The sequence below is a fragment of the Nicotiana tabacum genome, chromosome 12 (genome assembly GCF_000715075.1).
Source record: "Nicotiana tabacum cultivar K326 chromosome 12, ASM71507v2, whole genome shotgun sequence".
Taxonomy (NCBI): Eukaryota; Viridiplantae; Streptophyta; class Magnoliopsida; order Solanales; family Solanaceae; genus Nicotiana; species Nicotiana tabacum.
In genome coordinates, this window is record NC_134091.1 from 11,945,821 (window position 1) to 12,078,251 (window position 132,431).

Genomic DNA, 132,431 nt, shown 5'->3' on the forward strand with positions numbered 1-132,431 from the left:
TAGTGAAAAAGTTAGACTTTTCGAAGATGCCTGAGGTCTCGGAATCGGCGATGAACGAGGTCGATCTCGCTGATCTTAGGGCAAAGTTCAAAATTCCTACCCATATAGATCTGATTCCAGCGGGGCGAGCTGTGGTACAAATACACTGCCCTGGGTAATGCGCGTTCTATGCATATCCTTTCTACGTTGGATATTCATTTCCTCTTCTCCCACCGGTGGAGGAATTTTTCCGCTATTACTATGTTTGTCCGACCCAACTCTTTCCATACATCTACAAGTTTATCCGCATGCTGACGAAATATGTGGAGTTGGTCGGAGTCGGGGTCACACTTCGCCACTTGATGCATCTCTTCGCCCCAAGTTTCTATACAGGAACGATGTTGCACCTTCACCACCGAGGAAGTAAATGTCTGGTGGTGAAGATGGATGACAAGGCAAATCGCCAGTTCTGGCTCAACTACTTTTTGGTCAAGACCGAGGGCGTAGTGGTTAACGCGCGCGAATTCCCTGAGACTTGGAATTTCACCCGTAAGTATCCTTTTTTTTGTCAAGCATTTGTTCTGCCTGCTTTAACCGTAGTCTGACATTCCGTCCCTTCTTCGTGCAGCCGAGACTAAACCCCCTCCTTTGGTTGGTGTAACGATCCGACCGGTCATTTCGAGAGTTATAGCCACGTTTTTCCTATTTCTACTTCTTTTTGTGTCCGTCAGCTATATTGTATTATACCGGGTTAGTTGGTTTAGGTCCGGAGTGGCTTCAGAGTGAATTGAGACACTTAGTGTCTAAAGTAGAAGCTTAAGTTGGAAAAGTCAACCAGACGTTGACTTATGTGTAAACGACCTCGGATTTGAATTTTGATGGTTCTGTTAGCTCCGTTAGGTTGTTTTGGACTTGGGAGCACGTTCGGAATGAGATTTGGAGGCCCGTGGTAGAATTAGGCTTGAATTGGTTAAAGTTAGAATTTTGGCGATTTTGGTCGGTAGTGGAAATTTTGATATCAGGGTCGGAATGGAATTCCGAAAGTTGTAATAGGTTCGTGGTGTTATTTTTGACTTGTGTATAAAATTTGAGGTAATTCGGATGTGGTTTGGTAGGTTTCGGCATCGTTTGTGAATTTCAGAAGTTTAGAAGTTCTTAGACTTGAATCCGTGGGTAATTTGGTGTTTTGATGTTGTTTTGAATGATTCGAAGGCTCGAATAAGTTTGTATGTTATTATATGACTAGTTGGTATGATTGGTTGAGGTCCCGAGGGGCTCGGGGTGATTTCGGATGGTTAACGGATTGCTTGAAGTTGGAAAAATACAGACACAGAAGCGGATAAGGAGCGCATGTGCGGAGATGGGCACTTAAGTGATTTTTTGCAGATGAGGAGATTTGTGCGCAAAAGCGGCTCCGCAGGTGCGCGTTTTGAGTCGCAGATGCGAAAACCTGGGCAGAACCTATAGATAGAAGACTTCGCGAATTTTTGTTTATTGCCACCATTTTCAAGTCGGACCTTGGAGCTTTTGGAGTGATTTTTGAAGGGGATTCAAGGATATTCATTGAGGTAAGTTGCTTGAGCTCTAATACTCCTAGCTATGGTGTCTTTCCGTTGTTTTCTTACCTAATTAGTAGGATTTTTGAATCGAAATAAGGGGTTAGGGCTTGGGATTTTGGAGAGAGTAAATTGGGGATTTGAGGGACCAAATGAGGTCGGATTTTGATGAATTTAGTATGGGTATACTCGGGAGTGAATGTGCTTTCGGGTTTTGTGACTCTTGTTGGATTTTGAGACGTGGGCCCAGGGGCCGGGTTTGAGTGAATTTCGGGATTTGGCCCATATTTTGGTATTTTCCTTGTGGGATTCATTCTTTAGCTCATATTGATCATATTTTATTGCTTGTGGCTAGATTCGGGGTCATTTGGAGGCCGGTTCGAGAGGAAAGGGCATTTCAGAGTAGGAGTTCTACGCTGTTGAGGTAAGTAACAGTTTTAAATCTGGTCCTGAGGGTATGAAACCCCGAATTTTGGTATCATGTGATTATTTTGGAGGTGACGCACATGCTAGGTGACTGGCGTGTGGGAGTGCACTGAGGGTATTGTGAATTGGTCCGTCCCGTGGAAACTGTAAAGTTGAATAACTTGTTATTTGCTATATGCTCTCTATGTGTTGTGGAAATTTGACTGTAAGTCATGTTAGAAACCATGCTTAGGCTATATGTTGGTACTGTTGGTACCTACAGTGGTCGCGTACTTGTTGAATTATCTGCTAATTGTTGTTTGTACTCAGTCACAGTTTACTTGATTATTATATCTCACTCTTTATTGTTCATTTTTGTATCATTGTTGTTTGGGTTGATTTCATGATTGTTAAGTGCCCGAGAGTCGGGAGAGATTTGAGACTGAGCGAGCCCGAGGGCCTGATTGTGAGATATTATTCTATAGCACGTGAGTTGTCCGTGCAACACGTGAGTTGTCCGTGCGGATCCTTATATTATATTATAGCACGTGAGTTGTCCGTGCAACACGTGAGTTGTCCGTGCGGATCCAGATATTTATACTATGGTGCGTGAGTTGTCCGTGCAGATTATGGCGCTTGGGCTGTAGGAGCCCCTCATGAGTCTGAACACCCTAGTGAGCGCGGGTACCTATTGAGTGTGAGTGCTGAGTGCTGAAGGCTGAGAGCCGAGTGGTTGAGTGTTGCTCTGAGAGGCTGTACTTGCTTTGCATTTGTTGTTGCACTTAGCTGCTATTTGTCATTATTGTGAAATTTTCTGAAAGATTATTTTTATATCCGGATTACATGAACTTGAACTGTATAAATTGATTTGACTTAAACTGTTGGATTTGAAAATATGTTTATTCTTTGCCGAAATTACTGAAAGTGAACTATAACTATGTAGCTCGTCACTATCTTCAGTTCTTTATTTATTATTGTTACTTACTGAGTTGGTTTTACTCATACTACACTCTATACTTCGTGTGCAGATCCAGGTATTTCGGTCATAGCGGGAGTTGATTCTATCGCACAGTTGATATTTTTGGAGATTCAGAGATAGTTGCAGTATTTTGTAGACCTTGTCTCTCCTTCCCTATTTCTTTGTTTACTATATTTGGTCTCGGATTATTATTATAGACCGTATTTTCCAGACTTGTACGCAGAATAGATGCTCATGTACTCAGTAACACCGGATTTTGGGGGAGTGTTTATGTATGTACTTGTGAGTTTTTCTTCCGCTAAACTTAGATATTATGTTTTTCAAATTTAAAAGATATGTTGTTTTATTGAGGTTGTCGGCTTGCCTAATATCGAGATAGGCGCCATCACGACATGTGAGATTTTGGATCGTGACAAGTTGGCATCTGAGCTTTAGGTGACATAAGTATCATGAGTCATGAGCAGGTTTAGTAGAGACTTGCGGATCGGTACGTGGTAGAATTAGGCTTGGATTGGCGAAAGTTAGAATTTTGGCAATTTTGGTCGGTAGTGAAAATTTTGATATCGGGGTCGGAATGGAATTTCGGAAGTTGGAATAGGTTCGTGGTGTTATTTTAGACTTGTGTGTAAAGTTTAAGGTCATTCGGACGTGGTTTGGTAGGTTTCGGCGTCATTTGTGGAATTCAGAAGTTTAGAAGTTCTTAGGCTTGAATCCGAGGGTAATTTGGTGTTTTGATGTTGTTTTGAGTGATTCGAAGGCTCGACTAAGTTTGTTTGCTATTATATGACTTGTTGGTATGGTTTATTGAGGTCCCGAGGGGCTCGGGGTGATTCCGGGTGGTTAACGGATTGTTTGAAGTTGGAAAAATGCAGCTGAAGCTGTTGCTACTGGTATTTCCACACCTGCGGAGGGGGAGCCGCAGGTGCGAGGTCGCTGGTGCGCTTGGTAAGCCGCATATGCTGACATGGAGGACCTGGGCTGGAACCGCAGGTGAGTAGAAGTGATCGCATCTGCGAGCCCGCTGATGCGAGGCTGAGTCGCAGATGCGGAAATGAGGAGGGCTGGCAGTGGCCGTAGGTACGAAGTCTTTTCCGCACCTGCGAGGTCACAGAAGCGGATAGGGAGCACATGTGCGGAGATGGGCACTTAAGTGATTTTCCGCAGATGCGGAGATTTGTGCGCAAAAGCGGCTCCACAGGTGTGCATTTTGAGCCGCAGGTGCGAAAACCTAGGCAGAACCTATAGATAGAAGACTTTGCGAATTTTTGTTCATTGCCACCATTTTCAAGTCGGGCCTTGGAGATTTTGGAGTGATTTTTGAAGGGGATTCAAGGATATTCACTGAGGTAAGTTGCTTGAGCTCTAATACTCCTAGCTATGGTGTCTTTCCGTTATTTTCTCACCTAATTAGTAGGATTTTTGAAGCGAAATAAGGGGTTAGAGCTTGGGATTTTAGAGAGAGTAAATAGGGGATTTGAGGGACCAAATGAGGTCGGATTTTGATGAAATTAGTATGGGTACACTCGGGAGTGAATGGGCTTTCGGGTTTTGTGACTTTTGTCGGATTTTGAGATGTGGGCCCAGGGGCCGGGTTTGAGTGAATTTTGGGATTTGGCCCATAATTTGGTATTTTCCTTTAGCTCATATTGATCGTATTTTATTGTTTGTGGCTAGATTCGGGTCATTTGGAGGCCGGTTCGAAAGGAAAGAGCATTGCGGAGTAGGAGTTCTATGTTGTTGAGGTAAGTAACAGTTTTAAATCTGGTCCTAAGGGTATGAAACCCCGAATTTTGGTATCATATGATTATTTTGGAGGTGACGCACATACTAGGTGACGGGCGTGTGGGCGTGCACCGAGGGGATTGTAACTTGGTCCGTCCCGTAGAAATTGTAAAGTTGAATAACTTTTTATTTTCTATGTGCTCTCTATGTGTTGTGGAAATTTGACTGTAAGTCATGTTAGAAACCATGCTTAGGCTATATGTTGGTACTGTTGGTACCTACAGTGGTCGCGTACTTGTTGAATTATCTGCTAATTGTTGTTTGTACTCAGTCACAGTTTACTTGATTATTATATCTCACTCTTTATTGTTCATTTTTGTATCATTGTTGTTTGGGTTGATTTCATGATTGTTAAGTGCCCGAGAGACCGGAGAGATTTGTGACTGAGCGAGGCTGAGGGCATGATTGTGAGATATTATACTATAGCACGTGAGTTGTCCGTGCATCACGTGAGTTGTCCGTGCAGATCCTTATATTATATTATAGCATGTGAGTTGTCCATGCAGCACGTGAGATGTCCGTGCGGATCCAGATATTTATACTATGGCACGTGAGTTATCCGTGCAGATTATGGTGCTTGGGCTGTAGGAGCCCCTCATGAGTCTGAACACCCCCAGTGAGCGCGGGTACCCATTGAGTGTGAGTGCTGAGGACTGAGAGCCGAGTGGTTGAGTGTTGCTATGAGAGGCTGCACTTGCTTTGCATTTGTTGTTACACTTAGCTGCTATTTGTCATTATTGTGAAATTTTCTGAAAGATTGTTTTTAAATCCGGATTACATGAACTTGAACTGTAAAATTGATTTGACTTAAACTGTTGGATTGAAAATATGTTTATTCTTTGTCGGAATTACTAAAAGTGAACTATAACTGTGTAGCTCGTCGCTATCTTCAGTTCTTTATTTATTATTGTTACTTACTGAGTTGGTTGTACTCATACTACACTCTGCACTTCGTGTACAGATCCAGGTGTTCCGGTCATAGCGGGAGTTGATTCTATTGCACAGTTGATTTTTCGGAGATTCAGAGGTAGCTGCAGTATTTCGCAGACCTTGTCTCTCCTTCCCTATTTCGTTGTTTACTGTATTTGGTCTCGGATTATTATTATAGACCGTCTTTTCCAGATTTGTATGCAGAATAGATGCTCATGTACTCAGTGACACCGGATTTTGGGGGAGTGCTTATATATGTAATTGTGAGTTTTTCTTCGGCTAAACTTAGATATTATGTTTTTCAAATTTAAAATATATGTTGTTTTATTGAGGTTGTCGGCTTGCCTAGTATCGAGATAGGCGCCATCACGACAGTTGAGATTTTAGGTCATGACAGTCGGGGATATTCATGGCTGGGTCAGCCAAATTCTGCCCCACACAGTGTGGATTCGTGCATGGCCGGCCTTTTTCAAGAAGTTCGGGCCTGTGCCTTCCTCGACCTATGAGTTCATATATATATATATATATATATATATATATATATATATACTGTTTTGACCTCATAGTCGCTTGCTCACTATAGTTTTATGACGACCTAAAATCCATTAAAGGTTGTGATGGCGCCTAACATCGACGTCAGGCAAGCCAAGAGTGATTGATCAACTTAATTACCCATTTTTGTATTTTGAAATAATAATTTTTCGTTAATTAAATTGTATGAAGTAGAATTTACACAACTACAATAACAATCAACCCGTGGGAACCCCCAAAACCCATTTGGACATAAGAAAAATTTCACTTTTTTCCAAAAAAAATTACTTTTTTTCGAAATCAGTGTTTGGCCATAAATTTTCAAATTTTCACTTGAAGATGAATTTTGGAATTTTTCGAAAATTTGAAATACTCCAAAAAGTTGTTTTTCAAAATTTTCATTCAAATCACTCACAAAACTTCAAAAACAACCCAAAATTATATTCATGTCCAAACACAAATCTTGTTTTCAAATACCATTTTCACTTGAAAACAAATTCACTTTTTTCCGGAATTTTATAATTCTTATGTCTAAACGCCCACTAATACAACACTTGTCCCGAATGTAATAAGACAGAAATAAATAATTAGTACAATGGAGACTCGGTGGGATGCGATGCGTTGCCTGGAAATGCAACTCACGTGAAGTGTCAACATCGACACTTACTATCCTAACCCCGGAGAAGTAGTGATGATGTGTCAACATCGACACTTACTAGAGGTCCAAATAAATAATATGATAATTCATAACAGATATGAATTATACAACTATAGTGAAGTAAATCTAAAATCTCATAAATTTCCAATTTATTCCCTTTAAAGCATAAATTTTCTCAATCTTGTATTCTTCCTTAATATCTCAGAACATGCCAAGTGTCAATACCAAATAAATAAGAAATACCATAAAATGTCGGGCATCAGTGGAAAGTTTAGCTCGTGAGTGTTCAGACTACTAGCGATATAAGGCACGATTCTACCGAGGTCGTTCAGCCAGATCCAAAATAATGGGTACATTGCCGAGGGTCAAGCGGCACGAACTATAGATGCATCTATATACTGCTGAGGCGTTCGGCCCGCTCCAAAAGAAAAGGAAGAAAGTTACCGAATTATGAGACACGTGTTTACAATACATCACATGAGCATAAAATGAATATAATCTTTACCATTTCTCAAATAACTTGCCCAAAACTCAAAGTGTTAAGGTTTGGCCTAGTGTGCATATATTTATTTCTAAATCGATTTCCATTGTAACTTCAATTAATTAAGCCAACAGAGTGAGTTCCGGTAATTCAAACATTATATGATAAGATCCTAAGTCTACCCGGACATAAATATGCTTTAGCTACGTATGGATTCTCGTCACCTTGTGCGTACGTAGCACCCACAACTAGTTGCACATAACCATAAATATCACCAAGGGATGGTTTCCTCCCTCATAAGGTTAGACAAGAGACTTACATTCCGAAGTTCCATAACCGGCTCCAAAGCCTCACTAACACCTTGAACCAAAGCCCGTCAATCCAAAACTATTCAAACAATGTGTAATCCAATCAAAATGTATTCTAATACCCATAATTAATGAATTTAAACAATTCCCAACTCCGCTCGAAAAATCGATAAAGCCAACCCTCGGGCCCACGTGCCCGGATTTCGAATATTTTCGAAGATAAACTTTACCCATAACACCACGAACTCAAATATATGATTTATAACTAATTCTATGTCCAATTTCGTGGTCAAAATTCAAAAATATCAATTTCTAGGTTTTCCACCAAAATCCTAAATTTCTACTAATTTCCATGCTTAAATCCATATACAACCCATATATTTAACTCAAAATGTGAAGAAAGCACATACCCCATAATAGTTGATGAAGATGGCACTCCAAAAGTGCTCCAAAATCGGCTCACATAGACGAAATGAAGTGAAATTGAGCCAAACCCTCATTTTAAATAAACAAACTGCCTAGCCTGACCTTCGCACCTCCGGTCCAATAGCCGCTTCTGCGGCAAATCCATCGCAGGTTTTGCTCTAACTCAACCCTGCAGTCTCTGCTTTTGCGTCCTAAATAGCACTTTTGCGCTTTCGCTTTTGCGCTCGTGCACCTGCGTGCCAAAGTCCGCTCCTGTGGTCCCAGGCCTTCTTGGCCAATTTCACTTCTGCGATCTCCCCTCTGCATCTGCGGCTTCATAGGTGCGGACATTTTCTCGCACCTGCGCTCCTACCCATCTCACTTAGAACCGCTTCTGCGACCCTATTGGCCGCTTCTGTGGCTCCGCACCTGCGGCCAAAACCTCGCAGGTGAGGTTACACCAGATGCCAGCTGCTTCAGCATTTCTCCCAAGTCCAAGTTCGATCTGTATTCCATCCGATTCGCAATCGAGGCCCCCGGGACCCCGTACAAACATATCAACACATCCCAAAGTACAAGACGAACTTACTCGAAGCCTTAAACTACGTCAAACAACATCAAAATCATGAATCGCGCCTCGAATCAAATTTCACACACGAGTCATAAATGACATAATAAAGCTATTCGAAGGCTCGGAATCCCAAATGGACATTGATAACAATAAAATCTACTTCAAGTCAAACTTAAGAATTTCTTAAACTTTTAAAATACCAACCTTCAATAATAAGCGCCGAAATGCTCCCAGGTGATACGAATACTCAACACAAATATACGCCCAAGTCCGAAATCAACATACGAACCTATTGAAACCTTCAAATCCCGATTCTGAGGTCGTTTACTCAAAAGTCACGCCTTAGTCAATTCTTCCAACTTAAAGCTTCTGAAATTAGAATTTTCTTTCCAAATCAATCTCGAACTTACCGAAATTCGATTCTGACCACACGTACAAGTCATAATACCTGAAGTGAAGTTACTCAAGGCCTCAAACTGCCGAACAACATGCTAGAGCTCAAAATGACTGGCCGGGTCGTTACAAGTTTTGTATAGGAAGTGATTATCTTTTAATCTTTCTTTTTCAGCTCGAGGATCTCCAAGGAGACCGAGGGCTCCTTCTCCAATGGCTCTAACTCCTGAATTTCATAAGAAGAAGGCTTCTTCTTCTTCGGAGTTTGTTCTCGTTATGACCACGACCAGGCCTGCCCGGTCGTTTGCTTCTGTTCCTTCTTCTGTCACGGCTAGGTCTGCTCGGTCGTTGACTACATCTGCAGTAGAACTCCCGACTTCCCCTTTGCATCATCTAGTAGATAAGGATGATGAAGAGGAATCATCGCCGAATGGTGGCAACATGCTTCCCCGCAAGAGGATATCAGTGGACGTCGGCGAAGGTGTTGTCCGGGCGGTGAGTTCGGTGATGGGGGATTTCGTCATCCGAGAGACGACGAACATAGATCTTGAAGATGGTGCCGAATTACTGCCCGTGATTCCGCCATCATCTGAAGCCGAAGAGGGCACGTCTCTCCCTGTGACTGTGATGGCCATCAGCAAGAGTCCCTGACGACTTGCGGCAAGATGAGCCATTAGTCTCGCGACCGGTCGAGGATCCTTTTTCAAGGGCCGACATAAAAGGAAAATGCATAGCAGAGGAAGGTTATGAGATGGGCTCTGATATGGATGCCGAGGAGGTGAGGATGATTGGGAAGGGACTTACCTCACTTGAGGTAAGATTGGATGGGACCACACGGACTATTGCGGTCCCCATGGATCGGGATTTGCTGGTTGACACGGAGGACGTGTTCCCTTATCTTGGTCCCCTTTATTCTAACGTGGAGGGTAAAACCCTTAAAAATCTGAAGGATGCCACTTTATCTAGGAGCATAGACGGCCTCGCTCTTAGGGTAAGCTTTTCGATCCCTCTTCGTTTTTGTATGTAGATTTCAAAACTTTGTTCTTACTCTTCATTTTTTATTTCTCTTTTTTTCATACTATGATTTTGGAGATTGAGAGCGCCTGATGAGAGGAGAGGTGTAAGGCCTTTTTTCATAAGATGGAGCGGAAATATCGTAAATACCGTAACAAGCATCGCGAGATCTACAGACGGTTCGGTGAGAGCGGCAATTTGCAGGCATTCCGAGATGAACTAAAGGAGAAGGATGACGATTTGGTAAGAGTCATCGAAAAATGTAGCGTCCTTGAGGGGGAGTTAAGGGACAAAGAAGAATAGCTTGAGGTAAGCAAGGGGGTCGAGGCTCAATGTGCCAATCTTCAAGCCCATGTGGTCTCATTGCGCGTCGATCTTGAGGAGTGTCAACTCAAAGCGGACGCTCTGAGTGGTAAGGTCACTGAAAAGACAGCAAACCTAGAGGAGGTGGAGTTGTCCCAGTTGGGGGCTGCGAGGAAAGCGGAGGCTTTGGAGATCATGATCCGCATTCTTCGTTCTGAGCGGAGGAACGAAGAATGCTCTCGAGATGACCAGGCTCAGAGAGAAGCAGCTTGATGAATGGATAGGGGAGCTGGAAAAAGAGGCTTCAGGACTTTGTAATCGAGTTGCTGCTCTCGAGGCCGAGAAGGCGCAGTTATTGGCTCGGCCGTCTTCTTCCCGTACTTCTGCTTTTCCCGATGTTCCGCAAGATTTGTACGAGGAATAGATTCGCGTCGAGGCCCGGCTGGATATATTTAGACATTTGATGGGGGGCGGGAACTATTTCAGAGGCTGACTTCGAGGATGCTCGTGTTAAGGCACATAGAGCTCTGGTTGCTTATGGCTATGATCCCGCTACACCAGAGGCTGGTGATGTCGAGGAGGTTGCGGGTGTGGATCGGATTGAACATGATGCCTGGTATGAGGATAAGTATCTCTTTGGCAATGGCGATGGCTAAGGCAGATAAAGATGGTCTAGGTGATTAGGCTGATGGCGTTGCTGGGCCAGGCGGCGATTAGTTGTTTTTTTATTTCTTTCCTTCTTTTTTGTTTAGTCGAAGACTTGTGTATATGTTTTTTGTGGCCGTGTTTTCGAGCCTTTGTAAAACAAAATATTTCCTTTGTGGCCGTGGCATAGGCGAATGCTCCTGCTTCTACCTATTTAGAAAAATATTCAGTTAAAACCAAATAAAATTGTACGTTACCTCGCCCTGCCAGGAGGGGGCCCACGATGTTCATTCCCCATTTGATGAACGACCAAGGGGAAGTGACTAAGTGGAGGTTCTCACCTGCTTGGTGGATCATCGAGGCATACTTTTGGCACTGCTCGTATTGTTTTACAAAATCTGCAGCCTCTTTCTTCATGGTGGGCCATTAGTATCCTGCCCGTATGAGGAATCTGACCAAAGCTCGATTGTCGGAATAAGCTCCGCAATGGCCTTCGTGGACTTCTTCAAGGACGCGCCTCGTCTGATTTGGGCTAAGCATTTCCCTGGGGGGGGGGGCACCATACATCCTCTTGTATAGGTCTTTATGAATGATGTTGTACCTGGTTGCTTGCATTCGATGTTTCTTGGCTTCTTTTTTATCATCTGGGAGTACGCCATCCTGCAAATATGCAACAATACGGTTGCACCAGTCCTAAGTCAAGTTTATGGTTCTTACCTTGATTTGATCTATCGATGAGTGAAGGAGGTGGACCACATTTCTTTCTCCGGTCATAATATTATTTTTGGCTGCTACTAATTTAGGGAGGCCGTCCGCCTCAGTGTTCTATGCTCGGGGGATCTGGTCGAGCTGACATTCGTCGAACTCGGGTAGTAGCTTGCAGATTTTGGCCTGGTACTTTTGCAACCTTTTCTCCTTGATTTGGAAAGTCCCTATGACTTTGTTGACCACGAGTTGAGAATCGCAGCGCAACCTTAGCCGCTTGGCCCTATATTTGAGTGCTAGTTTTGAGTTCTACAATTACGGCCTCATACTCGGCCTCGTTGTTAGTCATGTCCGGGCATCTTATGGACTGGAGAATCACTTCGCCTGTTGGGACTTCGAGTACGAGTCCCAACCCAGATCCTGATGCGTTAGACACGCCATCGGTGTGCAGGACCAAGAGGTCTTGCATTTGTGGAGAAGTGTGGACGACTGCTTTTTCGACTTCGGGCATTATTTTTGCACTGAAGTCGGCGACAAAATCTGCTAGGACCTGTGACTTTATCGCCATTTGTGGCCAATATGTAATATCGTGCTCGCTCAGTTCGATGGCCTATTTGGTCAACCTGCCCGATAGTTTGACTTTATGTAAAATGCTTCTCAAGGGTAAGTTCTACCAGTGTTTTGTGTGACAAGAAGGTGCCACGAAAACTTAAGGGTAAGTTCTACAGAGTGATGGTCAGACCAACGATGTTATATGGGGATGAGTGTTGGCCAGTCAAGCTTAGGGATGGGTATTCGGTATTTCGGTTCGGTATGTAAGAACTTCGGTTCGGTATTTCGGTATTTAGTTTAACAATTGTGTATACCAAATACCATACCAAAGTAGTTCGGTACGGTTCGATATTTCTTATTTTGGTTCGGTACGGTTTTGGTAGGTTTCGGTTTGATACATAATGTATCACATTGTGCTAATAACACTGTTAAGACTTAAGAGCCTAAGCAAGCAGAAACAAAAACAGAATACCTACATCAGAACTCAATAAAAAGTTATCATCAACCACAATTGTTGTTTACATATAAGTGGCACCTAGCTATCCAAAGATGAAAATGTCAAATATGCTGATAACTACACATAGTATATACTAAAGCCTTCCTGCATCAGAGCTGCACTCCACAAATTATCAGCCTAGCTTTTGCCTAATTCAATTCCTGGACAAGGATTAAGCCTCAAACCAGAAAATAAGTTAGCCTAAAAACCATTCAAAAGGGGAATCCAGTAAGCAAAGTTGAGTATTCTAGTTATTCATAATTATTGCAAAGTCTTTACGCGCATCGGAATTATGACTAACGAGCAGCAACCCAGCCCAGCAAAATTTCTAACCAGCAGCAGAATTTTTAATTCAAGTTTACACTTTACATAGCTGCAACAAAACACATAGGGCATAAACCTGCCAAACAGAATTCAAGTTTACACTAGTAACAACTAAAGTATCACAGGCTCACAGCAACAACATTATGCAAACCTACTGCCATTATGCCAAACATAAAGTTGTAAGTGTAACTAACAAGCCGCAATAACATCAACATGAGAACACTGGCCCATAACTCCATAAGTCTAAGTAATAGGTAAGCTTTCAGTTGAATCGGTATCACTTACTCTACTTTCATCCGCCATCAATACAAAATTAAAATAGATACAAACACAAATTGAGGCTAGAGTTGAGTTCAGATATACACATTATTAATTACTTTCTTAGCAGCAAAGATTGCACCTTTAATAATATTAAAGCAAAGATATACTAATTTCTATCAATAACTTCTTAGCAGCAAAGATGAAACATGCAAATGAAAATTAAAAAAATTACAAAGCAGATACGAGTGCTTAAAATTGATTCCAATACCCATACTACATACCCATAAGGACTAGATAACAGTGAATTGATCAAAATTTATAAAAAATCACACTCCTAAGACTTGCTAGATTCTTGGCTATTTAAGACTTTAATTGTCACAAACTTGAATTGTTCTCTAAGTACAACCTTATTGTACAACCTTTTTTCTAGATCCTTGAAATGTGTTTTGATAGTTCTCTCATTAATTTCTTATGTTATATATTCACCTTGAATAGGATGAAGTAATTCGGAAATATTCTAGAGGCCAAAAGCCCAAAACTTAAAAGTCATAATATGATGAACTATAACATATTATTCTCAATTAATAGCCTTTTGTACCCAAAAAGAAGTTATTGGTTACAAAATACAAACTGAATATTAAAGAATGACGAGTGCTTAAGCATATCACTATCAAGCACTATCAAATGGATATGGGAAGATTATTATAGTGCACACCGCTAAGAAATAGAGTATCTTTGGCAGATTTTAATGGGTCAAATTAAAAAATAGAAGAAAATTCCCTGTCCCTCACTCATCATCAATAGGTACGTCGCTAAAAGAAAGGATTTGCAGTAACTTATAGTTATATGTAAGATACTAATTCCTATTACTATAAATTGTTAAAATACAAACTGAATATTAAAGAATGAAGAAGTTGTGAACTTATTTAAAAGTTGAAGATTAAAGAATGAAGGTCAAAAATGAGGAAACAAGTAGTCACACTTGAGAGTCATCGGCGACGAGGTCATGAAGTCGCCGTGACGATCTGTTCTTCACTCGCAACACTCGCCGTCGCAGACGGTCTGTACTATGTTCTTCACTTCTTTGTTTAAGACTTGAGAGTTGAGAGAAACTTAATTCTAACTTAGAAACAAGGGAAAATGACTAAGAGAGTAAGGCCTTACTGGGCTAGAAATAGAAGCTTGGGCTGGGTTAGGGCAGTGTAGGTAGGACTAGGATAGGAAATACTTAAATAATTCGGTATTTTGGTATACCAAAATATCGAAATCTTAATACCAAGGACCGTACCGTTATGCCGAATAACCAAAAATTTAATACCGAATTATAGTGAAATACCAAAAAAATCAAAATCGAAATACCGAATTAATTCGGTTTGGTTCGGAATTCGGTTTTTAGGATTTTATGCCCACCCCTAGTCAAGCTCGCTCATGTCTAGAAGATGAAGGTAGCAGAGATGAGGATGTTGAGATGGATGTGCGAGCACACCAGGTTAGATAGGATCCGAAATGAGGTTATTCGCGACAAGGTGGTTGTGGACCCTATTGAGGACAAGATGCGGGAAGTGTGACTTAGGTAGTTTGGTCATGTGCGGAGGAGGAGTACAAATGCCCCAGTAAGGAGGTGTGAGAGTTTGACATTGGAGGGCCTACAAAGAGGTAGAGGTAGGCCAAATAAGTGGCGGGGAGAGGTGATTAGGAAAGACATGGCGACCGAGGACACGACCCTTGATATGAAGGTATGGAGGTCGAGGATTAGGGTAGCAGAGTAGGTAGTCTAGAGTGTTCATAACAGTAGTATTGGCATGCAACCTCGCTTTCTGTTGGTAGTAGATTTTTATGACTAACCGTTATTTTTTTCATTGTTGATTAACCTACTATTTTGTTATTTTTATTCTATTTTTATATGGCTTTTTGGTTATGTCCCTTCTTGTCTATATTTTCATTAATCTGGTGCTTATGCTTTCCTGAGCCGAGGGTTTATTGGAAACAACCTCTCTATGCTCACAAGGTAGGGGTAAGGTCTGCGTACATACTACCATCCCCAGAACCCACGGTGTGGGATAATACTGGGTATGTTGTTGTTGTTGCTTATCAAGGGGAAAGTCATGATGACCGAGATGGGGTGGCATTGGAAATACGCTCTAAGCTTTAGTGAAGCTACGACTAAGGCCAGAACCAGTTTTTCAAGATAGGGTTATCTTGTCTCAGCGTCGACTAGTGTTTTGCTAATGTAATAGATGGAAGATTGCGTACCTTTATTTTCTTGGACCAACACTGCGTTCACAACTACTTCGGATACGATAAGATAGATGAGGAGGGGTTGTCCCAACTCCGATTTTGAGAGCAACAGTGGTGATGACAAGTACACCTTTAACTCTTTTTAGGGCTTGGATGCACTCAGAGGTTCATTGGAGGCCGTTCTCCTTTCTGAGTACGCCGAAGAACTTATGGCACCTATCATAGGATCGTGAAATGAACCTCAAAAGGGCGGCGATACGGCTAGTCAACCTCTGAGCCTATTTTTTGGTGGTCAAGTGTTCTGGTATCCCTTAGATGGCCTTGATTTGGTTGGGGTTGACCTCGATACCTTGCTGCGACACTATAAAACCCAAGAATTTTCCTGAGGCCATGCCGAATGCACATTTTTCGGGGTTTAGTTTCATGCTGTATTGCCTGAGTATGTCGAAGGCTTCTTTCAAGTGGTCAATGTGATCTTCTTTCCTTTTGGACTTGACCAGCATGTTGTCGATGTAGACTTTCATCATTTTACCGAGTTGATCTTTGAACATCTTTGTCACCAACCTTTAGTAGGTTGCCCCCGCATTTTTTAGTCCGAAGGGCATGGCCCTGTAGCAGTACGTCCCCTGGTGGGTGATGAAGGTAGTCTTTTCCTGGTCCTCTTCCTCCATGAGGTTCTGATTATAGCCCGAGTAGGCATCCAAGAAACTCAGTAGCTCGTGCCAGGCTGTTGCATCGATGAGTTAGTTGATATGAGGTAATGAAAATGAATCCTTGGGGCAATCTTTGTTCAGATCAGTTAAATTTATGCATATCCGTCACTTGTCATTCTTCTTTTTCACCATGATCACATTGGCGAGCCATTGAGGGTACTTCGACTCCCTAACGGAGCCATTGTCTAACAATTTCTCCACTTCTTCGCATATTGCGTCATTAATTGCGGAGTTGAACTTACGCCTACACTGCCTCACCGGGGGGTAGAGTGGATCGACGTTCAATTTGTGCGTGGTAATTTCATTTGGCATACCTGGCATATCTGTATTACTAAAGGCAAACAAGTCCGCATTAGCAGTTAAAAATTCACGAAACTTACCGAGTTCCTGAAGTTTATAGTCGATGTAAGCTTTCTTGATATGGTCGTTGCTGTCTAATTGAACGGGGTCGAGGTCCTCTATGGTCGATTCTGCAGCCTTAGCCACATCGGGGTCTCTGATGACGTCCTCGCTGTCATCGCATACCGATCTCAACCCTACTAATTGCTATGCCTCTTTTTTTATCCTTTATTTGTTGGGTGGATGTATAGTCTAGGATGATGCGGTAGCATTCCTGGGATATGCGTTGCTCCCTTGTATACCGATTATTCCCCACGGAGTCGGGAATTTGATGACTTGGTACAGGCCAGAGGGGATGGCCCTCATGGTGTATATCCATGGTCGTCCTATTATGGCGTTGTATGCCGTGTCCTGGTCTATTATGTGGAATGTGGTTTCCAAAGTGATGCCACCCTCTAAGACGGGGAGTGTGATCTCGCCGGACGTTCGCTCAGCTGCATTGTTAAAGCCTGTTAGTGTGATGCAGCGTGGCACTATCTTGTCCTTGAGTTTTATTTGTGCGAGTACTCGAGGATGGATAATACACATGCTACTCCCATCGTCCACCATAACCCGTCTTACACTAGTATCTAAAATTTGTAAAGTGATAACAAGAGCATCATAGTGAGGGAAAGCCAAACTGTGCGTATCTGACTTATCAAAGATGATTCTTTATTCAGGTTCGTGGGTGATCGACCGTTTGAGCTTGTGGGTTGTGGTGAACTTCACACTAATGATGGAAGTGTCATCCTCGCCACCGATGATCATATGGATGGTGAGGGCTGGCAAGGGCGGTTTCGGCGGTCCCTGATGTTGTTCATGTCCCCTAGCAAAGTTGGTCCTTCCCCGATCGCTCAGCAATTCTTTGAGGTGCCCCTGTCGTAGCATGTTTTCAACCTCCTGTCTAAGGGTGATGCAATCTTCGGTTTTGTGTCCTTGCTCTTGATGGAACTCGCAGAGGGTATCTGATTTTCTGGTATTCGGGTCCAACCTCATCTTTTGTGGCCACTTCACCTTTGGTCCAAGCTTCTCCAAGGCGTAGACTATCTCTGTAGGTGATACACAAAAATTGTGAGCGGATAATAAAGGGGGCATACCTCTTTCGTTCCGGTGAGTCCCTGTTCTTGATCGGTGTGGGACTTCCTCATGGCGGGATGAGGACGCGGTGGTAGTTCTGACGTATGGGCGATGTTGTTCCTGGTTGGATCGTGGAGCTACCGGCTCCCTCCTGATATCTTTTCTTCGATCTTTTATGGATTCGGCTTATACCGAGGTCAATCGATGAGTCGGACCATTGAGGTCTTCCTCGTCTGCTCGGACCTCAGCACAATATGCATTGTGTATTTCATCACAAGTAGTTGGGGGGTACTTCATAAGCCGACTTAATAATTTTCTTGTTGCCTTTGAAACATTTCTGCTCATCCCGTTTTGAAAAGCTACTACCGCCATTCCTTCCAATACATTTTGCAAGGTCATCCTTACTCGGTTAAAACAGGCGAGAAAATCCCTCAACCCCTCTCCCAGAGATTGTTTAATAGCAAAGATGTCGTTTACTATAGCCTCGGCCTTCTTGGCCCCAGCATGGGCCATTACGAACTTATCAGCCATTTCCTCAAAGGTCTCGATGGAGCGTGCAGGCAATTGCGAATACCAGGTTAATGCGCCTCCCGTGAGGGTTTCACCTAATTTCTTTAACAGAATGGAGGATACTTGTTCCTTGGCGAGGCCATTGCCCTTCACGGCGGTGACATAGTGGGTCACATGATCGTCGGGGTTGGTTGTGCAGTCATATATTTTTAAATAGGGCGGCATCTTAAAGGTCTTTGGTATGGAATGTGGGGCAGCACTATCACTGCACGACTGCTCGACGAACCGACCGGCATCTCTCTTTGGCAATAGATTAGGGATGCCCGGTATTTTATCGACCCTTTCTTGGTGTTCTCTCATTTGGTCCTGGAGCGCCTTGTTCTCGTTTTCCATTTCCTCCTTCCTTTTCAGAATGGACGTGAGAGCGTCGTCACCTGTATTGTTAACAACACTTTGAGTGATACCTGTCGTCATGGGAGGTGTCACGACCCAAAATCCATCAAAGGTCGTGATGGTGCCTAACACCATTGTCAGGTAAGCCCAAAATAAAGTTTAACTTAATTATTCCTTTTAGTACTTTGAAATCGAAATTTTTCCTTCAATTAATAATCAGAGATAAAAATTTACAGAGTAAATGATAATATTTTCCCAACTACAACACTGAACAACTCATAAGTACCCCCAAAACCCGGTGTCACAAGTGCATGAGCATCAACTAGGAAGTAAAATAAAATACAGCATCTGTCCGGAATACAAATTAGACATGAAAAATACAAATAACCTTGAAGGAGACTCTGCTGGATGCGGATCGTAACCTGAAATGCAGCTCGTGGAAAATCCCCGCCTCATCCGTGCCCAAAGGACCACCAGAAATAAAAGTACATCCACAAAAATGTGCAGCAAGTGTAGTATGAGTACGTAAATCCACGTGTACCCAGTAAGTATCTAGCCTAACCCCAGAGGAGTAGTGACGAGGGGTCGACATCGACACTCACTAGTGGTCCAATAATATCAAGTACAGTAAGGAGGTGAACAAATATGAGGCAAAGTAAATAAATTAAATAAACAACTGTAAATCTGTGGTACGATTATCCTCCTTACAATAAACTCAAGCTCTTAATTAGCAATTCCTCCTCAACCGGAGCACATATATGTGTATAATGGACCTCACCAAATAGGTTGTTATAATTCAAATCAGGAAAAGACTCACAGTTACTCTGGCTTCTTGCCAAATATTACGCACGATTACATGAGGATAGTTTTATAGAAATGCCGACGTGTACGACCCGATCCAACATAAATAATAAACTATGAATTTCCAAGGGTCAAACAGCACGAACCATAGATGCATCTATTAAACTGCCGAGGCGAACGACTCGATCCCATTAGAATAGGAAGTATATAATCCTACTGAGGCGAATGTCCCGATCCCATTAAAATAAGGAGCTTTGATGGATCCTTGACCCCACTCACGAATAAACATGTGAGTTGTAATTTCTTTAATAAAAACCTTTCAATGAAACGTATATATCACGGAAACATGTCGTAAGAGGAGTAGAATTATTCAGTGACTAATCATAAACTCGTGAAGTCTCTACAATAGCAAGTCTAGTCTTAAGTAGTAATGTAAAACAAAGGAATTTAATAGGCGAGAGACTGCTCAAATAGTACAGTTATAGCATGATGTGAACCTAAGCTTACCTGGACAATAACATGAATGTAACTACGTATATGCTCTCGTCACCTCGTGCGTACGTAGCCCTTATAACAAGTAGCACACATCAATATACAACACCTAGGGGTAATTTCCCCCTCACAGAGTTAGACATGAAATTTACCTCGCTCCGTAGTTCTGTAACCAGCTCCAACACCGCTCTAACACCTCAAAACCGGTGCCCGTCGCTCCAAAACTAGTCAAACAATGTGCAAACCAATAAGAATATACTCTAATACTCATAACAAATCAATTTAGACAAATTCCCAACTCTGCTCGAAAAGTCGATAAAGCAACCCTCGGGCCCATGTGCCCGGATTTCGAAAATATTTGAAGATGAACTTTACCCATGACACCACGAACTCAAATATATAATTTATTCCCAATTCCATGTCCAATTTCGTGGTCAAAATTCAAAAATACCAATTTCTAGATTTTCTTCAAAATCCCAAATTCCTACAAACTTTCCATGCTTAAATCCATATAAAAACCATGTATTTAACTTACAATACGTGGGAATAACTTACCTTGACATAGATGATGAAAACCCCACACTTGAAGCTCTCCAAAAATCGCCCAACCAAGAGAGAATGGAAGAAAATGGGCCAAAACCCCGTTTTAAAGAAACCTCACTGCCCAGTACGAATTCCGCTTCTGCGGTGCGAAGGTCGCTTCTGCGGCTCCAAGTCTCGCACCTGCGAGAAACCAAGCCAAGGTCACTGGCCGCTTCTGCGGCCCTCATGCACATCTGCGCCCACGCTTCTGCGGCTCTCGTGCGCAGGTGCGGTCCCTCTTCTGTGGAACTTGACTACATCTGCGGTCCCAGCCTTCCCCAGCCAATTCCGCTTCTGCGCCCCCTCTTGGCCGCTTCTGCAGCTCCGCATCTGCGGCCAAAATCTCACATGTGTGGTTACACTAGATACCAGCTGCCTCATCATTCCTTTAGTCCAAAAGTTGATCCGTTAACCATCCGGAATCCACCCGAGGCCCTCGGGACCTCAGCCAAATATACCAACACGTCCCAAAACATGACATGAACTTGCTCGAGGCCTCAAATCACATCAAACAACGCCAAAATCATGAATCACATCCCAATTCAAGCTTAATGAACTTTAGAACTTCAAACGTTTACATTCGATGCCGAAACCTATCAAATCACTTCTGATTGACCTCAAATTTTGCACACAAATCACATTTGACACTACGGACCTACTCCAACTTCCGGAATCGGAATCCGACCCCGATATCAAAAAGTTCACTCCCGGTCAAACTTCTCAAAAATCTTCAAATTTCTAACTTTCGCCAAATGACCCCGAAATGACCTACAAACCTCCAAATCCACATCTGGACGCACTCCCAATACCAAAATCACCATACATAGCTATTCCCATACTCGGAATCCCAAACAGACATCAATAGCATTGAAATACACTTCAACCCAAATCTATGAAATTCTTCCAAAATGCCAACCTTCCACAATAGGTGCCGAAACACTCCCGGGTCATCCGAAACCCGATACAGACATACGCCCAAGTCCAAAATCGTCATATGAACCTGTTGGAATCTTCCAATCCCAATTCCGAGGTCGTTTACTTTAAAATCAAACCTTAGACAATTCTGAAATTAGAAGTTTCTTCCCAAACTAACTCCGAACTTCCCGAAATTCAATTCCGACCATACGTGCAAGTCATAATACCTGAAGTGAAACTACTCAAGACCTCAAATCACCGAACGACGCGCTAGAGCTCAAAAACGACCGGTCGGGTCATTACATTCTCTCCCACTTAAATATATGTTTGTCCTCGAACGTGCTAAGAACTGCTCTGGAGTTGTCCGAAATCATTGTTTAACACCTCGTGTACCTACCTGTGCTACCACAACCCAGTTTAGCGCATTAGCTCGAGAAAATTTGAAGATTCTCCCTTTTATTTAGTCCAGTTAGCCTTAGAGCCAAATTCCAATATCTGAAATCCTCTACCAGGTTTGTTCCCAACATACGAACACCGTATCCATCACTACACGATGTACCAATACCTGGTTGTATACTCTTACCGAATTCACACCATGCACCACATTATTCACATGACCATAATGACATCCCCTGACAACAATAGCCAAAATCCCACGAATCTGATGCCCACAACACATCTCATAAAGCATATAAGTCCTGTTTCAGCTCTCGTAACACTGCCACGACAGAAGAGATGTGTAAAAACTCATAACCACCTGCCGAATCACAACTCATGGAGGGTCTCATCCCAACAAGAACCATTACCTCATTCTGAACTGAATATTAATATTTACTCTTTAATGTGCCTCATATAAATCTGATCGCATTGATCCCAAGTCCAAGAATCTCATCTCACCCAGTACAAGCTGCTCAGGCAATAAGCCAATTAAGATGATGCCAAAAGTATCATATGATGCCACAATGTGCCAACAAGCTACAAACTCAAATGTGATACATAAGGAAACGAACTCTGGAAAGATCTACTCAACCCACGTAACTAATTTAAACAACCTAAAAGATGTTATGAACCTTCCTCAGGAAATGAGAAGAAAAAAACACAATAATAAATATGAAAATCTGTACTCAATATCACATTGTTGCGGCGTGCAACATAATCCACACATGATACCATTGCGGCGTGCAACCCGATCTAACCATGATACTCGTGGCGGTGTGCCACTCTATCCAAATAACATATCCGTGGCGGCGTGCCACCCGATCCACATATAATAATCTAAAGAAAACACACATCGAGCCGTAACTCTTGTACTCACAAAATGCCCGAATATCAACCATAAGCACGCCAAGTGCATAATACAAATCCTGGGGAGACGGGTAGCGTCATACGCTATAAAACCCAAGCACAACTAAGGTGCAATAAACGACCTGCATCTCGAGAGCCATCATGCTCATATAACACCACAAACTATACGGGATCTCAATACGAGTGCGAATAATCAAACCGCCTCACAACCCACATGGCACAATAGAGACTACACGAAAGGGCCGATAACAGAAATAACATCCAAGGCCCAAAGACCACTCCAAAAACAACGCTATGCTAAAATGAACACATCCGACCTGATATAGAGCCCATATTCACATTTAGATCCATCTACGGACCTCAAGTCGGTTCTAATCGTACTGCACTGGGTTAATAACCTTTCAAGGATCCACAATAACCCTTTTTCCCATGACACACAAAAATAGCCGTCAAATTCGGAACAGACTTCCACAGTCCATAACCAAATGAACCGAGCGCCCTTCAGGCATAAATTTTCACATTAGCGATAGTACCACAATCTTTATACTTGGTTTTGGATCTTTAATAAATCAAGTGACTACATGACACACTTATACAATCTTCCCATGGGGCATGCTCCCACGACCATTCCGCTCAGGTAGCAAAGTCCGCACATCTATACCGCTAACCGTTCTAATTCTGTAAAGTGAATCAAAAATCCGCAAGTTAATACACAAAGCATGTTTCACATGACACCGATCTCAGGTGATGCTAAGGACAATACCAACTTACTATAAACATCTGAATTCTATCCTGCTTTTCGAGCTCGTGACTTTTGTCAACACCGAATCAAATTTCATCATAACTCCTGAACCACTAATAGAATAAACGCTTCATCATATAGAAACCTTTCACTTAACCCGTTTCAGGAGGACCATTACAACACACAACTAAATTCTCATAACCGCAGAAAATACAAACCTCAAGTTGTGGTCTAAACCACCATAACTCTTCCTGGATCCATCTATACATAACATGCCTTAATAATCGAATGCCTCCAAATAAATCAATTACGGCATCCGTCAAGCCTCGCGCGCACCGCCACAAATCACATGCATAACTCAACACGCTGAAGGAACTGATCATTGCCACCATCATGCTAATTCAACCATTGCTAACCGATCTGACTTCTTCTGATTTACTCTAGGCTTTCCTTTGGAATACTAATACCTTCATTCAAAACATCATGAACCCAAATCCGTACTCATCCTGAGTGACCTTATTTCACGAGACCACGTTGTCTCCAACACCTACGAACCATCTCATACCCTTCTTATGCGCATATTCGCATCTTCAACTGGTACCCCCATTCTAAGAATCCCTCTATGAATCCGAAGTTATTTTCTCCCATTTCTCCAATTCCACACCGTAGACCGAAGATAACGTAGAACATTCCAAGCCACTTTCATAATCCGCTGCTAAAGCTCGATCCTTAACCATACTACCGACTCAAAATCCATAGGCACCGCACTTTAACTTTTGAATCCACTAGGACTGTAATTGAGAGTCACCCACTCTGACTTGTTCCCGAATACAATCAAACTCCAAGGCCCTGCTAGCACATGAACACCCTCTCAAAGAAGCAATCGACTGAATTCCTTCCCTTGTACATCACATCCACACGAAGCATAGACTTTGAGTCTTCCTAAAACCCGAACATGAACCGATAAGGCCAAATATAGCACACATACCTCAAATCCTTGTGCTCAAATTATCATTGATGTTTTCTTTTCTTAGTCGTAATAACCCACCAATCCACCGATAACCAGAAATCGCACAAGTAGACAACCACGCAATCCAATCATAGACGGTGTTCTCTCCCACTTAGCTTGAAGCTACAATTACATAACCCTGGGACCCACCGAGATTCCTTCTTCCCCATTGACGTCACCTCAAAGTCCAACAATGCATTCCACGCTCGAAGTCATGTTGCATCCAAATAAAATCCGCGGACCTAGTCTCTGCCTACCATGAATTTCCAAATGGCTCCAAACTTTCCTCAAGGCATGTGGACATCCTACCACGGAACCCATATGTTACTCTGCCACTCTCCCACTTTGGTTAAAATCTCTCCTTTAAGCAACTTATGGATTTTCGCTTTTCATACTTGACCTTCTAGTAATTCGACCACCGCGAGACACCTTCCGCCTGTCCTTCCTCATCTTTCGCTGCCCAAAAACTGCCTCAAAGCAAAATCCATCACTGTAGCACCTAACCTGATAAATTGCTACCAACTCTAAGCCTCCTCAAAGATCATCTTTCCTGAGCCATCAATATTAGAAATGCCGATTCGATTCTAAACCACTGCACACCGCGATTTCTGACACCCGCTACCCCGACACCATTTCACAATACCCCACCCCAAAGGCGAATTGAAGAAAACCATAATGCCGACAAACTTAGCACATTCAATAAGGACATCGGCACAACATCACAGATGAAAATTTTACCACGCCCGAAAATACCAAGTCTCGTTACTCCATCAACCCAAATCTGAAAATTATTAGTCCGATTTCCTTTCCTTCGTCGAAAATAAAATACTGAATCTTGAATCATGCACTGAGTAAAATATACTGTCAGGTCATTCACTACCTCGACGCCTAGACAAGCATCCTACCATTACATCATTACTGTGCGATAACAACTTACGAACATCATGGAAACCTGCGCATACCCTCAAAACCATCAGAAATACAGCTACTGAGCCGAAATGCCAGAAAACCCTTCCGTAAGAAGACAATAATAACTTGCTCGAATGCGCAGGGAAACACATCATGCACCACCTCTGTAGTACCATTAAAATTCTTCGATTCCCAATTGATAACAAGCACTTCGCGTCGCATAAGATTGAATAGGAAAGAAATGAAGGCATAAGCCTTAAAGGAATCAAATCGCACGATGAGGAATCAAGAAGAGAATTGCTCCTAACAGTCCTGTAGCCTCTCAAAGATAGGTACAGACGTCTCCGTACCGATCCGCAAGACTCTACTAGACTTGTTCATGAATCGTGAGACATATGTGAACCTAACGCTCTGATACCATGTTGTCACGACCCCAAATCCATCAAAGGTCGTGATGGCACCTAACACCACTGTCACGCAAGCCCACAATAAAAGTTTAACTTAATTATTCCTTTTAGTATTTTGAAATCAAAATTTTTCCTTCAATTAATAATTAGAGATAACAATTTATAGAGTAAATGATAATATTTTCCCAACTACAATACTGAACAACTCATAAGTACCCCCAAAACCCAGTGTCACAAGTGCATGAGCATCAACTAGGAAGTAAAATAAAATACATCTGTCCGGAATACAAATTAGATAGGAAAAATACAAATATACCTGGATGAGACTCTGTTGGCCGTGAATCATAACCTGAAATGAAGCTCGCGGAAAGTCCCCGCATCATCCGTGCCTCCGTGCCCAAAGGGCTACCAGACATAAAAGTACCTGCACAAAAATGTGCAGCAAGTGTATTATGAGTACGTAAATCCACATGTACCCAGTAAGTATCTAGCCTAACCCCGGAGGAGTAGTGACGAGGGGTCGACATCGACACTCACTAGTGGTCCAATAATATCAGGTACAGTAAGAAGGTGAACAAATATGAGGAAAAGTAAATAAATGAAATAAATAACTGTAAATTTGTGGTACAATTTTACTCCTTACAATAAACGCAAGCTCTTAATTAGGAATTCATCCTCAACCGGAGCACATATATATTCACATATTAGAATCAGAAGTACATAATCTTGCCGAGGCAAACGACCCGATCCCATTAGAATAAGGAGCTTTGACGGGTCATTGACCCCACTCACGAATAAACGTGTGAGTTGTAATTTCTTTAATAAAAACCTTTCAATGAAACATATATATCACGGAAATATGTCGTAAGAGGAGTAGAATTATTCGGTGACTAATCATGAACTCGTGAAGTCTCTACAATAGCAAGTCTAGTCTCAAGTATTAATGTAAAAGAGAGGAATTTAATAGGTGAGAGACTGCTCAAATAGTACAACTATAGCATGAGGTGAACCTAAACCTACCCGGACAATAACATGAATGTAGCTACGTACAAGCTCCTGTCACCTCGCGCATACGTAGCCCTTAAAACAAGTAGCACACATCAATATACAACACCTGGGGGTAATGTTCCCCTCACAGAGTTAGACAGAAGACTTACCTCGCTCTGAAGTTCCGTAACCGGCTCCAACACCGCTCTAACACCTCAAACCGGTGCCCGTCGCTCCAAAACAAGTCAAACAATATGCAAACCAATAAGAATATACTCTAATACTCATAACAAATCAATTTAGACAAATTCCCAACTCCGCTCGAAAAGTCGATAAAGCAACCCTCGGGCCCACGTGCCCGGATTCTGAAAATATTCGAAGATGAACTTTACCCATGACACCATGAACTCAAATATATAATTTATTCTCAATTCTATGTCCAATTTAGTGGTCAAAATCCAAAATATCAATTTCTAGGTTTTTCTTCAAAATCCCAAATTCCTACAAAATTTCCATGCTTAAATCCATATAAAAACCATGTATTTAACTTAGAATAGGTGGGAATAACTTACCTTGACATAGATGATGAAAACCCCCTATTTGAAGCTCTCCAAAAATCGCCCAACCAAGAGAGAATGGAAGAAAATAGGCCAAAACTACGTTTTAAAGAAACCTCATTGCCCCGCACGAATTCCGCTTCTGCGGTGCGAAGGTCGCTTCTGCGACTGCCGCTTTTGCGGCTCCAAGTCTCGCACCTGCGAGAAACCAAGCCAAGGTCGCTGGCCCCTTTTGTGGCTCTCATGCGCATCTGCGCCCATGCTTCTGCGGCTCTTCGTGCGCAGGTGTTGTCCCGCTTCTGCGGAACTTGACCGCATCTGCGGTCCCAGCCTTCCCCAGCCAATTTCGCTTCTGCGCCCCCTCTTAGCCGCTTTCTGAAGCTCTGCACCTGCGGCCAAAACGTCGCAGGTGCGGTTACACCAGATACCAGCTGTCTCATCATTCCTTTAGTCCAAAAGTTGATCCGTTAATCATCTGGAATCCACCCGAGGCCCTCGGGACTTCAACTAAATATACCAACACGTCCCAAAATATGACACAAACTTGCTCGAGGCCTCAAATCACATTAAACAATACCAAAACCATGAATCGCATCCCAATTCAAGTTTAATGAACTTTAGAACTTCAAACTTTCACATTCGATGCCGAAACCTATCAAATCACGTCCGATTGGCCTCAAATTTTGCACACAGGTCACATTCGACACTATGGACCTACACCAACTTCTGGAATCGGAATCCTATCGCGATATCAAAAAGTTCACTCCCGTTCAAACTTCTCAAAAACATTCAAATTTCTAACTTTCACCAAATAACCCCGAAATGACCTACTGACCTCCAAATCCACACCCGGACGCGCTCCCAATACCAGAATCACCATACAAAGCTATTCCCAGACTCGGAATCCCAAACGAACATTAATAGCACTGAAATGCACTTCAACCCAAATCTATGAAATTCTTTCAAAATGCCAACCTTCCACAATAGGCGCGAAAACGCTCACGGGTCATCCAAAACCCTATCCGGACATACGCCCAAGTCCAGAATCATCATACGAATCTATTGGAACCTTCCAATCCCTATTCTAAGGTCGTTTACTCAAAATTCAAACCTTTGTCAATTCTTCCAACTTAAAGCTTTCGGAATTAGAATTTTCTTCCCAAACTAACTCCGAACTTCCCGAAATTCAATTCCGACCATACGTGCAAGTCATAATACCTTAAGTGAAATTACTCAAGGCCTCAAACCACCGAACGTTGTTCTAGAGCTCAAAAATGACCGGTCGGGTCATTACAGGAGGAAAGGGGAGATTGATCATGTTACTCGTCCACTGGTGGAGTAAAACAGGTTCTCGCATTTTCTGCGGCCGCATCCTGAATGGGCTTATGGAGGATGCTGGTTAGTGTAACGACACAGCCAGTCATTTTGAGAATTTAAGTCCCGATCAGTGGCATGAGTCCCTGAGCATCTTCATATTATGTGTAATGACTTGTGTGTATGGTTGAATTCAATTACCGGGTAATTCAGAGTGATTTGTAACACTTAGTCCCTCAAACAGAAGCTTAAGCCTTAGGATTTTAACCGTAGTTGGAACTGTGTAAAGACGACTCCAGAATAGAGTTTTGTCGATTTTATTAGCTCCGTTGGATGATTTTGGACTTAGGGGCGTGTTCAGATTGTATTTTGGAGGTCTATAGCTCATTTAGGCTTGAAATGGCGAAAGTCAAATTTTTGGAGATTTTGACCAGAAGTGGACTTTTTGATATCGGGGTCGGAATGCGATTTCGAGAGTTGGAACAACTCCATTATTTTATTTGGGACTTGCCTGCAAAATTTGACGTCATTCTGGGTTGGTTAGATTGGGTTCGGCACGAGTTTTCGAAGTTGGAAGTTTTAAAAGTTCATAAATTCGATTCGTGGTGCGATTTGTATTTTCGGCGTTGTTTAATGTGGTTTGATATTCTGAGCGAGTCCGTATTAGGTTATAGAACTTGTTGGTATATTTAGACGGGGCCTCGGGTGTGTTTTGGATGGGCTGCGGGCCATTTCCTTCAATTTTTGAACTGCTGTTTTCTGTCATCTGGTTTCCTTAATAGCGTTCGCATCCCATCCTTTGCGTTCGCGAAGATTAATTTTGGAGGATGAATTCATTGTTCTTCGTGTTCGCATGATCACGTTTGCGATTGCGAAAGTCTTCTTTCTCCTTCTTCGCGTTCGCATCCTCTCCCTTGCGTTCGCATAGTAGAAATTGGGAGCTATGGGCTGTTGGCTATTTCTTCTTCGCATTCGCGTTCACTTCATTCTTCCCGCATTCACGTAAGTTCTGTTTCCTACCCTTCGCATTCGCGCCCCTTAGCTCGCGTTCGCGTAGGGGTATCCTGGCAGCCTACATTCTCTTCTTCGCGAACGCGATCCTTTCTCTGCTTTCACGCTGCTTTTACGCCGGGGCAGAATATAAGATCTTCAAATCGAGGGTTAGGCCATTTTCATCCTATCTTGAATTGTAGAGCTCGATTTTGAGCGATTCTTTGTGATTTTTTTCAAGCAAATCGATGGGGTAAGTGTTCTTCACCCAGAATTTATTATATTCCATGATTTTATCTTTATTTTTATCATTTAATTTGTGTTTTGAGTTGAGAAAAATGGAGGTTTTTGAAGAAAATTTTCAAAATAAAAAATCATGATTTGAGGGATGAATTGGTATCGGAATTTGATAATTTTAGTATGGTTGAACTCGTATCAGAATGGGTGTTCGGGTTTTGTGAAATTTATCGGGTTTCGAGGTGTGGGCCCGGGGGTCGACTTTTGGGTCGATTGTTTTTGGATTTTGATAAAGATTGAGGCTTTATAATCTGAAATAGTTTCTTATAAGTTTTATTTGTGCTTTGAAGTTATTTTGGTTAGATTTCAGCTGCCCGGAGGTCATTTCACCCGAGAAGTTCATTTTAGAGTATCAGTTTGTCTTCTTCGAGGTAAGTATCTTGCCTAACTTCGTGTGGAGGAACTACCCCTTAGGATTTGAGTCTTCTATGCTAATTGTAGTCCGTGTACGCGAGGTGACGAGTACGTGCTCAGATTTATTTGTGGAAAGTTGGCCTTTTAGGGTTCTTAGGTCCTTGTATTCACTAAATATGCAATTTTTCTCGTTATGATTACGTTTGTAAATTACTAGTTTTACCTCTACCTATTTTAATTTGAATTAATTGCTTCATGCTCCTCCCTTGATGCTTATTTGAGTCATCTGTGCCTTAACTGAAATTGTTATCTCTTCTATTGCCATGTTATCTTTCCCCTAACTGCTTATTTTTATTTGAAGTTGTAGTTATCCCTTTTGTAAATGTTCACCCTTAATTGAGGTTATGGTTATCTTTCCACCACCTCCCTTTCTTTGAATTTGTTGCATCTCTTTCGTAATTTTCCAAACTTAGAAGAAGCTTAGATATCCTATGCCTTAAATGATTTGCCCCTATTTGGAATTATTTGACTCGTGTTAGTTTTCTTGTTGTTGAACCGTATATTGTGGGATCATTGTTACATATTATTTTCTTCCCTGTTGAGTTGTTCTTATTACGCCTAGTATTCTTTATTATGGCTATTCCTTGCAAACTTGTTTTACCGTTTCTTGCGATCGAAGGTTCTTGAGTTGATTTGTTATTATTAATATTTGCACATACGGTGTGACAAGGTGGTATATATATATATATAGGTTGCGCATGTGGTGAGACAAAGTGGGAACATTATTATGCACGTGTGGCGAGACAAGGCGGGTATTTACTTTACTATTGCACATGTGGCGAGACAAGGTGGGCTATATCAGGGATTGATTTGTGATGATTTGTAATGGCTTGGGGGCCTCCTTGTTGTTGATATTTTTTTAGTGGTACACTTACCTGTGTGAGATTTATCTTGTGAAAGTTGTGAGGAAACATTCTACGTGTTATTCGTTCTTTTCCCCTTATGCTCACTAGCCGGTATGAACTATGTTAGGACACTTGCACAAGAATACACGTAGTTAAGCACTCTTATCGGATAAGAGGTTTTCTTGATATTGTTCAGTACAGATGTACACCCTTGCTTATTTGCCTTCTATGTGAGAATGGCTCTATTTGGCATGCGAGTCGTCAGTGCAGTTATGAGATGTAATGAGGGCACATGATGCCAAGTGTTAGGGTTCGGATATTGAGACCCGTGAGTTGTGATTTGTCCGAGGTTCGGTACCTCGTGGAGTTTGTTGACTAAAACCTGATGTGAAAGCAGTCGTTGTTGCTAAGTTATTAATTTTCCTTGCTGTATCTGTGATTTCGGATTTAGGTTGTGTTTATGTTCACCCTTCTGTGTCATTATTATGGTATTCTGCTAATACTTGTTGATGTCGTTTCCTATTGCAATTACTGTATTGTTAGTCATATTGCGTTGTCTTTATGTAGATATTATACTCTGTTATTTCTATACTTATACCTTGTTCAGGTTAATTAGTCCAGTAGGTGTCTTGACTGTTCCTCGTCACTACTTCACTGAGGTTATTCTTAATACTTGCTGGGTACCGCCGTGGTGTACTCATACTATACCTCTTCACATTTTTGTGCAGATCCAGGTACTTCGAAGTGAGCTGATCATTAGCTAACTGTGCGGACTGTTGCTGTGGAGACTCAAGGTAAACCTGTTGCTGCGTTCGTAGGCTTCAGAGTCACTTTCTATTTTGTATTCATAGTGTTTTACCTATTTCTAAACAGTTGTATTTAGAAATTTGTAGCAAACCCTGTAGAGCTTGTGACTTGTACTATCGGTTTTAAAAATTGTAATTTTTATAGAGAATTCTATTTCAAAAGTTGTTAGATGTTATTTATTATTGTAGTTATTGAGTAAATGTTAGGCTTACCTAGTCCTTAAGACTAGGTACCATCGTGATACCCAACGGAGGGGAAATTGGATCGTGACAAATGGGTATCAGAGCTCTAGGTTCATAGATGCTACGAGTCATAAGCGAGTTTAGTAGAGTCTTACGGATCGGTACAGAGACGTTTATACTTATCTTCGAGAGGCTACGTAACTATTAGGACAATTGCACTTCCTTCATTTATATCGTGCGAGTTCATTGATCTCGAAGTTGAACTTTTATCATTCCATTCTCTAACAGATGGTGAGGACACGAGCTGTAGTAACTGATGACGTTACCCCCGGAGCAGATGTCTCTAGGGGTAGAGGCCGATGAGGAGCATGTGCTGCAGCTAGGGCACCTACCAGAGCAGCAGTTGAGGATCGCCAGTAGTTCCAATTGGGGGGCAGGTACCGAAGGCGCCTGCTGTTACCCCCGGACTTTAGGAGATCTTAGCACAGTTCCTGAGTATGTTTGGTACATTGACTCAGGCGGGGTTGATTCCGGTTGCACCAGCTATTTCACAGACCAGGAGAGGAGCTCAGACTTCCGCCGCCCACACTCTAGAGAAGTGGGTTCATATTAGTCAGGTTCCAGGTATCATGGCGACACAACTTGTGGTCCCAACTCAACCCATGGTTAGGGCTGCAACATTTGAGGAAGAAAAGATTAGACTTGAGAGATACAATAAGTACCACCCTCCTACCTTCAGTGGATTGGCAACAGAAAATGCCCAAGGTTTCCTGGAAGAGTGTCACCGCATTCTACATACTATGGGTACTGTGGAGACGAGCGGGGTTGCTTTTCGTATGTTCCAGCTCAGGGGAGCGGCTTATCAGTGGTGGCGGGCATACGAGTTGGGTAGCCCGGCCGAGTCAGCTTCACTTATATGGGTTCAGTTTTCAGAGATGTTCCTGAGAGAGATTGTACCTCAGTCCCTTCGAGATGCATGGCATGCGGAGTTTGAGCAGCTGCGCCAGGGCACTATGTCAGTGTCAGAGTATGCCATTAGATTCAGTGATTTGGCCAGACATGCACCTACTTTGGTCGCTACAATTAGAGAGCATGTCCGTAGATTCATTGAGGGGCTTAGGCATGATATTCGGTTCAGCATGGCTCGGGAGTTAGAGTCAGATATTTTATTTTAGCAGGTAGTAGGGATCGCTCGCCGAGTAGAGGGGATGTGGGATCAAGAGAGAGGAGACATGCGAGGTCAGGAGAGAGAGGACAGGGAGGCGAGGAGGCCTCGTAGACCGGAGAGATCTAGTGGTCCTTATTTTGGAAGTAAGGCACGACATGGTAGAGGTTTTGTGGGTCAACCAATTCAGTTTGCACTTCAAGATTCGCACAGTGTTTCAGGTGTTCATGGGTCTTAGAGTACCCGTACCGCATAGTTCCCACAACCACGTCAGCAGAGAGGTTGCTTCGAGGGTGGAGATACCAGCCACAGGGTGAGAAATAGTCCTAGAGTCCGGACAGGTGTGTCACAGCAGAGTATTCAGGCGAATAGAGGGCGCCCAATAGGGGAAGGTCTGGCCCGTTGATGTGTTTCATATAGTAGGCTTGAGGCCACTGCGCCAGATGATGTCATACATGTATGCTTTTTATTTGTTACAAAGGGGGCACCATTCGTATTTTGATTCGGTTTTGCGTATCGGGGCTAGTTTCCCCTATTTGTTATCCCAGCAATGGGTGCGTTCATGACCTAGTATTATGTTTATGTGTTTGTCCCTGTTGGGAGACTCTATGAGTGGTAGCCCGTGTCTATCATTTGTTTCTATTCATTATTGAGAGTTTCGAGGCTATAAGTGAATTCTTGTCCATTATGGTAGGTTTGATGTGATTCCTGAGTAAATTGGTTACGATTTGTGATTTGACACTCTACCGGGGTGAGAGTTTAGTAAGTGTTGTGATTTTATTAGAAGAATTGAGTGAGTGGGATATTTCCATTGGTATGATGTGTATTCGACTTGTGATTCAGAGTTGAGGGTGAGACCCTCACGATTCCATTTGATTTGATATATTTGAGCTGGGCTGCATGCCGCGGTGGAAGTTATATCAGGATGAGATCCTTGTGATTTGTTCATATAATTTAATTTTTCCTTTTAAATTGATTTGTAGGATGGTACTCATAGAGAGTTGTGCCTGTCGGGCATTGTTTGATATTTCTCTTATGTGTTTCTCTTTACATATTCAGTCATTTTTCGTTATGTGCTTCTTGAGTTTTAGCTTGCAGGGTGTGTGCCCGGTGGTGTTAGTTGTGACTTGTTGTTTCAGGTGTATAATTATGAGGTATTCAGTTCTTTGCATCGTTGTCAGTGTTGTAGAGGTTCGAAACAGAGTTCTATCGGATATGAGGCTAATTGCCGGTGCTGGTTTTGATTACGGGTAGCTATTGTGATAAAAAATGTTATTATGGGCCTATGTGTAGCATGTCATGTTGAGTGGTCGTACCTTGTGGGTGTAGTCATGAGTTGTTGTAACTGGTTGAGATTGATAACAGGTATAGATTTAGAATCGGGTCTTTTGGAGATGAATGGAAAGTGAGAATTCTGACTCTAAGGCTTATCGGTGCTGGTTGAAAGGATACATTACAGTTGATATGGTGTCATCAGGCTTATATGGATTGAGGTGATGTGGGGTCACCCGCGGGTGTGTTGGATATGTGCTTTCAGTAATTTGAAGACTTCGAGGTGATTCTTGGCACATTCGAGGACGAATGTTTGTTTAAGAGGGGAAGGATGTAACAACCCGACCGATAGTTTTGAGATTTTAAGTCCTGATCAGCGGTATAAGGCCCTGAGCAGCTTCGTATTATGTGTATTGACTTGCGTGCGTGGTTGAATTCAATTACCGAGTGATTCAGAGTGATTTGGGACACTTAGTCCCTAAAACGGAAGCTTAAGCCTTAGGATTTTGACCATAGTCGGAACTGTGTGAAGATGACTCAAAAATGGAGTTTCGTCGGTTCCGTTAGCTCCGTTGAGTTATTTTGGATGTAGGGGCGTGTCCGGATTGTGTTTTGGAGGTCTGTAGCTCATTTAGGCTTGAAATGGCGAAAATCGAATTTTTGGAGATTTTGACCGGAAGTAGACTTTTTGATATTAGGGTCGAAATGCGATTCCGATAGTTGTAACAGCTCTGTTATGTCATTTGGGAATTAGACGTCATTCTGGGTTGGTTAGGTTGGGTTTGGCACGAGGTTTCGAAGATGAAAGTTTTGAAAGTTCATAAATTCGATTCGTGGTGCGATTTGTATGTTCGGCGTTGTTTGATGTGGTTTGAGATCCCGAGCGAGTCCGTATTAGGTTATAGAACTTGTTGGTATATTTAGACGGGGCCTCGGGTGTGTTTTGGATGGGCTGCGGGCCATTTCCTTCAATTTTTGAACTTGCTGTTTTCTGTCATCTGGTTTCCTTAATCGCGTTCGCATCCCTTCCTTCGCGATCGCGAAGAGTAATTTTGGAGAGGAATTCAATGTTCTTCGCATTCGCATGACCACGTTCGCGATCGCGAAAGTTTGGTTTCTTCTACTTCGCGTTCGCATCCTTTCCCTCGCGTTCGCGTAGTAGAAATTGGGAGCTGGGGGCTGTTGGCTATTTCTTCTTCGCGTTTGCGTCATTCTTCCCGCGTTTGCATAAGTTCTGTTTCTTACCCTTTGGGTTCGCGCCCCTTAGCTCGCGTTCACGTAGGGGTATCCTGGCAGCCTACATTTTCTTCTTCGCGAACGCGATCCTTTCTCCGCGTTCGCACTGCTTTGATGCCTGGGCAGAATATAAGATCTTCAAATCGAGGGTTAGGCCATTTTCATCCTATCTTGACTTGTAGAGCTCTATTTTGAGCGATTCTTTGTGGGTTTTTCAAGCAAATCGATGGGGTAAGTGTTCTTCACCCAGAATTTATTATATTCCATGATTTTATCTTTATTTTTATCATTTAATTTATGTTTTGAGTTGAGGAAAATGGAGGTTTCTGAAGAAAATTTTTAAAATGAAAAATTATGATTTGAGGGACGAATTGGTATCGGAATTTGATAATTTATTATGGTTGAACTCGTATCGGAATGGGTGTTCGGGTTTTGTGAAATTTGTCGGGTTCCGAGGTGCGGGCCCGGGGGTCGACTTTTGGGTCGATGTTTTTTGGATTTTGATAAAGATTGAGGCTTTATGATCCGAAATAGTTTCTTATGAGTTTTATTTGTGCTTTGAAGTTATTTTGGTTAGATTTGAGCCGCCCGGAGGTCATTTCACCCGAGAAGTTCATTTTAGAGTATCGGTTTGTCTTCTTTGAGATAAGTATCTTGCCTAACTTCGTGTGGGGGAACTACCCCTTAGGATTTGAGTCTTCTATGCTAATTGTAGTCCGTGTACGTGAGGTGACGAGTACGTTCTCGGATTTATTTGTGGAAAGTTGGCCTTTTAGGGTTCTTAGGTCCTTGTATTCACCAAATATGCAGTTTTTCTCGTTATGATTACGTTTCTAAATTACTAGTTTCACCTCTACCTATTTTAATTTGAATTAATTGCTTCATGATCCGCACTTGATGCTTATTTGAGTCATCTGTGCCTTAACACAAATTGTTATCTCTTCTATTGCCATGTTATCTTTCCCCTAACTGCTTATTTTTATTTGAAGTTGTAGTTATCCCTTTTGTAAATGTTCACCCTTAATTGAGGCTATGGTTATCTTTCCGCCACCTACCTTTCTTTGAATTTGTTGCATCTCTTTCGTAATTTTCCAAACTTAAAAGAAGCTTAGATATCTTATGTCTTAGTTTATTTGCCCTTATTTGGAATTATTTGACTCGTGTTAGTTTTCTTGTTGTTGAATCGTATATTGTGGGATCACTGTTACATATTATTTTCTTCCCTGCTGAGCTGTTCTTATTACGGCTAGTATTCTTTATTATGGCTATTCCTTGCGAACTAGTTTTACCGTTTCTTGCGATCGAAGGTTCTTGAGTTGATTTATTTGTCGTACCCTTGTATTAGTGTTATTGTTGCTGTTGTACTTGTTGTTCTTGCATATTTACTTTGGGACTACGAGGCGGTACTTCGGGAGATCCCCCTGTCTTGCATATTTACTTTGGGACTACGAGGAGGTACCTCGGGAGATCCCTCATGTCTTGCATATTGACTTTTGAGACTACGAGACGGTATCTCGGGAGTGCCCTTTATTGACATCTCTTTGTTATGGGGTTGCACGAGGTTTCTGCCGTGCTATTGTTATTATTGATATTTGCACATGCGGCGTGATAAGGTGGGATATATATATGTGGGTTGCGCATGTGGCGAGACAAGGTGGGAACATTATTATGCACGTATGGCGTGACAAGGCGGGCATTTACTTTACTATTACACATGTGGCGAGACAAGGTGGGATGTGTCAGGGATTGATTTGTGATGATTTGTGATAGCCTGGGGCATCCTTGTTGTTGATATTTGTGTAGTGGTACACTTACCTATGTGAGCTTTATCTTGTGAAAGTTGTGAAGAAAAATTCTACGTGTTATCCGTTCTTTTCCCCTTATGCTCACTAGCTGGTATGAACTATGTTAGGACACTTGCACAAGAATACACATAGTTAAGCACTCTTATCGGATAAGAGGTTTTCTTGATATTGTTGAGTACAAATGTACACCCTTGCTTATTTGCCTTCTATGTGAGAATGACTCTATTTGGCATGCGAGTCGTCAGTGCAGTTATGAGGTGTAATGAGGGCACAGGATGCCAAGTGTTAGGGTTCGGATATTGAGACCCGTGAGTTGTGAGTTTGATTCCATGGCACCATATAGTGACTCTATATTGTTGATATCCGTATTTTCACCATATGATAAAGTAATTGAGCCATCAATCATGCTAGATATAATGTTTAGGCTTTATGTAAGTACTGTTGGGACCCCTAGTGGTCGTTTCTTGTTGTCATCTCACTGATTTCATTGATACTTTGTATTCAATCATGTTCATGCATTTCATATCATATCTCAGTCTCAGTTGTTATTTATCGACACATCATATCATTGTTTCAGGCTAGTTTTCATGACATTGTGAGCCCGTGAGTGAGACTGGAGAGATTGATAACTGAGTGAGGCCGAGAGCCTGTTTATGAGTGACAGTTATGGGATCAGGCTGCACGCCGCAGCGGTTATACTAATTTGTGATAGCGCTTGGGCTGTAGGAGCCCCTCCGGAGTCTGTACACACCCCCAGTGAGCGCGATTGATATTATCGAGGGATGGATCTTCCCTGGACATAGATCTTGTTCGAAGTACTTGATACTTGGAGATGGATCTTCCCCATAGGGCTGGATTGGCCTTCCTCGGTACTGGGTGACTGATGGTCAATGATGTATATATTCCGGGATGGATCTTCCCTGGGCTGTATGAGCCATATACAGTACCGAGTGGTTGAGCATTTGAGAGCGTGAACACATGAGGCTGTCAGTATGGTGCATCACATATAGTATGTGCATTGGCATGTAGAAGTAGAAGAGATATATTCTTCACATTGTTCAGACTAGATCTACTTTACTGTTTTGACCTATCTATTTAACTTGAAAGCATGCCTACGTTTCTGTACAGTTATTTCTATTTTATTTGTGCCGGTTGAGTTCGTCACTACTTTCAGCCCACAGTTTGGGTTTGTTACTTACTGAGTTGGTTGTACTCATGCTACACCCTGCACCTCGTGTGTAGATCCAGGTACTCCTGGCTACGGCTGTTGCTGATTGAGGAGACAGGATCTCGGAGACTATCGAGGTAGCTGCATGGTGTTTGCAGGCCTTGACTCTCCTTCATTATCTTTATCTGTACTTCAGTTTTTACTCCTTAGATATTGCAGTAGACTGTCTTCTGACATAGATGCTCATGTACTCGGTGACACCCCGATTTTAGGATGGATTGTACTATGTTGCGAGTTATTTTGTTTTCAAAAAAGGGGTTTTCTTAAATATTAATTGTTTCCGCCTATATTTTAAAAGCTGGTAATATGTTGTGATAGTTGAGTATTGGTTTGCCTAGTTCTACGATAGGCGCCATCACGATGGTTGGTTTTTGGGTCGTGACAAGTTGGTATCAGAGCCTAGGTTACATAGGTCTCACGAGTCATGAGCAGGTTTAGTAGAGTCTTGCGGATCGGTACAGAGACGTCTGTACTTATCTTCGAGAGGCTGCCGAACCCTTAGGAAATTACACATTCTTGTATTCTTGTCGTGCAAATTTGTTGATTTTGGTAACTAAATTTTTGCTATTCTATTCTCTCACAGATGGTGAGAACTCGTACTACTGGGCAGCATGGACAACCACCAATACCAACAGTTAGGGCCGTGAGAGGCCGAGGTCGTGACAGAGGCCGCAAAAAGGGCAAAGGTGTAGCTCGCACAACAGCTAGGGCAGCACCTGCTAATACACCGGTTGCCCCAGTTCAGGAGTAGGTTCCAGTTATGGACGAGCCTGTGGGATTAGCTCAGGCACCAACTATGCACATTGTGATTCCAGGCCTTCAAAAGGCTTTGTCCCAGATATTGACAGTTTGCACTGGCCTTGCTCAGGTGGTTTCGGCTCAGGCTGCACCAGCCACTTCTTAGGCCGGGGGAGGTATTCATACCCCTGTTGCTCGTACTCCAGATCAGGTAGTGTAGGGACTTCAGATGCCGGGGTCATTTTCAGCCCAGCTGGCTGCAGCTGCTCAGGCCCCAGTAGTCCCCGTTATGGCAGACGATGAGCAGATGAGGCTTGAGAGGTTTGGAAGGCTTTGACCTCCATCATTTAGTGGTGCTGAGTCAGAGAATGCTCAGGGTTTTCTGGATAGGTGCAAGCGGATGCTTCAGACAACGGGTATTCTGGAGACCAATGGGGTCTCGTTCACTACTTTTTAGTTTTTTGGGGCTGTCTTCAGATGGTGGGAGGCTTGTGAGAGGCGCAGGCCAGTCGGTGCAGCACCACTTACATGGCCGGAGTTCTCCGTTCTCTTCTTGGAGAAGTTCGTGTTGCAGTCTCATAGAGAGGAGCTGCGTAGACAGTTTGAGCAGCTTCGTCAGGATGACATGTCTGTGACGCAGTACGAGATAAGGTTTTCTGAGCTGGCTCATCACGCATTTTGGCTAGTTCCTGTTGATAGGGAAAGGATTTGAAGGTTCGTCGATGGCCTCACATATTAGTTGCGGTTGCTTATGACTAGGGAGAGGGTATCTGGTGCTACTTTTGATGAGGTTGTCTATATTGCTCGGTAGATAGAGATGGTCTGCAGCCAGGAACGGGATGAGAGGGAGGCCAAGTGGATCAGGTGATTTCAGCGGTGTTCCTTCAGGGGGTCTATTTTACCGCGGCAGGAGTCGACCTTACAGGCACGCTCAGACAGGTCGTCCAGTTCACCGTGGTGCATCATCCAGCCATGGTTCATATAGTTATCATCAGGGCTAGTCATCTCTCGGTGCCCTACCAACTCAGAGTTCATCCCATGCACCTTTAGTTCAGGGCTCATCGGCACCGGGTTCTTCTAGCGGGTATTCTGTTGCTCGGGGCTCTCTCAAGTCCCCACCGCTATTTGCAGGGAGGGTTTGTTTTGAGTGTGGAGATATGGGTCACATTAAGAGGTATTGTCCCCACCTTACGGGAGGTCCAGCTCAGCAGAGGAGTCAGCCTATGATTCAACTCCCGTTACTTCACCGCCCGCTCAGCCAGCTCGGGTAGAGCTCAGCCAGTTAGGGGTCGCCCCTAGAGGGGAAGGCCGATTAGGTGGCGGTCAGGCCTGATTATATGCTATTCCTACCAGACCATATGCTATTACTTTAGACACAGTGATCACAGGTATTGTCTCAGTATGTCACCGAGATGCTTCTGTATTATTTGACACTGGTTCCACCTATTCATATGTATCATCATATTTTTCTCATTATCTGGATATGCCCCATGAGTCTTTAGCTTCATCAGTTCATGTATCTACGCCGGTGGGCGATACTATTATCGTGGACTGTGTGTATCGGTCGTGTGTAGTTACTATTGGGGGATTAGAGACCAGAGTTGATCTCTTGCTGCTTAGTATGGTTGATTTCGATGTGATATTGGGTATGGATTGGTTGTATCCATGTCATTCTATTTTGGACCGTCACGCTAAGACTGTGACGTTGGCGATGTCGGGGTTGCCGAGGATTGAGTGGAGAGGTTCTCTAGACTATGTTCCAAGTAGAGTGATTTCATATTTAAAGGCCCGACGGATGGTTGGGAAGGTTTGTTTATCTTATTTGGCCTTTGTGAAGGATGTTAGTGCAGATGCTCCTACGATTGATTCTATTCCGGTGGTGCGGGAATTTTCGAATGTGTTTCCTGTAGACCTGCCGGGCATGCCGCGCGACAGGGATATTGACTTGATGCCGGGCACTCAGCCCATTTCTATTCCACCATATCGCATGACACCAGCTGAGTAGAAGGAATTGAAGGAGCAACTTCAGGAACTCCTTGATAAGGGGTTTATTAGGCCTACTGTGTCACCTTGGGGCGCACTGGTATTGTTTTGAAGAAGAAGGATGGTACTATGAGAATGTATATTGATTACAGGCAGTTGAACAAAGTTACAATCAAGAACAAGTATCCTTTACCGCGTATTGATGATCTGTTCGACTAGCTTCAGGGAGCGAGGGTGTTGTCCAAGATTGATTTGAGGTTTGGGTATCACCAGTTGAAGATTCGGGACTCGGATATTCTAAAGATAGCCTTCAGGACCCGTTATGGTCATTATGAGTTCCTTGTGATGTCTTTTGGGATGACCAACGCCCCAACAACATTCATGCATATGATGAACATTATGTTTCAGCCTTATCTCGACTCATTTGTCATATTGCTCATTGATGACATCCTGGTGTACTCTCGTCCCCAGGAGGAGCATGCCCAGCATCTGCGGATTGTGTTGCAGCGATTGGGGGAGGAGAACCTTTATGCCAAGTTAACCAAGTGTGTGTTTTGGCTCAGTTCAGTGGCATTCTTGGGGCACGTAGTGTCCAGTGAGGGCATTCAGGTGGATCCGAAGAAGATAGAGGCGGTTCAGAGTTGGCCCAGGCCGTCCTCAGCTACAGAGAGGGCTTCTCATCTATTACGTCGCCCTTGACCAAATTGACCCAAAAGGGTGTTCCTTTCAGGTGGTCGGATGAGTGTGAGAAGAGCTTTCAGAAGCTCAAGACTGCCTTGACCACAACTCCAGTTCTAGTTTTGTCGTCAGCTTCAGGCTCTTATACAGTGTATTGTGATGCTTCTCGGATTAGCATTGGGTGTGTGTTGATGTAGGAGGGTAGAGTGATTGCTTATGCTTCGCGCCAGTTGAAGCCTAATGAGAAAAACTACCATGTTCATGATTTTGAGTTAGCTGCCATCATTCATGCATTGAAGATTTGGAGGCATTATCTCTACGGTGTGTCTTGTGAGGAGTTTACGGATCATCAGATTCTCCAGCACTTGTTCAAACAAAATGATCTAAATTTGAGACAACAGAGATGGTTGGAGCTGCTAAAAGACTTTGATGTCATCATTCTGTATCATCCCGGGAAGGCTAATGTGGTGGCCGATGCCTTGAGTAAGGCGGTGAGTATGGGTAGTCTTGCATTCATTACCGTTGGGGAGAGACCTCTTGCAGTCGATGTTCAAGCTTTGGCCAACTGGTTCATGAGATTGGATATTTCGGAGCCCAGCCGAGTTCTAGCTTGCGTGGTTTCTCGGTCTTCCTTATATGACCGCATCAGAGAGCGTCATTATCATGATCCCCATTTGCTTGTCCTTAAGGACATGGTTCAGCACGGTGATGCCAAAGATATGACTATTGGAGATGATGGGGTATTGAGGGTGCAGGTTCAGATTTGTGTGCCCAATGTGGATGGGCTACGTGAGTTGATTCTTGAAGAGGCCCACAGTTCGCGGTATTCCATTCATCCGGGTGCCGCGAAGATGTATCAAGACTTGAGACAACACTATTAATGGAGGAGAATGAAGAAGGATGTAGTGGGGTTTGTAGCTTGGTGCCTTAACTGTCATCAGGTGAAGTACGAGCATCAGAGGCCGGGTGGATTGCTTCAGAGGTTAGAGATTCTAGAGTGGAAGTGGGAGTGGATCACCATGGATTTTGTAGTTGGACTCCCACGGACTTCGAGGAAGTTCGATGCTATTTGGGTGATTGTGAATTGACTAACCAAGTCTGCGCACTTCATTCTAGTTGGAACTACCTATTCTTCAGAGCGGTTGGCTGAGATTTACATCTGAGAGATTATTCGCCTTCACGGTATACCAGTTTCCATCAGTTCAGATAGAGGCACGTAATTTACATCGCAGTTTTGGAGAGACGTGCAGCGAGAGTTGGGCACTCAGGTTGAGTTGAATACAACATTTCACCCTCAGACGAACGGACAGTCCGAGCGCACTACTCAGATATTGGAGGACATGTTGCGCGCTTGTGTCATTGACTTTGGGGGTTCTTGGGATCCGTTTCTGCCACTCGCAGAGTTTGCCTACAACAACAACTACCAGTCAAGCATTCAAATGGCTCCGTTTGAGGCTTTGTATGGGAGACGTTGTAGACCTCCGGTGGGTTGGTTTGAGCCTGGGGAGTCTAGGCTATTAGGTACTGACTTGGTCTAGGATGCTTTGGATAAGGTTAAGATGATTCAGGAGCGGCTTCGCACGGCGTAGTCTAGACAAAATAGTTATGCTGACAGGAAGGTCCGTGATGTTGCTTACATGGTTGGGGAGAAGGTACTACTCAAGGTTTCACCCATGAAGGGTGTTATGAGGTTCGGGAAGAAGGGCAAGTTGAGCCCTCGGTATATTGGGCCATTTGAGGTATTTCAGAGGATTGGGGAGGTGGCTTACAAACTTGCCTTGCCATCTAGTTTGTTGAGTGTGCATCCAGTATTTCATGTTTCTATGCTCCGAAAGTATGTCGGTGATCCGTATCATGTTTTGGATTTCAGCATAGTTTAGTTGGAAGGTGATCTGACTTATGATGTGGAGCCGGTGGCCATTTTGGATCGGCAGGTTCGAAAGTTGAGTTCAAAGGACATAACTTCAGTAAAGGTGCAGTGGAGAGGTCGGCCAGTTGGGGAGGCTACTTGGGAGACCGAGCGGGAGATGCAGAGCAGATATCCACACCTATTTGAGACTCCAGGTATGTTTCTAGACCCGTTAGAGACGAACATTTGTTTAAGAGGGGGGGATGTAACGACCCGTCCAGGGTCGTTTTGAGAGTTATAGCCCTGTTCCCCCATTTACTGCTCATTTGTATACCTTATATCGGTTATGTGAATTGCCGGGGTAGTCGGTACGGGTCCGGTGTGATTTCTGGAAAAATCCATCCCCAAATATATATGTATATCCATCAACTGACAGTCAGTCACTCGGTATTGTATAAGGCCAATCAAGCATAATCACTTTTCAATCTCTACAATGGTTATGCATTTAAATTGGAAATTTACGGCTTCCAATCACCATACCATGATTTCTAATACTTGATTCATACTCATATTTCCATAATAAATTCGTACATGTAAGTCCAAGGGTGTAGGATTACCTTTTTGGAAGAGATCTTGCAAAACCCTCCTTTGAGTTCTTGAAGAAATTTCTTGAAGATCTAAGGATTTCATGGTGGATTGAGTTAGTTTTATGGTGGAATTGATAGAATGAAACACCAAATTAGTAGGGATTAATCACCTTGAAGATGGGAGGAGTTAGAGTTCTTGAGAGAGTGGAGGAAAACCCCAAAGTTCGGCCAAGAGAAATGGGGGAAATGAACCCCCGAATTGACTTAAATAGATTTCAGGTGGGGGTAGAGTGCCAATGCCAGCGCCAACTTCTATACTTCACTGTTTTTTCAAACTTGATGAGAGGGCTGGCATGCCACAGTTCGCGTGTTGCACGGACTCTAGCACGCTTCTAGTGGTTTTATTTTCCATCTCTTGCTTCTCTACTCACCCTCACTTGATACCTTGTTATGATATAGATCCAAATTGACTACAAATTTTGCACACAAGTCTCATTTGACATTACGGACGTACTCCAACTTCCGGAATCGAAATCCAACCCCGATATCAAAAAGTCCACTCCCGGTCAAACTTCCCAAAAATTCAACTTTTGCCATTTTAAGCCTAATTCCACTACGGACCTCCAAATAATTTTTCGGATACGCTCCTAAGTTCAAAATCACCATACGGAGCTATTGGAATCATCAGAATTCAAATCCGAGGTCATTTACACATAAATCAACATCCAGTCAACTTTTCCAACTTTAGTTTTTAATTATGAGGCTAAATGTCTCATTTCACTCTAAAATCCTTCCGGACCCGAACCAACTAACCCGGTAAGTCATAAAATAATTGTAAAGCATAATTTGAGCAGTAAATGGAGGAACGAAGTTGTAATACTCAAAACGATCGGCCGGGTCCTTACAACACAAGAGAATAAATAATTTAAAATAATTTAAAATACACACATACTATAAGATCACACTCATTTTTATCCTACAAATAACAGGTCCTTGACTCGCCCCTGCAACACTAATGGTATCTTACATAATTTATGTAATAACTCAAGTATAGAGTATTGTATAATCTTTAGATAGAAGATTGTACGTTCAGTTGGCAATACCACGATATAATTTACATACATATCGCATCTTGCATACTTGTTTTATTATTCATCACATAAAAACTAATGCATTACATATCTTCGTCATATCGCAATTGTTGTGTTATAAGATTAGTATAACTTGGAATTATCAAGTACAATAATAATAATAATAATAATCCTAGTATAATTTCACAAGTAAAATTTGGGAAAGATAAAACATACGCAGACCTTACCCCTAACTCGTGAAGGTATCGAGAATTCTCAAGTACATGACTAATAAGAATATATGCAAAAAGACGTGATGGGTTAGAGAGAGAAACTCCAACTTCTCACTAACCATCCACACACTGCACTTTCTTCATCATTCTTCTTCCTCCTTGAAACTATCGAAACGATGACTAACACTCCACCGGTTACCCATACAGATCCGCCTGATCTAAGTTCAATGAATATTGTCGACCCAATCACTACACACCAAAATTCATCTTTTATGCAAACATTACTATATAATCACACTATGTCTTTACCCCATCTCTACTGGAGTACCCAATACTATCTTGACATGTCTACTGAAGTAGTAGAGGACCCACCTCCAGAAAACTTTATTTCTTTATCCACTGAGGACAAATTCAGACTTTACTCTCCTTGGAAATACTCAATTATTGTTAAGGTGTTTGGCAGGAAAATGGGCCACTTAGCTCTTAAACAAAAACTACAAACATTATGGAAACCCATGGAATCACTGTCACTCATTGATTTAGGGAATGATTCTTCCTAATTAAATATCAACAGAAAGAAAATATGAATAAAGCATTACATGAGGGTCTGTGGTTTGTTCTAAACCATTTCCTCTCAGCTAGATGCTGGGAACCTAAGTTCTTAGCCTCTGACGCCAAATTTACCTACACTACTATATGGACTCGACTGCCAGAGCTATCCACGGAGTTCTATAATATTGAGATCTTAAGAAAAGTGGGAAACAAATTAGGTAAACTTCTCAAAATCGATACATGCACGTCGTTTACGACTAGAGGGCGTTATGCTCGAATATGCGTATAAGTACCCCTAGAAAAACCACTCAAGTCACATGTCTTCATTGGGACCCATAGTCAACAAATCCTTTATGAATAAAATATATAATGTACCGCTTGTGGATGTATAGATATATTCCTGTCAATTGCCCCAATCACAATACTCCAACAGTTACATCACAACAATTGAACACAAATTCATCGACTAAAGATAATGATAGGAAGGAGGTACAAGGTTAAGAATCGGAATGGAAAACAATCATATTCCCCGAACGACCAACAAAACACATGATGAAACAACACACACAAATCCCACGCAGCAAGTATACACATACGTCCACTTCAACGAGTTCCCCTAAAGGAAACCTACTATCAAATTATCATGTGGAGGTGATTAAGGAAGATTATCCAGGTACGCACTATATTAATATTTCTGCTACCCCTAACCCTTGTCTTATCACAGAAAATAACAGATAACAAATTATTAGCAATAAAAATAGTTTTGACATGTTAAACAATTTTAACGACCAGATGGATCAAATTACTGAATCTACAAATGCAAGCCCAACCCAACACCAACAAGCCTAATAACCAAACACGGTTACATCCAACGGGCACACCCTTTTACTACCTCAATTACAATTACAAAATCTAGAAAATAACCTATCTACTAACCTTACCTCACACATTACTAAGATGAATAGTATACCTATGGACACTACTCCACTACATTCACATGCCACGTTAGAGGCACCTCACAAACTAACCAATCAAATTCTGGGAGAAACCCACTATGCAAACCCTAGCACAAGCCCACACACAACTGCACAAAGAAATCATGACCCCGCTACACTATACCCTAAGCCCAATTCACAACACAAGATTTCCACTCCAGTTCTCATGCAGACTACCCAATCGATTCCTAGCCCATGTGATAAGACTACTATACACAAAACTAATTCTTCTACTATAACACAATCGCCTTCATTACCCTCTCCCACCTCTACTAATACTGACAAGATATCATTAATTTAAGACTCCCACACACATTATACTCCTTCTAACTCATTATCTATATCATACTCTAACCATGCAAGGACGCCATGCACCAGCGTTCCCTCTAAGAACTCACCACCAACGACCATCCCAAGTCCCATATAGACCACTCAACATCCACTTCCTAGCCCCAACAACCATGCAAAACCATACATTACCTCCCCTAATTTTTCCAGTGATATACATATCTCAAGCACCAAATCCCTTCCACCCGCCTCAATCATAGTTGGAAATGGGATTACAAAACTATGCACTCACTTTCTCAATGATAGTGAACAACCAAAAGGTGATAGTTCGACTCCAAAACCCACAAGACCTGGCCCATATAGTAACGGAGGGCATCGCAACAACCATGACTCTCTATGGCTGGTACCATTGGGAGACAACACAGATGACACAAACCACCACATGGTGGAACCCTATTCCTCATCTCCAGAATCAATTCACTCATCCAACCTATGCAAAGCTTCCTTTTTACCCACCATCACAGTCTCAAATTCCTTGGATACACGACTACAAACACATGCCACCTCCCGTAATTACCATGTCGCCAATGATCCCATTCGAACCACTCACTCCCTCAACTAACTCAGTGAGTCCACAACCTCCAAGCCCAATAGATCAAGAAATACTCACACCCCAGAAAGTAATGGAAGAAATGAGGAAAACAAGAACGGAACCAGTATGGCTACGGATATCTCCGTCCTCAAGGAGCAATACGAAAAAAATACTACTCAATTGTTCACCAGAGGTGACCAAGTGCTTGATCAAACTGAAACTAATAGTGAACCCAGAAGCGGGAAAATTTATAGTGGTGATCACACCAATACTCAGGGAGGCATATCAGCCAAACAACGAGGAGAACCAAGTAGTGGTTGAGCATGAAACAACCCCCAAAACAGCTAGCTACACATATTAAATCCATAAATTTTGTCATCTAGAACTGTAGGGGTGCCCAAACTCCAGAGTTTAGAAGGAATTTTTGATCCATGCTGAATTACTATAAGCCACCACTGGTCGCGCTCCTAGAAACATACTAAATGGATCATGCACTACTTAAGGAAGATTTTGACTTCACAAATATCTCACAGGCACCAACGGGGGGACAGACCCGCATAGTTGTTTTATGGACTAATACTCTAGTTAATGTTACTGAAATTATCGTTATAAACTAGGAGATTCACTGCATTGTACAAGAATGTCCCCAGGGTCCACCTTTTTTTTTTATTATCAGCTATTTATGCAAGCACATTATTATTATCTAGGAAATTATTATGGAAAAATCTAATGGTTATCGCTTATACTTATAAAGGTTCATGGGTCGTAGGTGGTGACTTCAACGACATACTATATTCGAATGAAAAATTTGGCGGTTGTGCTTTAAATAACAATAGAGCAGATTGAATGCTAAATTATTTTAACTATTGTAATCTCATAAACTTAGGTTTTAGGAGAAGTAAATATACATGGACAAATAAATGTAGAAGAAGAGCCATGATATTGGAAAGGCTCAATCGCGTAATTGCAAACTATGAATGGCTAACCATTTATCCTGAAACCCAAGTTCACCACTTACCAAGAACTCATTATGATTATTGTCCATTGTAGTTAACTCTCCACAAAAAACCCCATCAAGAACTAATATTTTTAGGTTCAAAACTATGTGGTTAACACATCAAGAGTTTCCTCAATTACTAAATCAAATGTGGAATGACAACCCTTCTTTAATGGAAGCAATTGATAATTTTACTAACTTAGTTCAAATTTGGAATAAAGGAACCTTTGGCAATATTTTTTACAAAAAAAATAATATTACTACCAGACTAGCAGAAATCCAAAAATCACCAAATTACCCCACTAGTAACTTCTTACAAGAACTGGAAAAATAACTTATTTACCAATATAATCAAGTACTAACTCTTGAAGAGGAGTTTTGGAAATTGAAATTGTGTCAATTGGCTTAACCAAGGGGATGCAAATACAAGATGTTTTCATTTATCTACACTAAAAAGAAAACGTTGTAATCGCATAATTACCCTCAAAGATTCATCCGGCAATTGGATTTCAGATCACCACCAACTTCAGCAATTAATTACGGACTATTATCAAAGCCTTTAGACAACCTTCCATACAACCTCTCACAAAGGTTACCCTACAACTAATTATAATGCACTATCACAAGATGATACTAGCAATTTAACATCTCTAGTAGTTGATCAAGAAATCTTTGAAGCTATCCATTCTTTCCAGGCACTAAAATCACCACAACCCGATGGCCTCCTCCATTATTTTTTCAAAAATTCTAGCCTAAAATAAAGCAATCAGTAATTCACTTCTGTAAAAATATTTTCCATCAGGCACCCTCATTGAGTTAAACAAGACTTATATTTGTTTAATACCAAAAATTAAAAGTCTATCATCCACGATTCACTTCAGACCTATAAATTTATGCAATACCCTTTACAAAGTCATTACCAAAATAATTGTTAATCGCATCAAACTTCTTCGAGACAAAATTATTCACCCGACATAGTCTGCTTTCCAGAAAAATCGACGAGCGGCAGATAATGCCATAGTTGTTCAAGAATTACTAAATTATTTTAGAAATTTTAGGTCAAAATGCTCAAGCATGCTTCTAAATATAGACCTCGAAAAAGCTTTCGATCGAATGAAATGGAGCTTTATATGCCAAACATTAACCTACTTTAATTTTCCAAAACAATTAGTATCACTCATCATGTCATGCGTATCCACAACCTCTATCGCCATACTTTTAAATAGCTCCCCTATAAATTTCTTTACACCGACTAGAGGTATTAGGCAAGGTGTCCCTCTATCACCATACCTTTTTATTATGTGCATGAAAATGTTCTCTCGGAGTATAAATAATGTTATGGACTACAATCAATGGAAACCGATTTCCTTAAATGCCAAAGCTCCTCAAATATCTCACTTGTTCTTTGCGGGTGATATTATATTGGCCTAAAAATAAACACTCTTAGTTGTCATAAAATTATTGATTTGCTGGATCAATTAACTCAGTACTCGGGGTCAAAAAATCAACTTTTCACTCTCCGAATTTTGATCCTCACCTTTCTGGTGCCAAAGACCTACCCTTCCACTTTACAGGAAGTTCTAAAGGAAGAAGTCGAAAAGGAAAAGAAAGTCACCTTTCCTGCCAACCTCCTGGTTTTATTCTTGTACTGATCAAGCTTTGGAGTGGTTGTGGATGGTGTGCCACATGGGTACTTTTCAGCTTCTCGAGGGCTGCGACAAGGGTTTCAAACCTAGCCTGTTGATTTTTGCTGAAAAAAATCAAGAGTTTATTTCTCCAAAATTGTACACCGGCGAATAAAATTTCATACTTATTTCTTTCAATGTGACGGAAAGAAAATCTTTTGGCAAATACCTAGATTTTCCTCTCTTTACTTCCAAGCCCACCAAAAGGGATTTTCAATTTAGCCTTGATAATTTCACAAATAGGCTTGCAGGGTGGAAAACGAGTCATCTCACAATGGCAGAGCGTACTACCTAATAAAGGCAACGCTGAATACCATACCCAACCACATAATGCAATTTATATCACTTCCTACTCATATCATTCCAAAATTAGAAAGCTACCAAAAGAATTTTCTTTGGGGTACTACCTCTCAAAAAAGAAGGCTTCACCTTCTTAAGTGGAAAAAAATAATTGCTCCAAAGGAACAAGGAGGACTAGGTATTCAAAGACTAAGGGATAAAAATAATTCCTTACTAGCTAGTACCGCTTGGAGACTTTTTCATAACCCTCATGCACCTTGGGCAGTCTTTCTAATTTCTAAATACATTAGTACGGCTAGGCACCCTCTTAAAAGAGCCTCCACCTTATGGAAACATATCTTAAATGGGTGGAAGGCATGTCAAAATGGATTACTTTGGCACGTCACAAGAGGTACCCATGTAAGATTGATAATTGGCTGGCTCCAAATACAACTATTCAAAGCCTTATTCAAGGGCCTTTAAATCGTAACGAAGATAATTTAAATATCTCTACTGTTCTACACCTTAATAATAGCCAACCCACTCACCTATCATTTGATTTACCAATAAATATAGCTGACGGAATAAAAAGCACGTACATACCTTTATACGCAATAACTCTTGATCGTATCGTATGGGGTCTAAATTCAACGGGTAATTTTACTGTCAACGTGTGCTATAAAGTGCTCACACAATCGCACCAGGGAGAAAATAATCATGGATGGATTTGGCGAATCCATATAATGCCAAAAATTAAAATTTTCGTATGGTTGATTATCCACAATCGACTGCCTACAAAATCTTACTGACACAAGTTAGGAATTACTTCTTCTAACGTGTGCACAATTTGCCAATTAGGGGAGGAGTCAATAAATCACATTTTATTACATTATATAAATGCAAACCAATGCTGGCAAGCTCTAAAATTAAGGTACCTTGTACCATCAATAAACACTGCACGAGTTCCAAATCATGTGTAGCTTAAACAACTCATTCTCCCTAAGGCCAACCACATACAAACGCCATTCCTTTACAACAATTAATTCTTTTTACCTTATGGCATCTATGGACTATTCTAAACAAAAATTGCTTTGAAAGCGTTAAGGTGAAGCCATGTCCTAACACAATTTACAAACTAGCTAACGAATACCACTACCTAGCAACCACCTCAGTCCATAAGAACACTAAAGTGCCTATGTATGTCCAATGGAAACCTCCCCCATATGGAAATTTTAGGTTAAACACGGATGGGGCATTCAACAAAACAAAACACTACGCTGGCTTTGGGGGCGTATTCAGAGATGACAAAGGGGACTGGGTAATGGGCTATGCAAGACAACACCCAATAACCAATGTTATCGATATCGAACTGCTGCCATTGCTACATGGATTGCAAATTGCAGTCACACACAACCTAACTCCACTGGAATTCCACATGGATGCACAAGAGGTAATAAAAATGCTTCGCAGCCCACTCATAATGTACTCACCATTGCTAACTGATTGCAGATTTCTGATCCAGAGACTGAGTAATCCACCAGTACTGCACACTTACAGGGAGCAAAATATGGCAGCGGATCAATTAGCACACTTTGGAATGGAACTGACGGGCAGCACTATCACTTTTTTGGCAAATCCTCCACTTTATTTGGCAGCAACTCATGTAAGACGAGCAGGGCCATACGACACTTAGGATGGCTAGTATAAACAATACCACAAACACATGTTCCAACACAATTCTAGTTAATGAGCCCGTCAGAAATATTAGCTATAGTACTTATCGCCATGCACAAAGGCACACTAGTGCCGATAGTAGATTTAATAGGATTTTTTGTAGTTCTGCCCAAGAGCAGATGCTCCCTGTAATTCATGTTTAGTTTTTTAATATAAAGTAGTCTTTTAAACCAAAAAAAAAAAGACTAATAAGAATATAGCTCATTGTTTTAGGGTCCAGATGCTTTCCAAAAGAAATAGGAAAAGCTTTTGCCTCCTATTCAATCGTTGTATCTAGATCTAAATACTAAATAACTTTAGAATAAATTGCTTCTTCAAATTTAAATGTTGATACTTCATCTCTATTTAAAATCTAACAGATAGAATTCGAATAATTATCAATAAATAGTATATCCACAAATATATTAGACAACATATAAATTTACTTGGTAATATATATTGATTCTTAAATGAAGTATCACTACTAGAAATACCATGGCGATCCATCTTATGTGTTAGACTTCAGTTCAGTTCAGTTGGACAAGGATCTATCTTATGTTGAGGAACCAGTGGCTATTTTGGATAGGCATGTTCGAAAGTTGAGGTCAAAGAATATTGCTTCCGTGAAGGTTCAGTGGAGGGGTCATCCGGTCGAGGAGGCAACTTGGGAGACCGAGCATGATATGCGCAGCTGTTATCCACACTTATTCACCAGCTCAGGTACTTTTTCTAACTCCGTTCGAGGACGAACATTTATTTTAGAGGTGGAGAATGTGATGACCCAAAATATCATCTTTAAATTTAATGATTAATTATGTGTTCTAAGACCTCAAAAAGTACTATTTATTATTTCTCGACTTGCGTGTGCAGTCCGTAAAATTTTTCGAAAAGTTTTCAGGTGAAAATGGATTAAAATGTAAATTAGAGCTTTAAAACTCAATTGAGTTGACTTTAGTCAATATTTTGAGCAAACGGACTCGGATCAGTACTTTGATAGTTCCGGTAGGTCCGTATCATGATTTGGGACTTAGGCATATGGCCGGAATCAAATTACGAGGCCCCTAGCCCGAGATATGGAATTTTGATGAAAAATAAAAAATTTAAGTTCAAATAGAGACCGGATGTCAAATTATGTGCAAACGACCCCATAATAGAATTTTGATGATTCCAACAGCTCCGTATGGTAATTTTGGACTTAGGAGCGTGATCGAAATTTTATTTGGAAGTCCGTAGTGGAATTAGGCTTGAAATGCCAAAAGTTGAATTTTTGGGAAGTTTGACTGGGGGTTGACTTTTTGATATCGAGATCGGAATCCGATTTTGGAAATTGGAATAGGTCTGTTGTGTCATTTATGACTTGTGTGTAAAATTTAAAGTTATTCCGAATTAATTTGATGTGTTTCGGCACAAAATATAGAATTTAAAAGTTCAAAGTTCATAGATTTTGATTTGAGGTGCGATTTGTCGTTTTGATGTTGTTTTATGTGGTTTGAAGCCTCGACTAAGTTCGTATGGTATTTTGGGACATGTTGAAATAATTGGTTAAGGTCCCGAGAATCTCGGGTGGATTTCAGAAGGTAAACAGAATGGATTTCGGACAAAGAATGCTGGAAATTTTTGTTGCAGAAATTTCGCCAGAAATTTCTGGTGCATGGAGCCAACTTTGGAAGCTTATATCTCGCAATTTATAAGGAATCAGAAATTTTCAAAATATGAAAGTTGTAGTCGTTTGATTCTAGTTTCCAGAAAGTTAAACCATTCATTATTTGGACATTTGCACAGAAAGTTATGATAGATTGAATGAAGGCTGGTACAGCAGTTTCGCCAGAAATTTCGCCAGAAATTTCTGATGCGTGGAGCCGATTTTGGAAGCATATATCTCGCAATTTATAAGGAATCGGAAAAATTTTAAAACATGAAAGTTGTAGTCGTTTGATTCTAGTTTTCAGAAAGTTACACCATTCATTATTTGGACATTGGTACATAAAGTTATGATCGATTGAAGCAAGACTGGTACAAGCAAGTTATGGTGGACTTTTAGTGACGGAAAATGGACTTTTAGTGACGGATGGGCAGAAACTTAAGGACCAAAAATTGTCATTTCCTTCATTTCGTTTTGGATTTTTGGAGCACGGTTCTTGGGCGATTTTTACGGAAAAATATTGGGGTAAGTGTTCCTTATCCTATATTGATTATATTTCATGATTCCATAGTCATTTACATCATGAATCTGTGAATTTATGGAAGAAAAATCAAGATTTTTGCAAAATCTTCCAAAAATAAAAATTTAAGATTTGGAGGTCGAGTTTTTATCGAAATTTGGTAAAATTGGTATGGGTGGACTCGTAATTGAATGAGCTGTCGGATTTTATAAGTTTCGCCGGATTCCGAGATGTGGGCCCCACGGGCATATTTTGAGCTAATTTTGAATTTTATTGAAAAATATAATATTTTCTTATGAAATTGATTACTATAATTTTTCTTGACTGTATCGAATTAATTATGACTAGATACGAGTCGATCAGAGTCGTAAAATCGAGAAAAAAGCATAATACTTGGTTAAATTAGAGCAAGTCGAGGTAAGTGACTTGTCTAACCTTGTGCAGGAGAAATTCTTCCTAGAATTGATAATTGTAATGTGTGAAAAGTCGTGTACACGAGGTGATGAGTGTGTACAAGGGCTAAATGTGAAAGATTATGTTTTAAATTGTGTAGATCATTGTTGAGCATTAATTAAATTATTTTATTTTGTTATATTCTTCATTATTGATTTAATGTTTATATTTTAAATTTGCTTGACCTTTTCCTGCTAATTGTTTTATCTGTTTAGTTGGAACTTAGTTTCTTTTATTCTGTGCATTATTTGAAGGTTGATTTTCTTTAAATTAAATGTTATTAATATGAAGTATTTGACATTTTTAAACTTGATATTGAAGCAACGTATTAAAGATTTTGAAATATTATTTTCCTGAATTATTTACTCCTGAATATTTTTGTAAGATTTTCGTACTCATTGTGATGGAGCAGTGAGCTCTTTATTGTAGAAAAATATTATTGTTGAATTATTTTGACATGAGCTCTTTATTGTGGAAAAATATTGTTGTTGAATAATTTTGAAAAGTTAAATTATTTGAGCACCTGAGGTGCAAATTGTGATATATTGTGATATTGATATGCATGCGGTGGTATAAGGTCTGGGTATTGAAACGCATGCGGTGAGATAAGGGTGGCTTGATACGCATGGCTAGTAGGGGGAACTACTAGAAGTCATGCGGTGTAATAAGGATGGCTAAAACGCCGGATGCTATTTCAAAAAAAAAAAAATATTTTCTTTCAAATAAATTGTGAAGGCTCCTACGGTGAAATAAGGAAATGAGATATTATGAATTTATTTATAATTTGGGACTACAAGGCGGTACCTCAGGAGTGCCCTTGTTGATATTGATTTATGGCCGCAGTTGCCTTTGATTATTTGTTGTGATTTTTCTTGAAGTTGAAAGGATATTTTGTTTTGTTTTCACGAGATGTTATTTGCCATTATTTTGTGTAATTAAATGGTAACATGCTACTTGATTCATTTTCATTGTTATTTTATTTATTATATTGTTAAACATTTTACCATGCCAATTATTATTTTCCAATAGGGCCTGACCTGACCTCGTCACTACTCTACCGAGGTTAGGCTTGGCACTTACTGGGTATCGCTGTGGTGTACTCATACTACGCTTCTGCACATCTTTTTGTGCAGTTTCAGGTACATCTTATCAGACCAGGTATCAGTAAACTAGCTGTACGAGGAGACTTCGAGGTATATCTGCCAGCATCCGCAGACTCCGGAGTCCCCTTCTATCTTACTATGTTGTCTTCCTTATTTGCTTTAGACTCTGATGTATAGAGACATCGAGAATAAATTCTTAGAAGCTTGTGACTTATTTCTACCGAGTTTTGGGAGTTGAAATTGTTTGAATTGTAGTTTATTTATTTCAGATATTTATTATTATTCCACATTGATAGGCTTACCTAGTATTAGAGACTAGGTGACATCACGACCTCCTACGGAGGGAATTTGGGGTCGTGACAGGAAGTGACATTGCATGTCTAATAAAGTTATCAACCCGTTCTACAAAATCCTCCCGCAAGCTCCGCCGATTAGGATAATTCCTAGTGTACAGCCAAGTACGATGTTCCATCTATACAAATAAAACAAGAACAGATTAATTTATTCTACAATTATAAATTAATTATATCTTTTTTAGTTAATTCAAGATAATTATTTTTTCCTAATTGACAAGGTGGGTTGATCGGATGGTAAGCACCCTCCACTTCCAACCAAGAGGTTGTGAGTTCGAGTCACCCGAAGAGTAAGGTGGGGAGTTCTTGGAGGGAAGGATGCCGAGGGTCTATTGGAAACAGCCTCTCTACCCCAGGGTAGGGGTAAAGTCTGCGTACACACTACCCTCCTCAGACCCCACTAGTGAGATTATACTGGGTTATTGTTGTTGTTGTATTTTTTTTCTAATTATACTAATTTATATCCTAAAAGTTCAATTCATATCTAAAAGGTTCAATTCATATCCTAAAAGTTCAATTCACAAGAACAAATCCTAAAAACTAAAAGTTCAATTTATATCCTACGAGTTTAAACATAAACTAAAAGTTCAATTTATATCCTAAAAGTTCAATTCATATCCAAAAGGTCTAATTCATATCCTAAAAGTTCAATTCACAAGAACAAATCCTAAAACCTAAAAGTTCAATTTATATCCTAAAAGATCAATTCATATCCAAAAGGTCCAATTCATATCCTAAAAGTTCAATTCATATCCTAAAAGTTCAATTCACAAGAACAAATCCTAAAAACTAAAAGTTTAATTTATATCCTACGAGTTTAAACATAAACTAAAAGTTCAATTTATATCCTAAAAGCTCATTTCATATCCAAAAGGTCCAATTCATATCCTAAAAGTTTAATTCATATCCTAAAAATTCAATTCACAAGAACAAATCCTAAAAACTAAAATTTCAATTCATATCCTATGAGTTTAAACATAAACTAAAAGTTCAATTTATATCCTAAAAGTTCAATTCATATCCAAAATGTCCAATTCATATCCTAAAAGTTCAATTCATATCTTAAAAGTTCAATTCACAAGAACAAATCCTAAAAACTAAAAGTTCAATTTATATCCTATGAGTTTAAACATAAACTAAAAGTTCAATTCATATCCAAAAGGTCTAATTCATATCCTAAAAGTTCAATTCATATCCTAAAAGTTTAATTCACAATAACAAATCCTAAAAACTAAAATTTCAATTCATATCCTACGAGTTTAAATATAAACTAACTAAACTAAAGAAATTCAACACATACCCTAAAAGTTTGATTCACAAGAACAAATCATAAACCCTAGATTCTAACTAAACTATTCAAGACAATACAAAGTTAATAATTCAATTCTAACTAAGCTAATCAAGACAATACAAACTCAAAATTGAAACACTCATCAATTAAAACTAATTCATAACTAATTGACTAATTAACAAAACTAATTAGTTAATAAAACTAATTAACAAAACTAATTAAAACAAGACCTAAACCCTAGTCCTCAATAAAATACAATGTTCAAATAATCGAAACACTAATCAATTGAAACTAATTCATAACTAATTAACAAAACCTAAAAATAATAAATAAAAAAAATGGGTTGTAATTCAAACCTAAAATTTTTAGGAGGTGGAGAAGGAGAGGGGCGGCAGTGGCAGCGGCGACGGCGCGGCGACGACGGCACGGCGACGACGGTAGCTGGGCGATGGCGACACGGGGTGGGGAATGGGATTTGTGTGAGGAAAATAAAGAAGGAGAGGGGAAGGTATTGAGTGAGGAGTTAGGAAAAATTTGGGGAAGAAAGATAAGAGAAATGGGGGTTCTCCCGTTATTTCAATTCTGATTTCAGAATTACTGACCAAAGTTGGCCGGTAATTTTGGTCGGTACATTAAATGTTCACCGTTTGACCAAAAATCGACCAACTTTGGTCGGTTTTTTTTAAAAAAAAAACTAAATTCTTTTTTTTGTGCTTTTTTTAAAATATTATAAACTATAAAAAAAATATTATAAACTATAAGCATTTATTTTATTTAACTATACAATTATTATAAATAATTATAAACAATAAGCATAATCTTTATAAATAATTGTATTAACTATTTACTTTTAATAAATTATAATAGCATCTATCTAAGTAAATTTTCTAAGTTATAATTATGTATATGAGTAATTTCTCTCTCACACACACACATACACTATATTGTAATTGATGTTAATAACTTCTTTTTTCATTCGTTCATCACTAATAATGCATGACATAGATTAATCGATATATAGGTCGAGACATTTTGATGAATCATCGATTAATATTCATCGATGCATCTAAGTAAGTTATAAGTCGATTAATCAATTTATAAATAGATATATTTGATGATAAAGTATATATACTAATTAGGATCTTCACAAGTCTATCCCTAAAATAACCTGACCCTATGGTCCTAACGTTTCGTGTTCTTATATATATACGGTTATACCTATCTATACACACACACACACACAAACACACTTCACTGTAATACTTTAACTATATATATAGCTTGTTATAGTATATGTTAGTGTGTATATATATAGCTTGTTAAAGTTTGACCATGTTTGACCTATTAATTTAACTCGTTTACTTAATACTAATAACTTCTTTCGTTTATTTAATTTGTGATCCATATCTCTCTCTCTCTCTATATATATATATATATGTCAAAGATGTTTAGTATTAATTCTTCTATTTTTCATTCATTCATCACTAATAATGCATGACATAGATTAATCGATATAGGTCGAGACATTTTGTTTTTACTGTTAGTCGGTATAGGTCAAACGTTTTGTTTTTAATATTCATCGATGCATCTAAGTAAATTATAAGTAGATGAATTAATTTACAAATAGATATATTTGATGATAAATTATATATACTAATTAGGATCTTCACAAGTCTATCCCTAAAAAAACCTGACCCTGTGGTCCTAGCGCTTCGTGTTCTTATATATATATATATACGGCTATACCTCTATACACACACACACACACACACACACACACACACTTCATTGTAATACTTTAACTATATATATAGCTTGTTATAGTATTTTTTTTTTTTTGTGTGTGTGTGTATATATAACACACGCTTCGTTGTACTACTTTAACTACATATATAGCATGTTATATATAGTATATGTTAGTGTATTCATTATTTGTATTACAAAAGTGTTAACGGATTACATTTATATTATTTAGATAGTAAATATAAAAATAATTTAAAAGTTTGACCAATGTTGATGTAATAACCGACCAACTTTGGTCGGTTATTTTGCAGAAAATAAAAATTACCGACCAAAGTTGGTCGGTAAATGCTTCCCCTGCATTAACCGACCAACGTTGGTCGGTAATTTTAAATATAAATTCTTAAATTTTATAAAATATTTTAAATAATAAAATAATTATTAAAATTTAAAAAATTGACTAAGCAAGTCTAGCCAGCTGTGTCAATTTGTTGACCAATTTACTAACCAAAGTTGGTCGGTATTTATTTTTAAAAAAATGTAAAATATTTTTTTTCCAGTTTCCGTCCAAGCTGGACGATTTTTGGTCGCTTTTTTTGACCGACCAACGTTGGTCGGAAATTTTTGGTCGATTTTTAGCGAATTTCTAGTAGTGTTGGAGGACTTTTCTCGTGGTAGCAGCTAACTATGATGACAATTATTAGGTGGCGTCGGTGGTGGTTGTGGTTTGTATAGAGGAAGTCGCAATGGTGATTGTGCTGATTGAGCACGGACTCGAACCATAGACCTTCTCGGTAAAACAGTTCAAACTTATTATTATTAAAATGTTATGATATAAATCGATGTCAGTGAAGGTAATGGTTGTGCGACGAAAATCAGTGATAGAGGTAGTTATTACAAATTGTTTGTATAGTTGTTATGTATCGTATAATATTGTACTGTATCGTATATATGGATATATTATTTGGATAGACTGTATTGTTTTCCCTCGTTTCATGATGTCATGCATGCACCAACAATATGAAGAATAAACTTACAATATTATAAAAAAATAATAAGGTCTGAGGTAGAATTATTATATAAAAAGGTTGGGTAAAGAATAAAATATGATTATTTAATAATATGGAAGGGCAAGATTAGAGAAAAAAATAAGGGAGTGATGCGACCACATCAAATCGGTCGTTCAATAAAGTGGCACTTTTCGTCGTTACGTAACCTCCGATTTAATGATACGATACAATAAAGTTAAAGTAACAATCAAAACAAACACTATATTTAAAGTAACAATACGATACAATATAACATGTAACAACCATCAAAACAAGCTATAGAGAGGGAGAAAAAAACTATTTAGGTTCATAAACCTTCTAAAAAAGGAACACACATTACCTGTTAAATGGAATTTTATCATCTCTCACTTGAATATTTGTATTTAGATCATCTCCCATTCCAGCATAACTCACAGTAGCTTTAGTAAAAGGTAGCCAACCCATACCCTAATTGAAAGCTGCAAATCCTCCAACATTTCAGCTGTTGAAAAGCAAAAAAAGAGCTAGATCATTCTTCTAGCTATTGTAACAGGCCAAAACCATGTTATGCCCATACTAGAGACGGGCAGATCTAGCCCTTGGTATCGGGTTCATCTGAACCCAGTACTTTCGGTACGGGACCATAATTTTGTGTAAAATTTCATTAAAATGGCAACATATAGTATATACAAACTCAAATTTAAAATAATACTAATAAGTTCAAAACTAAAAGCTTTAAAAGTTGAACACATAAAGTTTAAATCTTGTATGCGCCTCTGACTAGAGACCACCTTTAAGCTAACGAAAGTTGATAATAGAACGAAAAAAAGAACAAAACTTATTCACACCCGGTGTTTATACCAGATTATAGTAGTTTATCAAGGATGGAAGTGAGAATACATACTAATTAACTATGATTAGTGATAAAAATATACGTGAAAGGCACACGTCCATCTATTAGTCGATTTGGATTTTGGTGTAAAAATTGACCGTGAGTAAATTTTTAATTTTTTTTAAAAAAAATTCCAGAAAGGTAAATGTGATCAGGAGGTCACGGATTCGAGCCGTGGAAACAACATTTTGTAGAAATACAGGATAAAACTGCGTACAATAGACCGTTGTGGCCTGACCCTTCTCTGGGCCCCGCGCATGAGAGGAGCTTAGTACACTGAGTTGCCCTCTCCAGAAAGGAGATTGTTCATTGTTCATAAAGAAATCTTTTGTGTGAAGCTATTTGGTGCCCATACAATACATTGCTTGGATTAGAATGAAAGCCAAGCAACCACAATGTTTTTGATAGAGAAAAACAGTGAGTGAGAGAGCTAACTTTCACGTCAATCTTCTCAAGTGGTGTGTGATTAACAATTTTTTTTTTTCAACCTCAAATATTATAGCTTTTTTCCCAACTATCCACCCTACCCAACACTGAAAAAGCCTTCTCACCAAAGTGACATAACAACTTCACATTACATTCCTATACCTTACCAATCTACTAGGAAATTGACCTGCAACACAATCTAAGAATATTCTTCTTTTTACATTTATTTGCTTTTATTGATTTTGCAGTTTCCTTATGGAGGTTTAGTCCAAAACTGTTCCACATTCAGAGTGAAGTAAGACAACAAAATGTCAGCTAAGTCGGATTTCGCTCAGAAGCTACTGCATGATCTTAGGCTTCGTAAAGAAAGGGTGGCTGCTGCTCAAAATTCAAGCTATTCATACTCCACGAGTAGAGGTAAATTAATGGAATGCTAATAAATGATTTTCTACATTTTACATCTTAAGATGTCATGATTGAATTATGCACGAGGATAAATAGAATCAAGATAGTAGATCACTTCTTCCTGTAGTTAGTAATGCAGTGATAACTTTGATATTTTAGACTGAAATGTGTTGAACTCGACGATAATTACACTGTGACAGGGAATTAGTACGTAGTTTGAGCACTTCGGCTCGTGCTGATGAGAGATGCAAGTTTGCATTGTTCAAAGACAAATTTTCAGATCAGAAGAATCACAGATAAAGGCTTTTGCAATATACAACTAAGAGTTGTTAACCTATCAGATGACTATTCATACGTCATTGAACTTCTGGTTTTCTTTCCTTTTCTCGTGTCCAAGAATGATTTGTTGACGCCCTTTCATGATTTGCACCATATCAATTAGAATATGTACCTTCTCTCTCTTTGCCTGTTGATACGAACTTATTATTACTTCAAGAACTAGAAGCATGAGATGCAAGAGTAAATCAAAGAGAAGCACATAACTTATATAAAAGTTTAGAGAAAACATACTTGGAGTATATGTACATTCACCAAAATATTGTTCATAATCAATCAGGAATTCCACTGTTTCCACATAGGTGGAACAAATTTTTCTGCAGGTTTCACATAGTAAGATGTTAGAGGCAGAAAAACTCTTTCCTACTACTAAGCAACAAAATGAAGCTTATTTAGAAGTTCCACATTTAGCCATATCATTCCTCAACTTTAAAGTTTGCAAAAGCATATGTTACAGATGATAGTGTCAAACTAAACTAGCGATATGTCTGAACTGACAGATGCTCGTGCTAATCCAGGACAAATTTACAAAGGATCTCGACAAACAAAAACTCTAGAATCCGTAAGTTCACTTGACAATATCAGGACACCTTGAGAATTTCTTGTAACAATATGTTCCATTCAGCTTACATGTTACAATTTGCAGGTTAATTCAAAAGTAGGGAACTTAGGTAGTAGGTCTAGCACCAGCAACCGATCATTTCGGATTGAAGAATCTTCAGGACAGATTGTTCCCTATGCTACTGGAAGAGTACAGAACTCTGAGAAAGTGGGAGATCTTTCAATGGCGCTCGCATTTGCTATTGAAAATGGAGGAAAGTTTACTAAGATGGAGTCTTCAAGTAGAAATCCTGTGCTAACATTTCTCCATCAATTTGGTCAAAGATCAATGGACATAAGTAAGATGGAAAGGAGAACCAGCATCGATAAGTATCAATATCCGAATAGTCAGTTCGCTTCCGTCTCACATGTTCATATCAATGAAGTATCTAAAGGGATACAAAAACTAAACCACATTCTAAGAGCCTGTTCCAATGGCCTTAATTTTGATAAGAACTCAATTGAAGTTGGGACGGAACTGTTGAAAGGAGCAATGGATTTGGAAGAGTCATTGAGGATGCTTGTGAACCTACAGGAAGCTTCGGATCGTATGATCAAGCCTCAAAGCAAAAGCCGGATTACATTACTCGACGAGGATGAGGAAGATGACAACAGCACTGTCAAGATTGCCGATCAGAAGCAAGTAGAGCGGCCAAGATTTTCATTCGATAAGCCCTCTAAAAACTCATATATCACCAAAGAGACAACAAAAAATGACATCAAACAGCGGCTTATGGCCTTAACATACCCCGATGAAACTCCTAAACTGCACGAAAAGCAACCTATCGGCCCTAACAAACTGGTGGCCCATAAAAGGTCAGCTAGTTGTGCCCCGGACTTAAAAAATCTGGACCAGAAGATCCAGTCAAGTGGAACGAAAGCTGGATCAGAGAAAGGGAGAATTTCAAATGTCATTGCGAAACTAATGGGACTGGATGAACTCCCAGCAAAAAAAGATAACAAGGCATCGAGGAAAGGGTCGGATTCCAAAAAGAAGCAAGAGCCAGTTTTGAAGAGAACTGCAGATCCTATTGGCACTCCGGACACTAAGAATGGGTCATCTCTTAGTGTTGACAAAAACATGATACAAAGAAGTAACATGCTACCAGTTCAGGATGCAAAATTCACGCTTAAAGCTGAATATGTCCGTGCATCTCCTAGCAGGAGCAATGACATGGTTTCTTCTGGTAGAGTTAAACAGGAGGAGCGGAGTATAGCGGTCAACAAAGATACAGGTTTGTTGCCCTCGGGCTTGCCAATGACAAACAACATGATGGATAAGCAACATAGTAAAAATATCCAAGTAAATCAAGTACCAGGACATCAAGTTAACTTGCAGCAGAAACAGAAAGAACAAAATCCGACTAGTGTAAAGGAGAAAATCACAAAAACAGTTGAAATCAAGGAGCCTGTCCTGAAGAGTGACTCACAGCCAAAAATGCCACAAGCATCGCGGGTGCCTCCAATCCATATTGTGTTACAAAAGCCTACTGAGTGCAAAGAAGATAAAATTCAGACAGCAAAGAAAGAGACAGATATATTCCCTTTGAGCAATGAAAAAAAGGAGTTAGATAAGGATGAAGTGCATCAATTGCAGAAGCTTAAAAAAGCTGAAGGACAAGATGAGAAGCATCAAGCAGGTAAGAAGGAGAAATCGCTCTCAAACAAAACTGTGCAAGCAAGAAAACACAAAGCAAATCAAGTGGAAACCATAACTTTACCAAAACCAAGGAATCGTTCAGCAAGTTTAAAGAAGAAGCAGTCTTGTCTGAACCAAGCCACACTTGGTACAAAAAAATCTACAAAGTCCAAAAATGAAACACCTTCAAAAGATTTTTCTAATGGTATAAAGCATGTTGCTCTTGCCAAGAATCGGAACTCTTCTACCTCTATAGTGATCACGCAAAGCAGCGAGAAGAAAAATGCCGATCAAAATGCATTGTCAAAGGAAGTATCATCTAGAGAAGAGAAGCTAAACAGTATCAATCAGTCATCTAAGCAAGAGAAGCCAATCATCAATCTGCCAGCTACAGACAGGAAGGGACGTCATACCGAAATTCATAGAACTGAGACCTCTCCAACTTTGCAAAACATGGAACTGCAGAAGGATGAGAGAAGCTGCTACAGTGGAGAAGAACAGTTGACTGAAAGCTTGGCAATAGAAGCAAATGTGGACAACAGAAGATCCGATGAGCTAGATGTGAGCATGGAGATACTCAATTTGCAAACAGAACTACATAGTGAAATAGAAAACAGTACCTCCTGCGAAGCAATTATGGAAAAGGAATGCGACAACCTGATAGGTTCAGAAAGTGTGATTTCAAATGAAAATGTAAGTTCATCTGTGAGAAGAAAGTTCGATCTAGTTTGTGATCTTGACAAGTTTTTAATGATTCAGAGTAATTTTATGTCTAGAAAACTAGTCGTACGTGTGCAATATCTTCATAACATGTTTTTTTGTATTCCTGCAGCATCAAGATAAAACACTGGAAGTACTTGAAATATTCATGGACCAGAAACATGGAGAAGATATGCCAAAGATATCAGAAGCTATCGACCAACTTAATGGTATGTTTAGACCATGAGTATTTATTTCAATTAGTTTGATTTCAGAAGAAAAGTAGTCAGATATACTTAGACATGTAAGCCATGTAGTTTTAACACTTCGGTTGCCTTAAGGCTTAAACCAGTATTATCACCTTACAATTAGAGATAGCAGTCCTATTATCCATTCACCCCAATGATTAGTGCTTTTCAAACTCCAACTAACTATAACCAAATATCACCAGCATCAAACTGGATGTTTCTACGCCAAATTATTCTTACTCTTCAACCTTCTTCAAGTTTTGTGGTCTTGCAAAATAAGATAGTACATAAGATGAAAAGCACAATAGACAAGCCGTGGAAACAACCTCTTGCAAAATGCAGGGTAAGGCTAAGTACAATAGACCCTTGTAGTCCGGCACTTCCCCGGACCCCGCGCATAGCGGGAGCTTAGTGCACCGGGCTGCTCTTATTAGATGATATATAGCTGATATACTGCAAGCTGGTTCTCATAGTTGACATTGCAGGGATTCATCAAGAGGTCTCACAGAACAGTAAGCTTTTCGATGATGAACAAAATATAAGTTTTTCAGCCAAATTTACAGGTACTGATATGAAAATCTTATTCCATTCATTTATATGTAAATAAGATAAACATTATAGATGAAGTTCCTCACCCTCTGATATTGCAGAAAAAGGAGGCACAAGAATCTCCAATATTGTTAGAAATGATCAAGAAACAACTCTCCCATTAGTGGCACAAGAACCTTTAACAGAACCTGAAAAGCACTTCAAGGAGTCAGTAATTAAAAATCAACTATTTCTAGAAACACAGCCGAGGCACTTTTCAAGCTCAATATACCAATCAGCATTCTCCATGCCAGTGATCAAAATAACCAAGGGGAAGATGTTAAACTTATGCTAGACTGTGGTTATGAGATAATGAAAAGGAAAGCGAGAAGACAGGAGCTAGCATTACATCCTTATGCTACAATATCCATTGGATATATAAAGACAAGGTCTTTGGATGATCTTATCAAGCAACTCTGCAAAGATTTTGTCACATTAAAGTTCTATGGCGGCGATGGGAATATGAGCGATGAATGTGATGCAGCAGATTACCTGCATAACATGATCGGAAAAGATATGCACAACAGAAATCCAGATGTGAACTCCATGTGGGACTTTGGCTGGAGTGAACAAATAATGTTTGCTTTTTTTGAAAAAGATGATGTTATAAAGGATGTGGAGAAGCATTTGCTCAATGGACTCATCGACGAGATAACGATGGATTTATTACGAATAGCCATTTCAGTATGATTGTTTGATAGAGTAAGAAAGTCATTTTGAGAAAGATTGTTGGTCTTATAATTATTGTGCAGTCTAAGTAGAGTTGAAAGTTGATGAAGCAAGTCTTGTAAGTAGTAAATCAAGAGGCAAAGTTTATAAGTAACACATTTTTGGATTTCAAGTCTATGCTAATTCATTTTCAATCATCTTATTTATTTAAGAAACGTTAAGAAAAGAGAAAAGTAAAACTTGCATCTTTTTCATATTGCTCAACACATATCAGAAGATCTTGAGCAAAAAGAAAATGAAACCAGAGTCAATATGATATTAGCTCTCATTATTATCAATGCTCCTTGTAACAGGCCTTAGGATTTGTACATTAGTAAGCTTATCAACAACTACCAATAAGATCTTTACAACTTTCTTCTACTATTTTGCTGTCTTTATTTTCAATTTATCTGCATCTACCTTGCTACAATAACAAATATTTGTCCCGAAAAATCTGACAAATAAATGAACTTTGGACCTAACTCAACAACCAACACTATATATTTGGAGTACCGATAATATAAGATAAAGTCCCAACATAGAGTAAATAATGAATTGTACATCTCGAATGTCGATAATATAAGATAAATTACATAACATAGGGGCCCAAAATTGGATAAATAATGAACGGGTGACTTAACTTAGCATTATAAAAAAATGAATCTTGGATCTAACTCAATTCCGAAAGTCAGTTCATGAAGCGAGGATTATCCAAAACTATTTAAAGAAAGAACATAAATATCGATGTGGGATTCACCGCGAAAATCATAAGGTAAGGTACAAACTACACTTAAAGTAGTATGGAGGAAAGCAAACCAATGTGCCGACTTTCCAACCGAGGCGCACAAATATGAAGAAGATTTGCTAATATGAGAAGATGTAATCAAGGATATAGAGTTTCTTCTCCTGATATGAGTCATGCGGTTTATGAAAAATATTGTTATAAATAAAATTGTATTTAAAGTATTTTAGAGAGATTTTAGGGTTTGTTACTTGGTGGCTAAATTATTATTTTTTTTATAAATAGAAGTGTTCTATTTCATTGTAATTCATCTCAAATCAATAAGAATTCCCTCTCTCTACTTTTCTCTGCAGCACGAGACTCTAACCAATTGAGTAGAGGCATATGCTTTGGTCACCATGCTTTGGGATATGTGCATGTTACTTAACTTGTACATAATATTGAGCATCATGATTATCAATTGTTCAATGACCTGACTTCATGATTAAATTCTCGATTTAAAGTAAGTATTTTACCTTATTTTTCTCTTTTAAATTCTTCAAATTCTATAATTTAATTTTAAATACAAGCAAAGACAATAAACTTTGATTATAACTCTAATAGAGTTGTAAGAAATTATAACTATCCGAAGTGGTAAAATTTTTATGTCTTGCCATGATTAAATTCATGTGTGATTGTAGTCAAAGAAGTGGAAACACATCCCATTGAATTTGCTCCATTCTCATTCCCTTAAGATAATGTGGTATCAATATGTAATAAGTGTGAAAGAAAATAAAATTATTACCGTGAATGTATCAATGGATGTGGACATGGTAATAGACGAAATTATAATCGTCATCATTGTGGTAATGAGAATAATAAGGATTCTCAAAATAATCCTTCACTCTATGAAAGTAATATGTCATCGATTTGACATGGGATTTTATAAAGCACATATAGATGGTTTTGGTCCATTCATGATCTGAATGTGACAACATGTGATTTATGAATACATATTCATTGTTGGAAGAATATAAACGTTGCTAGTGGTAGTGAATATACCACACTCACCTCTAGAAGGAGGTTTGAGAGGAAATAAAAAAATAATGTCATTATTATGGCATGAATGAGCATTGGTCACATACCTATTGTACGCCAAAATATTTTGGCAATGTGATTATTAAAAGACAACAGTAATGCAAGAGACAGATCTTACATATAATTTTGACCATGACCATAATGATATAACTTTCTCTTTGAAAGAGATATTCACCATATGTATGTTGATGAATATGTGGCAGTACAAAATTAATTGAGAGCTCTAGAAGAGCCAATTATTACTATTTGGGAGGAATACAACTGATTATCAATAAGGTATTGTCTCGTAGTAAGTCTCAAAGAAACTTATAGAGTTTCTAAAGTATTCGCGAAAGCGGTTGATTATATTGAGACTATAAATAAAGAAAAAATTTAATATCTTCTATTACTACAACTTGTAGGAGTCTGGAACCAAAATGTGATTTATTTGGAATCAAAGAATCAAAATGTGTGAAAAAATAATTTTGGTCACCAAAATATATATATATACAAAATAGATTAAAAAAAAAAAAAAGACTCGACACCATAATATATATAGCGCGGTTATTCACCGCGCTATACCTTAACGATGCATTTGTCCGTTAAGGTATAGCGCGGTGAATAATCGCGCTTTATTTAAACTTAAAATGGGCGGGAAGGTATAGCACCCATATATACCGCGCTATATTATAGCGCGGTATATATGGGCGTTATACCTATATAAATAAACGTGCCATTCTCCTTCCCCACCACACGAACCAGCGCCTTCCCCCATTAAAAAAAAAAAAGAAAAACCACCCCCCCCCCTGCCCCCTCCCCTCCCCTCCCCTCTCCCCCACACACATTTTTAAGCAAAAAAACTCGCTTGGAACCCACCGGTCCCACAAAAAGTATAGATTCTCGGTCTTATATCCTAGCTAAGACGTTATCTCATAGTGGGTTGCTCATTTCGGCTCCAAATCACCAAATCTTCAAGTTTCCAAAAAATTAAAATTAAGGTATTCCGACTTAGTTTTTGTTAAAACACGTGTATAAAAATGCCTATTAGTTGATTTTTACTGTGCTCTATGTTATTTCGTAATTATTTTATGATTTAATTAATTTGTTATTTTTTTATCCAGATTATATTATTAGTGTGCTAAAAAAATTAGTAAAATAAAGAAATTATTATTAGTTGTTAAAAAATATTAATTAGTAAATTTTTACTGTGGTATATATTTTTTTGTGATTATTTTGTGATTAAATTAATTTATTATTTTTATCCGATTTAGATTATTTATTTGCTAAAAGACTAGTAAAATAAATAAATTATTATTTTAGGAATAATTAATCTTATTTAGATGTTATTGTTGTAATATATGAATATGTGACTTTAGTTCCTTGTAGTGGTATCTTGTGCCCTAATGTAGTGCTTGTATTTGTAATGTAGTGCCATTTTAGCGTAGTAAAATGTAGTGCCCTTTAGCGTAGTATCTTTATAGTTATTGAAATTAATCATTTAATTATCTATTAAACCCAAAAATATCTGAAAAAAGCTGATAGTTCAAACACAAACTCTCTCGAATTCTAGTCAACAAACATAAGAAAATAACATTAGAAAACAACAATATTTGTCAAACTAAATATTGTTATATGAATATTTAATAATTAAATCTTGTATAGTTATGAAAATTAATTATTTAATTTTATTATAGTCAAAAATAGGTGAGTAACAACAAATATATAAAATAATAAACTAACATATAAAATAATAAACAAACATATAAAATATTAAACTAACATATAAAATAATAAACTAACATATTAAATATAAAATTATAATATAGAAAATGTATCAACCTAATTAACAATATAGTAAAAATATCGAATAAATTTTAATATTAAAGATATTGTAATATATTTAAAGATGTTTAAGCAATGAAAAAGAAAAATACTTTAATTAATATTGTTCAATTTACAGTAGTCGTCATAGAGGTTCCGCATGTGCATCCTGGGCCTGCCTCGCTATAACTACTGTTGCTACAGGCAGAGCATAGGTCTTCGTACATATGAGAGGGGCAGTTATTGGCCCAGACGTTTCGTGCTAGACGAGTAGACGATATGTGGAACTTTCTTAGGGCCCACCATCTCCATCCCCGTATAGTCAGACGCCTTCAGGATACGGGTTTCTATAGGATTATTGAGATCGGCCGGTTGCAGCTGGACTGGTCGTTGATCACGGCTTTGATAGAGCGGTGGTGACCGAAGACACACACATTTCATTTACCCATTGGCGAGGCTACTATCACGCTTCAGGACGTGGAGGTTCTGTATGGGTTGCCAGTTAATGGACATCATGTAGCTTTACTGCATGCTCTCATAGATTATACGGGATTGCAGTACCTGGAGATGTTGCAGCGGCTCACCGGGATTGCAGTACCTGTAGGTTACTGCTGGACCGACGGTCCTTTCTACCGAGCCTGCCAGCCTTACGGACGATCATGCTGCAGCGCATCCTCCGATAAAGAGACGACGTGATGAAGATGATCCTGATAGTGTAGTCGGGCGGGATGGGATGTGCCTCAGGCCAGCCAATGCTTTAAAGCATACAGGCTGTGGGACACATTGACGTTTTTGATTATCTGTATATATGACATTCAGTATATAATAGCAATATTATTTATGGTTTATAATATATGCGCATGTGTTTTAATTTCTCGGGTTATTTATTAGTTTAATACTACAACACAATAACAACACATAGCAACTTAACATAATTTAAATTTGGTACAACTAATGAAAATACATGACACGAAAAACATAAAGATAAAATATTACACTCAACACATCCATGTGTTTGTTTAGTCACTATCGCCCATTATTTTCTATTTTAACCACTTAAATTTCTCTTCCAACCTATTTTTTTCTTCTTCCGCCTCTTTTAATTGCTCCTGCACTGCCGCAAGTTGTTGTTGTAGTTTAAAGATCTGGAGTTTGTATTCACCGGTCATATTCCAAACATACTGCAAACATGATTTGTAGTATTCCTGGTTAATGGGTTCATCATACCATTCTTTAAATCTACATTGATTTCCGTCCTACCAATGGGGATTATAACACAACACTATTAGTTAACATTTTATATAAAAAAAATTAACAAATATTTTTTCCAAAACAATAAATTACAAGTTGTTGGCATATCCAACGTTTGCACCCCACATTACTATTTGACCAACATGGCTTTAAAATTGCACGTTTGCCACAATAACACCTTAGTACGTCATTGCGTCAAGACATTTCTTAATGCAAGAAAAATAAAAAATTTATGAAAAGTTTTTCTATTTGTTTTGGTTAAGCGCAAATAATAACTAACATGCGCTAGGCTTTTACAGGCAAGATAAACACATAACGCATATTGGTGGCGCATTATAATGCACGTGATAATGATTCTTTAGGGTACAATACAGCTTTTCCAGAACGACAACTTTTTTCGCTCGACAAGACAATACACATAACATACATTGGTGCCGTATTATGTTTCGTGTGATAATGATTCTTTAGGGTATAAGACAGCTTTTCCAAAACGGAAGCTTTTTTAGCTCGACAAGACAATACACATAACGCATATTGGTGTCGCGCTATGCATCACGTGATAATGATTCTTTAGGGTACAAGACAGTTTTTCCAGAATAACAGCTTTTTCAGCTCGACAAGACAATACACATAACGCATATTGGTGTCGCGCTATGTTTCGTGTGATAATAATTCTTTAGGGTACAAGACAACTTTTCTAGAATGACAGCTTTTTCAGCTCGACAAGATAATACACATAACGCATATTGGTAGCGTGCTATGCTGCACGTGATAATAATTCTTTGGGGTATAAGACAGCTTCTTAAACTGGTCCAAGACATCTATATTCAAAGACCATTTGAAGAAACATTACAACATCCATTTAAAAAATGCCACTAACATTTAATAAGTGGTTCAAAAAGAGGCAGAAGGGTGAAGTTAGTTCAACAGATCCCCATGGAACATGTCTTAATGCTATCGATCCCTACCTTGAAAAAAATATGCTAGGTTGCTATACTGACTTGGTTGATGACAAATGGTATGGTGTTCTGCGTCTCTTGGAAAATAAGCCTATTAATAGACACACTGATCTCAAAGTTGCAGGGCATATTATTGAGGGCGAAGCGCATTCTACAAAGCCTGAAGGTATGCAAATTTGGGGCGAAAAACTACTATGGGTTCCCCTTTATTCAAAACGATGTGATTATGAAGTACTATGTCACTGGCATGGGATTGTTATGCCACAAGCACTGTTTGCAACCTTCCTAACAAGTACACACAAAGATGAACCAGAAGTGATTTGGCATTTGATGAATGAGATTCTAGAGATAGAAAATGTACTAGATGTTCATCATGCAATGGATGATCTTAACTTTCTGGGAGGAACGGAGGATCAGTATTGGGATTTATTAGAAAATGAAAATTGCATAGAGACGATGATTATCCTGTTTTCCCAATAGTTGTCGAGTGAGAGGGACTACCTAAGTTTCTACCAAAGACGTTGGACGTTGGAGTCCCATATTGTTGTAGAAATCAAGCAAGTGGTCTTATTGATGATAACGATGAAATAGGAGAAATGTGTGTCAATTGGGGCCTAGATTATGATGCCCTCGGTCCCGAAGGGTGTGTACACGATGTTGACGAAGAAGATGAAGACAGTGACAATGAAATAGTGCCAGACAACGACGATAATGGTAAATGACAATTGTTTTTTTTGGTGTATGTTAAATTGTTGTACTGAAGTATTAATGCTAAATATCAATAAGACTTAACACCAATAGAAACATAATTTTATTTCATACATTCTGCAAGATGAACATGTACATACACTTATTACAATAAATTACTGAAATAAAATACTACGTGTATCCTTAATAATTGGGTACATTGGATGAGCTTCCACCAGGAGCTGAATTACCACCGCTACCCAAACCAGCTGAAGGACATTTATGACGGTCGTATCCTGTTTGCGAACATATGCCACATTTACGGGCATAAACAGTTGCACCAACATCCATTTGGTTCCGTATACGCGTTCTTTTTTGCACTTGTCGTTGACGCAAATACTCCTTGGTACACACCATTTTAAATGGTTCCGGCGGCTAATAATGCTCAGCACCCACTGGCTGCAACTGTCCACTATAGGTGTTTAAGTATGCAGCAACACTATATTCTTTATCAACGTACCCTGTTGCCGCAAAACCTGTATGTTAAAAACACTTCATGGCATGTGAGCACGGCATGTGATAGATGGACCATTTTCCACAGGAGCATAACCTTCTGGATTCATTGACGGTGAGTGTATTATTCCCCCGGTTGTGATGGATAGCGGTGCGAACTTCAAAAATATTTCGCTCGTTGCAATACTATCAAAAATGAATGACAATGTGCTCGCTTCCTGTATTTCTCAAATCTTTTCATTGGTATTGGCATAAATTCAACACCCTTTCCATCAATGACGATGCACCTCTAGCCCTTTCAACAAACATCTGTGTCATCTGCTTGAATGACATCTGCACCATGGCAGTGACAGGCAATTCACGTGCAGACTTCAATAACCCGTTGAAAGACTCTGACAGATTTGTAGTCAGAATCCTCCATCTTTTGCCACCATCCACATGCAAAGTCCACTTGTCAAGCTCATGTCACATCAACTAACGATAGGCTCCTTGGTCTTCCTGCCTGATCAATTCCATTCGCCTACTGAATTTACACTATTGGTGATATGTTGCAGCCATCCACATTAAATCATGCAAATCCTTGTTGGGATATGCCTTATGGAAATTGGCCTTCAGATGCCTCACACAGTAATGGTGGTAGGCATATGGTTCCTGCCATGCATGCAAATTCTATACATAACTTAAAATATCACCATGCCGATCAGATATTAGACAAATACCTGAACGTTGTCTGACAACGTGCTCATTCAAGTGGTTCAAAAATAGTGTCCACATCTCTTGGCTTTCATTAGAACAAATAGCAAAAGCTAGGAAAAATATACTTCCATTAGCATCTACTGCAACGGCGATCAACAACTTAATATCATACTTTCCATAGACATGAGTGTCGTCTATGGATATTACCGGCCGACAATGCACAAAACCATCAATTGCTAGTTTAAATGCCATAACACATATCTCAATATATGTTCCGGTATTCCCGGACTCCGCTCAAGCTTCCATTCAACAAAAGTCTCGGGGTTAAAGTGTTGCAATGCGGCCATGTACCTGGGTAGAGATGCAAAGGACTTATCCCAGTTACCATAAACAATTTCAAACGTATGTTTGCGTCCGAGAAATGTCTTTCTTTTGGTAATAGTACACCTATATTCCTAGTGGACAGATGTTATACTCTCTTTGATCTTGTACCTTATGGACGCTTCAATGTGTGGAATCAAGATAAGAGAAATCAAGTCAACATTCAAGTTAAAATGATTCCCACTGAATGTGTCCATTTCACAATTGTAGATGCCAATGTATTTACCCACAACCCACATATTTGTTTTCGTCTTCCTCGCACGCAATATCTAATTACAACTTGTAAACCATCTACGACAAATAACCTTGTATACATCCGGGGATGACTCATGAACCACGATCTCACGACACTCTTTTATGTTGTACATTCGCACTGCCCTGCTTAGGCGCGCTTTATCAGAAAAAAGCATGCCTTTTGACATCACCGTTGCTCTAGATTCATCCCACATTGTTGTCCGAATTTTGTCAAAATCCCTTGTAAAGGCATCCACATCCGGCTACTTGGAAAATTATCAAGGTAGGGAATCTCCCTTGAATGAAACGGCACGTGGGACTCGTACACTCTTGGTCTAAGGGGAGGTGAAGCATGCTCCATCGTCAAATCAGGTTCAACATTCTCTTCCTCCTCATCATCACCCTTATCAGGGAAGGGTGTGTCATCTCCAGACTCATCAACATTATTGTCATAATCACTATTCTCTTCCTAACTCTGCGTATCTGCCAGATCCCGATTAAATATGTTATTTTCGGGAAATTGAGTAAGGACAGGACCTCAAGTTGCTCGTTTTTACTACACAACCAATAAAATAATGAGTTACTCAAATTGATCGAAACTTTACATATAGCTTTATCACTTTACTTACAAATCATAATGTGTTGATATCCCATGATGGATATTATTATGTTGATGATGACTCCCGGATGGACCACCATGATCCAACACACCAAAACTAATCATATTTCAACTGGGTGTTGGTTCATAACTTGTAATATTCATATCTAGCTGGTCCCCCCTGTAAAATATATGAGTGTTAATACAAATTCAATATATAAAAATAAACATCGTAACACAAAGGAAAATTGAAGTTTACCACTCGGCTTGTAGATTATGTAAACTAGGTGAGAAATTATTTTCTCGCTCCTCATTCGCCCGTGGAGATACGTTTAGATCAGGCCAAACTCTTTCACCCGGAACCTGTTCGGCTAAAACTGCTCCAAAATAACCACCCGATGATTGAGGGATATCCCTACTTTACGCAACCTCATTATTGCGAACGTCTTCAGCCTTGACGTACATTTCCAACATTTTATCACAAGAAATTTCCGGTATTCATCCGGAGTCCTCAAAACATCTCTTAGAGTTTCATCGTCTTCGATGTTAAAGAGAATACGGATATCTTTCAGTTACTTTAATATTCACCGAATATTTACTCACACTCATTTTTTACATGACAACGATACCAATGTATCGTACTCCATTGTAAGTGGCAACTTAACATGACACTGTGGAGATAAACTATAGCTTACTGAGTTATTCGCCACCACAATCTCACCCCCCTCCCCCCCAATATAATGAAACCCTAATTCTTCGCTTTTCAAATATTATGACAAAATGCAAAATAACTTAGCAAAGAAATATTTCAGAAGACTTGAAGGATCCTCAAAGAACCTCCTTAAATAAGGCAAAAATCAATCCTGGGGGTACAATTATTTGAGGTATAACGCCTTAAATATATGAATATGTGGTAGTGTAAAATTAATTGAAAGCTCTGGAAGAGCCAATTATACTATTTTGGAGAAATAAAATTGATTATCAATAAGGTTCTTGTGTCGTAGTAAGTCTCAAAGAAACTTATTGACTTTCTAAAGTATCGCGAAAGCGGTTGGTTATATTGAGACTATAAATAAAGGAAAGATTTAATATCTCGGCATAATATGTATGTGAAAAGCTACCCGCTTTATTCTCCAGTTTGTACTACACTAATAAAGGAATGCCACAATAAAGTAGAAGTTTATTAATATAAACACTCATATCATAATAAACTTGAAGTTTATCAATATTGATAATTTTTCTAGTTGGCATAATTGGTTTAGCCATGTTAATTTAAGTATAATGTGCAAAAATAAAAGAGAATTCACATGGGTAAACATTAAAGAACTAGAAAGTTTTTTACGAATTCTCTTATGTTGCTTGTTCTCATTAATTAATATACCAACTAAAATTGGGATTGAGTCACGTGAATGCTGGAAATACCAAAGGTGAATATGGTCACATTCACCTGCCATGTATACCACATAAGATGCATCTATGAGATGGTTACATGTGTGATTATTATTAACCTGTAACATGGTGTTTGCTAGATAACTTGCTCAATAATTTAATTTAGAGCATATATCAGATTTTTTATTCAAGATAGTTCATCTTGATAAGTTGGTTTACATCACAGTGGGTTGAGCAAAATAATTTATTGAGTACCTTCACTTAATAGCTAAAGTATTGCTTATGAGAACACTGTTATCTACATCAATTTGATATACATTGTATACGAAAGTATATTACATTCTACCCTCACAAGTGGTTCAGGCTCAAGAATTATATAATTCCATTTTATTATATTGATGTGCGGTGTATATTTTGATGAACATCATAACGCACAAAGGTGGGTTTCCAAAGTTGAGGAAGCAAGTTAATTTTTCTAATATGAGGGGGGGAAAGGATAAGCAGTTGAGAAAAAATTATGTGGAATGAATTATCATTTGTACATCTAGATCCTCAAATAAGATAATATGAACTTGAAGTCAATAAAAAGATAATTCATCTGCAATATATGGCAAAGCATGCCAGACGCATTTGCGGACCCAAAGACAGTAATTATATTCTCACTGCAAATGCTCCTATTAGAATAAGTCCTAGAAGGACAAAATCTATGGTACGCTTAAAGCGTATAGACAAATCGGTTCCAATAAATTTCTTGATAAAGAAGATGAGCAAATGATCAAAATGATCATAATAAGGAGGCAAGTGATCTAAAAGATCACATGACATAACACTTCATAAAATCTCAGGAGAGGTTTAGGTACCTGAAAATATGAATGAAGAGATCTCTATGTTATGTCTTTATGAAAAAAGGAGGTTGGAACCGATACGATTGTTCATCGACGACATCTATGATAGCGCTAAGTATAGATGAGGATCTTAAGTCTGTCGAATACAAACACAAAAATATTGGCCAAATGGAAGAGTCACAATTCGAACAGAATTTGTTTCATATGAAAAACATATAGTTTAGACCTGCACTTCAAACACTTGAAAGTATAAAGTCAATGGTGTGTGTGATCTAGCATTGTATCTTGCTATGACATAAAAACTTGATATGCATCTAAAGTCCATTCATATGGCTTATATGACTTAACTTATTTGACAATTCCTGAAGGATTTAAATTGCTTAAAGCATATAGAATTCTTGGTCATGAAGTGCAACATCCTAAGTGTAATTTGTGCACATTTGTATCTTGCTATAACTATAAGCATGATAATGTGATAGAAGGATTTTCAAGGTGCAACATATTCATTGGAGTTAATATGGCTGATTTATTCATTAAATCTCTGCCGACGTTAGCCTTCAAGAAGTTAGTGCACGAGATTGGAATGCGAAGGCTCAAGGATGTGAATTGATGCTCTCATCATGGGGAGTTAATACGCGTTGTACTCTTTTTCCCTTATAAGGTTTTGTCCTACTGGGTTTTCCTTGCAAGGTTTTTAACGAGGCAACCAAAAAGCGTATTGTTAGATATGTGTACTTTTTTTCCTTCACTAAAATTATTTTTTTCACTAAGTTTTATTTTAGTTAAGGTTTTAACGAGGCACATTATCTGTTAAATAGACATTCCAGGGAGAGTGTTATAAATAGGATTTTATTTAAGGTAAATGTCTATATTTTAGAAGGATTTTAGGGTTTATTACTTGGTGGTTAAGCCACTTTTTCCCTATAAATAGAGGTGTTCTATTTCATTGTAATTCATCCCAAATCAATAAAAATTCTCTCTCTCTACTTCTCTCTGCAATACTCTTCTTTTTCTTTTATTGTTTATAATAAATATTAAGTTTTTGTAGTTTTTTCCATTATACCAAAAAGAAAAGAAAAGTATATTATATACAATTTCATTTGTTGGCGCATATACAATTTCCTAAAATCAGTTCCATTGACGGAACAATTCTCACTTTAGGAGAAGAGAGAACATACAACCATCAATTATGCTAAGAGATGACACCAATAATGTTAGGAATATTAGATGCAAGAAGAATTGTCACATAGTTTCATCGTCATAAATGTTGCTTACATTCTTTTTCTTGTTACAAATTTATTCTTACCATAAACAATTATTAGTACTATCTTTTTAAGTAATTTGACGACGACAACAACAACCTAGTTGACTCTCACTAGTGGGGTTCGGGGAGGGTAGCGTGTACGCAGACGTTACCCCTACCCCAAATGGATAGAGAGGCTGTTTCCTGGAGACCCTCGACTCAGAGACAATACATCCATAACAACAACAGAAACCAGAAAAAGAGTATCAGCATCGTAAAATACACCAAATAAATGAAAAGGCCAAAATGTGAAAGACAGAAAAAATGTGAAACACAACAAAAGCTGCTAGCAGTCCTAGACAAAACACTATCAGACTAGCCGGAGCAACGAGGAGAAACACTCGACTACCCTCTAACCTACAACCCTAATGCTCGACTTTCACACCTTCCTGTCAAATTTTAAATAATTTGACAGTGTAAATTAAAACCAAAAAGATTAGCCAGCTTGAATTAAATTACCTGTTCATATTGTAAATATTAACTGATCATAAGAGATATTTTCTCGACTCAATGTTCATGGTTTCCAAAAAAGGGCAAAAACAAAGTTTATGGTTTTTCACAGTTAAAATTAGTATTAACTCCCAAACTTGAACAGCAAGCCGTCTTAGCTCAGTGGTAGAGCGCGTGGCTTTTAACCACGTGGTCGTGGGTTCGATCCCCACAGACGGCGGAATTTTAATTTTTGTAATGAAGCATGCCTTGCTTGTGAAAATTACATCTTTCTTGTCTGGGAGAGACGTAGTATTTGTGCAACACATTAATTTACTATATATACTTTGATTAAACCGTATATATAGAGTTGTATAGTCTTAATACTAGTATTAATTTGTAGTAATATTTTGTACTCAGGGGTTTAAAAACTTCAGTCACGTTTTATTTATGAGAAAGAAACAGAAAAATAAATAACCTTATTGTGGCTGTCTATTTCTACATTTCTTCTCTGCATTTTTTTCAAACTTACGTGATAGTTAGGTCCTCTACCAAAACTTTACCTGCTGCCCTCCCTTTAGTTTCAACATTAACTTTACAAAAAGAAGTTATTTAAATCAATCATCACTTTTTTCTTTCTCATCAAATTTAACATTGAACTTTTATTGCGTACATACAAATTTTCATAAGTGGTGTCACAATTTACAGAAGTGGACAAATGAATAACTTAGGTAATGATATATAGCGGTATCATTTTCTATATTTATCTCCAATATATTTTTATTTTTCTTAAATATATATCTACTAAAAAATTTCGACGAAGCGGTGTCCCATGACACCGCATAGGACAAGGTCTATACGCCTCTGACTGTATATACTTTTATTTGATTTGTATATATATACTCGGATTATTATAATTAACATATTAAGTTTCAAACAACAAATTTGAAATAAGTGTATTAGTATTCCGTATTCATCTATTTAAAACAATCAATCATTTTTATCTATTTTTGAGAAAGAAACATGAAACAGTGACTATCCATTTCTACATCTACTGCTGTACGTAAAATCGTAAATAGATTAATCGGTCTTCTCCGCTTCCTTTTCAAGCCTACAGGATAGTTAGGTCCTCACCAAAACTTTACTAATCCTTACTTTAGTTTAAAAACTTTGTAATATAAATTATGTACATATTGACTTTAAATCAACTTTCACTTTTCTTTCTCTACATAGTTAAGCTAAGAAATATAAAGGAAAACCTGAAAGGTCCGACGTAACTCGGTTGCACTAAAAGAAAAGAATAAAATGCTTACCAAGTTTAAAAGTTAGAAAACTTAGCAATGAAATGTTTGAATCTTGAACTTTTACTTTCTCTTATTGCGAGGAGATTACTTGTCAACAAATTATACCATCCCCTCCTTCCTAAAGTTGGTTTTGCTTTATGAATTTGTCCTAATTCCTAAAGTGGAAGTTCACTTTATTATTTTTTTGTAGGGTGTCTGCTCTCCACAAACACTCATATTCTAAAGCTTCTCTTTATCTTTTACTTACATTTAGGAAATAATACAGAGAATGTAGGGACATGTTGTCACAGTTCCAAATATGCAAAAGCGATTCCTTAGCATAGAAGGATAAGCTATTCAAAGCACTTAGAATTTTGAAAAACCTAACTAGACGGAATATACATTAGCTTATATAATAATAATAATAATAATAATAATAATAATAATAATAATAATAATAGAATTGGCGAGAATATACATTAACTAACAACATAGTTAAGTAAGTAATAATGTATGTAAAACCACAAATATATGTTTTTTGAGTTAGTGTAAACACCAAATCTTTTAGGAGGTTGGATTATTTATTTATAGAAATAATTTTGATATAAGAGGGGTCTCTCTAGATTATTTTCAGACTCAAATTAAAGAAAGCGTTACTCTAGAATGAGACTGATGAGCATGATTATTATTTACACTTTACTTTATAGTGATAAATGATTAAAACCTATGTCGTTTGCTTTTAGAGTGATTCCAAAAAGTAATCACATTTAGTTTTTACAGTATTATTTAAAAGGAGTATTTCAATAGGTATCAACGAGCTGTAAACTAATGTGTTTTGTGCAAGCATAAAAAATAATGAAGAATTTATCCAAAATAGTCGTTTACCTAATCTCTTAAACTAAAAATAATGGCATAATTGTGTATAATTACTTCCTCCGTTCACTTTTACTTGTCCACTATGGACTATGCACACCCTTTAATCAATGGCGGAGCCAGGATCTCCGCGAAGGGGGTTCAAGAAAAAAAAAATTGTAGCAAGGGGAAATTGAACCTATGACCTTTCAAAGATTTTGAACCCCCTTGACCACTAAGCTACACTTTTGGGTGTGTCAAGGGGGTTCAAAACTTAATATATAGAGGAAAAAAAACAGATTTTGTCTTATATATACAGTGTAATTTTTCGGCGAAAGGGGCTCGGGTGAACCCCTTCCGCCCCCTAAATCCGCCCCTGCCCTTAATAAATAATAAATGAAGTGCATAATTTACCATGATACCCATATTAATTGATGCATATTTTCAATGGGTTTGAGAAATGATTTGAAATGAGCAATTAATACTGTGGATATAATATGAAAATAAAAATTGTCTTATCTTGATATACTAAAAGTGACAAGTAAAAGTAAAAGTATATTTTTAGAATACTTACAAGTAAAAGTGAACGAAAAGAGTAATATATAATCTATGTATACCAATTAAGAAAAGTAAACATTGAATCTTACTGACTATTTATGCAAAATCCCATACTTGCCCCCATTGATTGTAAAATCTTGACTTTTTTCACCTTTTTAAAATATTGATTAATTCCCACAGAATTTATAACTCAATAATTGAACTGGAACGTTTTCCTCTATAAATGTCTGCAACTCACGTGCAATCAGCCGTGGTATAGAATTTCAAAACTTGAACGGTAGAATTTTACACTTTCCCTCTTTATATACAAAATCATTATCTCCCTCCAAAAGCAGAGAATATATAAAATAAGCCTCTTTCTGCCATGGCTAATCTACTTCAGACTTCTTCCTTCTTCTTTCTCTGCTTTTTTCATCTCGCCCTCTTCGTAGGTAAGCTTTTTTTAACTCCTTAAAATATACATTATTATTCATTTTGTTCTATTCACAAACGGATTATATCTCGATCCTAAATTAGTTAGAGTTAGCTATATAATTCCTCTATATTTATTACGTTCTATTCAAGTTCGTGCTATTTCAATACTTAATAATTTGTCTTGTTGGTACGGCCTATCCAAGTGAACGCAAGAGTCGAAAAATTATACTATTGTTCAAATAGAGCATTTTTTGTTTTATATATAAATTGTTAAATTCGTTTGACATAAGAACATAATTTAGTTTGTGCAGAGGAGTTCAAAAATTGCTTGTCACATGCTAAATTTTTTTGGTGTTGAGATTTTTGCATTTTTTTCAAATCCTCTTATTAGAATTACTGATATGCTAATGTTCAAAAATTCCTGGCTTGTTACTGAGCAAAATTTTAGCAAAATTATATACTATTTTTTTTTTCCTTTCCAAGTTTGTTTACTAATTATATTGCTAATATTGCAGAATCAGAGTCATTTATCGGTATAAATTATGGCCAAGTTGCGGATAATCTGCCGGCACCGGAGGCAACAGCAAAGCTATTACAATCCACTTCGATTGAGAAAGTCCGATTATACGGATCCGACCCGGTAATCATCAAAGCGTTAGCAAATACCGGCGTCGGAATCATGATCGGAGTAGCCAACGGCGATATTCCGCCTATGGCCTCCGACCCGAACTTCGCCAAAGGATGGCTTAGTTCAAAAGTACTTCCATTTTATCCAGCGAGTAAAATCATAGTCATCAATGTAGGAAATGAAGTTATGTTATCAAACGATCAAAATCTGATGACAAATTTGTTGCCGGCGATGCAAAATCTCCAAAATGCCCTCAATGATGCTTCAATTGGAGGGAAAATTAAGGTATCTACGGTCCATGCTATGGCTGTGTTGAAGCAATCGGAGCCGCCATCTTCTGGAAGTTTCGACCCGAGTATTACTGATTTGTTGAGAGGATTATTGGAGTTCAATAAAGCTACTGGTTCTCCTTTTGCAGTTAATCCTTATCCTTATTTCGCTTATCAGAGTGATCCTAGACCTGATACCTTGGCTTTTTGTTTGTTTCAACCTAATTCTGGACGATTTGATGCTGGTACCAATATTAAATACACCAACATGTTCGACGCTCAGGTTAACTTTTTTCTTACTCTTGTCGCATTTTATACGTATGAGTTTAGGTTATATATACGGAGTGTATTTAACCGGTTGTATCAACTTATTACACTATTTCCAGGTTAGTATATCAGGTTAATATGCAGAGTTATATGTTGTTGTAAGTCAATATAACCTGATAGTGCGACACTTTAATGATTGATTTTCTTAATTAAAAAGATTGAGATAAACTGGGACGTTTTCTAAAAGAAAGACTTACAGGTTCTTGGAATTTATGTGAACTTTAGCTAAGAACAGAACATAATGAAAGCAAATGATGTATATAAACGATGCCAGCTAAATGATGTTAAAGTTTACTTCATGTCAGTACACTTGCATTAAATGGGATATTTTGTAGAAGACTTTTTGTTCTAGTTTGTAACTTGTAAATGTAGAAAATAAGCGTATGATTTAGTCAACACCATTTGAGCGAACTCTTAGTTTATCTTAAAAATAAATTAGTAATTGGAATGAAATGGCTCCCAATAGAGCATATGGATATAGATGAGGTGTAGTTGACTGATTGGTTAGCGGAAAATTTCCATAACTTTTGAACACTGAAGATAGTAAAATTTTGATTTTTTAAATCTTGTATTTCGAATCATGTCATTCATCTTGACAAGAAGGAGGTATTTTGTGGGCTTGTTTGAGATTCAAGAACCTAATTAATTTGGCTGTATGCAGGTGGATGCCGTAAGATCAGCGCTTAACGCCCTGGGATTCAAGGAGGTAGAGATTGTAATTGCTGAAACAGGATGGCCTTATAAGGGAGACAGCAATGAGGTTGGCCCAAGTATTGAGAATGCAAAGGCTTACAATGGCAATTTGATTTCTCACTTGAGGTCAATGGTTGGAACTCCATTGATGCCTGGCATATCAGTGGATACATATCTCTTTGCTTTGTATGATGAGAATTTGAAACCAGGACCAACTTCTGAAAGGTCCTTTGGACTTTTCAAGCCTGATTTAACAATGACTTATGATGCTGGACTTTCTAAGGCTAACAGCCAGGTAAGAAAGTCACTACAAGAACTACATTATATCATTTTTCAATATAGGTTTCTTGTAAAATTTGTATCGGTCTATAGGTGTAATATCATGGTGAATGAAAGTATTAAAAGTGGACATAGTAGATCTAAAATTACATGAAAGGAAGTTGTATTCAAATACCTACAATCTCTTGGAAGCTATGGAGACCTAGCAACAATAGGGTGCAATGAAATGAAAAGACCTACACATATGACACCAATTAGTTTGGATTAAGTTTTAGGTCCAGTATTTTGCAGGAGTCTTTTGGTGATGTCAAAGATTTATATGCTAGTAGAAAATATGGAGAACTTCTAGCGCTTTTTATTTCTTACTATTTTGTAAAATATTGGATTGAGACGAGCTCAAATGGAGCGAAATGGAATAGCGAGGATTCATATAGCCGATCCCAACTTGTTTGGGATTGAGGCGTAGTTGTTATTGTAGTTTCTTGATTTTTGTGATTATTAAGGTCTAAGAGGAGTTTTTGTCTTTGAAGGATCCAATGCCAAAAACTCCGGTGACTCCCTCAAACACTTCTATGCCTCCCTCGTCTCCAAAAACTCCAGTGACTCCCTCATCGCCAGAAACTCCGGTGACTCCCTCATTGCCAAAAACTTCAATGCCTCCCTCATCGCCAGAAGCTCCGGTGACGTCCTCATCGCCAAAAACTCCAGTACCTTCCTCGTCGCCTAATACAAAAAGTGTATCCAAGGCAAATGTATCAGATGCCCAGTTGCAATCAAATATCGACTATGCAGTGCAATTCAATCTGGGGGTGCTTTTTTTGAGTCAAATACTGTGGCATCCCATGCTGCATATGCTATGAATCTTCTTTACCAAAATTCAGACAAGAATCCTTTGAACTGTGATTTCTCAGACAGCCACCCTCTCATCCACTAATTCTAGTAAGTTATTGTTACTAGATTTCGTGGTTCTGTTATTCCTTAGGTATTGTACCCAATATTGGATTTAATGTAACTATCTGCTGCTGGAAATGCGATTCTTTTAGGTTATAATGGGTGCAGTAATCCAAGTGGAAGTACTTGAGAGCAAAGGCAATTTGTTGTAATATTTAGTAGGATAACTTTATTAGTCGGACTGTTTTCAGGTCAATATTTTCTTGTGAAGTGGAGTATATTTTGCGTGAATAAAAAGATCACGCAAAATAGATCTATTTCATGGAAAAAGAATTTATGTGATTCCTTTACCTTGTAAAAGAAAGTTATGATGTTCAGTGAGTGTATGATTTACTACTTTGTTAACTGTATTTCAGTGAGTGTATGGTTTTTACTATTTTGGTTTCCTATCATCAGCGCCAAATGTAGATCATAATTCATAGTTTCATCTGAACCCAGCAATTTTGGATTCACTAAATAAATGCAAAGAATAGATTTCGAACCCAATAATTAAATTTGACGGGGTAGAATTCGAAACTGAAACTACAATGTTCAAATTTTAGACCACTCTCGTTACCATGAGTAAGTTTGATATTGAAGCACAGGAGATAATTTGGTCCAAGTAAAACGAAATTGATATAGATGAAACCTATGAGATTGAGGCAATACTCAATTGATTACGATTCATGAAGCAGGTTTATGTATTTAGCACAAAAAGCCAAAAGAAAATCAATTTACATCAATTAATATTGAGGAGTAAAATATGCCCTGGTTTTGGCTTTTATTCGACTTGAAGGTCCTAAGGTAATAGCTTAAGTGTAGAGGTCAAAATTTGAATGAGTTTGAATTCCTATGAACAATTAGACCTTTCCTATTTCATAGAATAAATTACGCAAAATCAAACAATAGCTAGAACCAACTATATATACTAAAAGGTGTCATCTCTAACAACAACTTCCGTTATCGTCCAGCGGTTAGGATATCTGGCTTTCACCCAGGAGACCCGGGTTCGATTCCCGGTAACGGAATATTTTTCTTAATAGATTTATCTGTTTTTCTCAAACCCAATGGTTTTGTAAGCAAGTGAAAAATGTGTTCGTTTACTGGTTTGGGTTGGTTGATAACTTCTCGTTGAATTAAAAGATCCACTGATTCTGCAGAAAGTTTCAATTTCAATTATGAATGCACATTACCGACACTGGATGTTACCCCAAATCATGTTAATTTATTATAATAAATTAATATAAATATATATATTAATTAACTATGATTTAGTGATAATCATATTAATTAAATATAATCGATGCATGTTGATGTCAATTAAAGGTAGCAAGTGGGTCGGCTTGGGCCCGCGGGCTAAGTGGGCCGGGACCGGTAGGACCGCTAGAGGTGGGCTTGGACCGCTCCCTTGGCGGGCCCAACGGATATTTTAAAAAAAAATAACTAGCCGTTTGGCTATATAAAAAAAGAGCTGTTGGGCTTTAAAAAATAGTCGTTGGCTATTTTCTTAGTTTTAACCTCAAACTTCTTATAATTACACTTATTCCGTATTTTCAACTATAAATAGCCTCCTCCTTCTTTCATTTTCTTACAAAATCAATATCAATCTATCACAATCTCTCTCTAATTTTCTTCTGTACTTGCTACTATTGCTTACTTTATTCCAAAAAATAGTCAAAAAATATTGAGGATGTTGCTTCGCCCGATAATGGAAGCGGCGATGACCAAGCTACTTTTCCGCCACAAGATACGGAAATTCCTCCAGATCTTGAAGGATTTTATGAAGTTTGTAAGAGATACCATGTAACTTGTATGATCAAAAATTAGTATGTATTATGTAACTTGTATTTTGACACATCTTGATTAGTTTCTTTTTCTTCTCAATGGTGGTATTAGCACCTTGTTGTGCTCATTCCATAGGGGGAGGAAGACTAAGAAAGATATTGCCATATTTTTTTAATGCTATATTAAAATTACAAGGCATTGCTTTGAATATCTCTTTACAATATTTTTGTCTTTAAATTTGAATTAAAAAATTTAGGTCACAATTCTATAATAAATTTACAAGGCATTGTCTTAGATATTTTTTTTAACATCTTTTTGTCTCTAATTTCTATTTAATATTTTTTTTTAAAAATCAATATTTAGTTGTCGGGCCCACTTAAACCGTTTAGCCCGGGACCATAAGTTCGTGGGCCCGATCCCGGGCCGGTTCCTACAAAAAAATCGTTTAGCCCGGGACCGCTAAGACTGTTTATTTAAGGACCGGTCCGGGACCAGGACCGCGGCCCACGAGACTGGCCCACTTGGCCCGTTTAGGGCCCGTACCGGCCCACATGCCACCCCTAATGTCAATGATGGCGTATGATACTTTGAGGTGAAGAGAACTTTTGGTTAAATTCTGAAAAATTATAATAAACAGGCGTAATATTTTATTATGAGGTGCTTAACTCCTCCCCTATAAAGGGTAAAAAAATAAGTCTTGAAATAAACAAGACATTCGATTGATCAAAGAGTACTAAACTTTAACGCTTTTCACCACCAAAATAGAAAAAGAAAAGATTACTTATCTCCTAAGGCTGACATCAATCTTTCTGATGAAGATTTATTATATGTTGTTAGCTTTCCTTTCAATGTCATTATATTATTTGTCATTCATCACAAGTTATCTCTCAAATTTTCTGTATTACGAAATGTAAAAGAGATCTCGTGCATTAGAAGGAAGAAGTATGTGAGAGGAAATTAAGAAAGTCCAATCTAATTTTCAAGAACAATCAAAAGAAAAGCAGAAACTTCTTTCTTTTTCTCTATTTTAATATTTTAACGTCAAATATAATTGATCTAAACAAGAGATATTATACAACATGTCCATATGGAATTCCTGGTTCAACTCTTTTGCTACTCCCCCCCCCCCTCCCCCCCTCCTTTAATATTTTTTTATTTTATTTTTTTAAAGATTTTATCAGAACTATGGGGCTTTTCTGCAGCTGAATTGCCACCCCCTCTTTCTTTGATTGCCATTTTCGCGATTATCATTGTGTACATAGTAATTTGTTACCTCGTTCTTGATCTAATTGATCAACAACAGGGTGATTCCAACGATGAGATTTCACGAATGGATGTTTGTGCCTCGGGGTTATCTGTTGAAGAGTTGAAAGAGATAAGTTGTTTTTACATCAAAGGACAAGCAAATTCGACGTGTGCCATTTGTTTAGATATTCTTTGTGATGCAGAATTGTGCAGAAGTTTTCCAGCTTGTAATCCTTGGTTAGCAAAAAAACCAACTTGTCCAACCTGTAGAATGCCATTTAGGCCACAGTTTTCATTCTTACAGTAACTCCAAGGCTTACATTTTAGTGGTATCAGTGGCAGAGGCGGAACCAGAATTTCAAGCTTTTGGGTTCGGGATTCTAATTTTTTTAAGTTACTGGTTTGTAAATTAATAATTTGTACATATTCAATGAATTTTTAAGACAAAAATAGGGGTTCGAACCAAAGCTACTGAGTTTGGCCAAACCCGTTTCCGACACTCTGCTCCGCCCCTGATCGGTGAGAGTCTTCCCTTTCCCCGACCCGCCTAATGTGAGAAATTTTTTTTGTAAAAAACATTCATATACTGTTACGTGTAGCATGCCTATTCAGAAGATGAATTCCTGAATATTAGGCTGAATTTTAGACTTTTATCATTTCTGGAATGCCCTGTTTCATGATGTAAATAAAGAGTACACAATTATTTTCAACTACTCCAATTAATTCGAAGAGAATGATTTCAATTATTCCACTTCTGCTATTCATCTCAATGAGACATCAATGGATGAATGGATGGTTGTTGGGATTAAAGGGCACAAATACATTATAAGGGGAGGTTTGGGACGACGGTATAAGGGCATGTATACAACATTCAACAACATGAAATGACTCAAATCGGGATGTATAGTGGTTCAAAAATAAATGGTCTTATTATATATATACATTTTTAAAAAAAAATCGCAATATGCATAGTTCGAGTTGAAAGCAATAAGTTCCAGTTGAATCCACATAAGCCGCATACAGACATAGACACAAAGCTTTGAGCTATATCTTGGACTTGGATCTGCCAATTCAAATGCTAATCATTATTATCATTGATAAATCTCAACAACCGCCGGTATGACATGGAGCTCAATGATTTTATTTATTTATTATTTTTATAAGAGCATGGAGCTCTATGCTATGTTAACTTTTCTGAAAATCTTATCTAAGCAATGGGTTTCTCTGCAGCTGAACTCCCATCCCCTCTTTCTTTGATTGCCATTTTCGCGTTCATCATCGTGTACTTGGTAATTTCTTACCTTGTTCTTGATCTAATTGATCAACAGGGAGATTCCAACGATGAGATTTCTGCAATAGACTCTTGTGGCTGGGCTTATCTGTTGAACAGTTGCAAGAAATCAGTTGTTTCTATCTCAAAGGACAAGCAAATTCGATGTGTGCCATTTGCTTGGGTAGTCTTTGTGAAGCAGAATTGTGCAGAAGTTTTCCAGCTTGTAACCATGTATTTCATGCTCAATGTCTTGATCCTTGGTTGGCGAAAAGACCAATTTGTCCAACATGTCGAACACCATTCAGGCCATAGTTTTCATTGCCAGAGTTAAGAAACCATTAGAAGGCACAAGCACATTGGGCCGAAGCATAAAGGAGTTTACAACGACAACTGTTACAACATTCACCAACATGAACAGATACCAAAATGTAGAGCCAGGGGATAAGAAAATGAGCTCAATCCTTTTATATGTATATACATTTTGATTTTTTTGAACATGTATACATAGTTCGAGGTGAAAGCAATGAGTTCAGTTGAACCGAAGGAGAGCATGAGAGCTAAACAATAACAGTTGCATAACATACATAAACACACAGCTTCTTCAGCAAATCAAGGACTTGGATTTATCAATTCAAATACCACAACTTTTATTATTGATAAACCTCAACAACCTCTGGTATGGCATGGAACTCAATGACTAGCTGTGCTATGTAATCGCCAACTTTTATCTCAAAATCAACATTAGACTGGTTGAATAGCATCACGAAAACAGGATTCTTGTCTAAATCAACCACTCCACCCCAATTTTTTATTTTTTGTTGCTCGACGGTTATCATACAATGTGCTATAGCTTGAGAGATGGCAAATTCTATCAGGAAGTGCAACTATCACAGGCCTGATAACACTTTTTAGCAGCATTTTCAAACTTAATATAAGAAATATTCTTCTTGCAAAAGTCCATCTTAGGGGTTTAGCAAAGGCTCCTGCCTCTGACAGTACCAAGCAGAAGTTAGAATATTTATATATACATATAATATGTGTGTGTGTGTGTGTATGCTAAAAGCATATTCATCCTGAACAAGGGTGGATGTACTAAAGAAGATATGGGTTATCTGAACCCAATAGCTTTAGCTCAAACCAGTGTATATGCATTAGAAATCCGCTAAATTAGTAAAATAATAGATTCCTAAACCAATAAATCAAATGATTGTAGTAGAATTTTGAACTCAACTCATAATATTCAAATCCTAGATCCTAAATTTGACCTCTTAATTTGTCAGAACATGCGCGCGCGCACACATATAACCAGGATCTCATAGATAGGTCAGCAATACTAGTCAAAAAATTACTAATACATTGTTGCAAATTTACCTGAAAAGATCATAACCTACAGAATGAAAGAACATTCGTTTAGGCAAAGTGGCCTTATCTGATAGTCTTCTCACATGTAAGAATGGTATGTAACTCTTAATTGCTCCAGACAGATCAGCTCCATTTTGGACTGCAAATTTTGTGATATTTTTCTCGGCCATCAGTAAAATTTACAGAACCAGAGCTGCAGACGCTGGAAGAAGACTGAAGAAATGGTCAATTTAGACCACTCTCTAATTACCTTCCTTTCAAATTAAGGTAGCTACTCCATTTTTGACTGATTGATCAATGATTGTTGTATTCGTTAGATGATTGTCGTATCTATGTGACGGGTTTGAAGTTGATTCAAGATTCCTTTTTATGCATTGAGTATTTGAATTGATTGATCTGACTAACTCAAATTCATGTTGTGTTGTGTAGGACATAATAAAGGAAAGTATCTCTTACCAGGAGGCAGGACCTTTTCTATTTTCAAGACTTGAGCTCGATCGAGCTATTTGGTTAATGTGGAGAAATATCATCCATCCGAGCACACTCCTAGTGGGGGCTTTTGGCTCGCTTTGTTTCTGATTTAATAGGATACAAAAGCAAGTGATCACAAAAATCCCAAATACCCCCCTCCTTGAACCAGCAGCATTTAGATTACAATACTTAGCTACAAATAAAATGCATATTACCGTGAAAAAAAACAATAGTTCATGAAACAAGTCCTCCACGAGGGAATTAGAAGTAGGATAAAGCATAGAACTTAACCACTCCCTTCAACTGTCATCTTCAACCATTCCCTCTTTTACATCAAGTGCGAATGTATATTCCTGATCACAACCTAGATAAGAATCACACATGAAATAGAGTGTGTACGTCCTTGTTCCAGCTTCCGTAGGGGCAGCAAAATCAAGCTTGATCCTTGACTTCCTTTGCAGACTAACCCTCTTAATAGCTAATAATTGGTTGCTCTTCGTATCTCCAACAACAAGCCACCATCCTTCTTCCTTGGCTTTAGGATATCTAGGTGCAAACACAGGTCCAACCTCTGTTCTATCCTCAAGATCTCGATCAAGAGTCACCTGTAAACTCACATCATCTCCTGCTCTCACATTCCCACCTTCCAACACATCATATGTCAAATCAACATTTGGAAACCGGTTACAGAAACGGGCAATATCCATAAGCTGTGGCTCTGACATATGCAAGAGCTCATGCCTCTCGTTATCTTCCATCTCCACTAAATCAAACATTGTCTCTATCTTCCCCGGATTTTCTTGGCATTTCTTAGCCAATTCCTTTGTGAAGTGTGGAAGTTGGAGAAGCATAGAGTCATGCTCCCACATTCCCTGAGTGAACATCTGGCTCACTTCCATTGCTAGAAGTGCCAGATTCAGCCATCCGTTACTGGATATTACATCAACCATTGCTTGGAGCAGCCTACTAGCAGAAAGAAGTACCTCTTGCTAGTCAGAAGCTAGATTCCCACGCACCATTTGCCTGGAGAAGTGAGCTTGCAACAGAGCATTAGCCTTGACATGAGGGTCTACGTATTTGGGATTGTCAAAAGAGAAGCGCTGATGATTAATTAATCTTCTTATCAACTCCTCGTCGCCAGGTCTTATTGGCAGCTGTTCATACTCCGATGCTGAAGCCAAAATTTCAAGCAAGCCCTTCAACTTCGTTTTGGAGGTCAAAGAAGAGCTAAAACGTTCTATCGTAGTGTAACTGATGTAATAATATGATGCGATCATGCCAAGATTCAGGGGCGAAAGCGAAAAGTCATCTTCCACAGTAACACATTTACTCGACTCCAAGTCACCGAGAGTATTCTCCACCAGCTCCGAGAGGTGATCCGAAAGATGCCTGTGACTAATACCCTGCAGATTATAGTAGTTTGGATTCTGAGTTAGCCTTCTGTACATATATGTCCATGTAAGGTAATCTACAGCATCCTGCTTGTTCTGAATAACACCAACAACCACCTCCGCATTGAAATTGCCGTGGAGATAGTGTTGCAAATGGCTCTCCACTGGGAACGCTTCGTATAAGAACTTCTTGTAGTAGTCCTTGCGTGGTGCATGGCAGAGGATGACACACTTCCCCGAGCTATCTACGAGAGGTCGACTGGCATGACCTATCATCTGCAACAAATCACTCACTGGATAATCACTGTGCGCATTTTCCCTACCATCATAGTACTGAGTTCCCATAACCACCACCAGATGGGCAGAGAGGGGCACTCCCCAACACATTGTGCTGCTCATTACACATACTTGAATCCATCCAGTTTCAAACAATGTCTTCACTATATCCTGATCTGTGCTGGACAAGCCTTCGTGCAAGTAGCCAACACCATACTTAAGTGTCTCTTTTAGCATGGGCTCGCTGATCCTCTCCACAAAAGGCTCTAGCTCCATTTCGGACTGCAGCAAAAACACGGGTGTGTCTTACTGTCCATGTCTGAGTAAGTCATCAGATCCACTGCAATGAGGCGTGCATGCTTCCTCGTGGGGACATACACTATTGCTGGTTTTCCCATCCTTGCATGCTGTACTATTGCTGTGTACGTGGGTTTTGTCATGGCTTGCATCCTAGCCTCAAAGTTTGCAATATCAACACCCTGAATATGTATTTCCAGCGGCACGGGCCTTACACCCGGAGGAAAGTTGAAAAGACCATGAGTCGTAGCCCCAAGCCATTCCTCCAAATCCTTGGCATTAGCTAGAGAAGTCAACAAAGCAACAACTCAATCTTGTTCTCAACCTGGCTTGAGATGTATCGCATCCGAGAGACAATCACCTCCAACACAGGACCACCTTGGCCACCAATCAGGTGCAGTTCATCGACGATAAAAAGACTTACTTGCTAAACATACTTTCGCTGTTTCCAGCGACGAGATAAAGCATCCCATTTCTCAGGCGTGTTTATAATTAACTGACCCTTCTCTGACAGTTTCAAATCAGTTGTTGTTTCCCCAGTTAATTCGACCACTCTCATTCCAAGAGAATCTCCAAATTTCTTCTTCCAATCACTGTAACGCTCCTTAGCAAGGGCCTCAAGGGGAGCTATATACACTGCACGTAAGATACTACCAGATCCTTTCTGATGATTCCTCAATATGGCAAATTCAGCACAAGTGGTCTTCCCTCTACCAGTTGGAGCTGCGACCAAGACGTTGTCATCTGAGTTGTACAAGACTGTAAAAACCTGAGTCTGAACAGGATTGAAATGCTTAAAATCTTGATAAAGTGCTTCATAGGCTGAATTCCTCAATGCAGTAACTGGCAGAGGTTGCAAGTATAGTAACTCCGTGGGAGGAGGATACTTCTCTGGTAAAATTAGGTGCCGGAAAGAAACTGGTAAAACAGTTTGGGACCCTAGCCATCTATCAGACACAACATGGATGAAGTATTGAGAAGGCAGTGGTTCATAAATTGGGACTGTGAAGTTCAAAGTATGGTCCTCATCAATGTACTGCTTCTTCAGCATGAAGTATTCATGATGAAGAATATAGTCCCCATCATTATTTTCCACAATAATCCAGAAAGGTTCCACATAACCATGGACCTTGTCCTCCCACTGGAAATCTGGTGTGATAGTCAATTCTACCCTCAGAACCGAGCGGGTAATTGGCTGAACATGTGCTGCAAGGTTGAGCTTTGGAAACTGATGAATGAACTTGTGAAGTGTTCTTCCCATCTTTGGAAAACGAAGTTCCCCCAACTCTTGTGATGAAAGATCATAATACCGCTCCCAAGCCAAATCTTTCTTCTCCAATTTCATCAAGATTTCATTTGGGATGCCGTTGAATTGGCGAAGTGGTGTCTGCACACTCCACATCCTCTTACTTATCATCTTGCACCATTTCAAAGCCGCCTCAGCTAATACAGCCCATCCTCTTTTCAGAACTATCTCAAAAAGGGCTCACATCAGACGTGCAGCACTCTGCAAAGAAAATCACAAAATTAAAAAAAGATGGACTACCGTAGTCTGCACCAAAGAAACAAAGAAGCAACCAAAAAATGTTCACGTATGTGCCAAACAAACCTGAGTTACATAAACCATGTCCGATGACAAAGACAACCCTTCAAGCTTCAGCTGTGAAATATATGCCTGCAGTAGAACATTGATCTTGGCACTGGGCTCCTCAAGACTCTCTTTGACCGGAATGGGAACACGATCCAAAAGCTTTGCCAATTCCATCTTCTCGTCTTGCCTTACTGTTACATATTCAAACTCCTCACTGAGAGAGAAGAGCCTACACAGCTCAATATCACCCATTGTCGGTTTCAAGTGCTCATTGAATGTGGAAATCGTCCCATGAGTTATATAGTAATAGCTAGCAATACGATCCAAGTCAGTCACCTGGAAATATCCACTTTTTCTGTCATACTTAACCAGGTTGTTTTGGTCCAGTAATGTAGCTGCAGAATGAACCTGCAAAACAAGTATCCTTTCAAGACACTGGAAACTCTTTGATACTCCATGGCCCAACAATGAAAAAAAATTCAATTTTAAAGCTACACATATTTATCTGGAAAAAGAAAAACCACACAATAAAACAGACAACAACACAATGACAGAAAATTTGCAGATCCATTAACTGTTAGTACTATGAACTATTACTATAACGTCTAAAGAGGTCTGTCAGAGTAGCGTTCAGCCTCCGATCTGCTTTAGTGAAGTTCTGTATTAATATGCTGCACATGCACACAATGGGTTTTAGCTCACATCATATCTCCAACAAGGACATTGGGGCTTAATGATCTAGGCAGTTCTATCAGACAACAAAATGCAAACCACTATATGCCATGTTCATGTGCAGCTGTCCCTCACACAGATATTACCTGTTCCTCAACATTCGTGACAACTCAAGATTTTAAACACGCATAGTATGAGCAAACAATTTCAACAACAGGTAGTGGAATATAAGATTCTTACCAAGTCTGCACGCCTTTCCTCCAGAGTATAGTCACTTTTGAGAGCATCAGCAGCGAGACCATAAAGAGTGGGGTTTCGCATCATTCGAACATAGAGGTAAGTATAGAGGAGCCACTTGCAAGCCTCTCTGGCATTCTGCACCGTCCCAAGGACAATCTCGGCGTTCAACTGATCAGCCAACTTCGATATAAATTGACTTTCAATAGGAAGCTGCAGATTCATTAAAGAAAGATAATATCTCAGCTCACTGTGTCCAGTTATGATGATTCCTTCACCATAAGTGTCATACTGAGGCCTTCCAGCACGGCCAAGCATCTGCATAACATCAAGGGGACTTAGTTCAGTCCAGGCTCCTTTTTCAGGATTGTATATCTGGGTGCCTTTTATGATGACAGTATGTGCAGGTAAATTGACACCCCAGGCTATGGTTGCTGTTGAAACCAACACTTGCACATGGCCATCAGCAAAAAGATCCTCCACAAGTTGACGATCGTTCCTAACCAACCCAGCATGATGAATTGCGAAACCATAAGGTAAAAGATTTTTGAGATCATTGCTCTTGACAAGCTCTGTTTGAGACTGAAGAATTTCCCGAGCTAAACTATTCTCCTTCAAAAACTTACTAGGTGCGTCATTAGCAATTGCAGAATCTCGTATTGCGCGAGCTGTTTTAGTGGTTTCCTTCCTGGAGTGTACAAAAATAAGCACTTGATGCTTTCCCGCCACACTGATTACCTTACCTTCTCATAGCAAACATCATTCATCAGCTGGAATCTCTGCAACGGCTTCTTAACAGTGATTCCAGTGATTCCAATATACTGTTGAGCCAATGGGACAGGTCTGTAACTATTGTCAAAATAGAAGAGGCCCTTCTTCAGATCAACTCTCAAAAACACAGCCACATCCTCATAATTTAATAGAGTTGCTGATAATCCAACCAGTCGGATATGATCTTTCGTGGTCTCAATTTGTCTGATAGTTCTTGCAATTATACTTTCCAAAACGGGACCTCTGTTGTCATGCAGAAAGATGTATCTCATCAATGATAAGAAGTTTAACTAGCTGTGTATAGGTGCGATCACCTGACTTTCTGGTTATGATATCCCATTTCTCCGGGGTTGTCACAATAATATGAGTTTCTTCAATCTGCTGACGAGTTAGTGTTTGATCTCCACTCAGTTCTTTCACACTGACACCATAGTGTTCCAAACGCCTGGAGAGATTGCCAACTACTTCAGCAACTGGGGCTTTCATGGGCGCCACATAGACAATCTTATAATTGTTATGGTTGAAAGATCCATCTTCGTTACGGTGCAATCCGATTTGTTGAAGTATAGCAAGCATAGCTACATTAGTCTTTCCAGCTCCTGTGGGAGCACACAGTAAAATATTTTCAGGAGAAAATAGGGCCGTTTCATATACTTTACTCTGCACCCTGTTCAATTGGGCCATCCCACTGAAAGCTGGCTGTGCCCACTCTGGAAGGGAAGAGATCTTCACAAGCGCTTCGCCGGGAGCTAATGGCTTTGGCATCAATCTTGGCACATGAACTTCCTCATAACCCTTCATATGAATCCTACAAGATGTCTCCGGAAGCTTACACTCTTCATTTTCCATGACTAAACCACCCTGATGGAAGGCAAGGCTGTTAAGATCGAGCAACTGACGATGACCCATCAACCAACCATTATCAAGATCCCTATCAGCATGTCCCTTCCTTTTCAAGTCACCATCTGCTCTAGTCTCGTCTTTAAGCCGACTAGCTTCTTCCCTAATGCTTTTCTCCAAATTGTTTTGCCTCTCTTTCGCAGTTGCCCTAGTAGCATGCAACTGTTCTAATATTGCAGCATGGTCTGACCCTAAACCCAACATTTCTTCTTCAATTTTCTTCCTCTTTTCTTGGTCTTCAGCCCTTGCAAGACGGGTACACCACGCTACCTTCAGCCGGTTTTGCAAAAGATACTTTATGAGACTGAACTTCTCAAATTGCAGATGCACCAGCAGCTTGGTTTCCACTTCATGGTCATCACCTTCAGCCAGGATTTTAAGAAGCTCCTCAGCAAGTATTTGACTCTGTTGTGCATCAATCTGCTGCTCATAAGCTTGAGAAATCTTTCTTTGAAGCCAATAAGCATCTATATCCTGAACATTCAAGGCCATTCCTTCCTCAAGTTCCTGCATCCCATCATCATCAATGTCACCGCCCATCTGCATAGTGCTAGCCCCATTAGCTTGCACATCGTCATCCTCCTCTTCATCCTCTGGCACCGCATCAAGGTCACTTTCTTCATCTTCTTCTTCATTCTCCTCAAACTCAACTGCTACACCAACATCACCATCAAGAGCTTCATCAACATCGCCTGCACCAGCCACTGCAACATCACCATCACCTTGATAGTCAGTGATGAGTCTGCCAATTGACACCAACTGCTCAAATACCTGGATGGATATGGGATTCAACAAATTCTCGATTTCTTTTTTCTTGTCGGGGTTCTTCAAGTTATCATTCTTTAGCACAGCCAAGATCTCATCAGCTGCCCCACACACAATTTTCAGGGGCTGTCCACCTAATTGCTGCTGAATCATACTGAGCATGGCCTCATAAGCAGCCCTAGTTTCCTTGGTTTTTGGCTGGTAAATGCCTTCCTCTGTCGAGGTAAGGACACTTTCTTCCTGAAACCATCTCCCCTTCTTGCTCGGCCTAGCGGGCTCAGAGCCAAGTCGCTCCCGTTCCTTCTTCTTCCTAGCCCTCTGAGTATTCTCATCCAACTCAGGAGGTCTACCCCTGGAGACACGATCCCCAAACGATTTGGGGTCTATTTTTCCAAACAGAGACTCACGTTCACCGGAGGGTTCATGTGTGTCTCGTGGGCGAGAATCAGTTGCTAGAACAAGACTGGCATTGGCACTATAGTCATGCTGTTTGAAACGTGCATGTGCCTCTGCACCACCACCAATGTTTGACATCTTCAATCAATCAGATATCAACAAAGACCTGAAAATCAACAACAACAGCAACAAGCCAACAAGAACAGTCCTATTTAGAATTCTCAAATAAACAAACAAAGAGCCAACAAATTGTGTGCAAAAGCTTGAATTGTATTGTAAAAAAAAAAATTAAAACTACAAAGCAACCCTAGGTTTAGATAGAATAAACTGAAAAAATCGCTAAATCAATGTGTTAGAGAAAAATAAACTAAAAAGTTTGCACGTACCAAATCAGAGTAACTCAAAATCGTCTGTCGAAGTAGGAAATAAATTAGGGCAGCTCGAAATTGCAATGTACTATGTAGACCGAAGCAGAGAGGATACTCAAATCGAACCGCCTCTGCATGGGAGTTGAATGTTAAGAATACGAGGCTTTATATCTTTTTGGAGAAGGCCCTTGGCATGACGTCACTACTACTATCTACAAAAAAGGAGGATTTTTAACACATAGTCTCTCAACACAAAAATTATTTATTTGATTGAAGAAAAAATGATCTTGGATTTATTTTCATCACTTTGAAAAATATATATAAAGTCTCCATAATAATATACTTATATAACATCAATTTACTATAACTTTTCATCGGGACTGAATTTTTAAGTTATATTTCACCTCTTTATAACAACTTTTTACCTATAACAATAACAACATCTATATTTATAACAGAACGCTCCTTGTAAAATCACCGCTCTATAACAATCATGTAGATCTCTAATATTATTAATACTAATTCTAAATTCTGCGCACAATCTTTTTCATTGAACAAAGTTATCTTCTTGCATAATACGTAAGATTTGAAGATCTGCCCATGATATATTTTCCATTAGACAAATTATCAAAACATATTTATATAGAATATTCAATTGTTAAGCTCTTAAATTGCTTCCCAAGGAAAGCTATCAGATAGTATCATTTTTGCTGGAATTTTGGACACACGTCTTCTCTAATTCAAGCGTTGTAAGAAAATAAATTCTACGAAACATTGTACAATTACAAAGTTTTTCTATCAATCTTGAAAGAATTTATTTTTCTAGTAGCTTTAAAATGTGCACCTTAAAGTTTAAATCTTTGTACGTTTAGTTATAAATTTATTAATTATATATTAGCTTTCTTAATATCTAATTAGTTAAATACACATATTTTTTGAGATTTTAAATTTTAATAATTTTTTAAATATGTAATATTAAAAAGAAAAAAATTGATTTTTGGTAATTTTGTTTATTACAGCCAAAAAAATCTAAATGTCAAATGTTATTATAGGTGTCTAACAGTCATTCACTATAAAAGTCAAAAAATATCAGAACAAATGATGATGTTATATAGAGGTTTGACTGTACATGAACAAGAATACTTTGTACAACCTATATATGTTAGCTTTGGAGTTTGAATAAACCGTTCATATTAGGGGTGTTAATTGATATTTAAAAACTGATTAAACCGTACCGTACCGAACCGATTTTTAATTTTTTTTTAATAAAACTGTAGGTTTTTATATAAATTTATAACCGTACCGATAATTAGGGTAGGTTTTTTATTTTATGAAAATAAATCGAAAAAATACTAAATCATACCGAATAAATATATTTATATATTATGTTTAAAAATAATAAAGCATTATTTTTTCTTAGGCTTTCGAACTATGAAAACAGTTACAAGTTAACAAGTAATTAAACTCGAAATCCTAATTCCCAAACTTACTATGCTACTCCTATTAAATTAAATTATTCCAGCATATTCACTAGCAAGACACAAGGTAGTTTAGCGATTATGAGTAGCAAACTACAATTTATTGAATATGTTTCCTTTCGTATGATTCAGATTTATCTTTTTGAATATTTAATATATTCTTGAATCTCAGCTTCGTTAATATCTTTCCACTCGTGTGATTTATATTTATTTTTTTTGTATTTGCTTAGTTTCTTTTACGTTGTTGTAGAACAGTTGATGGATCTATAATTTGGCCATCTTTCATATTTTAAAATGTCTAGAGAGTTTTGACAAGTCCTAAAAAAGTACGTATGTTATTTCATTCTTCTTTTACAAGTGACTTTTACATGACATTAAAAAAAACTCGAAAATTAATCGAATCGTACCGATAACGAAGAGAAACCGACATGATCGGGACAGTTTTGAAAAGTCTAATTTTGGTTATACATAATAGAATAACCGAAAAATCGGTATGATATAAATTTTATAAAATAACCGGTCGAACCGAACCATTGACACCCCTGGTTCCTATGGTTGGAAGATAAATCTTTCCACAGGTAATGTAGTTTCTTTCATTAATAATATGATTTTTCTCTCAAAGATTAATTCCATGTTAATCCATGTACCTAACTCGATGGTTTCAGATGTAAGAGAAGCATCAAACGAGGGAAGGAAGGGCGCAGTTGTCCAGCGTAGCATTCAAGATTTGGAGATCACAATAATTTACTCTAGCAATTATTTAATTGGCTTTTTAATCATGACGCCTAGCTTCTTTCTAAATTCTGTTTAACTTTCTATTTATAGCGAATTAAGGGGTAGACGGAACTCTGCTCGATCAAATTACAAGTAACTTTGCGTTTTTAATTTGAATAGGATTTTTTTTTTGTTAGTATAAATTGTGTGTAAAAAACAGTTTTTTCCTTAATCTTATAGATGCTAATGACTGCTGCAGATGGCTTCCTCTACGTTAATACTTTGAGGCGAAGAATTTTTTGGATTAAATTCTAAAAGACTAGAATAAACGTACTTAATATTTTATAATGAGGTCCGTAATTAATTCATCTCCCCTATAAATGTCTTAAAATAAACAAGACATTCGATTGATCTGAGAGTATACTTTTAACTCTCTTGATCGACCACCAAAATAGAAAAAAGAAAATATTACTTATCTCCTAAGTCTTTTATGGAGATTTTATCAAAGCAAATCATAGGCTATGAATTCAGGATTCTAAACCTTTTAGTTTATTGAGTTCTAAATTAATAGTTTTTAAATATTTAATGAATTTTTAAAGATAAATATAGGGTTTGAACCAAAGCTACTTAGTTTCGCTGAACCCGTAGCCGACACTCTAGCTCCGCCCCTGAAAGTAATGGGCTTCTTTGCAACTGAATTGCCAACCCCTCTTTCTTTGTGTATACGGTCAAAACCGAGCTTGCCCTTCGTATCACTAATCGAGACTGGAGCATGATAGACCAAGGTTCAACCTCGTGTAATATCGAGCCATGATGCGAAGTTAGGTTGCCGAGCTCATGACCCAGAGACCGATCAAGATCAAGATCGGCCAAGATCGAGATCAAGCAAAATAGAGACCGATCAAGATCAAGATCGGCCAAAATCGAGATCGAGCAAAATAGAGACCGGTCAAGATCGAGATCAGACAAGATCGAGACCGGGAAAAATAGAGATCGAGCGGGACCGAGAAAAGCTTATCGAGCCAAAAAACAGAAAAGCCGGAATATCCGCAATTAGGGGAGAATCTCGGTGGAAATCCCGACGCATATCAAGGAGAGACCAATTAATTAACCTATCATGAGACTCCTTATTGTATTTAGAATTATATTAAGAGTATAACTTCCCTACTATATAAAGGGGTCTAATCATTTGTAGAGGGGCATGACATTCATGCAATACAAAGCAATACAATGCCTTCTTTTAGCTTCATTATTTTGTTACTATGTTCATATACTAACGGAATCTTCACTTGGTTCGAGGATGATCGAACTTGAGGGCCAAGGCCAATTGATTCATTTGGTTTGCATTTATTTCTTTTACAGTTAATTTCAATACTAATATATATATTCTCAATTTGTACCAAGTTATATCACGTATCCTTAGAGCCGCGTATAAATTCAATTGTTATCCATTTTTCGGGTAAACAGTTTGGCGCCCACCGTGGGACTAAGGATAATAGTGGTTATTTGATACAAATCTCTATAAAACACACAATTTTACACTTGCTCTTTGAAGTGTCTTTGATTTCAGGCTAAAGATGACGAACTCTCAATTACTGCCCCTGCATATCGACTACGGATCCGGCCATCAAGGTGAGAATAACAACGTGACGCCCGGTGATGTAAGGCCACCCACTGACCCGTTGAGACTCGGGTCGTGGATCCGATTGACGTTAATTCACATGTGGCCATCGACGCAAACCAACATACTGGTCCCGAAAACAGCGTCCATGGTGGAACCCGAAGGGATCAGCCTACGAATGATCTTCGAAATGATGCAAGCTCAACAGGTGGCTATAGCTCCGTTGCAGAGCCAAACCCATGCATCGAGCAGGGCTGAGCCCGGTCCACCCTAAGAAGTCACCCACAGAATGGGGCCAGCCGTGGTAAGGTCAAATGAACAAGAATCGGGGACTAACCCCGAAATTATAAAAATGCTTGAGGAACTGACAAAGCGGATAGAGTCAGGAGAAAAGAAGATCGAACCAAACTACAAGAAGGTGGAAATTTATAACTCTAGGGTAGATCAGATCCCGAGGCCACCACCAATATTGAAGGGTTTGGATTCCAAAAAGTTCGTACAAAAGCCCTTCCCCCCGAGCGCGGCTCCCAAACCGATCCCCAGGAAGTTTCGCATACCCGAGATTCCTAAGTATAATGGAACGACCGACCCCAACGAGCATGTCACCTATTACACGTGTGCGATTAAAGGGAAAGATCTAGAGGAAGACGAAATCGAATCCGTGCTACTAAAGAAATTCGGGAAAACCCTGTCAAAGGGAGCAATGATATGGTACCATAATTTACAACCTAACTCTATCGATTCTTTTACCATGCTTGCAGATTCTTTTGTAAAAGCACACGTCGGAGCTATAAAGGTCGATACTAGGAAGTCGTACCTTTTCAAGGTAAAGCAAAAAGGATAGCGAGATGCTCAGAGAGTTTATGTCTCGGTTCCAAATGGAACGAATGAATCTACCACCGGTCACTGATGATTGGGCCGTTCAAGCTTTCACTCAAGGACTAAATGAACGAAGCTTAGTGGCTTCACAACAGTTGAAGCAGAACTTGATTGAGTACTCGGCTGTTACCTGGGCCGATGTACATAATCGATATCAATCGAAGATTAGAGTCGAAGATGACCAGCTGGGGGCTCCTTCCGGATCCATTTATCCAAAAGGGACATTGATCGAGAACCAAGGTCGAACAGGGATCGATACCAGCCATATAATAGAGATCGTATGGGCAACGGACTAGGGCACAAATCCGTATAAGGTGTAAGGAAAAATGATCGAGACCAAAGCTCTCGAGGGCTCATGAGCAAGAATGGTTTCGACAGGCATACCGGATCTAAGGAAGCACTGCGATTATCAGAATATAACTTCAATGTTGATGCATCCGCCATCGTATCGTCTATCGGATGCATCAAGGATACTAAATGGCCCCGACCTCTGCAGACCGAACCATCCCAGAGGAATCCCAATCAAGTATGCAAGTATCATGGCACCCATGACCACAGAACGGAAGATTGCAAACAATTGAGAGAAGAAGTAGCCCGGTTATTCAATGAAGGGCACCTTTGGGAGTTTCTAAGTGATCGGGCCAAGAATCATTTCAAAAACAGAGAGTTCAATAGATAAAATGTCACAACCCGAAATTCCCACTTTCGGACCGTGATGGCGCCTAATATTTCACTTGCTAGGCAAGCCAACGTTAGAATAATATTAACCAATTTTTAAACAATCTTTAAATTATTAATAATCAAAGAAACAAATGCGGAAGCAAAGTTTGAAATATAGTGAAATAACCCATAAAAATAACGGTGTCTAAATACCATCCCAGAATTGGTGTCACAGGTGCACGAGCTTCTAGAATAAATATAAATAAAGGTCTAAATAAAATAAAGCTATCTGGAAATAAACACACAACTAAAGTAAAATAGACGGGGACTTTAGAACTGCGGACGCCATGCAGTTATACCTCAAGTCTCCTCTGGTAGCTGAAATCCGAGCAAGTCTATGGTACGCCGCTAGGACCAACTCCGAAATCTGCACAAGAAGTGCAGAGTGTAGTATCAGTACAACCGACCCCATGTACTGGTAAGTGTTGAGCCTAACCTCGACGAAGTAGTGACGAGGCTAAGGCGGGTCACTTACATTAACCTGTACACAATATTAGTAACAACAACAAATAATAGAAATAAATCAGGTAACTCATTTATAATAATTGAAGCCAATTCAGCAGTCATAACCAATTATCATTTTCATCAAATCTGTTGCAGCGTGCAACCCGCTTTCACAATATATTCACATTCAATTTTATTGCAGCGTGTAACCCGCTCTCCCAATATATTCCTTTAATCAAGTCTGTCATATATTTATTTCAATCAAGTATATATAGACTTTTTAATAAGTCTGTTGCGGCATGTAATCCGATCCCCCAATATTCACTTTTAATAAGTCTATTGCGGCGTGCAATCCGATCCCCCAATATTGACTTTTAATAAGCCTATTACGGCGTGCAATCCGATCCCCCAATATTGACTTTTAATAAGTCTGTTGCGGCGTGCAACCCGATCCTCCAATATGGACTTTTTAATAAGTCTGTTGCGCGTGCAACCCGATCCTCCAATATGGACTTTTTAATCAATTCTTATAGAAGAAATTTTCCCAATAAATGTAATAATTAATATAAAATTATAAGACAACAAGCATACAATAATTATGATTTAATTATGAAACAAACACTGACAAATAGCAAATTATTATGAAAATCAGGGAGAAAATAGGCAGTTTAATATTTAATATGCTAAATGTCAAATAACAATTAAAACACATAATTCAAATAGCATGTAACAATTAATGCAGGAATTCAAGAATTAATATTTGACAAAGAATAGGAGAGAAATAATTATTATAATAATTAATTTATGATTTAAAATAATTTATGATTTTTCAAGTAAGCAGGCAAACAATTAATTTCACGACGTATAGACACTTGTCACCTCGTCTATACGTCGTTCACATGCTTTTCACATAACAAATAATTTAAGGGTTATATTCCCTCAAGTCAAGGTTAACCACGACACTTACCTCGCTTTGCAAATTCCAATCAATTATTCAACCACAGCTTTTCCTTCTAAATTTGACTCCGAAAGCTTCTAATCTATTCACAAACAATTCAATATACTCAATACAAATTATAGGAATTAATTCCATATGAATTTATAAATTTTTCGGATAAAAATCCGAAATTTATTAAAATATTCTGCAGTGGGACCCACATCTCAAATCCCGAAAAAACTTATGAAATTCGAACACCCATTCCGAGACGAGTCCAACCATACAAAAATTATCCAATTCCGATGTCAAATGGACCCTCAAATCTTAAATTTTTGTTTTTGGAAGATTTTATAAAAATCCGATTTTTCTTCCATAAATTCACGAATTCATGATATAAATGAGTATGAAATCATGAAATATAATCAATATAGGATAAGGAACACTTACCCCAATATTTTTCCGTAAAAATCGCCCAAAAATCGCCTTACCCGAGCTCAAAAATGGAAAAGAGTTAAAAATGGGTCGAAACCCCATTTCCAGAACTTAAGTTCTGTTTCTGGGATTTTTACCCTTCGCGAACGCGATCAGTGCCTCGCGTTTGCGAAGCACAAATTTGTGTTGTCCAATTTTACTCTTCGCGAACGCGAGGGCTACCTCGCGAACGCGATGCTTGCCTGGCTTGGTCTTCTCGAACGCGAGATGCCCTTCGCGAATGCGAGATGCCCTTCGCGAACGCAAAGGCTAATTTTCCTAGCCAGCCTCTTTCCCTTCGCGAACGCGAGGCTTCGATCGCAAACACGAAGCTTCGCACCTCAAGCCTTCGCGAATGCGGTCCCCCTCTTCGCGAACGCGAAGGGTAATTTTCATCTGCCTCTAGTTTCTTCTTTGCGAACGCGAGCCCCCTCTCGCGAACGCTAAGAAGGATACCAGAAGCAGATTTCTGCAGTTTTTTCCAAGTCCAAAAATGATCCGTTAATCACCCGAAACCAACCAGAGCCCTCGAGGCTCCAAACCAAACATGCACCCAAGTCCTAAAATATCATACGAACTTACTCGCATGATCAAATCGCCAAAATAACACCAAGAACTATGAATCGGACACCAAATCAAAGGAAATTTCCAAGAAAACTTCAAAACTTATATTTTTATAACCGGATGTCCGAATCACATCAAATCAACTCCGATTCTCACCAAATTTGGCAGACAAGTCATAAATATTATACTGGACCTACACCAGGCAACAGAACCAAAATACGGACCCGAGGTCAATAAATCCAACATCAGTAATTTCTTAAAAATCATTAAGCTTTCAAGCTTTTAATTTTTCATCAAAATTCCATATCTCGAGCTAGTGACCTCGGAATTCGATTCTTAGCATACGCCCAAGTCCCAAATCACGAGACGAACCTCCCAAAATTGTCAAAATAGTGATCCGGATCCGTTTGCTTAAAATATTAACTAAAGTCAACTCAGTTGAGTTTTTTAAAGCTCTATTTCACATTTTAATCCATTTTTCACATAAAAACTTTTTGAAAAATAGTATGGACTGTGCACGCAAGTTGAGGAATGATAAATGGTGCTTTTCAAGGTCTTAGAACACAGAATTACTTATTAAATTTAAAGATGATATTTTGGTTCATCACACAAAACAAGCAAGAAGAACCACAACACGTTATTCACATGATTGTCGGAGGGATCGATGTTCCCCAAGTGCCAGTATTAAATAGCACTAAGGTGTCGATCACAAGGGAAAAGCGATCTCGGGTTCAGGATTTCATACCGAAAGGAACCTTGTGTCGCGTCCCTTTTTCTCGCGAAATCGGGCTTCGACGTGTGACAACTCTTTTTAAATGGGTATTAAAAGAGAAGAGTCGCCACCTAATGGGTTTAAGGTATGTTAGGGCACCTATTATGCAAATAACTATGTTTGACTAGTCAACGTCACCAAAGATCGGATAAAGGCTCAAATTACCTCAAAGAGAAGGTGTTAGGCACTCTTCTAGGTCCACAACTGTGGGTCCCGATTGAACTTAAAACTATGTGGATTAGGCTAGGTGATCAAATAAACAAAGAAATATAAAAGTCGAAGAATTTTATTATAACACAAAGGGAATTGGTACTAATCTTTAATGATTATAAGGATACCACTACATTGGTCTATGCTAAACGACTAAATGTAGGTAACAAGTATGTAAAGGAAAAAAGAGAGGGGGGTCCTAAGTTCTTTAGCCTAAAGGATCACCCCGTGCAACATAAATAATACTTCGCAAACTCCCTTAAGATAGGGGATTGCTCATATTATTTAGCGGGCACAAACTATCATCTCCTGCTACCCAATTACTATGTTGAAGTTATTACTTAAAGGCATTCTAATTCAGTTCTAAGTCGCATCCTATGCGTGCACTACCCGCCCGCTGCCTATGGTCCAGGAGGCTTTGGACCTCTATTTGGGTGGTTCTAGACTTACTTAGGCTGCTCAAAAATGATAAAACTAATCGACATTCAAAAAATAAAAAGGACTGCACACAATAGCAAAGAGTGGCTCATGTTAGCCTCCACACATAAACAAAGAAGCACACAGACTTATTTTCAGATTAAGCAATAGAACGTTTCAAACTTGAGACTCGGAATCCTTTGGTCCTATAGGCATGATCTCTATATGATTCCAATATCAAATAGGCAATGCTGCATTTTAGGCCAACGTACAGACTAATTCATTATAAGTCCTATAAACATGATTTCTAAGTGATTCTGATTTTAGCAATATACAGACAACAGATTTGCAGATTACAAAAACCTATAGGCATGATTTCTAGATTGTTCGCAAAAGGCAGTGAAACGACTCCAGAACCATGAATTACCAACACTGATTTTATAGACAAGTTCGTTAGGCAGGTGACAGTGTCCTAGAAGCATGATATCTAATAGTTGGCGATTGACATTAATTTTATATAGTTTTATCCCTATAGGCATGCTATCTAGATGAGCAATACAAACGATATGGTCATCTAATTGATTATTAAACCTATAGGCATGAGCAGTACAATGATAATAGAGGCAACTGATAGATTAATCATTCGAAGTCCTATAGGCATGGCACCTAGGTAAGTAGAATATTGCATTGCTACGCCCTATAGTCATGTTATCTAAGAAAACACAATAGTGGAGATTGGTACAACAGATACTTGAAATAGCGTGCGTTGGCAAGTTAAGTGATGTGTGTGCGTGTGACTCCTATAGCCAGGCTTTCTACTCATGAAGTTAAAACATATAAAGCAAATAGCGAATAAATCACATAGATCCTATAGGCATGATTTCTACCCATTTACGTAGGAATTAGAGTACCCTACCCCTCTTTTACTAATTTCCCCATATGTTTTTGTTCACAAATTATTACAAACCCAAAAATAATGAATACAAGTGCGAATATTATATATTAAAAGGATACATGCCCAATACACAGAGCATGCCCAAAAGAATATAACCCAGTAACACCTGGGCCTTCTGCAAGCTTCTCCTTTCACACGAACAGTGAATCCAGGATCCAGTATATTTCAGAGTGAGAATGTATCAGCTATACACTCAGGTCCATACATAAACTCATACCAAGTTTGAAAGGGGAAACCATACATGATAACCAATTGATAATCCTAAAGTCTATTAACAATGGTCATAATTCTTAGAAGTTAAGGGAACAAGATTGGTTAAACAAGAGGGCTTGAGCATAGTTACACATTAAGAAGGCTGAAGAGGCAAGTCTGTAGAGTTGACAGGACAAACACACACATATACTAATTTCTCAGAAATCAAGTTTAGCACAAGACATTAACCAAAATGTCACAAAAAGATTTTAAAACAAGTGAGCCTTATTCGAAACAATCATAGTTAGAGGGATATGCAATTTCACATGAAGATGACCATAAGCAGCGTAGCAATAAACTAATGGCATGGTTTACCATAAACCTCAACAGTATTATCACTCATGAGAACATACAATACTTAAAAGGGAATGAGACAGGCAAGCATAACCATTCATACCAATTACCTAGGCGGCAGAGAAACTAACATTGCAATTTGCCCTAGAAGCCATTCTAAATCAAACATACAACAGAACTTAAATGGAAACATGCTTTAGCTAATTAATACATTCTCAGAGATCTATCATATTGATCAAGAAGAACTCAACAAGGTCTAGAATACAAACATAGAGATACAGGAAAAGGTAGAGAACCCACATTAGTCTAGAAACACCTAAGAAATCTAGAATCCATTCCAATAATGAAAGCATCTTACATGTGCTGAAACCTACTGAATTCAACTAAAAAAGAACATGGAATTGCAGGGGATTATAAAACAATATCATAGCAGTACAATATCAGGGATCCATGAATAACAGGGAAATTGAATCATGCTTATAGAATTTAAACAACATTAATACATAGAACACATACATCACAGATAAACAGAAAGGAACATAGTTAACATTGCAAGAGTTAAGGACACTAACCAGTAGAAAAGTTAAAAGAACAAAACATTGAGGAGTTAGAATACTGGTAGAAAGAGAACCCCAGATCCCCGATGCTTCAAAGTTCACAAGAGCCTCGAGAAGGGCTCCGAGCAGTGCTTGTACCGGAGGAGATTATTTTAACAATATTATGGCCTTGGCTTTTAGCCGGCCAAGGATTCAACAATTCCAGAAAATATTCAAGTGTCTCAGACGAAGTGAGCGTAGTGAGAGAAGAGTGTAGTGAGCGTACTAGCAGTGAAATTAGGTCTGTCTAGAGGGGAAATTGGGGAGGGGTTTATATAGTGTTCAAATTGAGCGGACGAACATGGAAAATCATCAGTCAAACACAAGAAAGGAAAGAATATATCACATGCAATCAAAATCAGTAAGGAAAAAGGAAAATCTCAAACCCTAGTTGGGTCCAACGGCCTTGAATCGAGCCAATAATGCAAGAATTGTCCATTGTAAAGTGTATACAGACAAAAGATCGTCCAAATCTTCACAAAATCAGAGTAAATCAGGCCCGTTCTTGAAAGGTAGTTCTTGCCAAAAATAGGGAAGAACTAAGTAACACCATACACATGCACATAATAGTAAAGTATCACAAAATAGGTAAGTAGATCATGGATTGATTCCATGTTTAGGTTGAAATCGGAGAGGACTAAGGGTATGGCAGCTAGGGTTTCTCAGAGACGAGTGGAGTGGAGAGGTTTCAACGACGGCTATTAGGTGAGAAATGAGGATTAGGGTTTGGGTTGGGTTAATTAAAAGGGGGGAATGAACGAGGGTCGTTGATCTTGAGAGATCAACGATCAGGATAAAAAAAAATTGAACGGGTGGGTCGTTTGAAGTGGGTTGCGATTGGGTTTTAGTAAAGGGTCATTTGGCTTGGGGCTGGGGTTGTTGGGTTGAGGATTTGGGCCAAATTTGGTCCGAAATTGGCTTAAAATTGGGGCATAGTTTAAATACACAAAATTTATAAAAAAAATAATTTATAAAAGTAATTAATAAATAGTTAAAATATTACTTATGCAGTAAAATGATTGTAAATAATAATTTAGCATTATAAAAATATAAAATGCTATTTTAGCACAAATAATGTATAAAACGCAATTATGCACGAACATAGGCTATTATTGCAAAAATTACATAAATAACTAAAATATAGATGTAATTATATAAAATAAAATAAAATATTATTAAACACACACGTGGATATAAAATGATAAATTTGGATGATTAAGTCATCATAGATAATTTAAAGGGATAATATTTAAGTAATTTAAATGCAAGAAAATTAATTTTAAGGCTCTAAAAATTATGAAAAATTATGGAAAATGCTTGTATAAATCTTATAAATTAAATAATGATACAAAATGACATTTTGAAAATATATATACTATTTGGAAAAATGTGAGGGCAAAATTGGGTATCTACACCTTATCCTTCAACGATGAAGACGCAGAAGTAATCATACAACCCCATAAAGATGCACTGGTAATATATGTACTCATGAATAGGACTCAAGTTAAACATGTGTTAATTGATCCAGGTAGTTCAGCCACCATCATTCGATCGAGGGTCGTAGAACAACTCGATCTACAAGACCAAGTCGTGCCCGCGGCCCGAGTGCTAAACAGATATAACATGGCATATGAAACCACTAAGGGCGAGATAACGTTGCCAGTAAACATGGCCGGGACCATCCAAGAGACGAAGTTCCATGTGATCGAGGGCGACATGAGGTATAACGCCCTGTTCGGGAGACCATGGATCTACAACATGAGAGCAGTGCCCTCGAACCTTCACCAGGTTCTAAAATTCCCAACACTAGAGGGAATCAAAATAGTCTACGGGGAGCAACCCGCCGAAAAGGAAAGGTTTGCCATTGACGAAGTGATTCTGATATCAACACTCTCATCGATGAAGGGGTCAAATTCGAAGGGAAACCAAGAGGCCAAATAGCAATCAAAACGCCAGCCTCGACCCAACTAGAGAAGCAGGGGACTGACGAAGATGATGATTATAGAATCCCTTGATCCTTCATAGTCCCCAATGACTCTGACGCTACCAAATCAACGGCCGAAGAGCTGGAGTAAATCATACTAATCGAACATCTGCCCGAGCGAAAGGTATACCTGGGCACGGGGTTAAATCCCGAGCTCAAGGAAAAGCTTATTCAATTTCTTATAGCTAACATGGATTGTTTCGCTTGGTCCCATCTCGACATGACAGGGATCCTACCGGAAATCACCACCCATAAACTAAGCTTGGACCAGAAGTTCCGTTCGGTGAAGCAAAAAAGAATACCCCAGTCTGAGATCAAACATGATTTCGTCAAAGACGAGGTAACCAAGCTTCTTAAAATAGGGTCCATCCGTGAAGTAAAATACCCCGAATGGTTAGAAAACGTAGTAGTAGTCCCTAAGAAAGAAAACAAACTTAGAATGTGTGTAGATTACAAAGATCTAAATAAAGCATGCCCCAAGGATTCTTTTCCTTTGCCTAATATCGACCGCATGATCGATGCCACAGACGACCATGAGATCCTCAGTTTTCTCGATGCCTATTCCGGGTACAACCAAATATGGATGAACCCGGATAATCAGGAAAAGACCTCATTCATCACTAAATATGGTACCTACTGCTATAATGTAATGCCATTTGGATTAAAAAATGCTGGTGCCACTTATCAACGCCTAGTAAATCGGATGTTCGAAGAACAAATAGGGAAATCTATGGAAGTTTACATTGATGACATGCTAGTTAAGTCCCTACGAGCAGAGGACCATTTGAAGCACTTGCAGAAAACTCTTAGTATATTGAAGAAATACAACATTAAGTTGAACCCAGAAAAATGTGCATTCGGGGTCGGGTCAGGAAAATTTCTCGGATTCATGGTATCCAACCAAGGAATTGAGATTAATCCCGACAAGATCGAAGATATTGATGTCATCACGGTAGTAGACAGCGTAAAGGTCGTGCAAAGGTTAACTGGGCGCATGGACGCCCTGGGGCGATTCATCTCGAGGTCCTTCGATAAGGGCCACCGATTTTTCTCGTTGTTAAAAAAGAAAAATAAGTTCACATGGACCCCGGAATGCTAGCATGCCTTGGAAGAGCTTAAACGGTACTTATCGAGCTCGCCGCTGCTTCACACGCCAAGGGCAAATGAACAAATTTACTTGTATTTTGCAGTATCAGAGGTAGCGGTAAGTGGAGTCCTAGTCCGATAAGAACGAGGTACGCAATTCCCTATTTATTATGTTAGTCGGACCTTAGGTGAGGCCGAAACTAGATATACCCACCTAAAAAAATTGGCGCTCGCTTTGATAAGCGCCACTAAGAAACTAAAACCATACTTTCAATGTCACCTCATATGTGTTGTAACAACTTATCCACTTCGAAATATTTTGCATAAACTCGAGCTTTCTGGACGTTTGGCCAAATGGGACGTAGAAATCAGCGGGTATGATATTGAATATAGACCCCGAACAGCAATTAAGTCTCAAATTTTGGCAAACTTCGTAGCTGACTTCACGCCGGCCCTAGTACCCGAGGTCGAAAGAGAACTGTTTATAAACTCGATTACGTCCTCGGGAATCTGGCCCCTCTTCACGGACGGTGCCTCGAACGCAAAAGGGTCCAGACTCGGCATCGTACTAAAACCACCCACAGGCAACGTGGTTAGACAATCTATTAGGACTGTGAAATTGACTAACAACGAGGCCAAATATGAGGCCATGATTGCACGTCTCGAACTAGACAAAGGCTTGGGAGCGGAGGTGATCGAATCCAAATGCGACTCCCTCATCGTGGTGAATCAGGTTAATGGAACCTTCGAAGTTAGGGAAGAACGAATGCAAAGATACCTAGATAAGTTACAAGTCGCTTTGCACCGATTTAAGGAGTGGACTTTGCAACATGTGCCTCGAAATCAGAAGAGTGAGGTCGATGCCCTCGCAAACTTAGGGTTATCGGTCGAGGACAACGAGCTCAATTCGAGGGCCGTCGTGCAACTCATGAGGTCAGTAGTCGAAGAAGGCCACGCCGAGATAAATTCCACATGCTTGACCTGGGATTGGAGAAATAAATACATAGAGTATTTGAAAATCGAAAAGCTTCCCTCATATCCAAAAGAATCGAGGGCCCCGCGCATGAGGGCAGAACAATTCATCTTGTTCGAAGATGGAACCTTGTTCAGAAAAATGTTCGATGGTCCATTAGCAATATGTCTGGGACCAGGAGACACCGAGTACGTTCTGAGGGAAGTTCACGAGCGTACTTATGGAAATCACTCTGGTGCTGAATCATTGGTTCAAAAGGTAATCAGAGCCGACTATTACTGGATCGACATAAAAAAGATGCAAAAGCGTTTGTTCGAAAATGTGACAATTGCCAAAGGCATGCACCAATGATTCACCAACCCGAGGAACTACTCCATTCGGTCTTGTCACCATGGCCATTCATGAAGTGGGGAATGGACATCGTTGGCCCTCTTCCATGGGCACCAGGTAAAGCTCAATTTATTTTATTTATGACTGATTATTTTTCTAAGTGGGTTAAAGCACAAGCCTTCGAGAAAGTTAGCGAGAAGGAAGTCATCGACTTCATTTGGGATCACATCATATGTCAATTCAGGATTGTCACGACCCAAACCGATGGGCCTCGACGGGCACCCGGTACCTTACTTAACCGAGTACCAACATAATGTATCTTTTCGTATCATACTATTATAGATAACTGAGCCAGAGAGGCTGCCGTGAGATAGGTAAAATACAACATGTAATACCAACTTATACATAAGACATATAGGCCTATAAGACCAAAATAACCACTCGTACACTGAACATAGGCTGACAAGGCCATATAATATTTTACGTACATGGCATTTGTCTACAAGCCTCTAAGAATACATAATTGTCATAAGGGTAGGGACAGATCCCCGCCATACCAAATAATACACATCTAAATCATACTGACCAAACAAGCAACTCCGGAGCAAATGGAGTGCACCAACATCTTCCGCTAAGCTGATCGCCTATTTGGAGGACTCTCGACCTGTCTATCGAGACCTGCGGTCATGAAACGCAGCGTCCCCAGGCAAAAGGGACGTCAGTACAAATAATGTACCGAGTATGCAAGGCAATATATTGAAAGCTGAAACTGAACTGATAATATAATAACTGAAAGTGACTAGGAGTCAAAGATAATCTGAAAATATACTCACCTGCTGATACTGACTAAACTCTCTCAATACAGTAAGTAAAATAGTTGTCCGGACCCTATAAGGTTCGGTATATATATAAATGCTCTGCCGTAGTAAGCTCGCTCATAGGCGCTCGGCCATACTAGGCTCTGTATCTCGGCCAACTGGGCTCGCTCATAGGCGCTCGACCATAGTAGAATCGGTATATAACTTACCATCTGATCAGAGGTTGCCCAATAGGGGCCTGCCCATCGATTATAGCTCGATGGTAATGAAAATACTGTAATACTGTATATATAGGCTATCTACTCTCTTGACTAGAAGAAGACAATACTCAATTAAATATGAAGCCCCGATAAGGAGAATAATGTAATTTATGAGACTAGGATAATGTATATAAATTCGGGAGTATGAAATTCTCTTTATGCCTCGCTATCAAACACATGTAATTACGAGATCATGCCAACATGAAGGAAGGGCTTAGCCTTAACATACCTGAGCCGGTTCTCTGGACAACTCTTCTAGCACACGATAATTGTGACTAAATTCATGACGGCAAGATCGGAGTAGGAAAATATCCATATGATATTCTTGATAAAGATTGCACCGTACTGCCTTAGAATCGCAAAATCCCGTTGCAATTACCTTATGAAATATCGTATGAATTTTGCAGCAAATTTCGTATTATCACTTTGTGAATTTGATCACAACCTTGTAAGATACCTACTGAAGCAATAAAGTTAGAGTCTTTATGGCTTTTTTTGTGAATTCCATATCCTTGTGAGTAATGCAAATCTTGAATTTGAGAAGTCATCTTTCAATCATTTCTTTAAAGATTGCCACCTTGCAAAGTTGTTCAAAGAGTCACTTAATGGCTCATGTATGTGGCTGCCACGTTAATGCCTTAGTCTTTGTCCAAAACCTTTAATTAATCATCCACTAATTATTAATTAACTTATTAATTCCCCCATTATCCAATAATTACCCAATTATTCACATAATTAAGAATTATCTCAAATTACTTAAAATACTACTCACTTTTAACACACTCTGCATACTTTTCTATTATGGTCATGCGGTACCTTGTATGACACTAGTCCATAAATATGGGGTATTGTAGCTTGGACCGTATTTTATCTCAAAATGTCAAACTTCGACAAAAAATCATTTTCTTTGATTTGCTTACCCTCTCACCTTCACGAATTTACTCATCACTTGTTTGAAGTAGCATAATGCTTATAATCTCCAAATAATCTCATTCCCGAACTTATGTCGATTAGCTTACGATGAAACTTTAACGTACGAAAATGCGGGATGTGACATCTCATTTCCAAGCTTATATCAATTTATTTATGGCGTACTTTCACGTACGAAAACATGGAGTGTAACATCATTCCCCCCTCTGAAACATTCATCCTCGAATGTCGATTGATGCACTTATCATTCTCAAAGCCCATAGCTTTTGCGGATACTTTAATACTCTCCTTGCCATTTAGGCAACTGTTCTGTGAATAAATCTATAGGCCAGGGCATTCCCCCCTTTAGGCCTCTTTCTCACACCATGGTCTGTGGTCGGAATTCTTCCAATCTCGTAGCTCTTGCTACCTTTTGTCATGCAGCATATACGACTTTTTCCTTGTATGTGCGCCTATGCGACTATTTTCTCCTTTTTCCTCCAGTTTTTAGCCAATCTCTTGGCCTCACTTTGTAAGCATATACAGAGCTTGATAAGATTTCCCTCTGGGCATCTATAAGTATACTGAAGTTCTTTGCTCGGTACTTTGTTGAACTTACGACTATTGCTATATCTTGTTTCTTAGCCCCGGTTATCCATTCGTATGACTTTACTTCATCTAGGTAGGTCATACTACACCATAACTCTTACCTCAATTTATCGTTACTGAGGTCTGCTACCAAACTCCGGGTTACTCTCATTGCTTATCCTATATGTATAAGTCTAAGTCCTTTAATGCTTCCTCATTACTGTTCATCTTAAGAATGATGACCTAATCTCATCTCATACTTTGTGACTTTTGTCCATCCGTTGTTGATTCACCTCCATATTGATCTACAATATACCACTGATAACTTGAAACCTCTTATGTAATCACTAGGGCTCACGTTGCATCGTGGAACATTTGAAGTAATTAGAATGATCCACCTATGGGCGATACTATACTTCCATAACCGTATTTCATAACATCCTAATGTGATTCGCCTTACGTGGGTATTTTAATCCTGGACAATTCATGAAATCATTATTCAATCGACTGGAAGATATGTCACTAACGACGCCGCTATCATTCCTGGATACCGAATCCCAACGCTTCTAGCCCTTTATCTGAAGTATAGATTATTCACAACCTTCTACACCTTAGTATCTTGTACGTTGTTCACCTTTACCTTACTTACCTTCGAATCTCGCCTCACATCTTCTATCTCTTTTATGACCTCCCTTCCACCTAGGTGTAATTCACATCCACGACTTGAAGCTCTATTATAACACTTGCACCTTTGGTGCATACACAATCCGGTGGGAGCTTCATACTGACTTCTTATGAGGCTGGTACTTTTCTAACTGGATTTATCGTAGAGGCGTTATAGAATATGGTTGTTGTACTATCTCTCTTGTACCTCTGATATTAAGAGTGATTCTACAGTGTCCTCAATCACGATTTCTATAATTTTCTGGGTCCAATAATCAGACTCTTGATTTACTTTGCTGATGTAACTCTTTAGTTTCCTCTTCTTTCTAATAAGCCTTTATGTAGGCATAAGCTATCTTCCGATCTGCGGCTCATGGTATTACTTTAGCCTTTGATGGACGCTATGGAAAACCATGATACAATCTTCTAATGATTCAATCCTTTGTCTATGACCTGGACCCAATTCCTTCTTTTAACTTATACCGGAGTCTTCTACGGCTGATCATTAATCGAATAATTCCTTTCGTTCCATCTCAGCTTTCTTCAAATGTAAGCGGTTGCTTTTCCTGGTCTTTTTGCCCCCTTTTTGGGTGCATACTTAGCTTATCTAATTTCTCACGCATGCCAAAATTTTTGTGCAACTCATATGGTCTCGAATATTACTTTTGGTTTTATTCCCTGCTCATTAGCCATGGTAGATGCCACTTTCTTTTGGAGTGCATAAAAGTTTGTAGTGAGACTGTTTTTTACAAGACCATTTCCTCTTTAGGTCACTGTGCTTAGGTTGGAGCCTTCTTCCTTATTTCCTCAGCTAGTCTTTCATTGTAGTACTTAGGGAGAATCCTCTGACTCTTGTAAAGCTGCAAGCTTATCGCATCGTATACTTGACAGAATTTTTGATGTTCTTCCCCGCCTATAATTATCCGTATTTACTTATTTCTACGCACTTGTGCTTGTAGGGTTGCTCGTGAACTGAAGTTTTGACTGTCTTCCCAGTGAGACTATCTTTTATTTCTATAACATTCATACGGTACCTTTAACTACCCGAACTCTTGTCTTAATATTTCCCAAGGGTCACGATGTCGTATCTACGAGACTGAATTCCCCATGTTGGGGTTCACTATGTTCGTCTTGCACAATCTGTTGGTTTGTCTGTGTCCTCTTGTTTAGCCATAACTAGGTTCTTCCTAAATCAACTACTAACTACTCGTTGGCCCATTCTCATATCAATATTCCGCGTAATCTTTCTTGGGTTATTTCCTTTGTCTTAACTTACGTCTCGCACTGGTTCCTTATCTATCAATAACATCTCGGGTAGGAACCCTTACTTCCTCTCCTTGACGTTGTGCTTGCATAATATTCTAGAATCATAGCATATCTGTAGGATTTGAATGAGTGCAATCTCATCCCTTTCTCATTTTTTATCGCATTCTTCCTTTACCATTCCATAGTTACTAGAACCACTTAATTCTTACTTAATTCCACATCACACCATATTCCCCCCTTTAGGGGAGCACTAAGATTTAGTGCTACGATGATCTACGTATAGATGTTTTACCTTTTCATCTTTGGCATTTTTTCACATCATTGATGATCCTTACTCGCCTCGCGGTAATCCTTCTGTACCAAGGATAACGAAATTCCTCACTCGCGAGGGTGACACTTAGTGTAACCGACATATACAGTCCCTTAAGCTTAACTTTTCTCACCTTGCTTGCTTAAGGTAAGCGTCTTCCTGAATGACCTTTAAAGGGTATTCTTCTGTCCTCCATTCTATTATCGCCGAGATGCAATCTCTGAAATTCTTATGATGCCGACTATTACTCAGTCCCTAGTTCATGTTTAGTTTACTTTCTTCATCAGTCCATACTGATTTCTATTACTCTGGGGTCTAACTTTTCCTTCTGGTAGTCGCGTTGGAGTCACAAACTTATTTCTCGAAATAAGGATATGACTTTATGGCCTATACTCTTTTGTTGTCTCAAGGCATGTCACCTCTCTTCTTTTTCTTCACTTGACTATAGACTCTGTAATACTGTCATCTTTTGATCTACCGTTGTCATCCATGTATCATATCTTACTCATAATGCTTCATTAACTCTTTTCTTATTTCTCGCTAACATTTATGTCTATCACTTTATTCTGAAAACTCAAATAAGACATTCTTTTGTTCTTAGTTCCCCTTTGCTCCATCTAGTGGCTCTTCGGGTTGCTTAACGTTCTCGCTCTACTAGGGACGCGAGCCACACTAAGGTAATATTTATCCCTTCCAGGCTTTCAGTGCCTATCTTCTGATTTTTTTTTTTTATCATGCTAGTTTTCACATCTAATTGTAATATTTTATAGTTCACCATCTGGGTGACTCACAAGGAGATCTATTATCACCTTTGTAAATCCTTCGGAAATGCCAACTAACACAAACAATCCATTCACCATTTTTGGTTACTCTAACCCCAGTCGGATCCTGATATTCCGTCCTTTTCTTAAACTACACCTGTTAGCCCCCAATAGGGTATAACTGAGATGGGTGTGGCCAATTATACATACCTCTGTTATTGATGAAGGTAACTCAAAAGGCTTATATTCTTCTGCCTGAATTGTAAATACTAATAATCTTCATTAGCTGGGCGCCTCGTACCCTTCTTCCTCTTGCTTCTTTTACTTGTTGAAACTTGTATCTATCTTCTGAATCTCTCATTGCCTTTCACCATAGGGGTGGATAGATATTCCTGTCTTAGGGCTCCTTATCAAAAGGCTTACACGTCTTAGTACAGACATGATCTGCTGAAGACCTTACATTTATCCATCATAAGCATCATGGGGTTTCCACCACATGTCAAAGAATACCATGAGAAGGGCTTCTTCACCCGCACCTTGGTATCAAAATCCCTCGGCTCTACCCCTGCATCCGTAAGGTACTCAGTGATAGTGTTGGGATACGAGTAGGAGGTTTCACCTTGCCTGGCGACCAAAGACATGTTAGCCGACATCACGGCACCCGCATTGATTGGGTACCCGGCCATGATAGAGGCAACTAGCACTGCCCGAGGAATTGGAAGATTTGTCTCATTCTGGCACGGGTCTAGCCTGCTGCATACGAATGTATGCCATCCCTTTGCCTCGAAGTTCAGGGTGTTCCTGTGAATAGGAATCCCTACTGTGATCCATGGTGGTGGTGGTCCTAGAGCTGCCAAAATCTCAGTTAGCCATGGGTGAGCTACATCACCCATAGCCAACTTTTCCAAATATTGCACTGGCTCAACATCCTCAAACCCCAAGTAGGTGTTGAAGGTGTTCTCATCAAACCTCACTTTCAGGTTCCTCACTTTTGTCACTTTGCTCCCCTTCTTTATGTACGCCACATTGGCGTAAAATTCCCGGACCAAGTGCTCTTCGGCATCTAACACACTTTTAGTGAACCATGTCCACCCCTTCCGCTCCCAGAACTGCCTCGACACCACTGGGTTATATTTATCAAGGTCTTTCAACAAGAACTGATGCTCAAGAGTGAGCGATCTCGTCGGCCACCACTCTCTGAAACTAGAGAAGGCTGCAAGACTGACGAACCTATCTTCCCAAATTTCTTTCTTCTTCGACCTCGCAAGGCCAGCTACTCTGGTATTACCCCCTCGGCCATCATCTGGGAGATCATCCACATCCACTGTGGTAGCAGGTGCATTAGGGACATGTGTGGATGAAGGCTCAGAAGCCTGACTGTTACCTTCCAAACCCTCAGAAGTGCTCTCATAAGAGATAGGCTCGTTTCTAAGTTGGTATTTGTCCTGAGGCAGCTGTGGCTGTGATTGCACAGCAGGCTGCTCTTGCACTGAGTCGCCCTCCGATGCTTCCCTAGACGGGGCATATGAACTTGACTCGGAGGGTTCCAGCTGTCTACTTCGGCCTGCTGTGACTTTCTTACTGATTATTCTTTGGAGGGCGAGGGGTAAATTGCATTTGCCTCTGCCTCTGGAAGTTTCACCGCTCCCCTTTGATGTATCACCACGACCACAGGATCTAACCATTTTCTGCAACAATCAACAGCATGAGCCAATACTAATTCAAGTGAAGATAATTAGAAGTCCACATAACAAAACAGGTTGCAGGGTATGAAAGTACGGTCCGCACAATTGCAAATGCGGTCGCAGGTCTGGTTGTGCGGACCGTATATTTTTAAAGTGCGACCGCAGAGTTGAAGTGCGGTCCGCACTTTTCTGAGTGCGGCCGCACAATGGGCACCTGAAAATGGCAACTCTCTAGAGACAGAGAATGCCCTGATCTGCGACCGCACACACTTTTTTGCGGTCGCGATTGAATTTCTGCGGACCGCACAATTTCAAGTATGGTCCGCACAATCTTGCTTCACCAAAGCCCTAATCTATACTTCTACGGACCACATAATTCCTTGTGCGGCCGCACATTTTAAAACTTAATCGGGCAAAGTTCATAGGGTTTCGATTTTATGCACAAATTGGACATTGTAGTAGCACTTAAACATGAAAAACCAAATACCCATTCCCCAAATAGCATGTAGGAGTTTACCCAACATAATTCACACCCCACATAGATATTAAATTGACAAATGGTCTAAAATAACTAACAAATTGTGAACTAAACTAAGACAATTGAATAATCATAGAAATGATTTGAACATACCAATGATGAAGTGGTGTTAAGGAGTGATCACAAATGCTCAATTAACTGGCAGATGATTGAATCAGTTATGTGCAAGATTTTAGCCTTTGTTTTAATTTCTTAGAGATTAGAAAGTTTCAACAGTAGCATTAGGGATGTTATTTATACCAACCGGTTTTGGCTAAGGGCTCAAGAGAAGAGTGTGGCCACAAAGTTTCTTCTACGGTCCGCACTCTCTTACCTGTTGTTCAAGTTCCCTTCAATGATCTGCGGTCCGCATAATTAGTTGTGCGACCGTAGATGTTGGTGCGGTCCGCAGATTTCCTTGTGCGGCCGCACTTTGGCCATTTCTCTTACAAACAAACTTCAGAGAGTTTGTATTTTTCCATCTCAAATTGTGCGGTCCGCACAAGAATTATGCGGCCACAGTTGACTCCTGCTATAGCATTCGAAATTGTGCGGTTCGCACAATACATATGCGGTCCGCACTTTTTCCATACTTAACCAATTTTTCTGAGCACAGTTCATGCATAGCACACTCATTCCTGCAACATACTTCAAAACCAGTTAACACAAAATAAGACCTATCTAAAGAAAAAGAAACATGGGTTGCCTCCCAAGAAGCGCCCGATTTAACATCGCGGCACGACGCAGATTACCATCATTTGAAATGAATTACTGCCACAACGTGGCCATCACCAACTTTTTCTAGATAATGCTTCACCCGGTGACCATTGACTCTAAACACCCCATCATTTTTATTCTTCAAGTCCAAAGCACCAAAGGGTGTCACGCCCACAAACTCAAATGGGCCACTCCATTTAGACTTTAACTTTCCAGGAAATATCCGTAACCGCGAATTGAACAACAACACAAGATCACCCTCTTTAAACTCTTTGTTCCAAATGCACTTATCATGAAGATATTTCACCTTCTTTTTGTATAAGGACGAACTTGTGTATGCATGATACCGGAACTCATCCAACTCGTTCAAATGTGCCACCCTTAAGTTGGCGGCATCATCCCACTCGAGATTCAACTTCTTTAAAGCCCACATGGCTTTGTGCTCAAGTTCCACCGGAAGATGACAGGCTTTTCCGAATACCAACCTGTATGGAGACATTCCGATAGGTGTTTTGTAAGCCGTCCTATAAGCCCATAAAGCATCATCAAGTTTCTTGGACCAATCCATCCGGTTAGCATTCACAGTTTTGGACAAAATACTTTTTATCTCCCAGTTGGAGACTTCCACTTGACCGCTTGCTTGTGGATGACAGGGAGTTGTGACTTTATGAGTGACACCATACTTAGTGAGTAAGGTGTTGAAAGGTTTTTTGCAAAAATACGATCCCCCATCACTTATGATAGCCCTGAGAGTACCAAATCTTGTGAAAATATTTTTCTTCAAAAACACCACCACACTTCTCGCTTCATTGTTGGGTAGAGCAACGGCCTCAACCCATTTGGACATAATCAATGGCGACCAAGATGTAGGTGTTTCCACAAGAACTCACAAAAGGCCCCATGAAGTCAATGCCCCATACATCGAAAATATCAATCTCCAAAATAGTGGTAAGGGGCATTTCATTTTTCTTTGAGATTCCACTGGCCCTTTGACATTCATCACAACGCTTGACTATATCACTTGCATCTTTGTAAAGGGTGGGCCAATAGAAATCGCAATTTAGCACTTTGGCCGCCATTCTTGCTCCACCATGGTGACCACCATATGGAGAAGAATGACAAGCCCCAAGAATTTCAACTTGTTCCTCCTTTGATACATATCTTCTAATCACTCCATACGTACAAATTCGGAAAAGGTATGGTTCATCCCAATAATAGTCTTGACAATCTCGTTTGAGCTTCTTCCTTTGGTTTGAAGAGAACTCATTCGGGATGATACCACATACAAGAAAATTTGATAGATCCGCGAACCATGGCACCTATTTCATTAAAATAGCCAAGAGTTGCTCATCGGGGAAGGAGTCATTGATTTTAAGGCCATCATGCAGCCTCCCCTCCTCCTCCAAACGAGACAAGTGATCCGCCACTTTATTTTCACTTCCTTTTCGATCTTGGATGCCAATATCAAACTCTTGCAATAAAAGTACCTATCTCATCAACCAGGCTTTGGAATATTTTTTGCTTATAAGATAGCGAAGTGTCACATGATCCGTGTGGACAATGACTTTTGCACCCATCAAGTACGGGCAAAACTTCTCCATAGCAAAGACAATGGCAATGAGCTCTTTCTCCGTAACGGTGTAGTTGACTTGGGCTTTATTTATGGTCTTAATAGCATAGTAGACCAGATGAAAAATTTTGATGCGTTGCCGCAAAACAGCCCCTACCGCTATATCACTTGCATCTCACATGAGCTCAAAAGGAACACTCCAATTTGGAGCGGTAATAATGAGAGTAGTAGTCAACTTGAACTTTAGCAATTCAAAGGCTTCCATGCAATCATCATTGAAGTAGAACTTAGCATCTTTCTCCAAAAGCTTGCACAACGGGTTCACCACTCAAGAGAAATCCTTGATGAAATGCCGGTAAAATCCCGCGTGACCTAAGAAACTCTGCACGCCTTTCACTGAAGTTGGAGGTAGAAGTTTAGAAATTACCTCAATCGTTGCCTTGTCGACTTCAATACCATTCTTTGAGATCTTGTAGCCAAGGACAATGCCTTCCTCGACCATGAAATGACATTTCTCCTAATTGAGCACCAAGTTTATGTATTTACATCTTGCCAACACTTTATCCAAGTTTGCGAGACAATCATCAAAAGAATTCCCGGCCACCGAGAAGTCATCCATGAAGATTTCAAGGTAATCCTCCACCATATCCGTGAAGATCGCCATCATACACCTTTGAAAAGTCGCTGGTGTATTGCACAACCCAAATGGCATCCGCTTGAAGGCAAAAGTACCATAAGGACATGTAAAAGTAGTCTTCTCTTGAACCTCCGGAGCAATAAGAATTTGGTTGTAGCCAGAATACCCATCAAGAAAATAATAGAAAGCATGGCCGGCCAATCTATCAAGCATTTGATCTAGGAAGGGAAGTGGAAAATGGTCCTTCCTTGTGACTTTGTTGAGCTTACGATAGTCCATACATACTCTCCACCCGGTCACCATTCTTGTAGCAATCAACTCATTCTTATCATTGGTGACCACCGTCATGCCCCCCTTATTTGGGACACATTAAACCGGAGAAGTCGACGAACTATCGAAAATGAAATAGACAACCAACTATCAGAAATGGGATAGACAGCCCCGACATCCAAACACTTGATGATCTCCTTTTTTACAACTTCTTGCATGGCTTCGTTGAGTCTCCTTTGATGTTCAATAGATGGTTTGGCACCTTCCTCCAAGATAATCTTGTGTATGCAAAATGCAGGGCTTATCCCTCGAATATCCGCCAATGTCCATCCAATAGCCTTCTTCCTCTTTTATAGCACCGCTAATGTAGCATCTACCTGCACGTTAGTCAAACAAGAGGAAGAATAACTTGTAAAGTAGAATAAGGGCCAAGAAATGCATACCGAAGATGTGGAGGAAATGGATTCAACTCCAAGATAAAAGGATCCTCGATCGAGGGCTTTGTTGGGGGAGTTGTCCTATTTTCAATATCTAAGGACAATTTGCGGGGCTCATAAGTGTACGACCCCATTCCTTGCAACGAGTTCGCACATTCCATGAAGCCATCCATTTCGCCATCATCAAAGTTGAGCATGACGGCCTCCAATGTATCATCAACATTCATCACAACACTTGTTTCATCTACAATCACATCGGTCACCAAGTCTACGAAAGAACACACATTTTTGCTATTGGGTTGCCGCATGGACTTACATACATGGAAAACCACTTTTTCATCACCAACCCGGAAGGTAAGTTCTCCGGCTTCAACATCAACTAGAGCCTTCCCCGTAGCAAGGAAATGTCTACCAAGAATAATAGGCACCTCTTAATCAACCTCACAGTCAAGAATGACAAAATCCACCGGAAGAATGAATTTATCAACATGAACCAATATATCTTCAATCATTCCCAATGGTCTCTTCATGGTACGATCTGCCATTTGTAATCTCATAGATATGGGTCTTGGTTGCCCAATTCCCAAAGTCTAGAAAACTGAATAGGGCATCAAATTGATACTTGCCCCAAGATCACAAAGAGTTTTTGCAAACTCGGCACTCTCAATGGTACAAGGAATCGTGAAAGCGTCAGGATCCTCCAACTTGGGAGCCATTGAATACACAATTGCACTCACTTGATGAGTCATTTTTATAGTTTCAAAATTCATCGATCGCTTCTTTGTCACTAAGTCCTTCATAAACTTTGCATAACTAGGCATTTGCTCCAAGGCTTTAACCAATGGCACATTGATAGATAGGCTCTTCATTATGTCAATGAACTTTTTGAATTGATTCTCGCCATTTTTCTTGACGAGCCTTTGGGGATATGGAGGAGGAAGCCTAGGCATTGGTGCCTTAGCCTTTTGCACTACCGGTTCCGGTATGTCAACAATGTGATCCCTAGACGGGTTCACTTCCTCTTGAGCTTCCTCTTCATTATCATCAATATCAATCCGCACTTCTTCATTTGCTTTCACTACATTGTCCAGGATCTCATCTTCTTGAACCACTTGCTCATTATCTACAAGCTTCTGTTGATTCGAGGTGGGTGCATCCCCACCTTTTTCACTCCTTGTAGTAATGGCCATGGCATGTAACATGTTGTTTTCATCCTTTGGGTTCACCACCGTGTCACTTGGTAGTTCCTCCTTAGGACGAGTGTTTAGGGCTTGAGAGATTTGCCCCATTTGGACTTCTAAGTTTCGGATAAATGTATTGTGAGAGGGAAGTTGGGCATCGGAGTTGACATTTTTCTCCATCATTTGCTTAAACATGTTCTCAATTCGTCCCATCTCATTGTTGGAAGAATTTGGACTATGGAAAGAATAAGGAGGCGGATTACTCGGTTGTTGATACATCAGGGGCCTTTGAAAACCCAACCCCTGATTGCCTTGATTATTAATCCATCCTCCTTGGTTGTTGCCTCCCCAATATCCTTGATTATTGCCACTCCAATTGCCTTGGTTATTACCACCACTCCAATTTCCTTGAGTATTGTTACTATCCAGCTCCCTTGATTGTTGCCATCATTCCAATTACCTTGGTTGTTAGAATTCCAATTCCCTTGATTACCTTGAGGTCGCCATTGTTGTTGATTCGAGCCTTGAGAGTTGTTTCTTTTCCCTTGAAAGTTGTTCACATATTGCACTTCCTCCTCTTGTTCATTGTAAGATTCATCTTGACCAAACCCACTATCTTCTTGCACATAATTCTCCACTCAGTTTTGCACTTGTGGAGCTTTGGGCCTTTTTTTGTTCACCATCATATTAACTTTCTCCATGGAATTGACTTGCTTAGGATTTTTTACTTGTTGAAGTTGAGCTTTTTCTAATTGATTCATTGTGGTGGTCAACTCGGCAATGGCTTGCCCATGGTAGGTGAATCACGTTTGGATCACCTTGAGAAATATTTGCTCTACTTTGCCATGCCGAAGAAGTATCCGCCATTTCACCTAAAACCTCACAAGTTTTCGCATACGGAGTTGTCATGAAATTTCCACCGGCAAGTTGATTAACCACACACTGATTAGTAGTATTGATCCCCCGATAGAAAGTTTGTTGAATCATAGCCTCGGTCATGTCATTATTTGGGCACTCTTTGACCATAGTTCAGTACCTTTCCCATATTTCATGCAACGGCTCATTGGGCTCTTGTTTGAATGCTAGAATCTCGTCTCTAAGAGTAGCCATATGCCCGGGAGAAAAGAACTTAGAAATAAATTTCTCCGCCAATTCATCCCATGTATGGATGGAGTGATTTGGCAATCTTTCTAACCAATCCAAGGCTTTCCCCCGTAGAGAGAAAGGAAATAGCCTTAACCTTAAAGCATCCCCGTAGACGTTTGTCTGTTTACTCCGCCAACAAGTGTCCACAAACCCCTTCAAGTGTTTGTATACATTTTGACTCGGAGTCCGGTGAAGAATCCCCGTTGCTCTAACAATGTGAGCATTACATTCGTTATTTGAAAGTTGTCTGCCCTAATGCGGGCGGGACAATGTCACTTGCATACCCTTCATTCGGCAATACCCGGTGTGGAGCCGCTATTGATGGAGGTGGAGGTGGAACTGGGACATTGTCTTGAGGTGCTCGGCCTCTTCTATTTGCTTGAGGTTCAAGCGGAACCTCTTTAAATTGGTCATCTTCAATGTCCACATCCCCCAAAGGCATGTTTCTGAGTTGATCGTTGTTGTTTGCCATTATGGTACCTAAAATTGATTCACACAAATCAGTAACAAGGAAGGAAAAGAAGACAATTCACATACAAAACCAAATATATAGACAAATTCGTTTTTTATGCTCCCCGGCAACGACGCCAAAAATTGATCTCATCCAAGTTCACACCTCAATTCAAGGTTATGAAATGGTCGATTGCAATAGTAATACTCAACAAGGAGTCGGGGTCGAATTCCACAGGGAGCTATTGATCTCGTCCAAGTCACACCGCTATTCGGGGTTATGAAACGGTCGATTACAATAATACCCAATAAGGAGTCGGGATCAAATCCACAGGGAGCTGAGATGGGATTAGTGGTATATATTTGGATAAAGCACGTGAAGTATCTTGGTTGCACTTCCACAAATATGGTTTTGTTTTTACTTCTAAAATTAGGTTAAGGATTACAATTCTAAAGATATAAAACTAGAGAATATTGTTTTTGGATGGTTTTTAAATATATAAAAAGTCCTAGGGGTATGACCTTTTACCTAGATGTTTGCCTAACGGATTGTAAACTTTAAAGCTTATTTTGTTGGTCGGGGTGTATTATAGCAATCAACACTCAAATACCCACTCAATACCTCTTGGTAAGAGAGTGATTTTGCCCAATTAGGCTTTCTCAAGCCCAAATGGGTATTGAACAAAACAATTGATAAAATGCTCAAGTTGGGTTTTACTATCTCTAGGTTCAACCCTTTAATTGGGACTATCAATATCTTGATTTTATCCCAAATTCTTGTTAGCCAAGTTTTGCTAGACTACGTCTCCCTTTCTCAAGTAGAGACCAAGTCAAATAGGCATAAACTAATGTTTGCTACCATTAATTCTACAATTAAAGACAAGAACAAGGCTAAATAGTAAACACTCAACCATAAACAAGCCATAAATCAAACACCCATTAGGTTCACACACTAGGGTTGGGTCACAACCCTAGCTAAAAATCAAGCTACTCATAATGGGTATAGAGGAAAATAGAGAAGAAAAGATGATAAAACTCATAATGCAAGATTAAAAAATAAAAATCCAATGTTAAATCACCAAAGTGAGCTAAAGTTGCCTAAAGGGGTAAAGAAAAACGGCTACAGGACTTTCAATATTCAAAACTTGACCTAATTTCGTGAAAGTAGTCTATTTATACAAAGCGGTCCGCACTTCTCTTCATAACTTGACAGGAGTTGACTTTGCGTTCGCACAATTCTGGATTGCGGCCGTATCTCTCATTTTCTGCGGTCCGCACAATTCTGGGTGCGGCCGCACTGGGCTCTTTTGCGGACCGCACATTTCCTAAATGCGGTCACATGGCTTTTTCTACGGCCGCACAATTATATGTGCGGTCCGCACTTTTCTTTAGATCTTGACATGAGTTGACTTTGTGGCCGCACAATTCTGGATTGCGGCCGTATCTCTAGTGTTCTGCGATCCGCACAATTCTGGGTGCGGCCGCACTGGGCTCTTCTGCGGACCGCACATTTCCTAAGTGCGGTCGCATGGCTTTTTCTACGGCCGCACAATTATTGTGCGGTCCGTGTTTCTTCTTGAGCCTGAAATGAAACTCTCTGAACTTTGGCTCTTACGTAGCTTCTGCGGCCGCACAATAATTGTGCGGTCCACACTTTGCACTGGGGCTCTGTTGATTTTCCTTCACATTCTGCGGCCGCAGATAGAAATCTGCGGTCCGCACTTGAGCTTCTGTGCCTGATTTTTGTCCTTGTTCAGATCACTCCTCCTTGAGTTGGATTTCATCGTAGTGGATCATTCTCCAATACTCCTGCAGGTAAGAATATTTCATCTATTTTTGGGAATACAATTAGAC

General features: G+C 39.3%; 1 protein-coding gene, 1 long non-coding RNA gene, 2 other non-coding genes and 2 pseudogenes across 7 annotated transcripts; 4 read left to right on the forward strand and 2 right to left on the reverse strand.

The window, feature by feature from the left end:
* Positions 1 to 61,509: 61,509 nt before the first annotated feature.
* LOC107821386 (uncharacterized) lies at positions 61,510 to 67,210 on the reverse strand. Of its 3 annotated transcripts, XR_012697194.1 has the most exons (4): positions 65,307 to 65,420; positions 63,511 to 63,593; positions 63,296 to 63,406; positions 61,510 to 61,719 (listed from the first exon to the last, which is right to left on the reverse strand). It is a non-coding gene; the product is annotated as an uncharacterized LOC107821386 (long non-coding RNA). The 3 variants fall into 3 exon arrangements; XR_012697195.1 differs by lacking the exons at positions 61,510 to 61,719; positions 65,307 to 65,420 and adding an exon at positions 67,098 to 67,210 and having other exon boundaries at positions 63,087 to 63,406; XR_012697193.1 differs by lacking the exon at positions 61,510 to 61,719 and having other exon boundaries at positions 63,087 to 63,406.
* On the forward strand, positions 62,585 to 67,972 carry LOC107821385 (uncharacterized). Of its 2 annotated transcripts, none has more exons than XM_075226149.1 (6): positions 62,585 to 62,952; positions 63,795 to 63,838; positions 63,923 to 66,208; positions 66,348 to 66,444; positions 66,948 to 67,025; positions 67,113 to 67,972. In XM_075226149.1, exons 1-6 carry the CDS (start codon positions 62,844 to 62,846, stop codon positions 67,343 to 67,345), a joined length of 2,847 nt encoding a protein of 948 aa, XP_075082250.1. In that variant the 5' UTR covers positions 62,585 to 62,843; the 3' UTR covers positions 67,346 to 67,972. The 2 variants fall into 2 exon arrangements, with proteins under 2 accessions (XP_075082250.1, XP_075082248.1); XM_075226147.1 differs by having other exon boundaries at positions 62,586 to 62,952; positions 63,777 to 63,838.
* Positions 67,973 to 80,831: 12,859 nt separating this feature from the next.
* Positions 80,832 to 80,903, forward strand: TRNAK-UUU (transfer RNA lysine (anticodon UUU)). Its single transcript has one exon. It is a non-coding gene; the product is annotated as a tRNA-Lys (tRNA).
* Positions 80,904 to 83,593: 2,690 nt separating this feature from the next.
* On the forward strand, positions 83,594 to 87,292 carry LOC107821387 (glucan endo-1,3-beta-D-glucosidase-like; annotated as a pseudogene).
* Positions 87,293 to 87,851: 559 nt separating this feature from the next.
* TRNAE-UUC (transfer RNA glutamic acid (anticodon UUC)) lies at positions 87,852 to 87,923 on the forward strand. The gene has a single exon. It is a non-coding gene; the product is annotated as a tRNA-Glu (tRNA).
* A 5,379-nt stretch (positions 87,924 to 93,302) lies between these two features.
* LOC107809153 (DExH-box ATP-dependent RNA helicase DExH12-like) lies at positions 93,303 to 100,828 on the reverse strand (annotated as a pseudogene).
* Positions 100,829 to 132,431: the final 31,603 nt, after the last annotated feature.

Bases quoted from the DNA above. Each gene is read 5' to 3' on its own strand.
- LOC107821385 (XM_075226147.1), top strand. From the start codon at position 62,844: ATGTCAGCTAAGTCGGATTTCGCTCAGAAGCTACTGCATGATCTTAGG. The intron at 66,209-66,347 runs GTAAGTTCATCT...GTATTCCTGCAG, and splicing joins GTGTGATTTCAAATGAAAAT to CATCAAGATAAAACACTGGA. The intron at 66,445-66,947 runs GTATGTTTAGAC...TTGACATTGCAG, and splicing joins AGCTATCGACCAACTTAATG to GGATTCATCAAGAGGTCTCA.